At 44.4% G+C, this 144,179-nt stretch overlaps 1 protein-coding gene across 3 annotated transcripts; it reads right to left on the reverse strand.

Annotated features, from left to right (window-relative positions):
- Positions 1 to 30,381: 30,381 nt before the first annotated feature.
- Positions 30,382 to 100,827, reverse strand: CCDC85A (coiled-coil domain containing 85A). 3 transcript variants are annotated; one of them, XM_030945506.1, is made up of 5 exons: positions 100,047 to 100,827; positions 96,632 to 97,547; positions 47,304 to 47,380; positions 37,960 to 38,079; positions 30,382 to 32,373 (listed from the first exon to the last, which is right to left on the reverse strand). In XM_030945506.1, exons 1-5 carry the CDS (start codon positions 100,263 to 100,265, stop codon positions 32,284 to 32,286), a joined length of 1,422 nt encoding a protein of 473 aa, XP_030801366.1. In that variant the 5' UTR covers positions 100,266 to 100,827; the 3' UTR covers positions 30,382 to 32,283. The 3 variants fall into 3 exon arrangements, with proteins under 3 accessions (XP_030801366.1, XP_030801367.1, XP_030801368.1); XM_030945507.1 differs by lacking the exon at positions 37,960 to 38,079; XM_030945508.1 differs by lacking the exons at positions 37,960 to 38,079; positions 47,304 to 47,380.
- Between the last annotated feature and the right edge of the window lie 43,352 nt (positions 100,828 to 144,179).

The raw sequence follows: 144,179 nt of genomic DNA on the forward strand, positions 1-144,179 counted from the left end.
GGAGTAATTAGGAATAGTGAGGAATGAAGATCTTTCAACAATAGAAGGGAAAGATTTAACTGTTCAGTTGTTAACAAGGTGGTTCCCAATGGTAACAGAGTTGGATACTCTTGATACAGAACATTTCCAACATTCCTCAAAGAAAAAAAGGTTGAAATAAAAGCAGCAGAGTGCCAGAGATTTTACCTGTCAGAGCAAGAGGCATTACGAGTGTAGTGCATTCAAGAGGGAAGAGGAGCTAAAAAAACAAGCACCACTTGCCCAAGCCCACCACACTGACTGGGATACAACCAGGTACAAAATGCACCTTTTTTCCTGTTATGCAGTGCCCCAAAGCAATGACCAGTTCAGATGCTCTCCCAGACTGTGTGTGGAGGGAGTTGACTCTGCCCTCCCACAGACTAGAGAATTAACCCAAATCACCTCTAATCTTACTTTTCTACTGTATTGGTGGCATTACCTGAGCACACACATTTATTTAAATGCAAGACTCATGGTATTGGTTTGCTTTAAAATAGAAATGCTCTGTAACAAATATTAAAAAAACAACCAACTGAACTGTGAAACAAAACTGGCAGAGCTCTGGAAGGCTTGGCAGAGCCCATTTGCACTCCTCACAGCTGGAGACAGGAGTGCTGCTAACCCTGCTCCACTGGGAGCTCAGAGCAGAGCTCTGCAGAGATTTCTGAGACATCTTCTTCTCACTTGCAAAGGGAGAACGTTTCTGCTGAGAAACAGCAGAGATACAATCCAGCAGGTCAGGGAGAAGCAGCACCCCTCTGCCACTGCCCTTCACAGACACAGATCCCAGCAGACAGCTGGGTTTATTTTCAAACATCACTTCCTTGGCAAGAAATTGTGCCAGCAGATAATGACACCCAGGTACAGAGACCCCCTTGCACACACTGCCCCGTACCTGCTGATTCAACAGGGAATCTGTGTTTGATTTGATGCAGTTTTTGGTTCATTATTAAATATGAATACAAATAAATGTGCTTTATTTTCTGCTGGATAATGGCCTCTCTATAGATAATCTTCCAAGCTCAGGGTGCAGTTTAGCACAGCTGACACCTCATTAGGGAATTCCATGGCTGTCCCAGCTGATGGCTCTGGGTGTGCTGGCAGGAGCCAACCAAACCCAACCCAACCCATTCCCACCAGCATTCCTGAAAAAAGCTCATTATTCAAAATGTTATTACGGGACAACACAGAGGGGCTGTGCCAGAAGGGCAGGGGACAGGTACAGTACGGGCTGGGGGAAATCAAGGCAATTCCTGTGCTTCACAAGTCATGACAAAATTCATACTAAAATTCTCTTGCAAAAATAGGAGGGAAAAGAAAATTGCTGACAGAAGTATGAAGCCCAGGCACTGCAGATCTGAGATTTAAAAATCATTCTACTGTGTTTTTCCTTTTTGCCTCTCAAACATCATGACCTTTCTTTCCCCAAAGTATTCTCCAAGAGTTTTTGTTTCCAAAAAAAGACAAAGATATTTCCGCAGACAATTCTGTAGGAAGCTCATCACTGTCTCACCAGCAGAACTGATTGCATACATAATTAGTAATTTTTCCTTTCTTTAGTGACTGCAAACTGACTTTCTTAAAAAGCTCTTGCCCTACCCATCTCTGTCCTGCAGGAAAGGCTTTGCCAAAGCCCATCAATTGCGAGGTAAAAATCCATGAGCAATCAGGCTCCACTACTTCCAGGCTCAGGTCATTGAGCTGCCTTTGCAAAGCTGATCCCAGTGTCAGGTAAGGGGAGAAGTCCCTTTGTGTGGTGGGGTGACCCTGGTTGGAGGCCACATCCCCACAGGCTGCTCCATCACTGCCCCCAGCAGGAAGGGTAGGGAGAAAATCAGATGGGGAAAGCCTCATGGATCAAGAGAAAGGCAGTTTACAGAAGCAAAAGAAAACAAAATATTTATTCTCTTCTTTCCATCAGCAGGCAATGTCCAGCCACTTCCCAGGCTGTAGGACTTAAGGATGCATAGGGATTGCTCCAGAACACAAACAACATTATAATGAATGCCTCCCCTTCTACTCTTTCCCAGCTTCTGCTGCTGATGTCATATGGAATGGGAGATCCCTTTGGTCAGCTTGAGCTGGTTGTCCTGGCTGTGTCCCATGCTCTCTCCCACCTCCAGGCACTGCTCAGAGCACAGGGGTCTGACCAACAACTTTTAGATGCCAAGACAAAGCTCAGCACTGTAGGGAAAATTAACTCCATCTCAGGCAGACCCAAAACAGCCAGAAATTCAACAAGTTTTTAAGAGATATACATTTGGCTCAAAATTATTGTTTTCATAATGCATTTAATTTCACATATCCACGTGTGTCTAGTGCCTGCAACCTTTCACTTTGAGCAGTAAGAAAATAAAGTATAATATCCCAAGCTTTGTGAATGCACTTGAAAAAGCTGTCAAAACTCTGCTCTTAGAGAAAGGTTTATTTTCATAGTCTGTCACCATAATCAGATCAGTGTCTTCAGCTCACTGCACTGCATTTCTCCCTGACAGCAGCAGCAGTCACAACAGCAACCAGCGGGAGACATCAGAGACAGCTCTTGGAGCAGCACAGAGTCCATCCCCTGCACTGGGCTGTGCCAACTGCTCCAACTTCCAACAGACTTGCCCAGGAGCTCTGTATGGAGGACAGACAGGGCTACTGAGGCACTGACGTGAGTTTTAGAAACCTGAGCTTCATCCTGAAGTCCAAAATCCCTGGCTCTTGTGGGTTTAAACCACTGATGCCATCTTAAAGCACTTACTGGTTTGGAGACCTGTGGGAAGCCTGCACAGAGTGGTGCAATTGGCTGAATCTCCCTCAGGTGGGATGTGCCTGGTCCCTTCCCTTTGGAATCTCCTGGCTCCCAATGGCTGATAATGTGCCAGGTGCTGCCAGGCCTAAAGCACCACAATGCAAGGAAATGAGCACAGACAACGCCAACATTCTGCTCAGTGATGCCACCCATGGCACTCCAGTGAGGATTGCAGGGAAGGCAATGCCAGGGAAATGGCACTGACACCCACTCAGGCACGAGTGTGTATTGAAACAGGCCCCACAGGGGTGGCTGCAGGCACGTTTCAGTAGGGTTCTATTACCTCAGAGCTCTCAGAGAATGACAAAATCCAGACAAAGATGAAAAAAAAAATTTCTTGCTCCTTCTTACCAACCGTGAGAGCTGAAATACACAGGTATTTCAGCAAGGTCTGTCCTTATTTATCAAAGTGCAGTGGAGGAACCAGGACTATTGCTCACACTTTACCACTTCTCTTTAGCTCTCTGTAAGAGGCTTTCTACAGGAAGGAGTATCTTTTAACAAAGGCAATTCTTTGACAGAACATTGCTCTGATTTATCATTCATCCCTTCAGTGTTTACAAAACTCATGCCACCCTTCAAACAATCCTTTTGCCACCAGATCCTGAGGGTCTCAATCAATATTCCACTCAGTCCCTCACACAACTATTTTATTTAAAGTGCAAACCTCCAGAAGAGATTTTAGCTTAAAGCCAGAATGGCTTGAACTTTTCTCCAGTCTGAACCAGCTGATTTCCAGTGGCAGCTGGGGAAAGCTGAGGGTGAGATCAGCTACCCCTGCTCTGAAATGAAGCTCACAGAGGGTGTAATTCTCACTTAATCCAGCCTCCTTTTCATCACAGGTATTAAGGATTCATCTTCAAGCACTTATGCTCTTCTGTTTAATCTTCCCTTATCTCCCGAGCGGCCACCGAGCAGCCTCTTGGAATTAAGAGGGCTCAGTGCTAATAAGCTCAGGAACAGCTCTGCTTTGGAAATGCCATGGAAGATTCCTCAGCCTCTCCCCAAGCACCTCCTGGAATCGCTTCCCTTTGCAGTGCTGTATCCACAGGTCCCCTGCTCCACACCCAGCTCATCAGATGAAGGCAGACAGCAAGCAAACTTCCAGAGGCTGCAAGTCAGGGAACGCTGGTCCCACACTGGCTGCTGCCCTGGGTGGCAGCCAGGGCCCACAGAGGGTGAAGGGGCTGAGTGCTCACCCAAAAGCTGCTGCCTTCAGTGGAACAGGTATGGGAGACACTGACTGTGCTTTTCCCCTGGGGTGGCTGGGGCTTTGCTGGGCTGCAGAGTTCCTCTGCACTCACATGGGCTCAGGAGGAGATTTCCTGCACATAAATCCCAGCCAAACCAGGAAATCTCTTGTGCTGGTTTTGTGCCCCTGTTATTACAAGCTGCCTGTCTGGCAGCTTGAGCGGGAGATCCTCTCAGTATTACTAAAGCAATAAAGAGTTGGAAAGGAAAGATGAGAAAGGACAATGTGGATTTTTGCAAAGGGAGAGAGCAGGAAGGGCCTGGAGAGTGTCAGGAAAGCCACAGAGGGACATTTTGGCTATATCCTCACTGTGCAGCTCTCCCAGGTTTTACCCCGTTCCTCACACCCATCTGAACACTCTTTACTGTGGTTCTGGAAGAGTCATGTCTGAAACTCTCCTTTTGCTCAGGGAGGGAGAACTTTTTGCAAATTAACACAGCTGAGTCAGGGAGGGCCAAGGATCCTTCCCCAAGGAGCCAGCATCCATCCCTCCATCAATGTAACTGACCAAAACCAGTTGTGGATCACAAACAAGCACAGTATTTACCCAAAAAACCCCCCGACCCCAGGAAAAGTGAGGACATGTTAATTTAGGCAGGGTGTCGGTGCATCTGCACTCTCACACAGGCTGCCTTCAGCAGTTTGATCAGAGCACAACACACAAAATTGGAACAGAGCCCTACCCATAAGCAGTAAAATATATTTATTCTTGGCTCATGTTTCCACAAACCCTAGCACAAGAGTTGGGTTTCATGGTGACAGCCATTCTGCACTTACTGCAAAAGAAACACCCTAAAATAGATTTAAAACTCTCTACCTACAAATGAAAGGTGTGCCAAATGTGTGCAGAGCTGAGATTCCCAAGCCACACAGCCTTGTGCTCTTAGAACTGCTGTGTTCCCCTGGATATAAATGATAAAGACATCATATAACACGGACAGGAATGAAAAAATCCCTTCACAACACACAAAAACCCTTCTAGTGACTTAGTGGCAGGCCCAGGAGATAAGAAACAGAAGATAAGTGAAGGCAAGCACCCCAAGAGCATTTCAAATACCAGTCCCAGTCTAGAAGAAGAAAATCTATTACTCTTCTCAGGAGAAGGAATCAGGCTCTCTATTGTCTCCAAGCATGGAAAAAAGAACAATCTCTCAAGACAGGGTTTGCACTTCTTGGGAAACAGATGGGAAAGATGTTTTGTCATTTTTTTTGTTGAACTTTTTGCAGAAAAAAATCACTATTTTACCATTAAATCACATTTTTCATAGCATTTGTGCTCTGACCTGATACAGAAAAAGAATTTGTATAGAAAATGTGAGAACAGAGTTTTTCAGAAGTGATGCCACATCATTTGACTGAGTGTTACATCTCTGCAAAGACTGCAGCAATGACAAAAATGAACATGCCCAAGACTTTCTTCAGAGCCTTCCAAATGTGCTCCTACACCAATTCACACTACAAACATTCCCCGTTTAAGACCAGGTGTTTTTGTTCAGTAGAGTTGGAGGTACTTGAGAGGGCGTCTGAATCCACTGCTACCCTGAGCCACCCAGAGCAGCCTGCCAGGGAAAGGAGAGATGTACCCACCCAACTCCTGATTTCCAGACAAGAGCAATAAATAAACCCTGTGGCAGAAATCCACAGGTTAGGAGGGAGCAGCCTGTGAACACACAAAAAAAATACAGTTTAACCCAACTAAACCTCCAGAATCATGTTATACTCCATGTCAGGTTGGTTTGCTTAAGAGGCAATGGCAATAAACAGTTTTTGTACAGCTTCAGTGAGGCTTCTCAGCCAAATTTCAGGGCCTCTGAATCAAATGCCAGAGAAAGCAATGGAAAAATTCCCATTGCATTGAAAGGCCTTTAGACATGGGCCATCTACCATAATGTCTTGGCAGAGCTATTCCTATGTACACCAGTAAAAATGCTGACAATTTGGGAAACCTCCTTTTTTTTGCCTCTTAGTTACCTTAGCCCAGATACCCTCTAGAAATACCCCATTAAAATGTCTATGCATTCAATCTGAAGTATGGAAGTAACCCACTATAAATCAGCCTCATGCCCAGTTAAGGCCATATATGCAGAATCAATTTATTTAGGAACAATGTGACTGTTCAATTTTTAACCTAACATCAGATTTCCCTAGAAGATGTTGTCCTTAATGTTCACCACTAGAATGCATAAAACACATTTTTTCCCCCTTTTCCCTAAAGAGATTAAATGCATTTACTACTGGAACCTACTTCTCTACCAAACTATTACAGGAGACAGCATTTTTACTAGGCTGAATTAAAACTCGTGTTAATAAGAGAAAGTGTAGTAAACTACATATAGCTAATATTTTATTGTAAGAAAAAAATGCTGTATATTTATTATATTGGTTATATGATGTGTTCACTGTATGTTTAAAGCATTTAACATAAACCAGAATGTCTGGTTAATACATATAAATGTTAAATATCCATATAATATGGAGATGCTTAAATGTAAATTGAACATCAGTATTTCCTATAGTACACTGCTTTCCCTTGTGGCAGGTAAGAAATTACTGATTTATCACAAGTAAAAGCCCTGAGGTTGTAAAAGCTTTTTTCTGAGGTCTCTGTGGTACCACTGATGTCCCAGTGCAGCCTGGGCTGTGCTCTGCCCAAGCACTGACTTCCTTGCAGCACTTTGAGGGCAATCCAGTCAGATTTATTTGATTCCCCTGAAATGCAAGGCCATGAATGTACAGCCAAAGTACCAAAAGCACAGCAAGATGCCCCTGCTCTGACCAGGACATGCACAGAATCCCCTTCTCATCACTTCACCGCGTGTACAACAAACACAGCTGCCAAACCCTGCCTGGGCTAGGACCATCCCAGCTCTGAAACCTGCCTCTCCTGCAGAGCCCATCTGCTCTGCAGCACACCACAAACAGCCCTGGGCTACCCAGCCAAGCCCTCCCAGTGCCCATCAGCTGTGGCTTGAATTAATCCCTGGAGAAATATTGTCCCTGCCCTGAAACCCCATGGTCTGGAGTCAGGGGTGTCAGAGCAGCAGCCACTCCTGTCTGGTTTCTCTGCTCCCCCTCCTCTTCCAGGCAGAGAACCACTCACACCTATTCTTTATTTGCATGTGCCCTCCCTGTGTTCATAAGGCTCAGTCTCTACAACATCAAGGTGCAGTTTCCCCACAGTAAAGGATAAAAAGTACAAAAACTTCATTTGCAGCACAGATCTGCTTTCCTGGTCAAGCACAGCCCACAGGAGGCCTGGCCTGCTCTAGAGCCCACTCCATGCAGGAGAACATGGATTACACGACCTTTTTACCATTTTGCTGCTTTGGCCTCACTGCCCTTCAGGTTTTTAAAGCTCATTCCAACTCCTGCTCCTCACAGGGACCAGTGAAACAGGCTAAAGCAAGCACAGCCCTGTGGCTCCCTGGCTGGAGGGAATGAATACATTTCAGCTGTGTCTCACATGCTATGACAGAGGTGCATGGTCAAGAACATCTACAGTGTTTTATAGGACATAAAGGGGAAAATGGGCTGTAATAAATTGTAAAAGTTATGCCTTTTAGCATCTGGATGGCCACTTTAGAAATTTAAGACCTCACCTTTAAAAAGTGAAACAAGTGAGCTATAATTCGTTTTTATTTCACTTCCCCATCAAAGATTTTCACTCCACATACACCACCTTTTTTTTTCAAAAGCTGTCAAGAACATATGAAATTTTGCCTTGAAGAAAAACACAGTTATTTCTTTCCATCCTACAACATTATGTGTTTCAATCCAGACAGGGTTGCAGTAGCTCCATTTATGCAGATTATATTTCAGGAAAATCCATCAAAGCAGGGAATGACTGTTGTATGTGAGAAAGGCTAATGCTCCAGAAAGGATTCTGGAAGGTAAATATTACAGGAAGGACTCAGAGAGCCATCCTACACTGTAGGCTCACCTCCTGCACAAGGCTGAAGCAGCTTCAGCACTGACTTTATCTACCTCAGCCTTTCCAAAATGTGATTTCACGGTCACAGAGTGTCTCATTCAACCCATTTCTGAGCACATGGCACTTTGCTTCAGTGTTGGGGTTACTTTGCCATTTCTACCCTTACATTTTCAACTCTCCAGGCAGAGCAGCACCTGAACCATGGACACCTTGAAGAAGCAAAGTGACATCTCTCCTGGACCATCCCCAGTAGTTGCCGTTTCTTCAAAAGCCCATTTTTACTGCTGCTTGGGTGAAAGGTGTTTGTGCAAAACTCTGAAATGCCTCCATTCCTATACAGAGCTTATATACAGACTTTTACTAATCCAAAGCAAAGCCACAGCACAGGTCCTTCACCCTTCCTTTTTTTGGAGAAGAGGAAAACCTTTGCAGCTCCTTCACCCTCGATGATGCAATGAAGGCTTCCCCTGCTTCACCCAGCAGTTTATTGTGGTGCGTGTCACAGGTTCCTTCCTGTGAGCTTGCAAACTCCCACACAACACTGAGCGGGACCTATTTCTCCTGACTTTGGATTAATCCAAGGTCACACACACACCTTTATAAGGGAATTAATACTTTTTAGGATCCCAGCCCTTTGGGTCCCATTTTCCCTCGGGTAATGGAAGCTTCCCAAGAGAATGTGGGTTTAGGCAGCATTTTATGCTTCCTTTCCCAATCAATACATCATAAAACACGCTGAGGTCCCTCTCACAGCTCCAAGGAGCCTCGCGGCAGAGCTGCCGGGAGCACTTGATCTTCCTCAGTGCCTTTGCCTGCAGAGCGGCCTCCCGTGGTGCCCTCAGCTGGAGGACAAAGCTGTGTCATTGCAGAGGGCTGCAAACGAGCCGCTGATTACAGAGCACAATTAAGAGACATCGTGCCGGTCCCTGCAGGCTGGCGCATCACAACCTTCCACGCTCCAAAGGTCAGACCAAGTGAGCACAGTGGGAAGTTGGATCCCTGTCACGGGGAAGCTCATTGCAAGCAGGTTCTTGTCTTTGGGGAAAGGCACGTAGAAACATTTAGATTTAATTGCAAGTGGCAAACCAGAATGCCAACGAGATGACAGCAAGCTGGTCCTCTGCAAGCATATGAGATTCAGTCACCAGCTCGAGCCAGGGGGGAAAAAAATAAACGTTAAGAGCTTAGGAAGGTGATAAACTTCTGTCCAAGGATACAAGGATGTTCCTTAGCTGCAAGTGTGGCTTGCATATATTCATTGTCTTTGAGACACTTCTCTCAAGCAGGCTTTACACTACAAGTCTGATGTGGCTTTCACTTACACCACATTTATAGCACTTTTCTGCAATGTCTGACAACACTGGAGTTCGGAAATGCAAAGCTCCACATGAGTTTTAAGATCTCTGCAATTTAGGCATATCCTTCCATATTTTGGATTTCTATCTGAAACAGAGGCTTACAAGATTACAGCCCCCTGTGAGCAAACCCAAAGGGAATAACAGCAAACACCGTGTGAACACAGCTCTCCCTAACACCAGCCCAAGTCCTTCCCCATCCTGCTGCACATCCCTGCTCCCAGCTGTGACCACAGGGATAAAGGCAGGCTGATGCTACACACCTCATGGGCTAAGCTTTGTCTCTGTAAATAAAACCGGTGCTATTTTTTCTTTGAACAACCTTTAGCGGCTTGATCCTGCCTCTGGGAATGATCTTCCCTTTACAGAAGCACATTTGAAGGATAATTCACACAGCCCCACTAAGAGCTGAGGAAAACTCCAGAGAGAGCAGACCCAGAAGGTGAGTGCCACTCACTTTGATCTGCAAACCCTCACAATTTTGCTCCATTTTTGCAAACCTCAAAAATTCAAAGTTTCTGCAAACTTCTTATGCCAGGATGCAACCTTGCGAAATTTGTTGTATGTGGATTCTTCAAGGAATAAACTTGTAAATAAATTTCTCTTTTTCCCCCTGTGTCTTCAAGGGGTTTGATGGAGTGTCTGCTGATATTTGGGCCAACAGTTGCCAGAGGCTTACAGCTGCAGAGTAACTCCCACACCAGCCTAGAAGTGCTGGGTTTGCACAGTCTGATCAGAGAGACAGACTGACACTCTTAAAAATATTTCTGCTCAGACTTTCCCTTCTGTCTCAGAGGAATAAAATGTTTTCCAATGAGGTTGAATTTCCCCTTTTGTGGTGCCTTCACATCATTCTCTCAGGCTCCAGAGACAAAAGATTTAAAAAAAATTCTTTCATGTCTAATTTCAGTTTAACTTCTGTTATGACTCTCTGTCTCTGGCCTTGTACCAGGATTTCCTCTGCCTTCTGAAGCAAGAGTAAACTCAAGTATTAAACAAAACCTTCTATTTAAAAAGAAAACAATTGAACTTTTCATGTGTAAATCTACACATTTGTTCTAGAAATTTAAAACTGATCTATCATCTCTAACACCTCTATCAAAAAATCTGATGCTGAATAAAACTGAGGGCTTTCCCCTTTTGTTGACAATACAACAAATAAATTCAAAACAAGAGACAACTGTGCACACACAATGTGAGAGTCAGAGCAGATGAAGAGTTAATATAGAAAAGCTGATTTGCTGTTCATTTTCAGTGCCTGAGTTGTCCTCTCATGTTTCAATATGCATGTTGCACTCTGATTTCACAGAGATCACAAAGCCCTTGCAGACACTGGTCCCTGTGTCACAGGCAGGCGGGTCCTGCACAAGCAGGACCTGCTGAGACACCCCCTGCCCCCAGCACCACAGACAGAGTCACAAAGTCAGCCCTCACATCTGACAGGGAGAAGAGAGGACACAGAACAAAAAGGGAGACAATTCAGACAGAAAAGATAAGCTGAGGACACAGCACAGCCTTGATCTCTCGCTGATCTCATGCCCTCAGCATGGCTGGAAGCTCTGGTTGAAGCACAGCAGACTGACTTAGACCAGTCCCAGTTTCATTTACTTGGAAATGAAAGGCGCTGCTGGCAGAGGCTTAGCACAGCCAAGGGCTCAGGAGCAGGCTGGAGCCAGCTGAGGTGCCTCAGGTGGCAGACAAGGCCCCTTACACACACTCAGATGTGGAGGCTGAGCTCCTTCCAGCCATGCTGAGAGCTCTCCATCCTTGCCAGGAATTTGGGCACAAAAGCAGCAGATCAGGGACGGATGGATCTGCTGGAATTGCCAGTGAGATCTGCAGCCACCATGAGACACTGTGGCTGCAGTGCTGCTAAGTCTGTCAGAGGAGGTATGAAATCACACCCAGTTAGTTCATTCTGGGAGTTGCAAATATCACTGTTTCTGCAAGAATCACCACAATATAAATGTGATGCTATAAATGTTTTTTAAAATAATCTTTTATGTACCTAGGATCTGAAGTATGTAGCAAGAAGTTTAAAATGTTGCAGCAGAAGACAGGAGAAACTTGTCCTCTTTGTTCTTGCCAGAACAATGCTCCAAATTCCCCAGGAAATACATTGCCTCATAAAGCACAAACACTATTTCCAAATGAGCTTAAAACCCCACCAGACACACATGTGCTCCCAGACACAGAGCTCCAGAACACCAGGAGAAACTCCTCAGAGATTTCCAGCATAATTTTTCCTTACTGTGTTGTATGCAAAGCCCACAGGCCATTTCTGACAGCACCTGTGCAGCTGTGGAGCCCCATTCTCACACCCTCATCCACAGTGTGGCAATGCTGGCCTTAACAGGATGCTGAAAATCCAGCAGAACCCACAGGACAACAGACCAACGTGTTCTCCTCCAGGGCATAAATGTGGTGTTGTTTCATAAGTCACTTTTTTGGAGTAGGTAACAACAGTCCAGAGCCAAGGCCCCAGCACTGCACAGCCCCAGGACCAAGGGCATTTCAGGTGCTGAATATGAGGATATGGCATTTAAAAAGGAATAACTTCTGGCTGTATAATTACAAACTGCATCATTATGCATGTGCATGACCAAAGGAGGGGACAAACTGAGGTCACCCAGGAAACTTTGATGCTGGCATTTCTTCACCTCAGAGCATCTGACTTTGCAGCTTTAATAATATTCTTGTCATGAAGGGGTTTTGTTTAATTTATGTATAGATTATGGGTTGCTGTCCATTGGCAGACACCCACAGTCTTGGCTGGATGCAGTTTAAACAGCAAACCTTCCCTCTGTTGGAAACACCTGTTTCAGCCAGAAGAGCATTTCATTGCAGGTGTTACACTCTGAAACAGGAACCTGTTTTGATTCTGTGATCTGCCTAGGGATGACAGCATCATTTAATGTACCCACCAAAAGTTACTAACTTGATCATTATGGAATGGGGAACGGTGCACATGACCTTTGTTTTAAATTACCATTGCAGACTTTTAATAGGTTTCTCAAAAGTTACTGTTATTAACATGAATATTACAGGAATAAAATCAGCCCCTTCGAGTCAGTTATCACAGTGCTTAAACAAAGCTGATATCTGCTGAGGTATCAAGAACTCTGTTGTTCATAAAGGAGGACATAGATGGAGGAAAATCTCTTGCCTGGTAGAGATAATGGTAAAGGTATCACCAGCATTAATAAATTGTTTTAAATGGGGCAGAATTTTACAGCGTGTCCTGTGGTTAAACGGGCACAGCTGATATTGGCATCTGCCACGCCTGGTTGGTGGGTGCTGGATGTTGGCTGGGAGGTGCAGGGCACTGTCCTGTCCCACACACTGTGAACCTGCAGCCACCATCCCCTGAGCTCTGCACCCACCCATCAGGGTTAATGTCACATTTACAGCCGAGGTTAGGGAGCAGCACAAGGGAACTAATTCCTAACTCACAATGGACTGCACTTCTTTGAAGATGCCTGCTTTTAATTTTAATTTCTAAACGAGGAGTGAATAAACTGTTTGGCCATTCAGAAGGAAGGACAACAACCCAGTCACATCCCTCTCTGCTGGTTTGCTATTCATGTTTCTTTGGTGCCGCCCCTACTAGGATCAGTGCTAGTGGGTCTCACATTTGCTGTGCATATTTAATTTTTTAGTCACTGGAGGAAAAACTGCAGTAGTGGGTCTGGAAAAGGTCTGGTCTGGAAGAGCTGCAGTACACACAGCAGGGATCAGTGGTTCCCTAAGGATGTCCCCTTGCAGCACGTCCCAGTCCCTGGTCAGATGCCCAGCCCCAGGTTCCAGGCAGGTGTTTGTGCTTTGACCTTTTCTGGGAAGAAAGGGGTGAGTTTTGATGGTGTGCAGAATCTTTCTAACAGCCTCCCACTCCTCACGGTCCCAGTGAACAGTATCAGAGCCCTGAGTGCCCTCTGAGGGGCCACTCTCCTCTTTACTCCATTTAATGAGCTAAATGCCACCTCGTGAGCTACAGTACCTTTTACAGAAATCAATGTAGAACTAGGTTACTAAGCATGTGAAATTGGCTACAAATAGCACGGGCATTTTTCCAGGGAAGAGTCACATATTTTTCTATCATCCCATAGTTTTCAGCTATTATTGTCATTTCTTAAGTATAATTATATATAGTTGGTGCTAAACTGAGTTTACAGCCTGTTGTAATTCCATGCTCCCATCTATTTTTCTGCCCCAGCAAGCCTAACTGCCAAAACCAGGAAAAATCCACCCAATTTACAAAGAGAAAATCATTTAACCTGATTCTACCTAAACAGCAACTTAAATACCATAAATTTTAGTACTGGGCATTGCAAAGGGCACTTGGATATATACCATGCTGCCTCCACTGATTCAGGATATGCAATAACCATGCAATACAAGTCACTAAAGGCTCCAAAAGCTACTGGAAATGGAGCATGTCTGGACCTGTGGAGCACCATGCCAATACTGTGTTATCCAGCTTTTTACCTGGCAGCTGGCCAAACCCAATAAAACTAATTACCATGAGATGGTTTTTTACAAATGGAAAGCCTGCAGTTAGAGACAATCCAAGAGCTGAGCTCTGTGCAACAGGCAAACACCACTGCCAGTTGTTTTTTTCTTGTGGAGAAAGGGGCAATTTGCTCCTGCTCACTCCAACAGAGAAAGTCACAGCTCAGTTCTCTGGATCTGCTGCTCCTGGGAGACAGCAGCAGAGAGGACCTGACTATCACTGCTATGATAAAGATCATTCCCTTGGTGCACTGAAACACTTGCAGATCCCCTTTCATTCTATGCATTTTTTTTTGCTTTTTGCAGATTTTTTTTTTTTTCACACATCCTTCAATCTGCCACTGCCACAAGGTTTCATCCAGTCAGGTCCAACATGCAGACACAATTTCCTGTTACAGAGAATCCCACAGACTCCTTCAACCCATCACCAATGTAGGAGTTTCTAAAAATCCTCTACTCCCTGCCAGAGCTTGCTTTTGGCACGTGGCAGGGCTCACAAGTGTGACCCAGAGCTCCTGACAGGGGAGCAGAGACACAAATAAAGCTGCTAAAGCACTTCTGGTGCCCCCAGCCACCACACCCAGAACTGGCTGCCACCTGTACCACGGCACATCCCAGTCTCACATCCAGGATTTTCTTGGCATCAAAAAGCACTGTTGGTATTTACCCTGTTCCTCTGAAAAATTAGTGGGAAATGAAAAACCAACAGAGCACAAGAGTCTTTGCTCAGGATGGCAAAAGCAAGAAGATTATTTGATCAGGAGAGTGAATCTGTCTCCTCCATAGCCATTGATATTTGGGATGGCACTGAGCAAACATTTTCACAGTTCCAGAAATTCTCTTTCTGGGCTGTAACCACAGCCAACACCATCACCGTTGGATACTCCCATCCCAGCTCCCAGTTCACACCTAACTCACCTTTACACTACCAGACTGTACAGACAACAGCAACGTGGCTCCCTCAACTCCACCAGGCTGCCTCATCCTGTGCCTGAATCCAGCCACGTGCTCCAGAGCCCCCTGGCTTAGGGCTGGGGCTGCCCACTGCTCCCCACACGTATCCACTGCTATGGCGTTAGGGGCAGAGCACATCATTTGCTGCTGGAAGGTTTGGTGCACTGAGTCTATCAAGTTGTTTAAATTATTTGAGAATATTTCCTGGCAGGTGCCAGCACAACACAGTTTTTCACTCCTTTTCCTTCACTGTTGCTCCCATCCTAATGGACCTTCCCGGAGCCCTCCTGGGAATCCATCAGAGACCTGTCCTCTCCTGCCAAGACTAGCCCAGGAGACAGTGGCTGGTATAAGGCAAGAGGCATCACACCAAGAAAGTGGCTCATTAATGACAATGTTTAGCACAAAACAGACACCAAAGATCCCTCTTGAAAGAGGAGATCTGTATCTGACAATGTCTATCTGACTGCAGGGAGAGTGAAAAATAGCATGGTATAAGGAAGGACACACAGCCAGGCTCCCAGGGACACTTCCCAAGCAGGAATCTTTCCCTGGGAGTGTACAAAAGCCATTCTGCTGCCCCATTTACCATGCTCTGTACAGGTCACAAGCAGGCAGCTCAGGATGTTCAGGTACAATGGAACACCACTGTCAACCCCCAGCCTCCAAAGCAAGGCAGGCACCACACTGCCAGGGACACCTTCAGAGCAGGGGACTCAGAGCAGGCTCTGTCCCTTCTGTAAAGTTCCAAGGGCATTCCCTTCCTCCCAAAGAAGGTTCCCCGAGCAGATGACTGCACCACTTTGGAGCACTTTTCCCACTGCTGCGGGCACCTCTGCAGGCTGAGCCCTTAGTTCAGAGCTGCCACCAAAGTCATACGCATTTGAAACACAGTGACTCTGCAGCCTTGGCCAAGGGTTCCAGCTGCATTCCCCAAGCGTTATGCTCGCTGTGCTGAAAGGCACCTGCAAAGCAGCTCTTTCTTTGGTATTTACTTTGTAAAATTAAAGTACAGGGAGGGGAAAAAAATAGAAATCAGTATCTTTCTGCTACCCCTTAGTTTGCATAAGCAGTCAATGGTAAATGTCAAATGGCAGCAGTGCATTAGAAAAGGATCACACTGAAAAATTCTGTCTTCAAGGCCAGATCCCAAACCCCTCAGCAACCCCAAAACTGCTCCAATTTCACACACAACATCCTACATTAGGAGCATGTACACTAATGCCTAATTTAGCCATCACAACTCCAGGAGTGTGGGAGTCAGGGGGACTCCAACAGCACAGATGCAGAGGGCTCTCTCTATGCTGAATTTTAGGAAGTGCTCCCCTGCTTCAGACAGCTCTGCCCAGGTTCAAAGGAGGGAACATGGAATATTGTGAGATCCGAGCTCATTAGAGGAGCAGGTGGGGATGTCTGCAGCTGAATAAGCAGGTTGCTTTGGGAATAACTTGAAACAGATGTCCTGTCTTAGTGCTCCCTGAACATTTGCTGCAAATAAATTGCAAGTTCAGGGTTTAAGGCTGAGTCTGTAATTTATCTCTTTAGCAACTCCTCTTCTGTTTTCTTCTGCCTGTTTTCCTTCAGAGCAGAAAATCTCTTCGGTAATAAGATGACTTCAGAAGCTAGAGAGCAAAATCTGCTTTTTGATTGAGCAAGGGAAATGAAGGACTCCCTGCTGGATGAGTTTACTGATATTTCAGGTACAGAACACTGGGAGATGCTCTGCACATGGCCCAGGACAGACACACATTCAAACAACATCAAAGCTCACTGAAGAAAACCATCAACTATGGTTTATTAAGGGAATTTCCCTTCAAGATATTTTCCCAAAACATTCATTGTTCAGGCTGGAGAGGAAGTTGAGGTTTTACATATGCTAAGTTTAGCCTGCAAACTGTTATTTCAGCACAGCAACACATTTACTCATATCAAATGTCTGCAAGAGATGAGGGACCCTGGTTCTGACCCCATACCCAAGTCCTGGGAAATACTCACTCTGGACTAGAATCATATTTGCCAAGAGATTACTTAAAGTGGAAGTTAGGGAGGCTTGATTCCCCTCCATTCAGGAACATTTTGTTTTGAAACACCGAAGCACACAGCGTTTCACCCACAGGCAGTGTTCTGGGAGGCTGTTTGGAGACACCACAGCCTCTGCCAGAAAGCAGCTACTGATCATCACAAAGCCCCTTTCACTTCCCATCTAGAAGGTGCCATTGAGACCCATTCAGGTTTGGCAGCCAGCCCCATCGGGCAAGGCCCAGAACGTATTTTAAAAACGTTGCACAGATAATGAACAAGGGACTAAAACAGGCAACAGCTTCTAACTCTTACTAGCACAGAAAATGGGACTTACAAGTCTATTGCCCTAATCCACAGTGGTGTGTCTCTTCTGTCTGTGCTGCTGGGATAACCTTCCCTGTGTGCAATTCTTTAAGTAATGTGTCTAACCCAAAACTGTGCAAAAGAAACTTCCAAAAATCTGCAGAGAGTATTAGCTCAAGTCTCGAGACAAAGAGGCAATAATTCACCCACTCCATCAGCACTACCAGAAGCTAATGTAAAATAAATTCCATGGGAGTTTCCAAAAATGTCAGATGACAATAACACCTTAGTGAGGCAGAGCATATTTTATGCATCCTGTTCATTAGCTGAAAAGCCTGTCTGCATGACTGTTTTGTTCTGATTTGAATTAATCACACTGTATATTAAGAAGAGACCCGCTGAGCTCTTTAATGCATAAAGTATTAAAAAGATGTTATTAAAAAAGTTATTTTGGAAAATTGCAATTACACCTCTATGTGTACACTTGCATTTATTGCTTCTCTTCCTGTCAGCCTGCATCAAACAGGAGACACGAGTGTTTCCACAGCCAGAGGTTTGGAGCCATGCTAGGGATGTTTCCAGGGAAGTAACAGTATTACAGTATTGTCCTGGTGAAAGGCTACACATCTTCCAACATGTAAGTTGGAATGATAGAGTACCTCAACTTTGATCTACACCCCAGTTCCAAACTCAGGAACCCAGAAAATCCAGGCTCAGCCTGGTCCATTAAGTAGTGCCAACAACCTCCAACTGATACTGCACACAGAGGAGCTTCCACGCACAGCATCTCAGTTAGTCTGGAGCTTTAAATATTTTAAAAAGCTCTTTCCAAGGCAACAAATCCATCAGCCTACCAATGTACACCCCCTTATGTGAATTAACTGTCTTACCTAAAAGGAACTTAAACTTTTTGCTTTGGCCTTTACAGGCAGACAATTTTTCTAGCTTGAGATTCTCTTCCAACTGATACAATAAATGCAGCCACTGCCAGTTTATCTCCATTTACTCTGGGATCAGGCAGCCCTTCTCCCTTCCTGATGTTCACCCCTAAACTATCTATAGACAACAGCCTGAAACATCCAGCCAGCCCTTAAAGTGATACTTGGGCACTGATTTTTGTGTACAGGACAAGCATAATTTCTGCATATAGGGCTATCACCCTGCTACCATGATTAAAAGCAGGAGAATAGCAAAGTTTGAATTCCAGAGCCCTAAAAAAAATCTCATGAAATTTGTGAATCACAACAGCAAACAGGTCTCACTCAGACCCCCATGGACAGCGTTGGTAAAGGCTGACACAAGGGCAGCAGCTCCAAGTGTTAAATGGATAAAGTGGCATCCCCAGCAGAATTTTTCTTCATTCATTAGCAACACATTTTTAGTCACCACGTAACCCTGCCCACCCCTCCCCACAGGGATATGGGTATCAAGTCGTTCGTCAGCAGAATATTGTCACATTTTACAATATCACCCTTAAGTACACGAGCTCTCAACAGGACAGTGCTGGAGGTTATTGATTCTGAACCACTGACACAGCAGGCAGCATCCCCTCAGCAGGAGAGATGCCCAAGGTCAAACGCCTTCTTAAAATACACATTTGGCTACAGGAGTTTCATTAAGTCCAATAAACCATCAGGTATTGACTGGTGGCACTATTTATAAATAATCAGCCTGTGCAGTGCTGACCCTTTTTTATTTAATGAAATTTGCTTCCTCTTGTCAGTGTCAGGTACTTTGAGTCGGCAAAACGCTGTGACCTCTCCTACGCTAAAAATGAAACTGTGTGTGAAGACTGTCATAAAAGCCCTACTCCAGCTCCCGGAAATAGCACATATCTATTTAGGCAATATAAACAAGATGTCAAGTCTTTAGGAGCGTGAGCTGCTGAAGCAAGCACCAAACCCTCCCTAGACACTTGCACACCACAGACAGGGAGCCAGGGAGCTCTTTCATTCAGCTTCATTAAATAAATAATATATTAGGCACAAGGAAAATTTGTGTTATTGCAGCAGTGACAACAACTCATTCTGAATTAAGATATCCAGGAATTAAAGTGCTCACTCTTTGTGCATTTCCTAAAGGGAAAGAATTTCCTAAAGGCATGATTTCTTGCAGAGAAGCTGTGATGTCCCACAGCACTGTGGGCCCAACCAGGTCAGGGCAGGGCCTCAGCAAAGCCTCCCTTCTCACAGATCCAGGGCAGGCACAACATCCTGCTCTGCTCAAGCCCCACACTCCCTTAGTTCAGCATTGCTTCCTCCTCCTTAGCCCAGAACGGGCAGGCGCTTTATCCACAAACCTCATTTTGAGTTAATTGTCCTTTATTTCCCAATGGAATTTCCTTACTCCTATTCTTTTTATCACAGTGGGAGAAGTAGGGATCCCTTTTCCTCTTTCTGAGGTAGTTTGGTCACCTGACCTTTAAATTTTCAGGTAGGAGTGGGGAATCACACCAAAAAAATCCAGGAAACATTAGCTCATCCCTTCAGGCCATTCTATATTTAGCAGTTCCCCGGTGTGCTGCCATGTTTCTAATTGCTGTAGTCAGAAAATATGCAGGAGAGGGAGCTGCTGTTTTACAGAGGAACAGCCCTTCCTACCCAGGTGTGCAGTGTGGGATGGCAGCCGACCCAGAGCAGGAGCCGCCAGGATCAAACACAGCACCCAGACTGTTCTCTCCCTAAGGCCCAGCCTTGCTGTTCTCGCCCTGGAAGCTGCCTGGGTTTGTTTCCATGCACACCCCTCATTCTCACAGCAAGGGTGCACTCCTGGTGTGTGGGTGTACCCACATTTATAGTCACTACATGGCGTGGGGACGTTCTGATTTGCAAGTGAGCAGCGTTCAGTGACACCACACTGTAATGAATACGAGGCATGGAGAGATAAGGAGTTATTACAAGGCAGGATTAAAACCCTTCAGTTGATCTGTATTGATTTTCTTTTTGCCTTACTGCCTGCCTGATCATACATCTTCCCATTCCCATCCCGCTGCCGGGCAGGAGGGGGCACGGCTCAGCCGAGCCTGCAGAGTCTGGCACAAATCCATGGAGCAGAGGAAAAGCCAGCGGCGTCCTTGAGTGGTTACAAATTACAGACTTCTCACCAGGGGACCGGGCTGGAGCCAGGATCCAGCTCTCAGCGTGCCAAAGCCGAGCACAGCTAAATTACACTCTCAGCTGCTGTGCCAAGCAGCCGCTGTGGCAGACACAGCCCCGTGCCCGGGGCCACCGTGCACATCCACCCACAGTGCCCCAGGCACGGAGGGGCCAAACTGCTCCCTGGCTGTCACATGTGGCCCAGGTTTAGCCCTGCCGAGTGGAACAACCAAAATCCCCTTGGGGAAAGGCAGACAGGAGTTGCACAGCGGGAGTGCTGAGGGAGAGCTCCCACACCTGCACACTGAGCAGCCACAGATGCTGCAGTGCTGCCTTTGCTGCTGCTCCAGCACACAGCTCCCTTCCCTTCCAGCCCAGATTGACCCAGGAGCAAGTGCTATGTGACCAAACAGCTCCCATCCCTCCCTGCTGACCGGGAAGCAGCACATTACTGGAAAGCAGGAATTATTTTCAACCTTGTTAGCATTTGCCAAGTGTCATTTCAACCCTAACATTATAGGTGTTTAATAGGGCCATACTGAAACTCTTTGAACCTTGCAATCAATACAGCTGAGCTGCTGCACAAAATTTACAATTGATCTGTGTTTCACTTCATTAAATGTTAGTTTTACAAGCTTTGAAGAGAGGCCTGCTTAAAATTGTTTAACATCCTGCGGCTGCACCATCAGCTCTAAATGGCCACGCAGCACTGACTGAAGGCTAACCCCACTAGTCAATGGTTCCTTGCCCTACAACAGCATCAAACTCACTTTTAAAAACCTGTAACATGTTCAGCAACATTCCTTTGAGCTCAAAGCACACTAACACAAACCACTTAGAGAAAGAGAGAGCACAGACAATAAAACTGAAACCCTGGGCCCACCTTCTCAAAACACCCATCTCAGATGTGGCTGAGCTGCCCACCCTACAGGCCTCAAGGAGGGACTCTTGAAAACTCTTCAAATTTTAAGTTTTTAAATATACCAGCTCCCCTGGAGCAAGCAGGCACATGTTGTTAGTCACTTGGAGACCACACAATCCTCAGGTGGACTAAGCCATACAGATTTGCAGCAACAATAATGTGCACACCCAGTAAATTAATCATCAAATCTGCTTTCTGGCTTCTCTTCCTTGATCCACTGAGTTAAGAGTGAAACACAAAACCTTGATTCCTGCTACACCAGGATGGCTGAGAGGATGTATCAAGGCCCTTACTCCACAGGCAACGCTCTGCATAGGATAAATTATGAGGTCTGATAGCAAATCATCACTCTGCTACCACTACTAACACACAGTGTTACTTATCTTCTAGACAAGTGTAATATTTTAGTGCAAATGGGTTTATGTACTAGTATTTCCTCATTTCTATGGCCTTGCCTCACCAGCCTCTATATTTTCACTTCCACAGCCAACAGTTAGTAATGGAGAAAAATACTGTACATTCATTACAGATGAAAACAAAAAAAAATTCCACATCCATTATTTCTTTATGCTGTGGCTAAAGGTTACACTTTCTTCTTCATTCCTGTCTCCTACAATTTATTAAGCCCTTTGCCAGGGTAATTCTTGGAGTAGGTAAAAATCTATTTACACAAACAAGTGATATATTGTACAAACCACCAGCTAAGCATCAGCATTCTTGAAAATTAAAACACATATATATATACACACACATACCTGTAGCTGAGGAACTTTGTCACCTACCATGTGCAGACAGGCTGGGGCCTCCTTGCTTCTCCTGCCATCCAGAGCTGCTGCTGGAAACGCTGCTCGGCTCCTTTGGAAGTGGCTACTCACGGTTGTGCCGAGGGCTGCTGTGACAGTCCTGCCCCACTCAGAGGGAGCTCAGAGAATCAGGCCACATTTACAGCCCAAAAATGGAGCTCCCCCATTCACCAGGCAAGCAATTGGACATGGCAAAACACAGAAAACGTTTTTGTATTGGTACTCCACATGACAGACCAAAATCTCCCAGATGTGTCACCGTCATATTTTCTGAAAAATCCCTTCGCCAGGATTTCTTCTCCTGGGAAGCTGAGAAGCCTCAGAGAAAAAGGAAAACAACAATTATATTATTTGTTTCTCCTGTGTTTTGCTGCTTTGGAATGTGGTTTGGACATTGTTTACCAACTGGTCATTGTTTGATTGGTTTCATGTGAATTGTTTTGGCTTAATGACCAAACATGGTCCAGCTGTGTTGGGCTCTAGGGAGACTCCAGATTTTTTCATTATTATCTTTTAGCCTTCTCCAAGTATCCTTTCTCTATTCTTTAATATAATATAATATCATAAAATAATAAATTAGCCTTCTAAGAACATGGAGTCAGATTCATCTTTCCTCCCAACAATGGGGGACCCCGAAAATACCACACAGATGCCACTGCTGAGGTGTTACACTTCACCAATTACTCATTCCCCTGCCAACAAATGGGAAACCTCTTGTTTGCCAGGAACTCCATGGCCAGGAGAGAGACACAAATACAAAGTGATCCAAACCACCCCTGCAACACATCCCAGGGAGGTTCACAGCACCCACTACAGCAAAGGAATTCAGAGAATTCTCCTTTGTGCATCATTTCTCTCCCTCATCCACGTCTTTGCTTTGGGTCATGCTGACAGCAGAGGCTGGGAGGTGGAATGCTGGACTTGAAGCTAAAGCATAACAAAATGCAATGTTTATTGTCACTGTCTGCAGGAGAAAAGCTGTTTCTCTGACATTCCTACACAAAACAAACACATCCCTACAGGATAAAAGGAGTGGGGAGCTGCTCCAGCCACAGTCCAGCATGACTTCACAAGGCCCAGCAGCCTCTGCCAGCTTGCCTGGCACAGCCGCAAAACCAACTCCAGACCCAAGGCAGGAAAGCAGAAGAACTGAAATCAGCTCTCAGCTGCAAAGTTTTATTCCTCTTTGAGCATTGACAAAACCCAGATGGTCTTTTCTCTGAGTGAAGACCATTTTGCACCTGGAAAACTCCAGTTGGGAAGAGAAAGCAGAAGGCAAAGGGGAGAAATCTGCTCGTGCGAGCACTTTGCTTTGCAAACAGAGCTGTACCCCTCTAATCAGCAGCAAATGTTCCTGTGCACAGCAGGAACATGTGCAAAGCAAACCTGTCTCTCACAGAGATGAAGGCATTTCTTCGCATCAATAAATATTTCACACTGATGTAAACAAAAAACCCAAACAGACACCTGTTGGAAGGTTTAAAGTTGAGGGAAAATGTGTGAACAAAAATGGTGTTAATGAGGCTGTTTGGGATCCACCTTTCTTTTCTGAAATCATTTGAAGGATCGAAGGGCTGAAGTCAGCAGCAGATTGGAGGGACCTTCCCTCAGGAGCAGAGTTCAAACAGGAGGATTTTTCTGAGCAGTGCTCCCCAGCAAAGGCCACCAAGCATTCCCAGATACCTTCCAGTAGTACCACAGCAAATAACACCACATAAACACTAAGCTAAAACCAAATAAAATAAGCCTGCTTTTCAGGCCCAGGCTCCACACACCCAGAGTAAACCTCATACAGAGTTACCCCTCTCTACCAACTTGCAAGGTGAAATTGATTTTTAATCCTCTTTAATCACTACCTGTGACAATTCCCATGTAATTTACCCACTCCTCAGGAAATCACAACAGACACACCAAAACAAGAATAGAAATTGCATCGTTTTGAGGTAATTTTCCAGTCATTTATACCCATGAAATCCCAGTTAACAGGACTGCCAGTGTAAAGCAGCAATAGAAACATGAAGGGATTTGGGCCTTTTTTGTAAGGTGAATATCTGGTAAACCAGCATTAATTTGCTGGTGGGTTGGAATATTGCAAGGATCACTCAAGCAACTGAAAACAGAAAAAAAAAAAACGGGTTTGTGTGCACTTATAGTTCAGCACTGCAGTCATTTTTGCTGCCCTTTGGACATCTTTATGTATCTGAAAAGAATGAAAACTCACAGGACACATGTGAGCAGAGAGTAACTTTGGTTACACAGCTCTCTTCTAATATTATCCCTTAATTGATATAATTTCAGCTCCTCTTGTTCAGGCCACTGGAATTCTGAGGCTAGTAATATGCAAAATAGGAGCTAAAAATGTGGTTAATAGGCAGTTTAGCCCAAAATCTTTTTGGGAGCATATTTAATTACTCCTAGGGAAGAACAAGAAAAAAGCCTGCCTAATATTTCCTCCCCAACCAAATGAATAGCATGGGGTAATTAGACTAAACATCTTTCCCTCTTGCAATCACTCTGATTTATGGACTGTTTACATATTTTGTATGATGACAGAAAACTAAAATGCAGCAAATATGACTTAGAACCCATTTTTTATAACATGCATTCAAAAAGTTTTCCTTAGTCTGTGACATCAACAGCTCCTGAGTTACCCACAAGCACAAATGGAAGCACAATTTACTTATGTAGATTCCATCCAGCCCAAGAAAAGTTCTCTCCCTCTACAACACAAAAGACTGAAAATTTCCAAATTCCACCTTTTTTTTCTTTTTCCCATCCAGACTCTCCCAGATCAGTATTTTCTGTATTTATAGCAAGTACCTGTGCTGGAGGTGAAGGCCCGGTCCTGTGAGGGGAGAATGGAGTCATGAAGGAAGATGGCGGAGACAGGGCTGTGAGGGGAGAGAGGGGAGTTATGAGGGGAGAATGGGGCCAGGAGGGAAAAATTGAGCTGTGAGGAGAGAGAGAGGAGCTAGGAGGGGAGAATGGTCCTGTGAGGGAAGGTGTGAGGGGAGAATGGGGCTGTGAGGGGAGTTGTGAGGGGACAATGGGATTCATGAGGGGAGATGGGGCTGTGAGGGAAAAGAGATATGGGGTGCGATTGTGAGGGAGAATGGAGGGGAGTTGTGAGGGGAGAATGGGGTTCATGAGGGGAGAGAGAGGGGAGTTGTGAGGGGAGAGAGAGGGGAATTATGGGGAAAATGAGGCCGTTGAGGGAAGAATGGGGCCGTGAGGGGAGAGAGAGGAGAGTTGTGAGGGAAGACTGCCGAATATGGGGCTGTAAAGGGAATTGTGAGGGAAGATGGTGCTGTGAGGGGGGAGAGAGGAGAGCCGTGGGGTTAGATGGGAGCTGTGAGGGGAGATGAGGCTCTGAAGGGGCTCTGAGGGGCTGTGTGAGGGAGGTGCTGCTCCTGCGGGTTCCCGCTATCCCAGCTGCATCATGTCAAAAAGCCCACTGCAATCACCAGCTCCGGGGAGCTGAGGGGACAGAAACACCCCAACAACCCCTGCCCTGATCCCAGCAAGTGAATCCTGGGACACGACAAGACCAAGCCCTCGGTATTTTCCTCAACCAGGCAAGCACATTTCCAACTGAGACCTCAGCACCAATTAAATAATCAAGATCCAAGATAAAACCTTATCAGAGCCAGTCTGGGCACTGATCACTGGCTGCCTCTTTTCTCCATTGTTCCTTTTTCCTGCTAAGGTAGGGGTATTAGCAGGGGAAAAGTGAAGCTGGCTGTCACATGGAACTATCCTCTAAGAAAAGAGAGGGCAGCTTCAGAAGAGCTGAGGGAAGCAGCTGGGAAAGCTTCAAGTTGTCTATTTTTCATTTGTTTGCCTTTTTTTTAAAACCAACTGCTCATTTTTACACCTGAAAATGCCTCCAAAGTGCCTTTAGAGCAGCACATTCATTGCTCTCTGCTGGCACATACCTGCCTTCCCATCCAGCTCAGTTTTCCATCAGCACTCACAGAAACATTTTCCTGGACACAGTAAAGTTATTTACTTAATATAAGCACATATGGATTATGGATGCTCCGTATGGATATTCCTGCACTTTCCATTCTGTCAGGGTACCAACACTTCTTCCCTCCCCCTTTGGCTTTGGTTGTCCATGGGTACAAATGCAGATGAGCTGCTCCAAGACAACCCACATGTGCTGGAATGGCACAGGAGGAAACTGAAACCTCCAGTTCATGTTTAGCAGAATAAAGTGAGAGTACCCGAGCAATACATCCAACCCCCAAAATACTCAGTGCAAAACTCTGAAGTCTCTAGTGAGAAGCCAAAGAGATGCTGCAAAATGGCCACAACAGGCTTAAAAATAAAAAACAAAAGGAAGTGTGAAAATCATGCCAGAAAGGAAAAAAAAAAAAACCAAACAAAAAACAGTTTCGACACCAGAACATACAAGAATGCTTGTAAGGAAGGCTTTAAATTGAGTTTCATAATTTGTTGTGATTGAAGAAAAGACCTTATTCATGACATCACTCATTTTGCACCTAATTTTACGCACATGTTGGGGCTCCAGCCTGAAGCAATGGGTTAATTCTCCAATTATTTCACAGGATTAGAACTACTTTTTTTTTTTCCCCAGGAAATGTAGTGTGATTGTGAAGCCCATCAAGACATGCTATTTCATAATTAATTCTAAATAAAAAGTGAATTCTCTCCTTTGTCTAAATAGTTTGCTTTGGCTCAGCTAGGAGCAGCAATTAGCAGGACAGCCTCCCTGAACACATTTGATCTGCTACAGGGTTTCCTGCTGTGGATCAGAGGAACAAACCTGATTTCACACAATCCATGGGGTTTATGTTGGCTGGATGTGCTGTAATTAAAATGATCTTTTTTTCCCCAAGGGCTTTGTTTATCTGCTTGTGCTTTCTCACAGAGAGGCATTCACGTAGCTAATTTAGCACTTCTGTTGATTTACACTTCTGCTCTTTACCAGCTCCCTTTGTAGCATTCACTGTTTGTAGTTTGGTACACAAAATGGGACCTGTTGTCACTGGTGTTATAAGTCTGTTTTATTAGCAGGAGTAGAGGAACAGTTCCCATGGAAACATGCCCATCTTTCATGGTGTGCTTTTCCTGGGATTCTCAAGGTTGGGTAGGGTGGGCTCTGGGCCTTCCTAAATGGGAGCATGCAGCAGTCTGTGAAGACTTCCCCTTCAGCAGGGGGAGGAAAAACCTGCATTTTTAGATTGTGTATTTCCTCTCTTATGAAGCCTAATGCCTGTGAAAACAGAGCAGCTCCACAGCCCCACACCACTGATTGATGTTCAGGCCGATCCCACCGCTCTGACAACAAACCGGATCCTATTTGGAAAGGCCACGTCCAAAGCCAAGAGAACATTTTCCTTTCACTCTGACCTTTACACTTAAGCTGTGAGTGAAGCTGTGGTTGAACAGGGCTCAGCACACTGGCCTGAGCCAGGATGGGCCTCCCTGTGTCACACCAGGCACTTCCCAAGGTCCTTGGAAAAAAACCCCAAACACATCATCAAACCCCTCCTGCTAAACAGTGGAGGTGTTCAGCCCTGGGAACACCACTGCTCACAGGCAAACCCGAGCCCCTGGCATTTACCAAGAGTGATAAGAAAATGAAATCACCTGTGAAAGGATTAAACCACCTTCTCTCTCCCTCAGTATTTGCCACACACAGGTGAGCTCATTGCAAATCCATTGTCCCACCTAAACACAGCACGAGATTCACCTGCAGCGCCTGGATCCTGGCAGGGCAGGTCCCCATCTCCCTTCCCTTTGTACTCTTGCTTTCCAGAGGCTGGCAATGGGATCCCAGTGTTATTTTTTCCTTTATTTTTTTATCTGCAGCCTCACAAATATTTTTTTAAATCTGCTTCAACCTATACACAGTAGTGGGGGGCAAAAAAATCCAAAGAAAGTTCAAACTTCAGGGCCACAGCCAGTGCTTTGAAGAGATCATTACAAGTTCTTATTCAAGAGGAGAGTAATTAGCACATTCTAACAAACACATTAAATAATTCAGTATTATTATTTTGGCAGGTCTTTGTGAACCAGGTGTTTAGGAAGCAGTTTCAGACAGGATGCAGTCTAGGGGGTCCTTCCCCACAAGCCAGTAGCATGAGGAGAGCCACTGATGTCTGGACTAGGCTGGAGCTCCCCAGAGCCTGACTCCAGCAAAGCCCTCAAATCAGTACCACAGGACTCTGTGGTTTTACTTATTTCCATCATCCCCATCAATATTTCTCAATTTTAGAATTACTCACACAGAACTGTCTGAGCTTCCACAGTTAAGGAAGATGCAAGTAAGGTTTCTGTCTCTAGTCTATGTTATCTTAAGCTTTTAAAACACAGTCATATTTTTGTTTATGCAGGAGTATTCAAAAGTTCATTTTCCTTCACACTACCATCTCTGTGTTGCTTGACTCCTACCAATCCCACATGGTCTTGCTAAGCCTTCCCCTCCTCCGACCTTCCACACACTGAAAATCTCAACCATACCATGCTATTACTAGGATTTAAAAAAAAACCCAACCAAACAGGAGGAGTCTGGAGCCACCAAACAGGAGGGAAGGAACTTTTTCTTTAAGAAAAGAGTGAGTCCAAGCAAGATGATTTGCTCATTCCTCCTTCGGCAGTTCCCCTTCCCCCTCGCTCCCAGTATTGCACACATCAGACCCGAGTTGCAGCTCTGGCAAACACCACCTCCCAATCCTCTCCTGCACGTGCTAGAAAGTCTCATAACCACAAATCAGCCCAGCAAATCCCTGCTTGCTGCTTGATTAATTAATGCAGAGCCTCTATTTACTCCTTCCAGGCAGAGCTGCTTGCTATCAAGTCAGCTGTTCTTACCTTGGAGACCTTGGATGACCAGAGCTGCAGTTTGGTGCTGGTTTGGGGACATTCATGGCTGCTTCACCTGAGCCTGGAAAACACAAGTGTGGAGACAGACAGAGATTTTGGCATTCCATACCCAGCAGCTGCATTTGCTGGCCCATTCTGCTCAAAATAAAAGACAGTCTCATCAAGACTTTTTTTCCACCTAAAAGTGGGGCGAAGAAAAAAAAATGGCTGAGCCATTTTCTTCTGTATCAAAGCGGTGAGATCAGTACAAAGAATTCACACCACCCTGGGACTTACTTCAAAAACATTTTTGGAATTAAACAAACCAGAACCCTGGCATGGATGGTATTTGTTGGGAAGGCAACACAGAGAGCCTGGGGGGCATTTGGTGTTTGAGAGGTTTGGGTAGCACAAAGGAGCACTGGGCCAGGCACTGTCCCCAGGCCACAGAGGCTGTTTGGGCTGGCTCTGCTCAAAACATTTACAAAGGGCACTCTGGCTTCATGCCACGTTCATAAACATGTCCATCAACTGCAGCCTTTGGGGAACAGGCTCTACTGAAACCAGTCACCTGCTGAAAACAAAGTGCCATTCTTTACCTTCTAACCCTTCAGCAAAGCAGCTTTCCTGCAGTACAGAAGGTAAAATCCACTCCATACATCCACTACACAAGTGCTATTTAAAATTCAATTGCACAATGAATTTATAGTTCATTCAGGCTCAGCGCAGATCCTGGGAAAGGCTCCATAACAACATCTTCAACCAAAGCAGAATTTTGCTAGAACAGCCACACAAAGAGTCCACGAGGCTTGGCACAGATGCATTTCACTGAAAGGGGCTTAACCACAGGGGCAGGGCGCAAGAGAGAGGAGCTGAAGGTCCCCAAGAGCTACAGCAATTTTTATTCATTAGCACAGAGGCATTTCAGCAGGCTACAGACTCTCCCAAGAGCACTGACCCCCCTCTCCACACACTGCCCACTTTCTCCTCTTAGGAAGGTGCATTTTAAGGAATTCCCATAGGATTTGTTAGCTCAGAGATATTGATTGTACTAAGTATCTCCTTTCTCCAGAAAATTTAGCGAAAGTTCTCTGCTCTGCACTAAGAGCCAGCCCTTTCCCATGGCCCACACAAGCCCATCCTGTGACAGGGATGTGGTGACACACGAGGCCACCAACACACTACAGGACACTGCCGACCCCACCAGCACCCCTTACCTGAACAAGAAGACTCCAGGAGCTCCAGATTCTCCTGTCTGCACTCCAAAACTGCTCTGTGAGGAGGGCAGGAAGAAAGAAGCAGCCCAACTGTCCTGGGGCTGCAAACACAGCACAGCTGAGGACTGAACAAGTTGCACCTGGTCACAAGCCCCCTGCACAATTACCCACAGCTGTTCCTTGTTTAGCAGAAACCAGAGAAGCAACTTCACATTGCTGGGACTTTTTTAAAGACACCTAGCAAAAAAATGAAGAAAAATGCACAGTGTGCTGCTAATTTCTTAACCAAGCAAGAATCATTTTCAATGGCTCCTGCCTGTAAGCCCAAGCAGCTCAGAGCTTCAGTCAGTAAAGGAGAGAAAACAAAGGTGGGATTCTATAATTTATTACCATTGCTAAGATGAACACAATACTTGATACCCCATCGTATGCAGAACTGTAAAAAAATAGTTTTAATACAGTATCAAAATTTACACAAGTGTAGTGTCAAAAGACCAGTGTCCCTCGCTTGGCCCCTGCACACCCAGAGTGCAGGCACAAGTACAGGTGATACAGCTGTTCATACATACAGAGATAGGAATACAACAATTGAAATTGAACTCTGCAAACAATATAGGGGAGAAAACAACCTGGGAAGAGAACAGATCGCTGGCTGGGCTGGGGTTATATCAGAAACCACGCAGGAGGAAAATGGTTCAAAACAGAAGGCTGGATTCTGCACTTCCAACTCAAGGAGAAGCAGTGAAAGGGAGTTTTCCCACGAAAGCAATGCTGGATCAGAGGCCTTACATTGAATGGTACCAAGTGAAAATAACAACAGAAACCAACAGAATTACTGCTGCAAATGAACACACTTTTTCTGAAGACAGATAGCAGATTTACATCATACTCCTATATAACAAAAGATTGTACAGCAACAGAGCTACATTTCACTGCAAATAGCCCACGGATACAGTCCAAGCTCAGAAAAACAGAGGTTCTGACTTTGGCTCAAATCTCAGTAACCAAGAACAAACCAGAAACCCAGGAATTGTTGCATTCCTATTTTTTTTTAATTAATTTTTATTAGTCTTTTTGATACTCAGCTATGGTAAAAAGTTAAGCAACAGCATTCAGTCACAAGCCTGTTGCACATTCATACATGAAACTATCATTGCTTTAAGATATACACAAAATATCTATCGTTGTAATTCAGTACACACAACTAGGATCATACACGGAGATAAAAATAAACTAAGCACATCTAGGGCGCCGTCTGGTCAAATCTCAGGCAATCTGAACAAGAGCTTTCTGCCTCATAATAATGAAAGGCATGCTCTGAGGATAATAAAACCTTTTTCTTTGAAAGAACGCTACAGTGGCAAGAAAAGCTTTTTTTCATAATGCAGTGCAATCTTTTAGATCCTTGTAGGCTCTAGTTAAACAAACCAGCATGTCTCTAAATTAAACAGTAGAAATTAGCATCCTGACAATTGGAATATAATTTCCAAAATAAATTCTAATGGAAATCCTGACTTGAGACCTGTAATAATGATGCCTAAGTATTCTGTTCATTAAAGGGCCATTCATTAAACACCTTACACCTCTTCAGAAGATGTGCATTAAAGTGAATCGAAAAGAAAGCTATCTTGACTTTCATTTAGAAAGAAATTGTGGATCACTACAAGTACTGTAGTTATGCTACACTACCGGCTGGTTAGGACTTTATGGTCTTTTAGCACCTCCAAAGGCAGGTATTCTACCAAAGCAAAAAAATCACCTGGAAATTGCCTAAGCACCATTAACGGATCCTTTACAGACTGAAGTGTGAGTTACTAAGAAGCGACTTCCTCAAACCTGCGGAGACCAAAGGCACAGTTTATCAGTGTCTCTCCAGTCTGCTGAAAAACCTCTCTTAAATCCAGTGGAAAACTCGTTCAGACCTATCAGAGATTCACTGTAACTAACCAAAATAAAACTTATTTCGCGTAACGCCTGCAGAATCCCAAATATCTTTTGGTTAGGATGGCAATACCTCAGCGCTTCTAAGGGTGGAGTGTTGCAGTGAGGGCGCAGAGCTTCGTTAGCTGGGCTATTGGAACAGCAGGATTGGGGGACACTGCCACACAGCTCCCTGGCAGGCCCCTGTGCAGAATGCCCCCCCTTCCCAGCAGTCTCTTGCAGTGCAGACCCCCGTGGTCAGCTGGGGATTGCGGCGGACACAGGCGGTGCTTCCCCTCTCCTGGGCGGTTCAGGCCGTGCTCTTCAGAGAGAGGATGTGCTCAGGGCCTCTTACATGGGTCCTTTGTACTGATTTCCTGACAAGTGCTGTCTAATTCCAGGGCACGACCCTGCAGCATCTCCAAGTTTCCTCCACACAACCTAGAGGGAGGGATGGAAAGAGAACTCATTATTCCCACTGAAGGAGCACTGCTGTTCCTATGGACATGCATCTGGAATGCCACAGCTCGGCACACACACCATGCAGCACAGCTGGGACACAGGGCAGGGACACACAACAGGAGCAGAGACTGTCTCTCAAGGGACACAACATTGCTTCTGAACACAGAAAGCACATGCTGCCAGCTAAAAATGACTAAAAACAGGGACACGTGAACTGGCACGTGCATCACTGGGATACTTTACGCTCCACACACAAGACTGAGGGTGTTTGCAGACCTCAACAGAAACTCTGTCCAACTATTTTCCCAACCACATCTCTTGCTTGTGATTCAGAAGCACAAAGATCCATCCAGAGGTGTCTAAACGTCTCCAGTTTAAAAACCACAGAGCAGTTCTCTCTTTCCAAGGGTTTACTTGTTCTCTTAAAATCAGGCAAGGCATTACAAGTGTTTACTCCACTAGCTCTTCCTTGAGGTCAGAGGAATTGTTCCTGCACTCACTGTGCTACACTTTGCTTAACACCCATGTTACAGTGCTGCAATTAAAAAGGCAGAGAAGTGACACCCCCCAACGCTCAGGGAAGTATTTTATAATGATTTATAGAAAGGTTGATGGGATAGGAGCACAAGAACAGTAGCTTGTGTCATGTCCCCAGGCCTCTCAGGGACCAATAGAGACAAGAATGGTGATTCCTATCAATGATATCACAATTTCAGATTTTTTTTTGTAACTGCTATTAAATCACCCACTAATCTCCAGGACAACAGCAATAAGACTGTCAAGAAAGGTAAAAGCTGTTTTCCATTGTCATAATTCATTATTTGTATTTTACCAGTGCCTAAAGTCCAGCAGTGAACAGACTCTGCATTAGCTGGCACTGAATAAAAACAAAGGAGCTGGATCCTGGGAAGGTGACATCCTGAAAAGGTAGTTCCTGTAGCTGATGAGCAAAGGCAGAACAAACCCAAGGTCCTACTGTGATTCTGTGCAAGAGATGGGAAAATAACCCAGTTTCTCTGAGCCTTTGCTGCAGAAAACCTGAGTGTAAGCAGGAAAACCAGAAATATTTCAGACTGGAAGCAAAATGGCTACAGTGCTAAAGCACAGGGCTAAGAAAAGTCAAGTCTTTAAAGGGAACTGTCTTTAATTCCAATGGGTGGGCATGACCCAAACCCTGCAAATTTGCCATATGACAAAATCTTGCAGCCAGAAATCCCAAGTCACCATCATAAAAAACGTGTGTGCTTTAGGCACACTTGCTGTGCAGTGAAACACTGCAGTGGTGAGAGCATGAAAAATGGGGGTTCAGTGACACCTCCCAAACTGGGTGTCTGTGGCACAGCCAGGCTGGATCTGACCATTCTTTCCAACCTCTGGTTCCTGATTTTCCTAACTTAATACCAGCAAAGAGGAAGATCTCCTGGACAGCTTTTGTGAGAAGGCACATTGCAGCTATCCACAACTTTCAACAATTTTTCTTCTCAATAAACATTAAGACAATATTTACCATGCAGCTCATGCTGACACAGTAATAACCCAGTGGGTGATTCCTCCCAAAGTCCTTTGTCCCAACTGAATGAGTGACCCCTGATTGCTAGGAAGGGACAAACCCATACAAGAGAGCCCATGTGCCAAGCACAAGTTGGGGTCAAAATGTCACTCAAAATAATTCCAAATTTCAGCAGAAACCTCAGCTAAAGGACAGCTGTGAGGTTCATGATGCAGCCATGGAAATTCCTTTTCTGCTTCCTTCCAACACAGCAGTGCCAGGATGCAGGAATGTCCCTGGAAGCCAGGCATGAACCTGCACCCAACTGCAGGGGGAGCCATTACATGTGCAGCAGCATTCCAGCCCTGTGGGACCCCACGAGCAGCAGGAAATACCCCTGGAATTCTCAGCTCCCTGAGCCCTCCTGCCCAGCTACACCCCTAACCCCAACTGGTGTATCCCACCTTCCCTTGGCCTCCCTTCCCAAGTGAATTACAAACTAAACTTCCCAGTAAGCTGAGAAAAATCAGGAATAACACCCCTCCAGACATTCCTGTGCTTTGGAATTACCCCCATGCTCTCTAATACCCCATGAACTACCTCCAAACCTGCTGCCCCATGTGGCTGCATTCTCAAAAGGCACTACCAGCTTATAAATGCAAAGCAAAACCATTCCCAAAAACATCATTGATGAGGAGGCCCCAATTCCATTTGCACACCCTGAGGAGAGAATTCCCACCTCTGTTATCTTAATAAAATAGCAGCACTATCACAAACCACCACAAAATTCCTACAGCATGAATTACACATCCATATTTGCATTTTGCAATATTTTGGTACCAGATTGCATTTTGGTACCAGTCAACACCACACATCAAAATTCTGGAGCTCAAAGTGAAACTTGTCATCATTCCACTGTTTTCACAGGCAAAAGGATGCCATGGCAAATGTTTCCTGTGAAACACCCACAGTGCATCAGGCTGCAGCTAAACACTGAGTTACAGCCTGGCAGCAACTGCAAGGAGAATGCAAAAGAAAAGAAACATTATAATTAGTTCATCACAAATCCCCTGTGCTTTTAATATGGACTGGGTGGGTGGAAGAGAAGACAAAACCAGAAAGGAAATAACCAACTATTTAAAAAGTATAATAATATATCAATAGTCAAATCAGGCACAGATTATCAGAGTCAGAGGAAAAGGGAGCATTTCAATGCCAGCAGCAGAGCTTTGAATGGCTGGGGAACAAAGGGACAAGGTGGGATACAAGTATATATTTGAGATTTACACAAAGAAAGTGATAATGTCAAATTGAGCATTTTGGAAGTGGCATTACTTACATCACAAGAATTTTTATGGATTGCTATTAAATATGTATAACTTAGAAACAATTTAGCCATAAATTGTGAAGGAATATCACAGGCAGAAAAATACAAAAGGACCATTGTTCAGGTGGGGAAACTGAGGCTGTCAGGCTTCATCACACTTGCCAAGTTTTATTCTTATGAAGGATAAATTCAGGTCAGCTGAGTCATACACTACTTTATCCCAGATATATTATGCACATAGATTTTTCTGATCAATACTAACCCACATGTTAACACTACAGTGTTCCTAATGAAACAGCAATTGCATTACAGAAACAGTAATTGACTTAATTTCCATATAAAATCTTCAAGGGCGTACTGTCAGCATTTAAACAAAGATTACTCTGCATCTTCAGGTGTTTCCAGGCTCAATATGGAATGTAAAATTAAACACCTTAAACTTACCCTGCACATTTTCCCAGCTGTCTCAGTGCAAAGCAAATCTGTGTGGAGCACCACAGGCAGTTTGGTCAGATACAAGTGGCCCAGGCATGGGGACACAAACGTGGCAACTTCTTCTTCCAGCAGCTCATGGAAGAGCCTTGGCCAACCAGCTGCATGCCAAAGCTCTGCTCCTGTTCCCCACTTCCTCCACCAGAAGGAGAGTCCAGGCAATTTTTAAAATATTTTTTTATTTTTTTTCAAAGCCAGGAAGACAACAGCAGTATTTTAACAACTCCCTCCTCTGTTTTCTAATGGAAATATCCTTTTAAAACACACTCCTGCTCTTTAGGTTTCTTGCTGTGCACAAGTGGATTACTCTAAGAATGAGGTTTTATAACACAGACTATTTCTTTGTTGCAGGGATTCCAAGTTGCCAAATTAGTACTGAAAATCAGGCTCTTGGTGCTGGCTTGTTCTTCCTCCTGCACCTGATCCTGCAGAGTGTGCATTCTCCAGAAAGGAGGGACCAAACCCCGGTGTGCCCCCTGGGAAACAGCAGGGTCTGCTCCCTGACTGGGGATGGGGAAGTCGGGCAGTCTGTGAGCTGACAGCTCACTCTCCATTTGGACACAACACTTCATTTATATCAATTGCTGCACTACCTCCTAGTGAACTCCCAGCTCAGCTTTCACATCATATTGAACTAAACTCTGTGTATTTCTTATCAATCCGTTTCAGCAAGCAAAGCATCAGCTGTTGTTCCAATATTTCACTTACACAGACCAGCTGCTATTACAGGTTGTCAAAAGCACCTTGTTAAATGCTCTCTTCAGGGAAGAGCCTTTGCCAAGGGGGGTTTTAAGAGAACTACAAAAGGCTTTTTTCCATAATGACACATGATCTCTCAACAAAATTACCCAGCGTAGCTTTATTTTCTCGGCAGCAGCAGGTGAAATACATGGAAGATGCAGAGAGGACCTGGAGCACTCTGAACCAGGCACTCCTTGGAGCTGGGAATGTTTCACAAGAGTGAGAACGGTGCCCTCTTGGGGCACTCCCCGCTGCCTCTCCCCTCGGGATGCCAGCAAAACAGGCGAGGTGGCTGCAGGGGAGCGCTGCAGTGCCCGGGGGCTGTGGTACAGGAAGGGATCTACCCAGGACTGTGGTACAGGAAGGGATCTACCCAGGATTGTGGTACAGGAAGGGATCTACCAGGGCTGTGGTACAGGAAGGGATCTGATTGCTGTCATCTGTGCTCGGTTCACTTGCATAAACCCATTTCCTCAGGCTCCACCGAGGTGAAGCCAATGTCACCGGCCTGAGGGGCACAATCACCCTGTGCACGAACTCGGATGTCCAAGTAAGTCAACAGCTCTGCTGAGCTCAAAACCAGAGCAAATGTGTGCAGAAGTCCCTCCTAGAAGGAGGACAAACCTCCCCATCCACGTATGTCCCTGCAACACCTGTATAGGTGGGGAATAACACCCAATGAACCTAAATTAGGTTAGAAATGAGTGAAGCACAGGAGAGAAGAGAAGGCCCAAAGCCCCAAACAACCACGACTGAGCCAGCACTGGGAGAGAGGAATACACAGTCCTCACTCTGCTCAGCTCTCCCTCAGTTTTATTCCCTTACAGAGGAACACAGACACCACTGGTGCCTGTGCTGCAGTGGGACAGTGAACTCAGTCACTTCTTGTCTCAGGTCACCCCATAAACCTTGGACATCTTTAACACTTTCTAAGTTTCATTAATTGCAACAGTTTTAGTGCTGACAGAAGGGAGAACTTGAAACTTTACCCCTCTGGGTATTTGTGTCAACTGCTGTGTATCAATGCCACACAGGCCTTTGCAATGCAGCCCTGACTTCAGGGTAAAACACATCTGTTCCCAAGGGAGTTTCAGCACTGACCTTGGGATTGTGGTCTTTGCTATTTGTAACACAAATATACTGTGTGCCTTGGCTTTATCTCTGCATTAAAGTCTTTCTCTCTGTACAGGTTACAGGAATCCCTCGTATTCCACTGGAGCACAAACATGAAACAATGAAAGACTTCCTTATTCAGCAAAACACCACTTCCAGCCTCAAAGAAAAACTACAAATGTAACATGGAGAGCAGCTACAGCTGGAACCAACACGGCTGAGAGGGCTGGACCCTGCCCAGGAAACACACAGTCCACAGATGCAATGAGTGACAAACAAAAACAACCCCACTGATGACAGCAACATCCCGGTGGTGCCCACGGGGATGTTGTCAGGACAATACACACGTGTTGAGGGACAGACAGGACGTTTTGCATGGACTGTACCAGAGGAGCAGCGTTACCTTCAGAGCATTTACCACTGAGTCAGACTGCTGAGAGGCTGAGCCATGTCCAGTGACGTTGGCTGGCTCGTTTGCAGAGCAGTGACTCCCCTCCGCCCCTCCTGGCATCCTAAGGGCATCCTTCGCAAGAAATTAAACACTCTTTAATACACAAAAGGCTTGGTCACTGATTAAAACAGATGTCAGTCATTTATTGCTCTTTTGCAAAAGGCTGAGAAGTGCTGAAGGTGTGTGTTACTCTAAAGCCCCCCTCTTTCTGTGCCACAGTAACCAAGGGCTGTTGAGGCAGTGTGGGTGGCACTGCTTGGCACTCTGCGGCCCTCAAGGGCATCTCCCTGGAAAATCAGGACATAGTAACAAAATTTCTTATGTGTGTACATCACCTCACAGAAGTGCTACAAAGTTTAGAGAGATAATTTCAACCTCAGTGTAAGGTTTTTAGAAGGTCTAATTTTATCTCCATAATTCTGGAGGTTGTTCCTTCGACAGAACTCATATTTTGGAACGTTGCTGCGAGGTTTGCAACACGAGCTGACCAGGGAAGGAGTCAGGAGCTCCAGACTGCCAGCTCCCTCCTTCCCTGCCTCCAGCTCCTCCAGGATGTCAACTTGTCCCCAGCAGCGACAACCTCGGAGGCTTTGTCCTCCCAGTGGACACCTGGAAGGGCCCTTCAGGACACTGCTAAAAAAATGCAAGCTACCTAAACTCTTCCAGCCCAGTCAGCTCCAACTTTGCAGGATGTAAAGCATCTCCTGGAGTGAGGTAACCTGAGCAAGCAGGCAGCTCTGGAGGAGTGCTAAAAATACCCCTGCAGCATCCGTGGGCAGCGGTGGGAGCGCTGCAGCCGCAGGGCCCGCCCCAGCCCCGCGCCCGAGCTGCTCCCAGCCCGCCCTGCCCTTCCCTCTCATCCCTCACACACAACTTTGGGCAAAAAAAAAAAAAAAAAATTGAGAACTACAAAGAAGCAAAACGGTTCAGAGCGGGGGATGGAAATTTCCTCCCTTAAAGAGTACCAAACACCATAGGAAACATTAAGAAATAATGTAGCAGTAATTCCTGCTGGAATGTGTGGGAAATGCGTTTCTGAAGGAAAAATAATGACAGTGGAAAGAGCCTCTGCTGAGGATCGGTGCCCCCAGTGCAGTCATTTGCCCTGCTGAGCAAGCACACAGCACAGGGCAGAGCTTTGGGGGGTCTCTAATCTAAACAATAGGAAAAGATGAAGGTGGGTGTGGGAGAGAAAGGGCACAGAGCAAAGACACGAGGTTGAATTTCACAGATCCAGCCTGCCCGAAAATTCATTGGAAAGTAACCCAGTGCAAAGCAAGTTCCTGTGCTCTTGGGATATGCTAAGGTCACTGTAAGCCATAGTGCAGGCTCAGAGCAGTGCCAAGGGGCAGAGAGAACCCTCCCAGCCACCCAACACATCAACTCCATCCCCACAGTCATCTGGACTGGACCTCACATCTTTTTTTAAAAACCCTAAAAAAATTAAATATCTTTAAAAACCACCAAACCCCAGAATGCTGCATATGCTAAAGCCATAGAAAAGGTACATTAAGCCTGAATCTGAAACCTCATTTCCTAGACAAACCTGTCCTCCTGCCAAGCACAGGATCCATGTAACCCAATAGAGTGGGCACTAATGGATCTGCTAACCAGGCTGACAGCAGCAGCATCCTGCAACCCTCCCCAGCAGGGACAGCAGCAGTTTGCTGTGAGGCATGGAGAGGTTTTAGGACTTACTTTGCTTTGGGAAGGATTTATAGATCTGTTAGTGACTGGCCAGACTTAATGCTGTACTTTGAGAAAGGAAATGAAAGTTGAAGGAAAAGGGGTAATAAAGCAGATTGGGTTAGGATAAATTCAGTCTGTCAGCTTTGGAGCTTTTACCAGTAAAAGGATTCTGTTTCTTTACTAACTCCAAAGGCAGCAAAGATTTTAGTCAGTTTTGAATGAAAATAGAAATATTGCCATTAAAATGCAGAGAAAATGAGTACAGACTACACATGTAAAGCCTCCTGAACACAATAAAACCCAAAGCTCCTGCAAGTGGTGCTGCTCTCAGAGTTCAAGCCTTCCTCCAGGCAGTTGTGTTCCACAGCCTCTTCCCTGCCATATGTAGCACATTTTTGTCTCCTTTCATGAGAAAGAGAAATTTGTGAACACAACGCTTCAAGCAGCCTGCACATGTTGGTAGGAGACTGAAAATTAGTATTTCCCCCGTGGACATCCTTCTCCTTCCTCCCTCTGTCCTTGATAAGAGACATAAGTTTTCTTTAGAAAGTGAGGCAGATTTTGCAGCCCTGAAGGCCTTTCCCCAGCTCAGGGATTTCTCATGGCAGGTGAGGCCACTCCACTGAGGCAGCAAAGCTTCTGCCTCCCTTGAGGAAGTTTTTTCCAGGGGTGATGGGGATGCCCAGCCTGAGCATGGCCCCTGTGAGCTGGAGCACTCCAGCTCTGCTGTCAGGAGTTCCTGAGGCAGGGAAGCAAAGCAGGAGGAAAAGGCACTTAGGGGACAAGGACCTGAGGTCTGCAGAGCCTCTGGCACAGCTGCTGCCTCCCAGGAGGAGCAGGGATCCACTAAAACCTGCCCTTGGTGTCCTTGCACTGAGCCCCTGTCACTGCCCAGCCCTGGGTACAACTGGATCCTGAGCAGGATCTCAAGGATGGGAAGAGAAATCTGCTCCCTTCCTCTCCCTCCTCCTCCTCCTCCTCCCTAGCTGCACTCAGCACCTGCACTGAGCCACTGGAAGCATAATCCCTGTGACAGATCTTTCCATTTCTTATCCACTAACAAACTGTGAAAGTGGATCCAAATCAGACAGGAGGGATGGAGTCACAGCTCTGTAGTGCTGAAAGCTCTATAAACACAAAAATCTGGAGTAATTGTGAACAAACAGCGCTGCACAACATCAGCACCTGAGAAATAATTGATTTTTTTGCTCATGCCACACAACCAGCCTTCCCTACAGGTCCTGGCCAGCCCTTGTGCCTCTCCTGAGCCTACAGGGATCTGTGTGCAGGTCATCCCACTGCAGAGAGCAGGTAAAACCCACACCACATCCTGTGTATGGCTTCCCACAAGGATCAGGATCCCTGAATGCACAGATCCATTTGCTGTTAAAAGTAAATCTACAAAATATCTAATGCCAAAACGTGACTCTAGTGAATAGAAAGAACAGGAAATCTGACTCAGCCCTGTAATATCACCTAACAAAAAGCCCAGATGAAGGGAAATTCAGCATTTCACTCACACTGACTGCAAAATGTTACTACTCAGGCCATTTTCCCACAAACCCTGCACTGTACCCTGGTCAGGGTCAGAATAAAGACCCCTGTGTAAAACAGGGGATTTTGTGATGGAGAGAATTAATCATGAGCTTTTCTACTTAAGTCAGTAGAAAGCTTCATTTTTTCAATCTGCATTGTTGAGAAGGACAGTCATGAATGAAAGCCACTGTAGTGCCCAGCCCAGTGTCCAGCTCAGTCCATGTGCCAGCCCCTCCAGAGGTGCCTGGCACGCAGGGAGAGGCAGGAAGGGAAAAGGAGTCCATGGCTGCCCCAAGGACACTCACAGCCACCTCATCACAGCTTCCAAGAGAGCAGGAGCTTCCTGCCTGCTGGGCACTGCTCTGTGCACTCACCATCCAAGCCCTACCTCATTGTGCAGCAGCCTCTTATCCCAGAGGCAAGTGCTTTACTGGGAACAGATCCTTCCTGCTGGGTAGCTGCCACACCAGTTCAATCACTACCTGATTTCCAAAGCTTTTTTCCCTGATTTCTCCAGCCCTCAATTTCCCTGTACAGCTCAAAGCAAACACAGACTGTGTTTGTCAGCTTGTTTCAAAGAGGCAGGAGAAAGGAAAACCAGAAAGCAATAACTGCAGAGTGTTGTTCTGCTGGATTAATAACACACTAAAGAAAAGAGTGACCTTTTTTTGGGGAACATTCCTGTCAATTAAAATACATAATCTTCAAATGCTGCACTTTTTCACCTGTCCTCAAAGACCTCAGCAGGAACCTGCTGCCAAAATCCACACACTCTCACAGTGGCTTGGAGGCACACTCAGATCTTTGAGTGGCCAAAACCATTGCTGGCTTCACTCCCTCAGAAACAGCCATTTCCAGCAGGCCCTTCAGAAACCTCCTTTGATAAAGAACAGGCAAGAGAAAAACCTCCATGGGCTGTGGCAGTTCCAAACCTTGGAGGCCACACATGTAAAATCTAGAAGATTCTGTAGAGTCTACTAAAAAATCCTGAGGACAAAGTAATTCCAGACTTTCAGAGTTATAACTGGAAAAAAGCACTGTCTGTCCTCTGACAGCTGCACACCAAGTTTTTCTTGAATTTGTGTCTTGGTAGCTTGAAGCTCACGAGATCTTGTCTTCCAGCCCTCCCCTGTCAAGCACAATGGACCCTGAGATAAAGGCTCTGCCCAGAACCTCAGCACTGGGAACTGGAGCCCTTTATGAATGGCCTGTTCATTTACACTGGGGATGGGGGCACATGAAGGAACTGGGTGGGTGGGTGCTCTTGATTCACTTTCTTTCAGCAAATATTTGATGACATGATTAGGGAACATCAGTTTGTTCAATGGCTTTTAATTACATTTTGGTTGAAGGATTCCCTATTCTGCATGCTAAGGAATGCAGGAGACAAACACTATGGGACTGTGAGTGATTTTAGGAAAAAACCATTAACCAAACAATTCCCATCTTCTAATTAGATTCGTAATTACAAAATATCATGAAAAGGGAAAATAAAAACCACAGACCTCAGCGAAAGGTTTTGGAAAGATTTGGAAATGGGTTGAAGTAAAATGTGATAATCTAATGGAAGGGGGAAGAAAGAAGGAAATGGAAATGTTAGAAGAGGTTAAAAATAAACTAATGAGGGCCTAAGAGTCATGCCTGCCATTTCCCAGTTTAACAGACCAGGACTGGAATGGACTAACAAGGATGCAAACCCCCCAAAAAGGGTCTGAAGCAACAGTGCAAGTGAGAGAAATACAGCAAAAAGAGATGGAAAAGCACCAGAAGCCTTGGAAAGGCAAGAATGAGGAAACAGAGGCAGCAGAGCCCAGGTGAGAGGGAGCAGAAGGGCTCCAGTTCAGCCCAGCACCAGCAGTGGCTCCTGCTCCTGTGCTGTGGCAGCCAGGAGCTCACTCCCTGCAGCCCAGCTCCAGCCCCACTGGCATTTTGCAGCACCCTGGCAATGCTTTCCCTCCCCTTCACTGAAAGGGAAAGCTGAATTACAAGGACAAAGAGCTGGAAGGGGAAAAGTCTCCTCCTCCTCCTCCCATGAAACAAATAAGAAGTGAAGCAATTTAAATTGGGTGACTTGCCAAGTTTGTCTATTGCAAATGCATTCACTGTCACTGTATGACAGATGTCCACATTGCCAGAGCATTTCAGCTGAGCTGATCAGCCCTGAAATACCATCCCTACAAAAACTCAGGGATATCTTCAGCTAATTGACGTGTGGATGCCAGATCCTGCTCTGGCTTCCCCCAGCACAAGGCACAGGGAGCAGTCATGCACCACAGCAAGCCTGGGAGGACACTCCTCTTTCCAGGCCTCTGAAGTCACTCCCTGACATAGCAGGGCTGTCAAAGCCCAGGGAGCTTCAGCTGGGATCCAAATCCAATCTTTGATCCCTTCATGTTTTATTAATTATCTCTGAGCATCTTCATTGCAGCAGCATAGGTGTTATGTCCTGGTGTGACAAGGTTTGAGTGGTAGGGGAAGATTTAGGGTTTTAGTAATGGGGAGGCTTTAGGGATGACTTCCCAGTTCCCAGCCCTGCAGCTCGGTGCACATTAGATCCATATTTAAGGAGGAAAAAATGCCCTGTCCACCCTGCACTGCTGATGGGGAGGAGATAGAGAAAATCAGGAGTAAAGTTCAGCCAGGGCAGAAGGGAGGGGTGAGGGGAAGGTGTTTTAATATTTAGTTTCTATTCCTCATTATCCTGCTCTGATTAGAGTGGTAATGATTAAACTCTCCAGGCCAAGTCTGTTCTGCCCATGACAGTAACAGGGCAGTGACCTGTCCCTGTCCTTATCTCAACCCATGAGCCTCCTGCTGTGTTTTCTCCCCCTGGCCAGCTGAGGAAGGGAGCGATGGAGCAGCTTTGGTGGGCACCTGGCCTGCAGCCAGGGTCAGCACACTGTAGGTGGTTAGAGCACTGCTGATGCTGCATTTTCCCTTTTCCACAGCAGCTGCACAGTCTGATCCCAGCGGTGCTGAAGTTCCAGGTGTGCTTTGAGTCAGCAGAAGGCACTGCCAGAGCCCATGTGCTGCTCCTGCCTCAGCCCCACGGGGAACTGCTCTGGCCTGAACTCCATCCAGCAAACCAAAAACGTTCCTGCCCAAGGCCTGCAGCCCCCAGGCCCTGCTGGTACACAGCCTTGCCCACAGCAGTGTTTGAGGAGCACCAGTGCAAGCTGCTCACCCCTCAGCACAGTCTGGCATTCCCAGCAGAAGAGCCAGCTGTGTGCCATAAATCTTGGGAAGGATCTGCTTTCTTGCTCAAAAGTCCTGTTTGTGGCCAGAAACTGAAAGGGTCTGGATCATATCTTGTTATTGGAGAGAAGGAAAACAGAACAACGACAGCAAAAGAACAGCTCTCACCAAACCTGCAACCTACAACTCTTTGTAACTCTGAAACCTCCTCCTATGCTCTGAGCCACCTTCTCAACAACTGTGCAGCACAGCAAGAGACATTAACAGGCTTAAGTGAATATTCCCATTTTTATACCTTTTCTATTACCTGACCTAACTAAAATGTTGACTCAGTGGTGGTACTGCAATTCCCCTGACAAAGCAGCCCTTTGGTACAGCACAGTGAGCTGAAACTCAGGTTCCATTTGAACAGTGGTGGCAGCACTTAAAACCATTTGCTTTGGAAATGCCCTTGACACTAAATATTAATAAAACCTTTACATTGGAGGTCTGTGGGGTTTTGAAAAGAAAACTAATACATATGGAGGGAGACAAGCAAAGCAAAAGAAATTGGAAAAGAACCACATCTAAGTGACAGAGGAACAGAATGATTTGTCTGGAGAGGTGTCGACAAACGTGTCAGTGCATTTCTGTGAGTGGCACATAAGCAGAAAAGGGGGAGAAGAAAGGATATTGAAAGCAGAGAGGAAAAAGAAGAAAAGTGTGGCAGGAGGAGAGAATAAAGCCTGAGACAAGGCCAGGGCTCTTCAGCAGAGACAGCAGAGGTGTCACACTCACGGCTGTGAGTTCTCACCTCTCTCCTAAGTGCAATCCTGCAATTCCCAAACCTTCCCAGTGCTCCAGCACCCCATCAGAGAGGAACTATCCAAAAAGCAAAAGTCATCTCTCATGGAAGCAGTCCTGAAGTTTTAAGGCAGGACACTGTAGCTGTGCCAAAAACCTTCATCGGTTGTGGAGCTTGTTCTAGATTTTCAGTTTATTTGTCAAAAGCATTTGGCTTGGCTTCATGCCCAACAAACTCCCATTCCTCCCATTAAATGGGATCAAACCAGTGCCAGGAGTTTATGCATTTCCATCCTGCATCCTTGTCTTTGTGACAGGGCCTGATCACACTGAGGTGAGCACGTTCTGGGTGGGACCCACAGGAATAACAAACCCCAAAACAAACTCAGGCAGAGGCAACACCGAGGTGATGAGAGCAAAGTTAGAATCAGCTCGGTGTCCACACTTCCTTCCTCTCCCCAAAGCCATGACTTCAACCAGGAGGAAGAGTAAAATATGCCAGGAAATGTGAACTCTTGCCACTCATTAAGTCTTAGAATGAAGTACTCAGAGATATGAGGAGATTATTCAGAACTCTACCACAGACCCTTGTGCCAACAAAACCACACATGAGACAAACTGACCCGGCTATTTGAAAACAAAAAGTAGTTTCCAGGCTTGCTTGCCTCACTCTTCCCTTTTAAACCCTACCCTCAGCATATTTCGTTTCAATGGTTTTTGCAACAGCCTCAGGCTTAGGTGCCAGGCTGTTTTTACAGGGACTTTTCTCTGGTTTGGCACTCCAGCCAAGGTATTTTCACTGAACCCAATGCACACAGGGTGGGTGTTCCAGGCTTCGGTCAGATTTGGGAATGATTTTTGTGGGTTCAGCCTCAGCACCTCAGACCCAGACAAATCAAACATTAAACACAACAGACACTTTTAAAGATTTGGCCCATGAAGAATGTTCTGCACAATTTATCTCCCAGTGTTGTTCCAGACCCAAGACAAACCACACAGTATTTTTGGGTGGGTTTGTTAACATTTGCCCTGAAAACCATTCTTGAAAAGAAAATAATATTCATTTTCACTGAGGATCAACCTTTGTCTTTCCTACTGAAAACTGTTTACACGTTAATGAGCAGGTATTTCTTGCTGTCCTTTCTTTTCCAGATCCAAAAATTAGGGTAGAGAGAAGCAAAGTGCCCAAGGTCACCAAGCAAAGAGCTGTAGAGGCCCTTCCAACAGTCACATGAAAGGTGAGGGGAAAAGCCACCACACTTTACCTAAAATCTGCTTTAGGAAAAGGGCAATAAATCTGAGCCAGTGGATTTTACTTCTTACTGCATCACTGTTACCTTGGATTTTACAGTCAGACAATGGCACTAAGTTCAACAAAATGCACTTTTCTTCGTCAGACCAAAGACCAGTGTTCAATTTAAACAAAATCCAACTTCTTTTCTTTTCCAGTGGGCAACTTCATTTGACAACCTGATGGATTTTTCTAAGGATTATTTAATGAAATAGAATAGAAATACATTCTAGTAAGTATGTGCATATATGAATATTACAAGTGTCTTTGATTCATTTGTACCAGACTTTCAAATTTTTCATTCTTAGAAACATGTTAGGAAAACCTTTAAGATCATATTTGCTTCTTTATTCAATTGCATTTCAGCCTTGCATTAATGTAGCTAATATAGTCCTTCAAGTATTAAAAATAATATAACCCAATTATCACTTATAATGTTTGTACTTTTAGAGCAAAATATTTTGGTTAACTATGAAAAGTAGTTGATATTTTAACAAGAACCCCTTGGAATAAAACCAGAATGCAAAGGGTCAGTTCACTGTGATTCCCAACCCATTAATTGATTAATTAATTAATTAGAAGCAGCAGTTTCCAGGAAATTTTTCTTAACAAAGTATCAAAGCCTGCAAAGGAAAAATAATTAATGAAAGCATTGTCAGAGCCTTAAATGAACCCCCTAGTGGAACACAGCAGGATGAGCAAACAGATGTGAGAGCCTCTGGGTGTGTGAGTGTGGAAAGGCAGGAAGGACAGGGCTGCTGGTCCCTCTGCAGCCCGGCACTCCCGCGGGGCTGGCACCCACCTGGGGCAGCATCCGATTTTCCTCCTCCAGCTGTCTTACTCTGGCCTCCAGCTGCCTAACATAGGACAAGGTTGATTCTAAAAAATCAAACAGAAAAAAACTCGTATTATCCACAGAGATCTGCTCGTGTTCACCAGTGCCAGAGCCTGCGCCACACTCTCACTTGTACTCACAGCAGACTGCCTCTCTCAAATATCCATGGAACATCCCACTCTGCTCCTCCCAGGGCAGAGCAAACACCACTGACCCTGGAACTGATCAATTCCTTGCTGCTTGTGATTCTGCACCTTACGGTGGTCTTTTCTCAGACCCAAGGTGTAGCTGCATTTTTCTTCACAGAGAAAAGCAAGGCACAACTTCCCAAGGCTATTTCTAGGATTCACATTCTCTGAACCTCAGGGAAAGAAAAAACAATTTATCTCAGTTGCTGCTCCCCTTGTTGTTCACAAGTGGAATGCATTGTGCAGGATTGTTTACCTGAAGGGAATTGGTAACTGGATTCTGGTGTGAGTGTTTTGATTCATTGACAAAATGAATCCATGTGTGTGGTGGGACTGTTGGCTGACAGCCACAAGATTCTGGGCAGTTGAGTTGAGTTGAGTGCTTGGCAGATTCAGTGTAATATGGTTTAATATAATATAGAATAATAGAGTAATTAATCTGCCTTCTGATAAGATGTAGTCCTTGTCATTTTCTTGCCTTTGTTGGGGTCACCCTGCTTTTACTCTACCAAGGAATCTCACAGAAAGACAACACTTGCTTGAGTTTTCCAACCCATCCCCACCTGGAAACGCTCCACATGGACAATGCACCATCCCACACAGACAATGCACTATCCCACATGGACAATGCACCATCCCACATGGACAATGCACCATCCATGACATGGACTCACAATGGACAATGCACCCCACATGGACAATGCACCGCCCCCATATAATGACATGGACAATGCACTATCCCACATGGACAATGCACCATCCCACATGGATAATGCACCGTCCCACATGGATAATGCACTGTCCCACATGGACAATGCACTATCCCACATGGATAATGCACTATCCCACATGGAATAATGCACTAACCCACATGGATAATGCACCGTCCCACATGGATAATGCACCATCCCACATGGAACAATGCACTAACCCACATGGATAATGCACTGTCCCACATGGACAATGCACCGTCCCACATGAGACAATGCACCGTCCCACATGGAATAATGCACTAACCCACGTGGATAATGCACCGTCCCACATGGATAATGCACCATCCCACATGGATAATGCACTATCCCACTGGCTCAGCACTGCAGAGCCCAGGGAGAGCAGAGGGTGCTGTGCAGGCAGAGGGGTCAGAGGCACCCCTCACACCCTCCCGGGGCTCTGGGGCACACACAGCCTCCCCAGCAGCACAGCAGCTCCTGGGCTCCACCAGGCTGTGCTGCCACAGCTGGGGCTGGGCTGGAAGCAGCTGTGTGTCCCCAGGACCTGGGAGGTCCCCAGCTGGTTGACAGCAGGACCAGCCAGGGCACAGAGCAGCTCCTGGCGTGTCCTCCTCTGCCCCAGGGACACACTCCCACTGCCCTGCTCTGCCCTCAGGACTGCACAGAGAGCAAACCCTGCTTGCTCTGCTCACCAGGCACTCACTGACCTCCACAAGGGCAACCTTTGGGGCCTTGTGAAGAACATGAGGCACTCCCAGTCTGCTCCCAAGAGCCTGACATAAGAAGAGGAGATCCCTGATCCGGCACTAAAAGCACCCATGAGCTTTGCCATCAGACATTTCTCGGGTCACTTACAAGTGCTGCTCTCAAAGTCCTGGATCTAAGAGAGAGACATGTCTAGGAATGCAGCACTCAAGTGTAAGAAAAAAGGTGCAGAAAAACTGCTGTGACTCCTGCACCTCTTTGTATGTAGGTGGAATTCTGCAGGTACTCATTCCTGACTCAGTGAGCCACTCAACTCCCTATGAGATGTCAATTCCCATCACACATTTGTACTCACATTGCCATGTAATTAGCAAAATTGATGATTGATGGTATGGAATCCATGGGTATCAGGGCGCTGCTGATGGCTGATACAGCCCTTCAAAGCTGCATTGACAGCACAGCTGTTCACTGGTTTAAATTGACAGATGAATTTGGGCATGAATTGCCTCTGATAGCTCAACACTGCTGCAGCCTGCCCGTAAAATAAGGGAAATAAGGTGTCACTTACTGCTCTTACAAGACTGCAATAGGCTAAAATATGCATGGGAATTTACACAACATGAAGACAACAAAGAGTAATTTGTCAAAGATGATTAATGCCCAGCCAGGCACTGGATTAAAAATAGCCTTGTGCAATAAAAGAGGAAGAGGTAATCTGAGGTTCTGCAGGCTCTGCTGCCTGAGGATTTTCATAGTTAGTGATGGGTGCATCTCTGGAGAGCTGCTGAGCCCGGCTCAGATGAGCACTTAGGAGATGAACAGCTCATTCAATTAACTGCCAACGACAGGGACCCTCCCACCAAATCAGCTCCTTCCCAGCACAGGCACTCCTGGGAAGGGCTGCAGGAGCTCCCTCACATCATATTAGCACAGGCAACAGCCCCCAGCACATCCCAACCCTCCCCTCTGCTGTTTTCCATGTGAGATGGCTCCTGAGCACTCATTATGTCAGAGGGCTGGACCAGGAGCTCCCTCTGGCACTGGCCAGCCCTAAATTCCTTGGTTACAGGTTCACTGCTGCGTCAGTGTGGGTTTGGACTTCATGCTCCAGTCCAGCTTCCCACCAGTTCCCTCCCCTCTGGATTCTCTTCAGCTCCAGGCTGACACAGACACATTTTATGAAAAATTCTTTCCTTAGGATTTTTTCTCCTGAGAAGCTGAGAGGCCTCAGGAACAAAATGTAAGCAATGGTTATCTGCTGCTGTGGAATGCAACAGGTGCATCTGTGATTGGTCTCATGTGGTTGTTTCTAATTAATGGCCAATCACAGTCCAGCTGGCTCGGACTCTGTCCGAGACACAAGCCTTTGTTGTCATTCCTTCTTTTTCTATTCTTAGCTAGCCTTCTGATGAAATCCTTTCTTCTATTATTTTAGTATAGTTTTAATATAATATATATCATAAAATAATAAATCAAGCCTTCTGAAACATGGAGTCAGATCCTCATATCTTCCCTCATCCCAAGACCCCTGTGAACACCACCACACCAGGCCTTCTGGGATTTCCTGGCTGAGCATTCCTTATCTCCTCAGATAACACACACCTCTTGGCAATATCTGCCTCTTATTAGTTTTATTCCTTCACTTGTCTGTTGGGAGTCCAGAGCACAGATCCCTGCTGCTTCAAATCACACAACTCTGCCTCAGTTCTCAACTTCCCAATGCCAGCTGAGGATGTGGTCTGGAATCTCTGTGCCTCTTAACCCTCCTAAAGTGTGAAACAGTTACTTAAATCTCTCTTGTAATCTGATTAAAAGGGAAAATTAGGTCATCTACCAAAAGCTTGAGCAAGCAAATCCTAATGTATGTGAGTCTTCTTGACACACAGACTAGACACATATATATTTCAGGATCTGTTAATATATTTATGCTGGGATTTTATCAGCTTAGAGGAAAAATGAGCAGAAAAGTCAGTCAAGGACACAGCAGACAGAGAAATTGAAAACACAGTGAAAGTGAAACACAGTCACCAAACTTTAAAACTTTAAAAAAAAAAGACCCAACCAAACAAAAGTTGCACCAAAAGTGTTTATGAGAAGACCTGTATGGTCCATCTTTTCTGCTCTGGAGCATCCTGTGCAAACAGGTCAGTCAGTCACTGGCTCATGTCATTACTGCCAGATTCAACCCCTGTGGGCCCCTTGTTTACAAGATTTCCACTCCTTCCCATCTCCCTTTGTGAGGCATTGCTAAGGATGTCACAATTTGGAAAAATTCCCATTCTCAGGAATAGGTTACCACTAAATGAGCTTCCCTCCTTGAGCTTCCTGTGCTCTTAACACCACTGAGAACATGATCAAGGTGGTTCTTCATTCCAGGGCTGAAATAAAACTATTTTCTGAACTATTAGAGACACAGAAATATCTTGCTGTTAGGGAAATTCAGTGACAATTCACCCTCTCTCCACATCTGTCACTCTAACATGTTGTAAGAGAACATCAATATTTACGTAGCTGATCTCTTTTTCTTTTGACATCCACACTCTTGAAGCAAGGAGATATTTTGGGGTTATGTCAAACTTTATCAGACACTTCCATTGCTGCCAAAGGCATATTTGTGCATTGGATTTATCCATTTTTATATGACTGTGCCTGGTCTCAGTCTAGCAAGGAATTCATAATATTTTTTAAGCCAGATTATCCTCTGCTGTTTTAGAATGGGGGAGGATGTCATGTTAAATTCTGATATTTTCCTTTTTCTTTCTGGGTTTGTTTTGGTTGTTTTGTTTTTTTTTGGTTTTTTTGGAGGCTTACAACTCACAGGCAGCTGTGGGACTGCACTGGAGAACATTTTAAAGTCTGAGATCCTCTACACAATTATTAAATTCCTGGAAAAGGGATGAGAACCCCAAAAAAGGCAAAAACCCAGAGGTTCAACCAACTTTTCTGCTTGTTCATAGGAGCTGGAGTAACAAGCTCAGTATGGCAGGTGGAAGGGATTTTAACCAAGAGAGGAATAATTGAGGGAAAGACAGAAAGGGAGACCCAAGAGCTGGACAGGAGGCTGCTCTGAGACAGTCCAAACATCCTCATGGCCAAAAAAAGGAAAAACACAATTTGGTGATAATGCAAAATTCACCTGGGTTCTGTTACCAGCAGCTCTTCCTGCTCTGGTACTCATGTTTCTAAAGGAGGTCTCCAGAATCCCTGGGAGCCACATCCCAAAGCACATTTTTAAACATTCAGGGTATAAATGAGGGAAACTGCCAACAATTCACCTGGGCAAAGGATTCAGCATGTTGGGTGTAGGAATACTTGGATGTGTGGCAACAAGGGTTTGGCTGAGGTACATCCAACTTCAACAAACTGCATTTGTTACGCTGCTCTTCCAGAACCACAGAATTAACTAGGTTGGAAAATACCTTTGAGACTCCTGCAGTGTGCTGGCAGGAATTTAATAATTGCACATCAAATCAGATTTTGGTCATTCTAATCCACACCCAGCACACTGCAGTGACAATTAAATAATCTTTCCATAAATGGGAAATAAAAACCAAGGTTGTGCAAGGGGTGCTCTAAACCCTCCTGTAACTGCCTGGTAGCTCCACACATTTAGGAAAGGGTTTCTCTGCTAACTGGGAGCAGATTCAATGACATGCAAACCATCTCCCTGTCCTAGAATTCCTAGTCATCTGATTTAATTGCCTCAATATTAACATTCATGACTGAGACAAGCTATCACTGCAATCCATCCCCTTTCAGCTACCTTGCTTGGATATAAAAAAATAAAATGGCACTGCTGGATTTACACTCAGCAATTCACACCCCTTGCACTCAGTGCTGGCAGTGTCCACCTCCCCAGGGCAGGATCAGAAGACCTCCCAAGGTCATTTTTAGCCCTGTCTCCTGTGATTTTCTATTAGGGTTGCACATCTTACATAACATCCCTGACTGAGGAAGTGCTGGAGAACTCCTTGTGCAGCCCAATTCCCCCACAGTGCTGCCACGCTGGGATTAGTGCTACCATGTAGAAAGAAAGACAGACATCTGCCCAAGGCAGGATTTTATTAAGCTCAACAGAATGCTTAGGAGCTATTTATGACAAAGGCACATATTCTCAGGAAGTTTTGGGACAGTGAGCACCATGGCACTAAGACAGGGTTTGCATTTCTCAGTCTTGCTGTTGTCTGGAATTCTCCAGCCCCAAGCTCAGATTCCTCCTGATTATGGATCCAGCAATTCTTGACTTCTCCCAGTAATTAAAAATATCATTAACTAAGCTGAGCTAGTTCACCAAGTGTGTCAAAACTGCATCCTAGCAAAGGGAAAAGCTGGCACATGCTGGTTAAAATATCCAGGGTGCAGTGGCAGCCCTGCCACTTCTCAGGCATTGTGTGCCATGTTTCCCCTTCTCAGCACACATTACACACAGGCAGGTGCTAATTACCTTATCTCTGCAATCTGAGAATTTTATTCAGATTTCACACAAAAAATAGTGTGTTTTCTCAGGTGCAGCAGCTTTTAATCACAGATTAACTATTTATTAGAAGAAAGCATACTCTCCTTATTTAAGGCAGCCCTTGCCATGCCTTTACCAATTCAGTGATGGAGTCTGACTCAGATTCCAAAGTGGTTACATTTGCCTGGATTTAGGTGCCACTGTGGATCAGGCAGTTCAGTGAGCAGGTCTGGGCTGACTGTGCACACACACCCCCCTGGTGAAGCTTTCCCAAGGCTTTCCTTCTTCCCCAGATCACCAAGGAATGCCCCAGGTCACCCAAATGCTGCCTGTGACACAACTTACCAGAAATGTAATGTTGGCTTCCACTTAAGAACGTTACTGATTTAGGCTTAGGAGGTTTTGTTGCACCTTTAGCTTTAAGTGCAACAAAATTTCCAGTTGAATTCACCTGGAAAAAAAAGAAACTAAAAAAAAAGCTTTAAAAAAGGTTTAAAAACCTTGCATGGAGAATAAAGGATTCAACCACAGGAGCACCTAAAAACGACCTCAGATGTCAGCTGAGGCAACGCTCTTGCTAACAGTTGGATAACACTGTCACACTAATGGGCTGCTGAAACACTAGCCTTGCTTTGTTTGAGGTTTTTTGGTGCTAGAGGTGACAACAGCAAGGCTTTCCTTGCTGGCCTGTTTGATACTCTGTTAGCTCCCCTCCAGCCTGTGCTAAATGCATTTGGCACAGTATTGATGGAAACAGAGAAAATCAAACCCATTATGCTGTTGCTGAAGCCTTTCCCACTGGCTGTCAGCTTGTTTTGCTATTGACTGCTGTGGTTTATGATGGGTAAAATCTTTATTGGTTCCATTTACTCAGGTTTGTCCTGTGCCACCACACTCTCCTGGGCTCATCAGGAATGTCCCCAAGAGCAGGCACAGCCCCAGGCCAGGAAACACAGCAGAAGGAAAGGGGGGTGGATGTTCAGCAGGCTCCTGCATGGAACCCAATGGAAAGGTGGAAAAGGCACCAGCTGAGAACAGCTTTGCTTAGGGAAGGGAGATGAAGCACCCATTCATCTCTCCAACCCACTGCCCTCATCTCCTTCCTTCCCCAAGCCAGGCTATTCTCAGGCTTGCCTGTTCCAGCTGATTTCACACAGGAATCTCGACCTCACACCGGTGTCATTGCATCTTTTAAGTGTCCCTTGCTGAAAAGGTCCTGGGTCCCCTGCAAACCTGTGGCCACTGAGAAACCACTGTATCCACAGAGCCACATCCAGCTTTTCCCAGTTCTGCTGTGCCTCTGTAAAATGAACATTTACAGGATAAAATTAAAAAATACTATAAATGAAAATACAAAGTTTTCCAGCAACAGAAAGATTTGTGCAAAAACCAGAGGGTCAAACTGACTGAGACACCAAGTACATGCACTAAAGGTCGCTCACAATCCCCACAATTCTCCCCAGATGCTCACAGCCACTTTTCTTAGCTCATAAAATTGTGTTTCACAAGCTCCAATCATCAGATGTTGAAGAAACATAGTTTAGAAAAGATAATTTGGGTGAGAATTTTACTATTGGTACAGCAATCTCAAGTTAATAATACATTGGCTTCCACCTGGCAAACTGCAGCTTAGGCCAAAGCTGAGAACCACATCTCCAGGAATTGTGAATCAGACCAAACCTCTCAATCATTTTTATGCTCATCTAGTGCCTTGTTAGGAGGCAGTTATTCAACCTGTAAACTCCTCTTTTATGGGGAACTGTTTGTGTGACTCAATCCCAAATTCAAACAATGTCCCTGAGAGTACAGAAATAGAAGTTCTCTCATTACTGAAACCATTGAACCATTGAACATTTTGTTGCTACAACTACAAAAGAGATGCCAAAACTCACAACAAAGATCAATAGCTACATGAATACGTGGGGGAACAGCCAGCCCACAACAGTCCCTGTTCTGGGTGTATGTGGGGTAAATTTGAAGGAGAGAGAAGGGCTCCAAGAGATGTTTGGGCAGCAGGCAGTGCCAGCAAAGCAAGAGGGGCAGCAGGGCACTCTCTCAGGCTCTGTTCCCAGCTCCTTGCCTCACTTCTGATCCTGCTGATGCTTCATTCCCTGCAACAGGAGCATCCTGCATGAGCTGTGCTGTGCACACAACATCCAAAGCTCCTGTAAACACAGCAGGAAAAACTACAAAACCAGTAAACATCAAGGGAAAAAGCAGCAAGATGTGCACAATGATCCAGCTCTGTGAGGAGCAGTGGGGAGCATTCTCATGAGCAGGCAAGGGCAGGAGCTGGGGAACTGCCAGAGGAGGACAGGCCAACCTGGGCAAACTCAGTGGAGATTTAAAATTATCAGGACAAAAGGAGGGTTTGGATTAATTTCTTTACACTGAGTGATTAAGATGTAGGACAGGCTATTAAATGCTGTAAAAGATGTTACAAGATTAACTATGTCCTGGGGACTGAAACCACCCTCTTGCTTCCAGAGCCCATTAAAGAGCCATGGTACAGTAACACCTGCCTGTCCCTCCTGAGCTGGGCACATTTAAAGCAGGAAAGATGAGCATTTTGTAAAATTACTGCACCAGCAATCTCAGCACAGAACCTAATTCCAAGGAAAAATTAGCTCTATCCATTTCAGCTGGCAGCTACACAATAGCAGAGGGAAAGGCTCTTGGTGCAGTCTCCATCTCCTCTGTAAGACTCTTTTGGAATGATTGGGGAAGGGATAACAAAAAGAAAGAATCAAATGACAAAGTATTTAAAATCTATCAGTGCAAGCATGTCGCTCTCTAGGGACTCACATCTCCTGGGCTGCTCCCTGCACAGCTGGAGCATCCATGTCTCCAGAGAAAATCCCTGGGAGGGGAAGCCCCAAGAGGGACCTCAGGGGTCAGGAATCTGTGTCCAGCTCTGGCTGAAATCAGCACTCAGCTACTTCAGCACTTAGGAAAACTCTGCAGATGTCTCCTGCATGTTCCTCATAGCCCAAACATTCTGACCTTAGGGGCAGAAAGATTCCTGTGCCAGAGCAGACAGACATCACCCAATAGAGGATACTGCCCGAGTTTCAGCTCATTATTTCCCTAATTTCTGAAGATCTGCATGTCTGATCAGTATCTCTGTGCTCCTGATATGATGCTGGGATTATGGGATTATTCCAGAGAGATTCCCAGCAGCCAGGGCAGAGGGGACTCAGGTGCTGCAAACCAAACCCTGCCACATTTAGGCTTCCAAGCTCTCCCAGGGATGGGGTTTAGGCACCTTTTATATATTTCTCTATCCACATGGTGAGATTATTTCTCTCCTAAACCCACATTTTCCCCTACCTTGTTGCCTTTGCTGCCTTCCTGAGATTCCTGTGGCTGCATCCTACAATGTTGCAGCTAGGCCTGGGAACTAATCAGACTGTGCTTTATCTGGTGAAAGTGCACAGACACAAACCCACGCCACGGACTGATGCAGAACAACACTTGTGAGAGGGGAACACATGTTTTATCAGAGCTTCAGAGGAAGCCAAATGCTCCACATGAACAACTTCCTGGTTTCTCAGTGCCCTTTCAGTGTTATCTCACTGCAATCAACACACACTGCTGTTTTGCTAATATAATGCTATTTAAAACACTCATCATTTAAAAGCAATCTCAACACAGGTAATGAAGCACAGCACGTATTACTGAGAGCTGTACTAGGCACATTTACCTGCTAGAAAGCTGTTGAATTAATGATTTATAATTATTTACCCCCAGACATGGCAAATGGAGCCCCCTGCCCTCTCCTTTGCTGCTGGTTGTGAATCTGCAATGTCTTTGTGGCAAAGCCAGCTGAGCTTTCCCAAGGCAGCACATCCAACAAGCAGCTGCTCCTTCCCTGGGCTGCATCTGAGACTCCTGCAGTGATCCCCCAGATCCCAGCACAGCAGGTGTGGCAGCTCCCCCACTGAGGGGACTTCTCCCTAGTGCTGGTGAAGCTCATCTTGGGATTTACACATTGTGAGCAGCTTCCTGACTGTCACAGTCATATTTTCTGCAAAAATCCCTTTGCCAGGATTCTTCTCCTGGGAAGCTGAGAAACCTCAGAGAAAAACAATAATTATCTGATTTGTTTCTCCTGTGTTTTGCTGCTTTGGAATGTGTTTGGCCATTGTTTACCCACAGGTGATTGTTTCATTGGTTTGATGTGAATTGTTTTGACTCATTGGCCAATCAGGGTCAAGCTGTGTCAGGACTCTGGAAAGAATCACAAGATTTTCATTACTGTCTTTCTAGCCTTCTGTAAGTATCCTTTCTGTATTATTTAGTATAGTATTCTTTAATATAATATAGTATCATAAAATAATAAATTAGCCTTCTGAGAACATGAAGTCAGATTCATCATTCCTTCCTTTGTCTGGGAAGCCCACAAATACAATACCTGACCAAAGAGGTGAAGGAAGCACTTTCACTTTAACACACTTCCAAGACTCAACCATCTCTCCATGCAGTCCTAACTAAAGGACTTCAATTGCCTTCCATGGACTGGTCTGTCCAGGCCTGTGGATGTGTGTCCATCCAAATCAGCCACCCAGCACAGCCATTCCCAAATCCATGTCCCTCTCAAACACAGGAATTGATGCCACTGCTGTTGGCTGCCCCAGCACCTTCTCCTTTTATGTTCCAAGCACCATTTCATCCAACAGGGACGAAATCAGCCAAATGCAGGAAGTGCTCTAGAACCTGAACATGGCAAATCAGCAGTTGCAAGAATTCCTCAAGTTTCTAAATCATCTGCATCCATTTTCAGGATGTGTTCATCCATTGCAGTGCTGTGTTCAGCAGGAGGGCCTGCAGACAAAGCTGGGATGACTCAGGGAGCGCAGCCCAACTTGAGAGCTCTCCCAGCTGCTTATCTTCACCATCAGAACAAAACAAACATTTTAAACAAGGTCTCCTCTGTTTATTTCCTGGTTATTCACTAATGGGAAAGCAATTTACGCATTTCCTCTCCCCAAACATACAAAGAATTGAGCAGGGCTGTTGGTTCCAAAGGCTGCTGGAAGTGGTTGTGTCCTTCTGGCTGGGGTTTACACGGAGCAGCCCGTGACCAATCCATGCCCTGGCTCAGGGAGCTCCTCAGGGCCCTTTCCTGCCCCTCCTGGGCCACTCAACACACACTGAAAGATGAGTCAGACTCAAAAATCAAGTGCATGTGTCTATGTGGACCTGTGCATGTGAGGGGAGGGTTTTCCTATGAACTACCTGCCCTGAAATTACCAGGATTTCTCTCTGGCCACTCTGAAATCTGCTTTTATAGGGTTACAAGGAGGAAGAATTTGTCCCATCAGCAGGAAAAAAGCAGCAAGAGACAGGTGAGCATTTCCCAAGCAGGTGGTACTGGCTCATTTATCACCTCTCATTATTGCTACTAATTAAACTAAAATACAGTAATGTTGTGAAATAGAATAAATTCTAAAAAAAAAATTTTAAAACCCTGACATTTTTCTCTACCAGCAGCTGCAAAGTAGCACTAAAAATCTCCTGAGATTTTTTAGAATGAAGACAAAAAGAATTATTCCCAGGGTTCTGGGCACAAAATAGAGATGTGACTGTAACTACAAACTGCAGGAAAACTCCAAGTAAAACAGTTGGGGGGGGGAAAGGGGATTCCAAATCCTATTATATGACATATGTATGACCACAGCAAGTCATGTTAGAGGCACAGGCAAAGCAGCCTTCCTACTGCTTTATTGCAGAGGGATCAGCTCAGATACTGCAGTGCTGTGGGCAAGGGAGGTAAAATCAGTGTATAAATGAGCTGTCAGGGCAGCTGCTGGAACAAAATGCAGACAGCATCCCAAAATTTCTGGAGAAAATTGAGACATATAGACAGCCTTGGAGGTTTAAGGCTAGAAAAATGCTATTAAAACAAAGCAGTCTGGCTTCCTGCCCTGTGGAGACAAAGGAATTTTGATAATAATTCCAGGAATGCCTGGTTTCCTTTTCACTGCTGGAAGTGGATATGGTTGAAAGAAATCTGTGGGCTTTTTCCTGTAAAGAAAATCTTGGCAGAAACAATTGGACCAAAATTAAATTTATGAATGAGGTTTTTCTGTGTGACTTAGCACATGAACATAAGATCTGTAGCAATAAATTACTGCAGGAGGATTATATATTTCCTGGGGTTTGTGAGCCTGACAACCAGTTCCAATCCATGTGCACTATTTTTGTCATTCCTTAAAACAACCCTGCTTTCATGTTCACCTGTGGAAGCCTGTATCAATTACCTGCAGGAGAAAACCTGCATCAGTTCCCCTCTGGCACTGCTTTTACAGCATGCTGAGCACAAGAAGCAAACCCATCCACCCCAGCTGAAAACCACAGAACATCCCCCAGTGTTTCCTGCATCCACCTGCTCTACAAGGGTATGGAGTTGCCTTTGTGGCACCAAGATTTGGCACATTCCAGCTGTTAACATCCCAAAATCTTACACAAATATGACCCCCAGCATCCCCCTGGTATTTCCTGGAAGGCAACAAGCAATCCTGGCCTCACTAAGGGTACAGAGATCTGCCCTCAGCTTCAAAGCCCACAGAAACTTCCAGTCCTAAGGAAGACTGACAGAAAAACAGAGCACAGGGCTGGAGACCAAAAGGAATCTCCTTTCCTCCCATTCTTCCCAGAGCAGCAATTACAACACACTGACCCCAGGAAGAGCTGGCACACACAACAAATGCCTGCCTGGAAAGGTGCCAGCAGCTCAGGGAAATTGCAAGCTCACTTTCCCCATAGAATAAACACATTTCAAGGAGGTTCCTTGAAAAACAAGGAACCTTTCCTCTGGCAGAGCAGCCACTGAGAGCTCCACACTTCCCTACCCAGCCTGCTCTTTCCAAGGGAAAGGGAACTTTCTGGCACGGCTGGAATAACTCTTTTTGGGCACTCAGCTTCCAGTTCTGGTGGGAACTGAACACTCCCAGCAGTGGCAAGTCCCACCATTCCTCATCAGCCTAACTGTGACCAAAGCACCTGGGCAGCAAGTGGAGTGAGAAGTAATGGGAACTGCTCCATTTGCTTTGTTTGTAGAGCTTTGGGTCGGTTTGGGGTTTGGTTTGGTTGTACCTTTTTTTGTCAGAAGGCAAAAAAGGCATTGAACACATCTCTAGCCCATATCCCAGGAAGCTGTAGTGAGTTTTCCCACCTCAGTCTCCTCCTGCTCCCACACCTGCTTGTTCAAAGATGATATTCCCAGGTTTCATTCTCACTTTTTGGTGAGGGAATGCTGGCAGAGGCAGCTGACACAGCTGGCTGAGTTTTGCTGAGAGGATTTGTTCCATGCTGACCTGGGCCTGGCTCCACAGTCAGCACCCAGGGACAAATTTACACTGGGCAGGAGAGCAAGAAAAGTGCTCCCACTGCAGAACACATGAGGTGACAAAAGGGGGTTGTTAGAAGGCCACAGGCTTTTCCTGGTTTTAGTCAAGTCCTTCCTTTAGTCAGTGGTCCAAGGATGCTCTGAAGGGTTATACTCACACTCCCAGGAACTCTGACTCCAAGGGATGCTTCCCATCATCAGAGAAAGAGGAAAAGCAACAACAGGATCAAACCAGGCTCACTCTGCTGTATATACACCTCTTTGGTGAAGTCCCTAAGTAAAAGGACTGAGAGCTGCCTGGCCAACATTTTAATGAGACATCATTTCCACCTAAACATCAGGAGCTTTATTTAAAAGCCATCAAGCCTTGGGTCAAATTCCAGATTTGCCTGCTGATTACTGTCCTTACTGAGGACATTTTATGTTTTGACAAAAATCCTTCTCCTTGAGTTAAGCATGAACACACAAGTTACTGCTCTGTCTTAGAATATGAGATTAAAGGGTCAGATCTCTAAAGGACTGGAACTTCTGTAAGAGAAAGATTGAGGGAGAGACTCACACCTGGATTTGAAGCTTTTGGAAGGGAGAGACAGGGTGGCAGAGTCAAAGAAAGGAAACATGACCTCAGTTCAAACTAACAAGTGAGACAAATCTCTCCTGGTGGAAGCCAGAGGAATGCAGACCTGTTTGGGAAAGTAAAATCAGAGGAATTGAGTAACTATCAGCAATCTTATTTCCAGAAAAGAACCTTATCTTTACTGCCTCATTTTTAACATAAACACAATGTTTCTTATGTGGCAGTAAAGAATTCCCTGTAAAGAATTTGTGGTTTTTTCTTGCCATCCATTACATCCAAAGTGTACAATCCCTTGAGCATCAAGCATTTACCACTGGACACAGTAAATGTTGGCAGTGGCCAATTTTGTCTCAGTGTAATTGTTCACTGTGTCATGACAATTCCTACCCTGGTCTTCTTCTTGCTAAAGGCCAAAGAACATCCACTGCTGGGGCCACCAAACCAGCTTCTTTCACAGAGCCACAGAACAGTCTGAGTTGGAGCAACAGATCACATTTCAGAACCACAAAATAAATACATAAAAATAAGTTGAAAATGGTTTTTGTCAAAAGCTCTTTCCTTGCAACAACAGCTGCCTCAGTTCATAATTCCCAGGTGTTCAGACCCTCCCTGTGTCACAGGGATTTCCTAGGAACAGGACATCCCATCATAGACATGAATTACTTCAAGATCCAAATCAGTTTTCCTAGTCTTTAATCAGAGACACTTCACTCTTCAATATTTAACACACTGACCTAGGACTAATGCAGGACACTTGTGATTTGAGTATCAATTTTTAAAGTGCTTCTGAAGTCTCAAGAGGCTTTTCCCACTAAAACTCAGCCCATGCTTAACCTATTTACATAGTCTTTCATCTTCCTGCTGTAAGAACATTCAATCAAATCTGCTGAGTCAGATAAACCTCTTTGCAGGAAAAAGGATATTTGTCCTTTGGATTCAGGCTTGAAAAATATAATGGAAACCACAAGTTTTCACAAATTCTGTAGTAAGTGCTGATATTCTGGGGAAACATCTTTGTGAGTCATTATTTGCTGCTTGGGGAGCATATCTGAGGAAATTCTGCATCACAGAAAAGTTTTCCCATGCTGTAAAAAGATAATTTCCCATTCTGTACACTGCAACTTCTCAAATTAAATTCCTTTCCCTGCTGAAATACCAAATCCAACCCATCCAGCCTACAGTTCATTCAGGTACTGAGCAGATCATATGTTGAGCCAAAGTCACTTTGATCCTACAAAGAAAGTACAGTGTTGAATCAGCAGAGGCATCCCCTAGATTGAATTTGCCCCTAATCCAATCAGATCCAGCACTTACTCTGCCCTCCATGTTGAGCACCCCCTCCCAGCCTATTAAAGACAAAGGATTGTCACAGACACATTTTATGAAAAATCCTTTCCTTAGGATTTTTCCTCCTGAGAAGCTGAGAGGCCTCAGGAACAAAATGTAACCAATGGTTATCTGCTGCTGTGGAATGCAACAGGTGCAGCTGTGATTGGTCTCATGTGGTTGTTTCTAATTAATGGCCAATCACAGCCCAGCTACCTCAGACTGTCTCAGTCACAAGCCTTTGTTATCATTCCTTTTCTATTCTTAGCTGGCCTTCTGATGAAATCCTTTCTTCTATTCTTTTAGTATAGTTTTAATATAATGTATATCATAAAATAATAAATCAAGCCTTCTGAAACATGGAGTCAAGATTCTTGTCTCTTCCCATGTTGGTACTGCCTGCAAACTTCCACAATTATATAAATAATAATTTTTAAAATATATATTCTCAAAGCAAAAAATAAAATATCCTAGTTTAATAAAAAACTATTTTTAAAAAAAGTTATAATCAAACCAATCAATACTCAAATTTAAATATTAACACCTAATATAACCACTAAAAACATAAATACACCTTTAAAACACAAAATATTAAAAAGCAAAAAACTCTCTCTTAATTCCAATCCAAAAAAATGCCCACATTCACTTACGGGGCAGCTGGCACAGGTTCAGCTGCATCCCCTGCTCTCTGTGCCACTGCTGCTGTAACCTGGGGGTCACCAAGCCCCAGAGAGGCCAGGCTCCCCCTTCCAGAGTTTCCACTGAAATCCAACTGAAAATCAGCCAATTGAAGTCCCCCAAAGCAGGGACCAAAAGGAGATACAAATGTGCCTCTCCCTCGTGCCCAGGCAGCTGTAAACACTGCGAGGTTCAGAGCTGCAGCACCAGAGCAGGGCTGGGCCAGCTCTCCCAGGACAATCCCTTCCCTCTCCAGCAGCCTGCAATGGATATTATGGACTGGTGCATCTGTTCATCCTGCTGGAAGTCAGCTCCAGCTCCCACAGGACAATCCCTTCCCTCTCCAGCAGCCTGCAATGGATATTATGGACTGGTCTGTGTGTTCATCCTGCTGGAGGTCAGATCCCAGCTCACTGGGGAGTTCCCAGTTTTAACCAGGAATTGCCTCTCACCTGCTGCTCCAGACTTGGAAGACCTTAAACCCTTCTCACCCAGAGCTCAGAGTGTCCCAGAGCACAGGCAGTGAGTCACTTCCCACTGGAATTAATTCCTCCTGCTCCTGGGAGCCACAATACAAAAGTGAATCAAGTGAAAGAGAAATTAAGGATGCTGTTACTCAAAACATCCAAGTCGTATTCCCGGACTGGGAGATTATTTCACATCTGTCTTTCATTTGTTAAAGTTCCTTTGTGAAAGCAGTGCAGAAAAAACATGTTTATTTGAAATGTCACCTTTAAGGAGCCTCATACCAAATTTAAGTGCAGTTAGCTCATACCCCACTAAATTGAAAATCTGTTAAATGAAAGATGAATATGACTGAATTGCAGTTTCCATAATGCAATAGCACATAATCAAAGGTAGGACTGCTGTCCCCAGCAGAATTCTCTCTAGAAAAAAATCTGTTTCACTGCAACAGGACAGGTTAATTACTTTTTGCCCCCCAATAAAATTACTTTTATATAGTTTTTGGTTATTACATTAGAACAAATGATGCATGGACAATTTTAAACATGATTTCTCTCTCCATGAAGACAATCAATTAGCAAACTCCCAAGTCCTTCTGCAGTTTTTACTCTGGGTTTATTGAAATTCTCTTCAGATTTTCCCCCATTCTCATTACTCTTGCTGCCTGATAATTTCTGAGACTGGGAATTATTAACTAAGTAATTAAGTTCCTTACATCTTCATATCACCCATTAACACAACCTATTACCTTGAACACTTAGATGTGTGCCAACAAAAACACCTGAAAGCCCACAGACAGCAGTAAGAGTGGACATCTGCCTCCATGCCCTCAAAATTTTGCTCCTCTCTCCTTGCCAAACACATCTCTTACATTTGACATGTTTATCAGCTGGACAAATATGCACATTGTTAAACTTCACACTCAGAAGCATCACTTTGACCCTGGGGCAGATATTCACATTGTATATTTTTGCAGCTGGAGGACCCACAGAAGAGAAATATGCTTTGAAAAAGGCAGCCAGGTCAAGGCCATAGGAATGAAGATTTAACGTTAAGATTTATTTAAGCAAAATAATTTTTTTAAATAATGATATCCCCCCCCCCCCAAAAAAAAAACATTCCAATGAAGTTAGATCCTGTTGCAAAGAAAGGTGAGGGCACAAGTGTGGAAGGAGTGAAAAAGTCCATTTTCAAGGGTGCCATTTAGGGCCTTTTTCAAGGGGTTAGAATTCACACAGAACCATCTTGCATGTTCATTAATCCAGCATGGGAAGGGGCTGTCCTTGGCCATCAGGTGCCTTGTCACCTCTGTTATTTCTCTGACATGTCATTGGTACTTCTGGCATTTTGAGTGTTGCTCTGCATCCCCTTTGCAGCCAGCCAGGGACTCTCAAGGCTTATTTCTTTCCACGGGTATTTTCAGCAATTGTCCCTTACGTTTTTGCTCCTAACTGGCCTGGTTTGTTACAGGAACAAATTGTAACCCTTCCAAATGCTCCTTTCAAAATGGGAATTGCCCATATTTATTCCTGGAGTCTGTCCCATCTCCAGAGAGAAAATGTCTAATTACTCTGTTCATCTCAGAGATTATTCACTCACTCATTTAGCTCCAGGGGAAGTGAGGACTCGTGGCATTTTCTTTTAAAGGCTTCTAATTCTGATAGTGTCACCAATGTAATGAGCATTAGGATGTGAATGGCCATGACATTTATTTTCTCTAATAAACCAGCTCAAGCAAGGTCCCCATCCTAAAGAGCCACAACAGGAAGCTGCATGGATAAGTTGATTAATATACAGGGGGTGAGTGAAAATTTGGTCTTGATTTATTTACTTGAATTAGTCAATGCAAGCAGGTGTGAAGGGAAGCAATTTTCCCTAAAAATGCAGGGAAAGCTTTGTATTCTTTATTCTCTCTCTGGCTTGTGTCAGAAAATCATAAAACCTTTCCAGCTTCCCTTTTAGAAAAATGCAAAGCCAACACATAAAAGCTGCTTTATATTACAGGAGCTGTGAAGTCAGTGCCTGAAATGATGGATGCTGTGAGAATTTGGTCACAGCTGTCCCCAAGTTGGGAACAATCTGCAAAGAGCCCCCGGACCCCTGGCAAATGGGAACACAGCAAAGGCACAGCTCTTCCCAAAGGTCTGGAGCTGGCACATGCACCCTTGGAGCAGCTGGTGATGGCTCTGAAGAGGGACATACAAGTGGCCACCACAGTGGCTCTGGGTTCAAGGTTGATTTGAAACAGATTTAGACACCTTGAGCAGGATTTGGGTGGGACTCAGGGTGCCACATCCCAACTGTGCTCTTTAGATGCACTGATTTGGGCTCCCTGGGTAGAGAGAAGGCTGAGAAGGGAATTGCCCAGCACAGGAGAATGTCACAGGGCAGCTCTGCTGCAGCACAGCCACTGCTGTTCTCTATGGTTCCTCCCACTTCAGCCCAGGGAAAGCACAACAATCTGATTTTTGCTCCAATATTTATCTAGATACTGTACAAAATAGGTACAGTTACTTGCATTTTCATACAACTGCTGCATTAAAAATTGCTCCAGGCACCATTAGAGGAACCCTGGCTTGAGTCAAGAAGCACAGCCTGGCAGAAGGGACAGGAGATGTTCACAAAAGCAGAATACACAGTGACCACACCACCAGGACAACTTCCCTAGGAAGGAGCCCTCTGCACACAGCCAAACCTGGACAGCCCAGGCTTGGCTAACAGAACCCTTCCACTTCTGTCAGGATGAACCTAATGGGGTATTTGTGGTGTAAATGCTGCTTACAGCCACTGCAAATGCTGACATCCACTGTAAATGCTGACAGTCATTTGTTGGTTATTGAGTTATGGGTCTGATTTTCAAAGGCAGCCAAGTGCCAGCTTTGTTCCCATTGAAGCCATAAAGCAAAATCGCCCTTGATTTCACAAGAGTCAGATGAAGACTCAAGACTTTTCAAAGCCCTTAATTGTCTAGAGATGCAAAACCTCACTGAAACAAAATAAGCCTAGAAAAACTGAAAACACTCAAACAAATTCTTCAAGTTTACATCAAGTTAAATTTTGAAGTTTGCAGGTATTTCACAGCAAAGATGTGAAAACCAAAAGGAGCAAGAGTTAATTGAGATCCATGACTTCTCTGTTTCTTAAATCCAGATACAATGCAGAATGACTGAGTCTTGACCTTGCCCTGAAGTTTAATACACAACAGTACAATGTTTCTCAAAGAAGAAGTATCTGTCTTGTGGCAGTAGCACGTCAAATTTAAATTATATGAATATTTAAGAAGATATTAATAGGTACCTTAAATAAACAATGTGTCATGAAAATAGCACCACGTACATGTTTTAAATCCCTTAACTCAAAGGGTGGTAAAGCACTTATAGGAAGTAATTTTTACTTCTATAAAAGAGTCTAGAACAGTGGCTGAACACACATGCAGAGCTGGCATCAAAAGAGGAAAGGTTTAGCTGTGGATCATAATTCTCAGGATAAACCCAACATCTTCAATAAATCCCAGTTTGTTTCAGAAGTATTTCCCATCCCATCCCTAGTACATCATCCTCACCACCCAGAGGTTTAGGTACACCCAGGGAGACAAGCCCAAAAACCAAAAATCTCTTTAAGCACTCCCAAGAGCTGAAATCAGCAGCTGCAATTCCCATGGAACCAACAGAACTTCAGGGTCCTCAAGGCAAAGGTAACACTTAGAGATCTCTAGTAAATAATTGTTACCAAAATAACTCCTACAGAGGTATCAGGTAAATCAGGGGCTCTTAAAAAGCAGAGAAGCTTTTGCTGATTCAGATATTTTTCAGGTGTATATATATATTTGGGTGCAAATCCCATAAGGCAAATTGCAGGTAAGGGAACAGCCCAACTTGCCAGCCAGGACACCAGAGACCTCACACAGCAGCTCTCCCCTCAGAATAAATGGTTCAATGTGGAGTTAGAAACCTCCAGAAATAGAACTTTGAGATTATAGTTTTCACATTCCCTTGGCTAAGGTGTTGCTCTAAAAAGAAACTGCTGAAAAGAGAGATCTATCACTGAATTAAAAATTCAGGGCAGGGAAGTTCCATGTGGAATGTCTATGTACTTAAGAAATCCATTTATCTCATGCATTTATATTTCTCTCTGAGCTTCCTTCTCATGAAATTGTATTTAGAATTAATAGGATTTAGAATTATATTTAGAATTACACAGTCAACACTGTACAGCTGTGTCCATCTTTTTAAGATGCTTTATAAAATTCCTAAATTTCCCAAAGATTTCTCAGCAATTTGAGCTAGATATGGATTTTTTTCCCCCATTTTGCAATTCTACAGATATTTGGATTAAAAAAAAATGCTTAAACAAAATGAAGCTTAAAAAAGTACCTGCTAATGACAACCATTTGCTTAATGGCAGTTGTTCAGCCAGTGCAGCAGGAGGCTGCTTACATCTGCCAACAGAAACCATTTGTAAAAATTAGTCTTGTAAACCACCACACATAAATCCATGGAAAATCAATGCCCATGGTTTCTATTAGGAAGTAGCAATGAATTATTCCTTATCCAAGAAGGAAAATAAGCTGCTTTTTTTTTTTCTTTCTTTTCACCTGCAAAATTCTGGGGGCCAGATCCAAATCCTTTATCAGTGAACTTCTCAGTAACTCCTGTGGGCTTTGGGTGACACCATTCGCCTGTCCTTAATCTTGTCAACAAATTCCATCATATCCTTTGGAGAAAATCCTGCCATTGTTTTAAGTATGTCTAATCCATAAGGACAAAGCTTTAATGAGTTTCTAAATTTGTATCTTAAGAAGTAAAATAAAATAAAATTTAAAAAACCCCTGTGACCTAGAATCCATTCCAAAGCGCTGCTCACAGCTTAACTCCACAGTGAGGTCTCAAGATGGGATTTATCCCACATCCATGAGGAAGAGGCACAGAGCAGAAAAGTTTCCAGTGCTTCAGAGATGGTTTTCATATCCCTCACAAGACACCAAAGGGGGCATGGTCTGCATGTCCCCAGCACTGAGAAAGTGCCACTGTTGTATTTGCAGGGAAGCCCCAATGGAGGCAGGAATGATGCACCTGACTCCATGTTCTCAGAAGGCTAATTTAGTACTATAATATATTATATTAAAGAATACTGTACTATACTAAAGAATATAGAAAAGATACTGAATGCTAAAAAGATAATAATGAAACTCATGACTCCTTCCAGAGTCTCAACACAGCTTGGCCCCAATTGGCAAAAGAGTGAAAACAACTCACAGCAGAATCCAATACAATCGCACAATCACCTGTGGATAAACAATCTCCAAACACATTCCACATCAGCACAACACAGGAGAAGCAAATGAGATAAGAAATGTTTTCCTTTTCTCCGAGGCTTCTCCCTGCCTTTCAGCTTTCCAGGAGAAAAAACCTGGGTGAAGGGATTTTTTCAGAGAATGTGAATGCCACATGGCACCTCCCTCCCTGCAGCTGTGTGTGTGTGTCTGGCAGCAGGACACCATTCCTACATGAGAGACAGCAGTTTTGGTGAAAACAAGGAGTCCAATAACTGAGAGGTGGAGGAGGCCCCTGGGTGCCACCATCATATTTTCTGGAAAAATCCCTTTGCCAGGATTTCGTCTCCTGGGAAGCTGAGAAGCCTCAGAGAAAAATGAAAACAATATTATCACATTTGCTTCTCCTGTGTTTGCTGCTTTGGAATGTGGTTTGGACATTGTTTACCAACTGGTCATTGTTTGATTGGCTTCATGTGAATTGTTTTGACTTAATGACCAATCACTGTCCAGCTGGGTTGGGACTCTGGAAGCAGTCCCAGGTTTCTCATTATTATCTTAATAATAAGCCTTTTCTCTGTATCCTTTCTCTATTCTTTAGGATAGTTTAGTATAGCATTCTTTAATTTAATATAAGTACATAAAATAATTAATTAGCCATCTAAGAACATGGAGTCAGATTCACCTTCCCTCCCCACGATGGGGGACCCTGAAAATACCACACCTGGGAACAGCAAGAGATTTCTCCATTCTCACTGTCCATCCTTCAGGTGCTTTAATAAAGGGCAGGTTATTGAGCATGGCAAAATGAAAGAGATAAAATTCATAAGAACTCCTTGTGTTCCACAGAGTTTGTTTATAACAAATTTGGCAGTTTTGTAATTTAAAAGAATTGAGCAGCACTTCCCATGCAGGCTTTATCAGCCTGAGAGCAATAACATCCTTGCCTGTAACCTGGGGTCTATTACACTTCCAGCAAAATGACAGACAAAACACCAACCTTTCACCTGCTTCTAGTCAAGAATTTAAATTCCTTCAATGACCCAAATCCACACCCTGCAGGAAGCTGCAAGGCAAAATTGTTGACTTGGTCCCTTTTAATTTAATTTTTCATTTCAATCTATTCACTTAGATAAAACAAATTAAGGCTGGTAAGCAGGGAGGGGAGTGGAAGACAAGTGAGTGTAAAAATAGATGGGGTTGTACATCCTGCACCTCTTCCTTTCTGGTCCTGTCTTAGAGCCCTGGTTACTGAGAATTTCAGACTTTCTGTGCTGACAGGCACTGACCCCCAAGAAAACACTGCATTTGACCTGAGGCCATAAAGAAGACTTCCAAAATTAAATGACAGAACTAAGGTTATGAGTGTGTATTTTGAATAGAACTAAAACCTCTAAGTCTAAACAAGAAATACAGCCTCACACATTTAATCTCAACCATAACAAAAAAAGATAGGACTCCACAGTCTTGTGGCCTCTTTCCTCATGATCCTGGTGCATTTCTAGGAAGGAATGCCTTTGCTCTCATTCACAGGCACTGCTGGAGGCTCCTCCCTTGGTTCATATTTTATTTCTGCCCAACCTCTTCCCTGACTGCTCAGCCACATTCTGACACAGAGGTATGTGTACATCTTTAGAATGCAATTTGTGTGGTGTTACATCTGCACATCCAGCCCAAACAAATTTCCACTTGCAAATTCCCTTAATTATACCCATAATGAGGCAGAATGTTTAAAATCACAGCATCCTCAGGGTGAGCTCACAGGAGAGCAAGCCAAACCAGGCACACAACCTGTAGCTGCACTGCCAGTGCAGTCAGGCTCTGTCCAGAGGGATCCCCTCCAAACAAGCACAGCTCCGTGCCTGATCTATCAAAAAATTACCAACAATTGATGGGGTAGGACTTGAGAATGAAATGAAGCTTCAGTATAAAAGGGTAAGGACAGTTTTAAATGGTCCACTCAAGGGGATGTTGGAGCACACAGGAGCTGGCATGCTGAGCTGCTGCCAGAGTGCTCTGTCCCTCATGGGTTCTTAACAGCCACATTTCAGTCTCTCTGCTATTATGAATTGCTTCTAAGTATCAAATTTTATTTATATGTTAAAACAACATCTTTATTTCTTTCATTGCTTTTGAATTTCCTGCTACTGCTTTTCATAGAGCTTCTCCAGTATCTTCTAGAAGTAAAATGAAGATTCAATCTGTCTTATACAGTTACTCATTGTTTATATATTTTCACTTCCCCCTGCCTCTCCTCAGAGATTCAAGTCTTTTCAGTTATCCCTGACCAATTAATTCTTTTTTTGTCCCCAAGGAGGAGATGACCAGAGCTTCACTTATTATGAACAATGAAGCTTATACAAAACACATACATTTGTGTTTGGTTATATTTAGGTTAACTGATATCAAATTCTAGTGGAATTGAACTAATTTATGATGTTCAAGTAAGTTGATCTCAGATAGTTTGTTTTGCTGTGGGATGCATCTTGAGTAAGTTTGTTTTCCCAGGCATGACTCACTTCTAAAGCAAACACCATCCAGAGTGTGGTTTTACTCCGAGACATTTGAATCTTTTGCTAAAATAGAGACAGAAGAACAAATATTTGAGGCCTCCTCTGAGAAAAATCTCTGGTCAATCACTGTTTTACCTGGGGCTTTCTTCCTGATCTCACTCCCACCTTGGTTATGAATTCTGTGGATGCTCCCTTTGGTCACTTTTAAATGTCACTCTCTTCTCACGTCCCAAGCATTTTTAAGGCAGATTTTCTTAGCTGCTAAAAGGACATTTGAGAAGGCATAGCAGCAGTCTAACACTTTCAGCTCCAGTCCTGCACTGTGTCAATTTAATCTCATCATTTGCCTGAAAGTTCTTTCATTCTCCTTGGTTTGGAAGCCACAGACATATGGCAGCAGTTGTCTAGAGGCAAAAAGAAGTGACATGTGGCATGAGCTGTGAGCAAGCTAAGGAAAATGAACAGGCAGAATGTGAGGCTTTCACTGGAGGTAACAGAGCTAAATATAGAACTGAAGTGTCCCAAATCCAACAGCAGCACTTTCCACAGGGGTGCAGGGCTATAAATACCTGGGTTTCTGATGGCACACTCCAGGTGAGGAGCAGGATTCCTTCCCAGCTGAAATGCCAGTGCTCCCCCAGTGCAGCCCACAGGAGACAGCACTCAGCAGCAAGGGACCAGCAGCTCCCACTCCTCTGCAAGGTCAATACTTCAATACATTGGTGACAGCAAAAATCACTTTCTGGGTGAACTTGCAGGTATTTATTTCCCTGGTTGTTCTTAGACTGGTTCAGCAAGAGTCCAGGGAACAGGGCTGGGGAGCTGCTCCTGCACTTAGTGAACAGTAAAATGCACAGAGATAAAATAAGAGGAAAAGAGATTTAGTCCACATAGATATGAAGGTATTTGCTTCCTTTTCTTTAATGAAATTATCCCAAACTCAGAGTAAGCACCACCTCACAGCCAGGGTTTATACAACCCACATACCTGTAGACATATTTTCAGGAGCAAATCAAATGCAGAGCAATAGAGATGCTCTTGTGAGTCAGAGGTGTATAACCCATGTGCATCACACCCTCACCTGTTTGAAGCTGTCACAAAACTGCTCTGCTCACCCAGACCCCTACAGAGCCCAAGCTGCAGCTGAGAGACTCAAACAAAAGCAACATACCCAGCCCACCAGATGTAAAGTGATGGATATCCTGTTTTAACTGATGCCTCTTCATGAGACTTTTCCTCTACCTTCCCAGGAAATACTGAAAAATCTGTTGTCTTTTGATAAGCTTTAGTTTTAAGCTTTTAAGGAACAAAGGGGAAAATTAGTGGGGTTAATGTCTGAGCACAATAAAAATAACTGCTGCTAAAAATCCCTATAAAAGTGAAATACAGCTTATTCTGCTTGCAGCTTTACATGCAGCTTGCATTCTTCCTAGAGCTCCAGCAAAGGCCAGGAGACAGACTATTTATCAGAAAACCATCAAGCTGGAATTTCGTACCAGGCTAAGAGATCCCAGCTGAGCTGTTTACTTCTAAATAAAAGAACCCATGAAGTATGGTATGGAGCTTGAATTCCTTCACTTGGAACCCCAAAGCTGAATGGTCAGACCCAGAAAACTCCCTCCAGAGTTTAATTCATCTCATTTTTGAAGTTCTGCTGCACCTGGTAACCAGATCCACTGTGCAGAGCACAGCTTTAGCCAAATCTATATCATGAATTGCATAAAATACACTTGCTGAGCTTACCAGATAAAATGGACTATTTTATTAAGCAGTAAAGTCAGGGGATGGAAAGAAGATGGAAAAGAAAAACTTCTGCATCACTGGAGTGGCCACTATCCAAATCTTTGCAGCTTTCAGAAGAGCTGTCATTATCTGATGTCATGTATGAAATGCCTTGAAGATCTGAAAACAAAGCCAAATTCTCCATCAGTCAGAAGCCCTTTGCATTATGCCACCTTAAGTTAGTTAAGGGTTTGGCATCTCATCTGCTCCATTTTTATTCTTTTATCTGGTGGTTTGGAACACCCACACAAACCATTTCCCATCCCCTGTGGCTGCAGGGGGCTGGTTGCATGGAGTCACATTCTCAAGGTCCTTCTCTAGCAAGAGAGAAGGAAAAAGAAAGGAGAGATTTCATTTCCACAGCTCTGTGGTCAGGAGTCATTTTCTTCCCTCCTCATTACAGTGTCTTTGCATTTGTTAAAACTCTTTTGAGGAGAAAAAAGAAAGTGAAAGGAATAAGATGTATTAAGAGGCATAAACAGCTAAATAAAAATAAAAAATCTCTGTAGTCCAGCTGTTACTAAATCAGCTTAAACCAGCTCCTGCAGTCAGACCCCACTCTTACTGAGGACAGAAGTGAAGAAATGGCTGAGAAAAGAACTGGCCTCAAGAAAAGCATCATTATTATTTCCTTTCCACTTCAAAACTTTAAACAGATTCAATCTTCCTTGATTTCATCAAGATGCTGCTTAGGCAAGCCAAGGGAGCCCCAGCCTGCCCCTCCAAGGAGGCTGGGACTCCTTGATGCCTTGTGAAGGCTGGCCTAGAGCAGAGACTGGATGGAGCTACAGAATAAAGTAGAGATTTATTAGGAGGCCTCAAATAGATCCACCTTGGGCAGCACCACCCCAAATGGCCACAAAATGGACAACAGGTCATGAGGTCTCACACTTTTATAAGTTTTGGTCCATTTGCATATTGGACTTAATTGTGCAATTACAGCTTTGGGTTATGAAGTCCCATCATTCCAGTCCACTGTTGTTTGTGCTCTTGGGCCTGAGATCTGGATTGGCTGTCCTTGGTCCTCAGCTAGAGAAGGAATTGTTTTGCCTCCCTATTCTGTGGAGAGAGCTCACCATCCCCTAATATGAAGCCTAGACTTACACTCCAAAGCAGAATAGAATCTGAAGAATAGAAAAGCAAAAAGCTGAGGCATCTCCTGAGCAGAGCTCTCCTCTCCTGCTCTGACACAGAACATGCTCCCAGGGTCTGCACACTCAGCACAACCCAAAGCAGCCCTGACAGCAATTCAGGGCTCTGCTGTTCTGCCACCTCTACTTTCCCTTTGAAACAGTTGCTATTTATGTGTTCTATCAGACACAAACACCCTCAGCACATTCCAATGCTTCCTGCCTTTTCCCCCTTTTCTTGGCTCTGGTACAACACCTCCAAAACTTGACACCAAACCTGCTTATTGTTTTAGCCCCTCATGGCTTTAAGTGTAAGGAATACTGCCTAGAAGCCACGCAGTGCCCTTCTCCCCATCCTCCTGTCCTTCTGAGACTTCTCATTCCTGCTGACACTGCCCACCTGCAAAACCTCAGCTGGGGGAAGGATTTCAGTCTGCTTTCTCTAAGGAAAGGAATATTTTAAAAAAGTAAGAAAAAAAATCACACCATTAAACAAATTGCTTTCCTCATCAGTCAGGCAAACATTTGGGGGGTTTTGTTTCATTCAGATACAAGTTTCATTTCTGTTCCCTCTGAATTAACACAAACCTTCCACCACAGCAGGTACAAAGGAACTACAACTTCACACACTCAAGGAGTTGGTTCAGATTTGTTCTGGATTCCCAATATAAGACATTCATTCCTTCTCTACTATTTTTTTTGCCTTTTTTTTTCCTTTCAACCAGGAAAAGCTAAACTGAAGCATGCAGTGCAAAGTGGGCATGTAATACCAAGTGTAATATATCCCCAGGGAGGCATCAAATCCCAATTCTGCCCTGGGACATAAGGACAAAGCTTCTGCAAGTGTATCAGAGAGAGAGACAGAACTTTGTCAAGACTTAACCAAGACCACAAAGCTCCAGTCATCTGAATTTCCAGAACCAGAAGCTGGAATGATACCTGTGGCTTTAGGAAGTACAGTCCACCTCCTTTCCTTGCTTCTAAAGGCATCTACACTGGGCTATGAACCCTTCAGTATTTCTATCCCAAAAGTTTTATCCTGTTTCAAGATCATCTCTCATTCCTTGCTGACAACACGCAGCTTTTTAGGAGTTTGAATTCTATTAATTAATTATATTCCAGAAAGTAGCATTTTTGATGCATATGCTGTTCTTGGCCAAAGGCTGTTTTACCCTTTTTCCTACCTTGAGGAACCATTTTTGTTTGCTAAATATCCACTGTACCAGCACTGAAACACACAGCACCTCTCTGACATAAAAATAAACCCAGCCTGCCAAGTGTTTGATCAGCCACATCTCACATTCCTGAGCAAGAGAAGCTTGATCATCACCCATCAAGACTTTGACAGACATGGGCTCCTGTCTCAAGGATAGTAGCATGTGGTGTCTCTTCTGACAGCACCCAAAAGGGATTTTAAACTTACAATGAGATTCAGAACTACTCATTACTCATAATAATAACAATTACTCATAATAATAATAGAAAGGTTTCTTATTTCTGTTGAAAGTGAGAAGCACACCATGGAGACAGAAGAAAAACAGAAGCAGCATTTGTAAAAGAAACCAGTAAAATGTGTTTTAGCACTGCAAGCAAAGGCAAGGCTGAGAAGTGCTCAAAGTTCATGCCCTGAGCACCTGGAATAAGACAGAACACCTCGAGGAGATGTGGGAACCTCTTCCAGAGGAACAGCAAACAGGGCTCAGTTTGGGCAGGTTTGCTCTGTCCTGCCCAGGGAGGAGCACCCAGCACCAGCCCAGCCACATGAGGAGCATTTCAGAGACCTACAAAGAACCCACAGAGGTTTGGCTGCTGAGGGAGACAAATAAAAATATTTTTGACCTCAGATACATTTCTCCAATACAGAAAGATTTTTCCATAGAAGTTTGATGATTTCACATTCCAGATATCAATAATTTGAAAGCACTTTTCTATGACTACCTTGAGCATAAAGCTTAGTCCTTGAAAACAAACCCAAGTCTCCCACATCTTTCATTTTCTCACAATTTTTCCAGGGGTGAAGACTGAGTGCCAACAGCCCTTAAAGGAAATTGTCTCGTGGCCACAGTTGTTTGTCAGACAGTCTGGCCAGATTTAGGGATGAAAACCCAAACATGGATCATTCTGATGAATTCAAGGTGACAGATAACAAAACAGGGAGATGTAGAAAGGATATGATGATTGATTTTTACCCAGCAGAATATTCCCTGCATTGCTGCACTGCAGGGCTTGGTGTCTGTAACGGAGAGAGGAGTTGTGAGCAGCTCCAAGTCTGAGCAGCACAGTCACCTGATACTTATTTACTCAAAGATGGAGGCCAAAAAAACTGACTTATAGATCATAAACTTCTTTAGCACTGAAATTTCTGAAGATTTGTAGGGAAGCATAAGGGCAACAGAATTTCCAAGAGAGAAAACAGGTCAGAGAAGGGAGGTTTTTCCCCAGCACGGAATGATTCTTCTTGACATAGTCCTGCACCATGCCCACCCTCAGCAGGCATTTTTGATTATAATTAAATCTATTTTCTCTACCAAACCACCAGCAGAGTGGCAGGGACAAGGGGCCAAAGAGAAGATGGAAGGATGGTTGTGATAAAGAGAATAAATAGGTGCTGTGATGAGAGAAGAGAGCAGAAATCAGCTTCAGGACTCAGAGGAGAGGGGGATACAGGGCTGTGTTTGCTTGGAGCACAGGGCAGCACTGCACAGCAGCTCCTGACAAAAAGTGAATGATAATTCCACCACCAATGTTTGCAGAGAGCCTTGGAAAAACTTTCAAGTTCTTGGTATTTCAAAGAGCAAGTAGAAAGAATCTCAGTTTAACATTTCAACCTTTACCCTCTCAGTATTTATGACTGACTCAAAGATAATGGTTTTTCCACCACAAGCTCACCTGTGTTCTTTCCAGAGGTTAAAAATCCAGGTAATGTCCAGACTGACCCTGCTCAGCTTTCAGATGCTGAGAGGAGCCTTGCTTGCAAAAGTAGAGCTGCTTTCCTTTTAAATAAATAAAGGATTAAATGAAACACAGAGCTTTTGCTTTTGTCAGCTAAGGCACTGCTGAGCCCTTATGTCACCCCAAACCTGCACAGGAGCCCGAGCCTAAAGGAGGATTATGAAACAAACTCTCCCAAAGCAAAGTCATCAGGGCAAGGACCAAAACTGCTTAAGGACCACAAAATTCCACCTGAGTCCAACATTTAGTTGCTGTGGGGCCTGTCAGAGCACATATCCTGTGTTACCTAAATCCCTGGATTTGGGAAGCAGCAGCAGACAGAAGAGCCCTGGAGGCTGACACTGCTGAGCTGAGCTGCTCTCTGCTCCAGCAGGACTCACCAGCAGCTCAGCTTACAGACCCAACATGGGCAGAATGAGACCTCCAGGACAGACCAGAACAGAAATGTGTATTTTACAGAGCCCTGAGTGTAAGGAACCCACTGAGGGAGCAGCACAGGTTGTTTTCAAATCCCCATAGCACCAGAGGCAGAGCCAAGGCTTGCTTGATAATTCAGATAGATTTCTTTAGAAAGATAAATCAGAAGAAACCCCAAAACTCTGTGTTGTGATGTGCTTGTCACAGGGAGACAACCACAGCACATTTAATCCTTTTCCTTGCCTCTAACACACCTCTCCCCTCTCCATCTCCTGCTGGCTGGATTCTCCTCTCAGTTTTTTGAATCCTCTGTCTGAGCAGGTTTTTCTCCCCAGAAGTTAAAGGGTTAAAGCAGCTACAAGACTGGGAGCTGAAAATTCCCCTGCTGTGGGCATTTCCCAGTGCCTGGGGCTCCAAACTGAGGGCTGTCAGCTGGGATCAGCCCAGGAATGAAGGACCATGCACAGGGATCATCCACACACTGCAGCTTCACTCAGTCCCCTGGGAGCTTTACAGAGGGAAACCTGGAATTTGATAAGGAACCAAATAAAGTGAGCTATAAACATCTTCTGCAGCACAAAACTGGAGCTGCATTAGGTTTGTAAAACGTCTCAGGGGAAAAAGGGGATGTTCTAAAATGCACCACCTCAAAATCTCTCATAGTTAATTTTTGAATTTGGTTTTTTTTTCTTTTAAATTGTTTATCAATCATACAAGATTCCAAGGGATAAAAACAATGAATAATCCACTCAAAATTAATTCTGCACATTGGTTCAACAGTTTTGAAGGTAATAAATCATCAATCACCAGCACAGGACCACAACATCCATTTTGTGCACGGAGCAGCACTTGATCATGGTAAATTTAGCTGTGTCTCATTAAACTGACTGCAGTCTCTGGCCAGCCAGTAAAACCTGAATAGGTTCTCACATTATATTCCTCAGAGCTCAACATAAATCACAAAGTTTCAGCCTCATGTATCTACGTGATCTTTAGAAAATGAATTAACCATTGCCACTACTGAACAGTGTGGGGTTAGTCCAAGCAGCAAAATTTCAAGAGAATCTTTCCTCAGCCTCTATGGCTCCATAACAATCATATCAGAGATTTAAAAGCTAATTTAGTCTCCATGCAGTGAAGTAGATTTTGTTTATTTGTGGTGGTTTTTGTTCGGGTTGGGGTTTTCTGGAGTGTCAGTGAATTACTCTGTACCAAGAGGAAAGCACAGTCACAGGCATGCAAGGTGGCACATCCCATTCCTCCAGAAATCAATGGCAATATTTCTGCAAGAGGATCCAACTGTGCATGATCAATTTCTCATTCAAATTCATTTCTTCTTCCCACTAAAAATGAAATTAAAGCCAAATCTCTCTGTCCCTTCCCCCTATGGTTTACTGGCCACACTTTTTCACCCCTGTTAATGCTCTAAAAGATGTTCTACATGTGGCCAAATGTGCCAAGGTTTTTTTCCAACCCCACTTGTTTCCTTCACTGCATTCCCACTGATTTTTCATACTTGAGCTATGGTGGGAAGCAGAGACTTAAGGAAGGTGTTGACAATTAAACATGAAACATATGTTCCTGTGAAAATAAAATCAAGATAATCATTGTGTGAATGGTTCTTTGCAGCAAGATAAATGTCCCCTCTCCCTCTGACATCCCATTTTTCATCAAAATGGGGTTGGAACAGGCTGGGAACTCTGCTTTGGAGCTGCCCCTGTGATCTGCCAGCTTCCAGCACCCCAAGTGTTGAAAGGTCAGTTGTGGCTCCTGGCAATCCTAATCCTTATTCCTGCTTCAAGGACTGCACTCCTGCCAGGAGAACAGGCTCAACAATCCCAGTTCAGTATTTCCTTGATTCCACTTCAAATCTCTCTCCTGCATGTGTAAGAATAACCTTGGCTGTAAGTGTATGTGGATTTTTCTGGTTTACAACTTTAGTGGAAGGAGTGTCTGAAAAAGCACATGATGCTCTTTTCATTCAAGATATTTAAACACCAGAATACCTCATGTTAAGATACATTCAAGAAATTATTTACCCTCAAGATTCTGGGCTTACAACTGCACCATGTTTGTTCCTGTGATGCCCACAGGAGTAAATGCAACACAGCAGAACTTCATCCAAAGGTTCCACAATCCTGTGCTTCACCCTCTCCACAATTTGACCAGCACCATGTTTCCCCATCTAGTTCCAATTTCCAGTGAAATGCTTTAAGCAATTCCTTGGCTTAAGAAGGAAAAAGCTCCAAACCACACCCAAGATCACACAGTAATTGTCATTTTTAATTCTCAGTGACTAAAATCTGCATTTCCTCAAGGAGAAGAGCCCTCAGCCTACCATTATCTCTTTAGCAAACGTTGCTGGTCCTCAGCTGTCACCAGAGTGATGGCAAAAGGAAGCAGGCAAAACCCAATTCCAATCTCCAGAAATGCAATCCCAGATTGTCACACACAGTTCTTTGAAGCACCAGACAGAGCCTGGTGCCCAGCAAGGAAGGCTCCCAGACTTCCATAAAATCACTTTGTGGCTGATTTCCTGCCCTCAGGACAGTAATGGATTGGCAACACTTGTATTAATTCTATTTTCTCCCTTATTGTGGTATCTCAGAGAGATTGTGCATTTGAATATTGAGCTTATCTGTACAGCTCCAGAACAAGCTCTGTGTCACCCCCAGTGCACCTTCCTGCTACAGACTTGAAATTTCCCACCAAGAGCTTCACATCCAAGCTGGAACCCTGTCCAGGAGCATGGAGGGAATGGGGTGTGCTGGCTGTGAATGAATGCAGCCCACAGCTCTGGATTTCCCTGAAAAGCACTTATTACCTTACAGTGAAATTGGAAATACAAAAACCCTCCCTGATAAACATTTCGACTGTTCACAAACACCTTGGCAGTGGGATGGAGGGATGGAGGGATGGAGGGAAGGGATGGAGGAGGGATGGAGGGATGGAGGGATGGAGGGATGGATGTTCCCAGGCAACAGCAGGTGATCACTTTCTGTTTTCAAACCAAAAAGGCAATTTCATATTAACCTGTGCAATTAAAACCAAACCTATTTATTTTCTGAGTAACCTTCCAGAAAAGCTTTCCATCCCACAGTACACCTTTGATTCATGTTAAATTTATCAGAATTACCATTTAGACTAACTGAGAAATTAAAGGTACTTCAAGTTATAGTTAGAAATAGTCCTAAGGCTAAAACTAAGCATTAAAAATTATTCAATAAAGCTTTCAAACCTTCTACCTTTGTAAAGCTACTTAGCTAAGCTCCTTGACATTGCTGAAAACAAAATAAAAAACCCTCAAAACTCATGTTGGATCAGAAATTTGTAGTTTAACATGTTAGTTATAAGGTGCCTTCTACCTGTGGAACACAGGATTAAATTATTACTGAGCAATTCATGGCAGCCTTTGTAACTGAAGTCAATTCACTGCTTTTACCTTAATTAATCTGATCCCATAATAGGTGTACAGATGGATAGTCCTATTTGTGCAGCTGAGTGAGCATTTTCTGGTTGAATTAAAATGAGAGAAGTGGTCCCCTAAATGAGCTGCTACCCTGTATGGCCACAAACCAAATGAACCATCAGATTCTTACAGATTCACTTCACCTGGGATTTTTTTCCAAGCCCCAAAGCACCTGCAGGAACTTTTTAGTGCCATAAGCTTCAAACAGCTGCTAGGCAGGGACTAACAAGGAGGAATTCCTAGATCCCTGTCTCACTCTCAATAATAAATCACCCACTATCAAAAATAAATCAAGAAAAAGATCTAGAACTGTAGGTTTTAATCTCACAATTGACTTTTAGTTGGTTTTCCAATGTAATTGCTTTTCCACCAGCAATAATAATCAAAGGACTCATAGTAACGACTTGCACAAATCATTAAGATTCATTTAGTAAAAGTGGATAGAAAAAAAAGATTTTGCTTTCTCCTTTTTTAATAGGAAAGCTCAGATTCAGCAGCAGAGTTCAACTAACAGGGACTATTGACTGATCCAGTGGCAGCAGTCATTTGAAAAATTAAATACTCCATAATGAAAGATTTCTGCCTTCCAGCACACAGGGCAAGAATCCTGCTTCACTGAGAACTCTGGGAGAGGAGGAGAGGCCACACAAAAAGAAATTCACTTCTGTAGACTATCAGCTGCCAGGATTGCCAAACCCCATTCACAGTCATGAGGAAAGACTGGCAGGAGCTCCTCCAAGTGCTCAAACACCAAAAGCCAAGGGGAGCTCAGAGGTGCTATGGAAATAAAAACCCTGAGCAGCCCCTGGGAGCTGGTGAGGACCAGCAGCACCACGATGGTCACTGGCCATGGCTGGCACTGTGACAAATGTCCTGTGTTCCACCCGCCAGCAGAATGAGGTGGGCAGGAGACCAAACTGATCCCTGTGACTGACTGAAAAACTACAGCCATTGGCAAAACCCTTCAGTGGCTGCATTCAGCACCCACAAACCAGTGATAAATAAGTGGTCGTTACCCACAGCTTTTCCTACCATTTCAAACTTGGAAATGCTGGAGCTTTGGTTATCCTGTACCCTAATTCTGCTCTCCCACAGCTTCATTTTCAGGAAGCAGGAACACTGTTCAAAAACAGGGCAAATTCAACATAATCCAACTTTAGGTAACCGGATTATGACATTTTTCCTTGCCCAGGGTCCTTCTAACATTTTTTTCAGTCCTTGATTTTATAACCTGTGCACTCTCAGATATAACTCTGAATCTGTCTGACCTCATCCACTTTCTTCTCCTCAAAAAAACCCTCAGAAACCATTTTCTGAGCAGTTCTACTGTCTGCACTCAGCAGGGTGCGACTCCAAACCTGCAGCACCAAACACAGCCTGCTCTCACTGCAGCTCCAAAAGCCACCTCCACATGGGAGTGATGTTTCCCCAGAGATGGCAATCAGCCCTGAGCCCAGCTGCAGGAGAAGGGAGATCCTGTTCAGTCCATCCTACTCCTGCCGTTCCACTTCCAGCAATTGTGTGTTTGCTGCTCCATCTGGGATCCCTCAGGGGGAGAGAGCTCTGCCCCCCAGGCAAGACTGGGCCAGCTCCTCCTCTCCTGGAGCCTGGAGATGTTTCATCCCTGCAGCAACCTCTGAGGTGCCTGGTTTGTGAAGAGCTCCAGCCTGGGCTCAGCATGTCCAAGGCAGCAGAGAAACCTGGCACATTGCCCCTGGAGTGCATTTCCCACTGCTGTGTGAGAAGGGTTTCAGATCTGCATCATTCCTGAGATATGGATCTTTATACATTTCTAAATATGTTTGTTTAACAGGCCAATTAGCCTCTCACTAATCATCTCTCATGCTGGGTAAGAGTCTAGCAATGTAGACAAAAAATATACAGAATATTCCAGTTATTCCACTCCTCTGACTCTCCTGGCTGTGCCAGAGTCAGGAACATTTCCAGTCTCCCTTCATTGTGTATAGATGAATGTGTTGCTGATTTACATTTTTTAATGCATGCTCCTGACTCAGGCTTCCCATGGCTCAGGCAGAAGGAACAGCATGACTTGGGAAGCCAGACTGAGCACAAACAGAGATGTAACTGGCTTCCATGTGAGGATTCTGGACACTGCATTAGAGCATTCCATGTCTACTGACTGCCAAGAGCTCAGCTTAAAAATAAAATTACTGTTTTGACCCTTTCAAAATACCGGGGATGTGTTTTGATAAACTATTTTATTTACTTTATACTATTATCATTATTTCTTACTACTCTCTTTGAATTTCTAACTGCCTACTGCTCACTTCTCTTATTCAGGGTTCAGAGTTTAATTTCTTGACCCACATCCATGAAACGTTTGCAATTATAAAAACATGATAATCCCATTAAGTAGCTATAAAACCAGTTAGACACAGTAGGAATATTTTTACAGGAGAAAATTATATGGCTCTGCAGAAAATTTTACAAGGAAAGGTATTTAAACAAGCGCTACCTCAGAAGTAGCACCATATGTTCCTGTACTTCAGCATGAAAGACAAAACGCCTGCAAAATGAAAAGCAATGACTTTTTTCCAAAAGTTACTGCCACGAGATTTGAAAAATATACACTTATTTCAAGTACCAAATAATCAAGAGCAATTAAAAGACTAACAGGTTGCTAAATCATGCTCAGGACACACAACCTAGTGTTTGCTCGGGTTTGTAATTGAATTGCAATTCAGGATCAATTGCAGATGAGAACAGGAGCAGTATTAATGTCCCTTTAATCTCTGCCCAGGTCTGAAACCTTGGCCTGCACTCAGAGCACATTTTGGCTCAGAGGGGCCATTAAGGACTGGCTGCCTGCACGGCAGGAGGCTGCTGGAACTGCAGGAACTTCGTGCTCCCGAGCAGGATCGGTGCTGTGTCCTGTCAGCACATCCCCCCGGCCGGGAATGCCCGGGCTGTCACCCCGGGACGGCAAACCCCGGCTCCCCAGCACCAGGAATGCCCGGGCTGTCACCCCGGGATGGCAAACCCCGGGAATGCCCGGGCTGTCACCCCGGGATGGCAAACCCCGGCTCCCCAGCACCGAGGAGCTCCGGAGCCGGCCCCGACCCCTGAGCGAGGCCAAACCCTTCCTGAAGCGCCCGTGCTGCAGTGACCTGGCACAGGACAGTTCCAGCTTTTGGCAGGCAGCGAGAACCTTTCCCCAGAGCTCCCTTGAACGCAGCCCCGGCTCCGCAGGACTTTAGGCAAACATTTCAGCCCGCAGTGCTTGACAGAGAGCAGCAGCCACCTACCTGCCAGAGCAGAGTCTGCCGGCAGCCAGCCAGAACAGCTCCAAACCCTGAGCTCCTCCCTTCCACATCTGCCAAGGCACAGATGTTCAGCCTGAGCTTCGCCGTGGAGATTTATTTCTGCTAAGCACCACTTCCCCCTCCCTGGCACAGTCACAATATGCCACACTGTTGATGGATGCTGAGGGCCAGATGACCATCTTGCCAAAATACTGTGTTCTCTCTTGTTTTAAGCTCAAGAATGTTCATTTTCAAATTTTATTCTGATGGAAGACAAATGCTCCTCTGGATTTTAACAGTTAGCAGCCTGAAATCCACAGCAGAGAGCTGCCCATGTCTCTGGTTGGTACCAGCACCTTCATTTCCCAAATCAAGACAACTACAGCTACACAACTACTCTGTAACAGTAAAAACAGGCCATGAGGAACAGGACAGAAAACAGAGCTTCCTCCAGAAAAGCTATCACAGCCCTTCAGGTGGGGATCCATTGTAAATCACTTTGTGTGCCAGGACGCCTTTAAGCAGCCCTGTAAATGCAAAAGGTAGATTAATGGCTTCTAACAGGAATGCTGCACACACAAAAGAGAATTAAAAATAGCTTTGTTTCCCACTAGCCCAGTTCAGGAAATTCAGGAAGGAAGCATTGCCTTAAAAGTTGATTTTGAAAGGAAACACATTGAAAATGTTTGTCTCGAGCTGATTGTTCATAAAGGTGTTTTCTAGGCATGTGAGTAACTTCAGCCCCAGTTCTTACACCATGCTGAGAACAGACTAATCTAAGAATAAAGCTGTTAGAAAACTGACATGATGCAATGGCAGAATCAGTAGCAAAACCTCAGGAAACCTGCACTAATTGGTGGCTGATTAATCCTGTCTTGTCTGTTGTTTAGTTCATGGTTCTTAACACACAGGTGACGATGACAATATTTCTGTGGTTGGTAAATTGTTTCCAGAAGTATTGATGAGAGCTGCAAGCAGAACCAGGCACTACTGACAGGTGTAAGCATTTCCTCAGGGTAACAGCACACCCACAGCTCTCTATACACATCAAGGTCTTACCTCCATAAAGACATTTTTTCTGACTGGGCTGCCACCAAGGGAGCTTTCTCACACGTAAATCAATGTTCCACACATCACTGCTGTCCCAGCCCACACACAGGAACTCTACAGGGCCACAGCTCCGTGAGTTCGCCCAGCCAAGCTCTCTGGGCAGAGCTGCTTTCTCTCCTCACTCACACAACACTGCTCCCAGACCCTCTGCAGGCTCAAACTCCAGTTTACAAGTTGGAGCAAGGACAGGACTTGCCAATGGCTTGGCACAGCTAGCAAGGGAGCAAAGGAAAACAGCAACGCCCTCCTCTGCCCTGGGTACCCCAGTCCCACCTCAGGAGCCACAGACTTGCTCTGGACCTTTCAGACGCTCACAGGACTCCATGGAGCTTAGAAAGCTTCTGCAGCACGAACCAGAGCAGAAGCTTTTGGGCCTGGAAAGGACAGAAATACTGCAAAGGTCATTTCCAGAAGAGGCACAAATGTTGTTAATCTGATGACCAATGTTACAGATTTTCAGTCTTTCCCTCTGATGGTGAATTCAGCATATAACACCAAGGCTGTGGGTCCAATTTCTACAGGCCATTTACTAAAGAGTTGGACTCAATGATCTTTGTGGGTCCCTTCCAACTCAGAAGAAACTGTGAATCTGTGAAAAGAGATGTCACTGAATATATTTGCTAGCTTTCAGATCTGACATACACTTGGGTTGGGGCTTTTCAGCATTTGGCTTCGTGTTCAGAGGGAGAAGTTTTCTGCACAACACATACATAAAAACACATGTTCACAAAACCAGAGCAAAAAGGGGTGCAAGGTCTGATTACCCCCATGTCTGATGAGCTCTCCCCAAAACCCCACAACTCCTCACAGTCAGCCTCTAGCCCAGCTGATTGGTTTGCTGCAGAGCAATTCAGAGCAATTCTCCAGGCATGGAGAATAAACACAGATGGAGCTAGACATGGACAGATCCACAGGTGGCAAGCCAGCACCATGCCAAGCCAAGGTCTACAATCTCACCCACCCCTGGTTCTCCACAGATCTGAGCTGGCCAAGCCCTCAGTTAGAAGGTGAACCCTGAATTGAGATTGCTGAAGGGATGGTGCTCAGAAACAGAACTGTACCTGCAATCTGCAGGGCAAAGAGCCACTTCTGATTTACACCATTAAACAGAGAAATCTGTGTTTGCTGAAATTTATCTCTGTTTGCAACAGATGTCTCTGGGTGTGGCTGAACTGAGCCTGTGCTCTGCTGATGAGACTTGTGGAGCAGTGAAGAAACTCTCCCAAAGAACCCTTCCCACTGTGCTTGCACAGACATGATGGAACACAAATTTGGCACTTGGGCCCCATATCAGCAGTTCCATGAGCTGAGATGCAAATCAAGCAGCTGGCTCAGGTAGCAGCCAACTCTCCTGACACCTGATGAGCAAAGCCACAGACCAGAGAGCCTCAGTGTTTGGCATCAAAGTGCTCCTGCTTCCCTGGGGAACAGCACTTCCTAATAAACAAAATGCAAATACCACCTAGATTTTTCTCATTCCAGGGAGTAAAAACCTACCAGTAACTTTTATCTTTCACTACAGATTCTTGCCCAAGATTTTCCAGAGCCTCTTTGCTTCCTGTGCATCATTATGGGTTTCTGAGCAGCACCACACAAACAAATAAATCAAAATCTAACAAAAAGTACTTAAAGTGTTAAATTTGAGAACAAGCAGCACCTGACTGCATCTTTGCAGTCAAGATCATGTTTCCCCTGCAACAAGGACAAGGAATATTCAGAAATCTTTAACTGACATGCAGGATTAATATCTAACATCAACTGACTTAAAAATACATGTGCTAAGTGCAGCTCTACTGAGCACAAAGCAGACACAGCCAAGGTTTGCTACATTCCAACTATAGATCTTTTCAGTGATAAATTCAGCAGTATTTTGCTCTCAATACCAACAGAAATTGTTTCTCATTCAAACATTCTTCACCAATCCTTCAAATATCCATTTTCCAAAGTGACACTGGAATCAATTGTCAGGTTTTCTTAGTTAAGAAAAAGGAATAAAATAAAACCACTACAAAATAGGAAAGGTGGAATAGAATAAGTTGCTCAGGAAACTGACTCCAGTGCCTGAAGGACACACTTCAGGTGGAAGGTGATGAGTAAATACACTGGAATTTGCATTGCTGTAGAAAGTGGGTCATGCCAGTCCTTTTGTGCTACATCTCCTTTTGGAGTTCCCCAGCCACCTTCTCAGGATTCCATGGATACAACGGGCTGTACTTGCAATATTGCAATCAATACAAGGCATCAACACTGCTCAACTCATTCTTGACAAATCCAGCATGATGGAGTGGCTTGACAGCACAAAACTCTGGGATCTGTGCTTCCAGAACAGTCTGATCAGTCACGTCCATGCTCTTGGCCAATCCAGCAATTCAGGCTGAATAGAACATTCCAGTCCAGTCAAAAAGTGAAAAAAACCTTAGCATTTGGTTATGTTCATGGAGAAGCTAAAACACATAAAATCCCAATGTCTTCACACTGAAATTAGGATTTGTTTCAATAAAAACTCGGGATCTTTTCTCCAAAACGTGCACACGCTGTGGTTGTAAGTTGTCACAATGTCGCCCTCAGCAGCATGGGCTGGAGGACAGGCCAGGCATCGAGTTCCAACAACAGGAATGAATCAAAGAGCTCTCAGCAGCTGTACCTGGAGGAGACACATTTGCTATCTTCTGCTGCTCAGTTAACACTGAAGAGCCTTTGGTCTCAGTGGTGGGAGAGCTGCTTAGGAAAAAATCATTGCTGGAATGCTTTCTTGTTATGTTTTCTTTTTGGACTTAGTGACACTGCAAAAACCCAAAATTCAAAATTTAACTTCAGGTTACACAAATTTCTAAAATGGACCCAAACACACAAGATGAATGACAGTGACAGACAAGTGACTTCACTCAGAGCACTGCATGAGCAGGGATATTTCAGCAGCATGTTCTGTCTGGGCATCCCATTTCAGTGCAAGGAGTGAAGTGCTCAAATCCTTGGAAGGATCCGAGTCAATTTGCAGGTTCTGCCTCACAGCAGTCATGTGGTTGTGCTTGATATATTCATCTGCCTCCAGTGGAACGTTCTTTTTGTTTCTCATAATCCAACACTATTTTTAGAGGCTCATCTTAATGTTCTCAGCAACGTTTGCTGACCACAAAAGTCATCAGATGGATTTTGAACATCATTAAAGTTTGTTCATTGTAAACCAAAGACAGGCTCAGGAGCCAAGAGGGGATGTGGGTCAGGAATCAATGCTTTTCTCCAGGCTTAGCTGCACTTGGCCTAAATGGGAGCTTATCACAGAGTGATGAATCAGCCTTGCACCCTTGGTAGCAAGCACTGATATTTTCCTTTGAATCCAAGTCACAGGTACAGGCTCCACAGTTGATCAAGGCAAATTTTCACAGCTCGCAGGAGCTTAGAGAGACGCAGAGAAAGAAATCTGGTGAGTTTTGAGGTCAAACATTTGAAGGAGCTGTCTCACTACTGATCAGATTAGAGGTGTTTAATATTACAGGCATAAAGGCTCTGGAATAATTTGTGCAACCTTGAGGAAGTACCAAAATGGAGATCTTTAGGAGACATTCCATATCGTGGCTGCCACATGGCTCACTGTGCTTTTTCAGCTCTGACACATCTTTTACTCTTGGCTATTTCACTGGTCCAAATAACCACTCCATTTATTATATAGACTTTTACAAACCAGTAAAGTTCACATGAATCATGCAAATAAAAAATAAAGGGTAGAAGAAGCATGTCCTTGCTGAGCTACACAGGTCCAGAGCTGCTGCCTTCTTCACTTCCCATGAATGTTACAGAAACAATGCAAATATGCCCAAAAGTTTATAGCAGACATGAGGAGTAGCACTAAGGCTATTTGTTATTCACAGCCTTCACAGAACTGTTCATCTTTTAAGACAGCCTAGCTCAAGATAGCAGCTTTCCCATTCACAATCAATAAATTTGCACACATTTCTATGCTGCATACCAAATGCTCATGGACAGATTACAATCCTGGCCCTCCTCTGTGTGCCTTGCAGAATTAAAAACACTTAAAAAAAGAAATTTACAAGTCCACTAAATAAGCACAGAGTAATATCATTACTGCTTATTTTTCTAAAGGCAATTTTAGTTGATGCCCTTCACCCCCATGTTATAGTTGTAGAACTCCTTCCCTCTCAAACAATTATTGTACTGCTTTCTGCAATAAGCAAAATTCAAAGCTATGTTTCAGTCCTTGCTGATTCTCCTCACAGAGACCACCCTTGAACCAGTGAAGAAGGCCAGGCAGACAAGATTTACATCAAGATCATGACTTGAAGATAATTCTCCGTGCTCCCTCAGTAACTATATATCTCTGCACATGACAGTATGACCCAAGATAAGCTGTGCTTCAGTTTACTAATTAAGACATAACTTACTAGCTCAGAAGCCAATGAATTTTCATTGCCAGTCATTTTCTTATGTACACAAGGCTTTATTACAGCTCATTAAATACCCTGTAATTTGGAATGCCTTGCTGTCCCCTACTCCTGTCAACATCCCTGCACTTTGTGTGTGTGGCAGTACAAAATGTGAACCCCACACTACACTGCCTGCCATTCTCTTCCCTAACTCTTAACCCATTCAGCTCCAAGCCCTGCACAACTCTCCACTGTAAACTTCATAATAAAAATTTAAAATAAACAATAAAACCCCCATTAATAGGTGAACAGAAGAGACAGGACATTCTGACTGGCAAGAATAATATACACTACAAGGTTGAATGTATTAAATAAGCAGCTCTCACCAAAAATTACTGTAATATACTGACTGCATTGTAAGTGCCATAGTTCGGAGAATTTTACAATTTAATCACTAATATTTCTAAACCTATATTTTACTGTTCTAAACTCACAACACTAACTCCAAAAGCTGTGTGAAGAACTGACACACGAAGTCCTGAGCTCAGGTTAAGGGTACTCTATGCAAGGACTCAGACAAGGCTTTAATGTGAGGATTTGCCATTCTGGCACACAAAAAAATAGAATAACACACAAATGTGCCCACTTATTTCAGGCAGACAACACCAACAGCCATGCAAACTCCTGACAAGCTCTCTGAGGTAAAGGCAAGTGGCTCACACCTTGACCCAATCTCCATGAAAAAGAAATAATCTTTGCTGTTTCCTGTATGCACCAAAACAAACTCCCGTTAACCACTCAGAAAATACATTGTTTCTCAGCAAGGCCCAACGAAACAAAGAAAACAGAAGAAACATTAACATGCCAGCTCCATGCCAGGTGTACCAGGGGGTGGGAGCAGGGCTGGCTCGCAGAGGGGGTACATGATCACTCCCGGCGCTGGGATGGATCAGCCGCCCTTCCCTCCCGGAGCCCCGGGGCCAGGGACGTTCCAGGGGACACTCCAGACACGCGACATGGCCACACGTCCCCAGTCACGGAGGCAGAGTGGCTCCTCCCCTTCTCCCGCTCGGGAGGGACGGGCACTGCTCCCGGGGCTGCAGGGAGTCACTGCACGGGAGCAGCTCCCAAATCCCGGGCAGCACCAACTAACAGGGACCCTGCTTCCAGAGAGACCAGGCACACTGGACATGGCTCAAAGGGAATGTCTCCGTTCCATCCAAGAACGGCTGAATTAGCATTAAGTCCTCAGTGCAAAACAGAGCCTCCTGGGAAAAAGGAGAAGCCAATAAAACTTGGAAGCAGTGATTTCCCAAAAGGTGCTGGGGGGTTCTCAGTCTCCCTGCACATCCCACTGCAGGCAGCAGTGCCACCCAAGAGCAAGCCTTGCCCCCAGCACCTTGGATCAGCCTCTGAGCAGGGCAGGAAGCCGTGCTGAATATCCAAAAACCTGTGAAACCAGGCTGTAGCCATGGTATTTTCTGAAAAATCCTTTCCTTAGGATTTTTCCTCCTGAGAAGCTGAGAAGCCTCAGGAACAAAATGTAAGCAATGGTTATCTGCTGTGGAATGCAACAGGTGCATCTGTGATTGGTCTCATGTGGTTGTTTCTAATTAATGGCCAATCACAGTCCAGCTGGCTCGGACTCTCTGAGCCACAAACCTTTGTTGTCATTCCTTTTCTATTGTTAGCCGGCCTTCTGATGAAAACCTTTCTTCTATTGCTTTACTATAGTTTTAATATAATATATATCATAAAATAGTAAATCAAGCCTTCTGAAACATGGAGTCAGATCCTCATCTCTTCCCTCATGCTCAGACCCCTGTGAAAACCACCACACCAGGCCACTCTCCACAAGGAGGGGCATCACTCTGCCATTAACACAGCCAGAGTTTTGCTGGAAGGATGATCCACTGCACGCTAAAACATTCACATCAGAAGGAGTTATGGCAGGGAAGTTAAGGACATGGAATTCTAAACCTCTCCCAAAAGTCCTACAACGTGGCTTTCTAGTAGGTTCATTGTTTTGATACTACAAAACATATTTTTCAACATGATAAATCACTCCCAAAAAAAGGAGTTGGGTAATAAATGCAGCGTGTTGCAGTCACATCCATATTCACAACTCATGCCCCAGTTCTCTTACAGTGTGTAACAGCCAGAACCAATTTACAAGTCTGACATCAAACCTACAGAGCTCAATTGAAAGACTCTGATTGACAAAGCTTCAGAGCTCTACACTTCTAAATTAAATACCTGAAATAAACATGACATCACAAGGAAAAAAAATTCTACTGATTCTGGTAGCCCTTGGTTTCACTCTGAAAAGTAAGCAATGCTGCCCCAGGCTCCAGCTGTGCAGTGCTGGGTGCCACCAGGACAGGCCAAATCACACCCAGAGTGTGTGCAGTGCCATTAGTGACAGGCAGATTATTTGCATTTCAACTTGAAGAAACATGAAGTGTAAGAAAACACAAGGAAACGTGACATCATGCCACTCTTCAGCCAGCAAAGGGGAGCTGTTTGCACAGAGAGGGTATCACTTAACTCACTAACATTGTTAGGAGTTTTTTCCCCTCTGGAGTCACACTGCAGTTTCCCCTTTTTACTCAGTGCAGTGTTTTCTAATTTAATTTTCCTTCTCACAAATGCATTTATAAGAGAAAGTGTCCAAAATTTATGCTGAGTCTCTGTTTAGCCTCCAAACACCTTTGCTCAAGGAGAGGTGATGCTGCATTTGTTCTGTAAGAGCCCTCACACCTCCAGCAGTACAGGAGGTGTTAGTCAGCACTTTGACTTCTCTTCATTAATAACCTCAGCAGGAAGCAAGCAGCACACATGAAAGCCTTTGGATACCTTCCTTTCACACAAAAGTCAAAGCTCAGAGTAAAACAAAGGACTTCTTAAAATAGAAAGTTGAAAATAAATCACTTAGATTAAAAAACCAACACTCAGACTGCAAATGCTGAAAGCAGATCAATTTATAGAGGCACTTACACCCAGATATCTGTGTCAGAGCTAAACTGTCAAGTATTCTTCTAGGGTCTATTAATGCTCTCTTCTCAAAATGTTTTTACTGCTGGTATTTTTTCATCTAATTTCAGCAATCTTTCTATCCCAAATACTTCTCATTACCAGAACATTTAGGTGTGATTACTGCAAAAGATTGTTATCATGCTTTATTTGGTTAAAACCTCTAAAATTAAATACATGTGTTTTCAATTAACAGCCACCAGGCCAAATTTAGCTCTCCCATTCCATTTTCTGTCACTCCAAAGCCTAAGGACACTCATTTCAGGAAAATATGTAGGAGAACCATGAAGCAGAGGGTATTTTTAAAGCCTTATAAATCTTATAAATGAAAGCTGACATGTCATACAAGAAAAAATACCAAGATCAAACCTTTGAGCATAGAAGATGAGAAGAATTATGAAAGGAAATGTTATCACCTCATCCTTTATTCCTCCAGCTGTGCCTGTGAGCGAGAGGCTGAGGTAACTTCCCCCACAGCTTAAAACATGCATGAAGGCCAATGATTAATGCATAAACACACCCTGCAAAGCAGCTCCAGCTGCACACATCACATTTCTGATGGCATTGCAATGTCACACTGCAGCCCCACTCTGTGAGCAACCTGCAAACCCTCTGATCCACCCCACACCTCTTTACCTACAGCCCCAGCTCTGGGGAGGTCACACCCCCTGTGGAATCCACGGCTTCCCTGGGCTCACCAGCTGCTGACAGCACTGCAAATGCAGCTAAATGGGAGCAGCTAGGAACTCCCACTTCTCCAGGAACAGCCAGGCTGCTCCCAAACATGCTTCCAAATTAGGAACAGCAGTTCCAGGTAGAGAGTACAGCACTTTTGGAATGAGGTTTGACATGCAGAGGAATAACTTCTCTCAGACATGATTCAGAGCCCAGCTCAGGCCAAGGAAGATGGGACAGGCTTGTACTGACTCTGGTAAATTCTGACTACATAGTCAAAATATTTTTTTTACTCCTTTAAATATCAAAACATGTTTGTCTCTGCCATTCATCATTTAGGGCAACCAGCACTTCACTCTTGCTGCTCACATGACAGCCCACAAGAACTACAATAAGTTTAGAACTTCTGCAAACTCATGACACAGATGTGCAAACATCTGCCAGCTAGAGATACTCCAAATTTGAAAACAAACTGGATTGTACCAATGCAATATAATACTGTATGTGCTGCATGGCTCTGGGATCACAATCAAATATTGTCCTTTTGTGCTGCTCAGCAGAGTTTGGGGCCAGGTTTCCTGGCCATTTCCTAACTCCCACTGTCACAGTTTCAGCACTCCTTACAACAAGCTCAGGATTTTTATTGCCTACCCTCAGCTGGCAGGGTCAGGCACACACACAGAACATCCAAATTCACATTTACACATTATTTTCACAATTTATAATGACCAGCACTTCTACCATTTCCTTATTAACTGTTCCCCACAACTTTACAGTAGCTGACAAAATCAGAACACAAAATACCCAGAAGGATTCAGCCTTGCTGTGAAGACCAAGTATTTCCCTGAAGTTTGAAGCCTTTTCTTCACAGCAGAGCTGTCAAGAGTCTCACCAAGTTTGATCAAGGTCAGACAGATGTCAGAATTAAACCTCAAGCTTGCATCAAATTATATAAATATGAAAGAAGAGAGGTTTGACAACTTTCTGGTGAGAGAAGTTGTCAAACCAAAGAGGACTTCTCTGTAGAAGTGATTCTATAAAGCCCAGGGCAGGCAAAGCTCTGATTAAAGTCAATAAAGAGCCTCCCAGAGCACCAGCTGCCCTCTCCAGCACCTTGTGGCCCGAGTCCAATCTTTTGACAGCTGAAATATGCTGCACAATGGATGCCAGTCAACTCAGGAGTAAAGTAACAACTGCTTTCACTGCACTGTTAGGAAAATTGTTCTTAACAAGGCTACTTGGGAAAAAAAACTAAAACAAACAAAGCCTACAGTAGCAGAAAACCCATATCTTCCTTCCCCTGTGAGTTTTAAAAATAAATACTTAAAACTTTGGATCACCTTCCTACATAAACTGTGGTGGACTGATGAACATCATGGGTGCAAGAAACAAGTAAATTTTAGGAAGTCTGGTTCCACACTTCGTGCTACTTACAGAAGGTCAGTAGTAAACACAAAAATCTGAATGGAGAAAGATACAGCATTTAATGGAAGTTGTGTAAGACCACCTTGAATAACTTCTGTATTGCACATCTTCACACATTTGTCCCACACTCACCTTTTTAATCATTTCCAAGTCTTTAGAAACAGGAGTCTCTACACTTGCCATGTTGGGGCTGGTCAGCCCTGTCAAAAATACACATTTCACTGAAAGCAATGTGGATTTGCCCCTGCAGAGAGGGGCTAACTGAAGGCATTGTGCAAGCCAATCCCAACAGGTCACTGGACCAGTGTGACAAAGGTTGAGGACAGCACCCATCTCACAAGCACATCCCACGAGTGGCCACTGCCACTGATGCCAACACAGCTTCTCACAGCTGCTCATGAAATGGAAACACATGAGCTCCACCCAAGACAATTTGCCAAGGCCACATCATCTCTTCCTGTAGAGCTGGATTTCAAATCCAAGTGTAAAGGTCTGAGAAAAGGGTTTTCAACCAGGACACTAATTGCCTTCCTGAGAACATCCCAAAGCACGTGGAAGAAACAAAAGGCAGCAGGCTATAGGAATTCTGCTAAGTCTAAAAGGAGTTATTTCTACAGCAGAGTAGGATGGCTGAACTTTGTAGCTTTCAAAATAACAAGATACTTACATTGTAACTCTCCTAAGACAAATAATTTATTTCCATCAGTCAGGATACACTGCACTTAAAAACTAGGCATGTTCATTGGAAACCCTTCTAAAAGGCAGCAATAAGAACAGCAAAGAATCCCCTTCTTGATCTTCCTAAATTTTTAATTTGTTATGATTAAAAATATGCAAACTCAAGGCTTTGAAAGGAACTACCAGATTCATTTCTATTGAGCCTACTCTTCATCTGGAGTCTTTTCCAAAGTTTATGGATAAGGAAAAAAGAAGCCTTCAATCAATAAACAGGAAATTTTAAGATCTTTAAAGCTACAGACAAAGCAGATTAGGAAGGTGGAAAGAAATTGGAGACACTCACCTCCACTCTGCTGACTCAGATATAAGCAGGACAAGACACATAATGCAATTCCTCTCTTATGCAAACACAGATCTACCTAGGGACAAACAGTTTACATCTACCAACCACACAGCAGGGTCAGGGCTGACATCTTCTCCTTGATACCCCACACCAACACTCAAAATGCACTTTCCCCCTACTTCTTTAATCTGCCCCACACCTGCTGGATGGACAAATGTGTATTCCAGTGAGATCACCTGCTAAAGGAATAACAGTAACACCAGACTCATTGCCTTTCACACCAAACATCACTCCTGCTGCAGAAATAGCTGGAATAACACCAAAACAACCTTAGCAATTTTCAAAGGGAGCTTTTGCTCCAAGCATTGACCCACCATTCATTCCGTTGTACAAACTCCTGTGGTGAGGGGACAGCTCATCTGTCACTTGTCTCCTGAGGGTCCCTTCTCTGCTGCCTCCGCTGAGGTGTTTGAGGTGCTCTGGGCTCCCTCCATAGTGCTGTTTGAGATGCTCTGGGCTCGTACCCCTCACCTTGTGCAGGTGCTCTGTACTTCCACTGGGCGTGTGCTTCTGCAGGTGATCTGGGCTGCCACCACTGTGCTTTTGGTGCTCAGGGCTACCACCAGGCCTCTGCTTTTGAAAGTGTTCAGGACTACTGCTCAAAACGTGCTTTGGGATAGTTTCTGGGCTGCTGCTGCTGTGCTTTTGTGCTTCAGGTACTTTGACAATGGTTTTGTGATGCTCAGGGCTCGGCCCTTTCAGGTGGTGATCAGGACTGCCAGAACTCCTGGGCTTCTGCAGGTGCTCAGGGCTGATACTCCTGTGTTTCTGATGCTCAGGGCTCCCTTCCCCCCGAGGTTTCTGCAGGTGTTCTGGACTGGTGCTTGGGTGGTGTTTGTGATGGTCTGGGCTGTCTGTGCTGCCCGTGCTGGAGGTGCTGCTGCCATCCCCAACATCTCTGATGTAGGCGCTGGTGGCAGTCAGCTGGCACAGGCTGATCTGGCTGTCGATGGAGCTCCGGCTGCCTGCTCCTCCACTCTTCTCCTCATCCAGCAACACACACAACTCCTTCAGCTCCAGGTTCTCCTTAACCACTTCTTCCTGCCTCACTTCCAGCTCTTTCAGCTTCTGCAGGTACAAGGCCACCTCCTTGTGCATGACGCTGGCGCTGTACCTGCCCAGGCGCTGCCACTCGCGGGACACCCTCTTGCCCTTCTGCCGGTCGTCATCCAGGAAGCAGCAGAGGTCCCTCAGCTCCTGGTTATCTTCCTGCAGCTTCTGGTTGATGTCCTTTAAAAGAAAGATCATCATGGCAGAGGGGTGTCTAAAGGAATTGATGTTAAACTGTTACTGCAGACTCGTGTTTAAGCACTCCAGCGAGGCATAAATAATTCCATGTGTAGATCTGGCATGTTGGAACAGCCCCGTGCTTTGAGCAAGCAAAGCTGCTGTCCAGCAAAAACTTCCCTTAGCTTGGAGCTAATTTCTAATTTCTGATACAGCAGAAAAGTTTCAGGTGCTTAATTAATTTTCATGCTAAATATCAGAGCAATTTAGCTCCCAAATTGGGCAAAGATTGTAAGCGCTCTCATGATGATCTCGCTCCCCTGAGAAATATTCACCTGCGAGTTATTGCTAAATAAAAGTGCAAGGTACATCAGAAACTATAATCTCTCTTAAATCATTAATTATTAACATTTAGACTCCCTAAAGCATAGTCACATATAAAGATGACCATTTTAGAGATTTTTTAAACAGAGGAGTTTGCTGGATTTTCTTTCTGATTGGCATAAAAAGCCTTGTCAGTTATCGCTTAACCAGGACTGCTTCAACCACTCTGAAATGAAATAATCTGCTTAAATAGATTTTTTCACCCCTAGCAAAATGAAGTACATGATTCTATGCCCTTCCCTAAGTGAGGAACAGTCTGAAGCAAATGCTCTGAAGTAAAAATGTTCAGGGCATTACTACAGCACAATAAAAGCACTTCCAGTATTTTATCCTGCTAGCTTGGACTTGTGACCATACCTATCTTTCTCCCACCATATACATAAGGAATGGATATGTATGACATTACAACCAGAGATTAGCCAAAGTTGTTAAAAAGTCAGTCTCATGGAAACAGCATTTCAGCTTTTGTAACTCCATCAGATTTAGGTGCATGAATGCCTGTGTTTGTCTGATTTTTGCCTTTTTGTTGGAATTTTAACAATTTCAACCTATACTTGACAATGGAAAAAAATCTCAATGAGACTTTAAGGTGTCCTTAAACACCTCTGCTAGTGAAACATGTTTGAAGTGATCCCACAGTGGAATAAAAAAAGTTCTGGAAGTGCACAATTCCTCAGTGAGGAAGCAGGAGACACCCATCCAGCCGGGCATTCTTACTCATGGAGCAGTTATTTCACACAGGATAAAGGAGGGAGATTCCCAGACACCAACACAGGGCTCAAAAAACCTCCTTCTCCCAGATTCTTTCTGAAAGTTCCAGCTGAGGCATCTGAACAAAAGGAGGAAGTCAAACAAGACTTAAGGAGTTTGGAATTGAGAGAGGAATTTGTGACTCCGTCCTACCCACCTGAAGTGTGTTTGGTCAGTTATCTGGAAGCTGCAGAAATCCAGATACTTTTGCACGTAACTGGGAGAAAGATACTATTGCTGTAACTGAACTTACATTTAAAGTCTGAGCTTCAGTTTTACTCAATACCACCATGGGTGAGTCTTTTTTACCCTCAGACACCACCAAAGGGACACACATCCTTTGCAGAACACAAAAACTCGGGAGGCAGGAACTGTCTTCCCCCATGAGCTATTTATTTCATGCCATGCTATTATCAAAGACACTTTCTCAATAATTCTGTCATTTAAAGCCATTCTGCAAGTGAAGAACTCTCTTCTAATGCACTTTCCTGTAATAATTCAAAAGCCCACACTGCATCTCTGTCTCTTCTCTCCTTCCCTCCAAGCTCACCTCACTGAAGGAGTTTCCTGAAAATTCTCAAAGCAATGAGCCAGAAAATGCTCTGTAGTCCTGCCTACTCAAAGGTAACTTTCTAGGTCTATAATCCACAAGCAAGGTATTATTCTGTAAACAGTCACACTTTCCTCCCAGTCCTCAGAAGTGGGAAGGAAGCATTAGGGACTAAGCTCCTCATCCACAAGAGAGTGAAATTAAGAGTGGATAATCCACTACAGACTTGGTCTGCCTCTGACTGCAGCCTGCTCGAGCACACAACTAAGAATGGTTTGATCAGAGATGTGTTACCAGATGTCTTTTCAGACATTAGGGATTGGTTCTGACTATTCCAAACCCGAGTGCAAGGGTTTGCCATCACCTGCCACAGGCTGCACTGCATCCTGGAAACGACCGGCTCTCTCCAGCAGCCTACCAGCCTGCCTGACAGACTGAGTCTGGCTGAAAATAGTGACAGAAAACAGCGTGAGCTACAGAAACCCTTATTTCTGTGCACTTCAGGCAGGATCACTTAGCCTCACTCACAACCAAGGAACTCTAACACAAAGCAGACAAGACTTCAGCGTTTTTATCTACCCAAAAATACCATGGCAGAGCATTAACCAGCCGTGTCCCACAGCCTGCCAAATAGCTGCTCATCCCTTAGCCGGATACTTTGATTATTAAGCGGGATCAGACGCTATTCACCCCGGTCCTCATCCACTTTTCATGCGGTTCTCGGGAGCGGCTCCTCCCAGACCATCCACCTGACGAGATTGCTCCCGGCGGGAGACATCGCACAAACTTCAGGGCTCCCACCCTGCCCACCCCGCTACCTTCAAGCCGCGGATCTCGCCGAGGTGGAGCTGGAGGCGGCGGTTCACCTCGCGGATGAGGTTGCTGTGGTCCAGCATCGCGCTCATCTTCTCGGCCTCGGCGCGGCGGAGGCTGCGGATCAGCTCCTCCTTGCTCCACTTGAGCAGCTCCTCGTCCGACACCTTGGACAAGTCCTCGGCCGGGGCTGCTCCGCAACTTTCCGCCGCCACTTTGGACATGGTGGCGGCCCGGCAGCCCGGGGCACTCGCGGAGCCTCCCCGCGCTCCCGGGGCCGCCCCGCCGCCGCCGCCGGGGGAAAGGGCGAGCCCGGAGCCCGCGGGGTGCCCCCAGCTCCAGCGCTGGGCCGGGGGAACGAGGGAGACCTCTTCTGGCCCCAGGCAGCGGATCCTGGAAAAAAGGAGGAAAAGGAGGAGGAAAGGGTGTGGAGGAAGCCGGGCCACAGGCTGGGGAGCAAACTTCCCCCGTCGAGAAGGAGAAAAAAAAAATTTAGAAAAAAAGACCGAGACAAAAAGATCCCCGAGACAAGCCCGGCTCTTGCAACAGGTCAGCGCCAGCTGCGTGCGCCCGCTCCTCGCCGCAGCGCCAGGGATGCGCGGTGCTCTCACGGTACCCGCCGCCCCCGGGCTGCGGGATGCAGGGGAGGATGCGAAGTGCCGATGCCGCGCACCATGGCGGTGGGCAGAGCGGGCCGGGCGGCGGCGGCGGAGCGGGAACGAGCAGGGAGCAGCGGGAGTGAGCGGGAACGAGCGGGAGGGACGGAGCGGAGCGGGCGCTGCCGGCGCCAGTGGCGGGCGCGGGGCCGCTCGCGGCTTTTCAGCGGGGCGCGCGCCACGTGCGGGCGGGGGCGGCGCGGGCTCCGCGCGGCTCGCGGGCGCCCCCTGCCGGCCGATGCCCGCCAGCGCGGCCGGGACCATCCCGGGGCGGCCGCCGGGACGGACGGACACACCCGAGGGACGGACACACCCGAGGGACGGACACACACCTGCGGCAGCGTCCCGGCCCTCCCGGCCGGTGACCGCCGCGCGCCGGCGAATGGAGGCACAAACGCAGCCGCCGGTGCCTCCAGCAGCGCGGCTGGCGGGAGGTCACACACATTACATCACCGGCGGGCAGCGCCGCCCCGGCTCAGCGCGGCTCGCAGGCACCGACGGGCTCGCACCGAGCCTGGGGGCAGCTCATTACTCCAGCTGCGGGTCGCATGTCACCAGCTAAACCCCTCACAGGAATTAGGCTTGGGCTGCTTATACGCCTTGCCTAAGAATACTCAGCCGCAGTGTAGCAAGAGACTCACATTCCCCAATTCGCTTAGAGATACAAAGACTCTGCATAAATCTGCCTTGCAGATGATTTGAGAATGAAACTTGATCATCCATTCATGCTGCTTACAAAGAAAGATGAGACGGCAGATCTCAGAGGCAGAGGTGGATGAACTGAAACTATTAGATGAGTAATTGGTTGAATCCCTATTTTTCAATCACAAAGTTCCCCCTGAACAACCCCCAGCAGGCAGAGGAGGCTGCCTCACTTAATGGGCCCTTCCTCCCTCCCTCCAGTTCTGCAATTTTAGAATTATGTAGTATTAAAGAAGACTTCTAGTTCTTGAGGGGAAAATTGAAGTAGTTAATGCCAGCAGTGGCAGATCACAGGGTTGTAGCTTGCTCTGCACAGGCAGCTGCAGAACCTGTCCCACGCCGCTGTCCCAGCCGGCTCCCTTGGCATTTCCCTGCCCATGCCAGGGGACCAGACCAAGGATTATTTTCTGCTCTTAGTCCTGTTTAAAAGTTGCTGCTAGAATGGTTAAATCAAACACTGTCCCTTTGTTCTTACTGCTTGCTCTCCTCAAACTGCCAGCTGTACTTGACCACAACAAAAGTTCTCCTGCTCCTATCCATCGTGGACTACACTTGGACTTTTTCCCACTCATGTCCTCCATGTTTTCCCTTCCCAATTGTCATGAAGAGATGTTCTTTCAGCTGATCCATTTTCCAGCCTCCCGGGCACATGCCAGACACTCTGGTTCCATCCAGGATGGGTCCTGGCACGGGAATCCCACTTGAGCTGCCCCCAGAGGTTCAGCCTGCTGCTCAGGATCCCTGCCCCTATTCCAAGGAATACCTGTGCCACAGGAGGGGGGCTGCAGGAGGAACCCCAAAGCCCATCATTGTCAACAAGAGCTCCAACCAAGCAGAGAGCTTTGCCAGCATGAAATCCTATTTCTTGAGCAGCACCAGGTCTTGTGTGAAAATTTTATTTTTCTCTGCAAACTCTATCAGTCTCTTAAATCCTCTGATTTTTTTTCCACTGCAAAGAACAAAGCTTGAGATAAAAGCATCTGACCAGCCACAGCAAAAATATAGTAAGAGGCCATGAAAAGGAGCTGTCATCTTTTATGCCCAAATATATTTCATTTTAATGCAACTGAAAAAGAACAGCTTGGCAGCAGTAAACAAAGGCTTTTCTTCTTCTAATTCAGCAGTGGATGAGTTGAAAGGTCACATGATGTCGGATTTTTAAAAGTTCAAATTGATTTCCATCCATGAAATAAACAGTTAACTGAAAAATGTCCAAGAACTTTTTAGTCCCAAAGCTTCAGGGAAGAGTATCCACTTGCCTCAACGTTACCAGTGTTTCTCTGGAGCAGCATTTCACAGCTTTGATCACGAGGAGCCATGGAAAGCACAGATCTGAGAGGAACAGCTCCAGGGGACACCGAGTTCCCCACAAATACAAAGCACCTCCACATTTGTGTCTTCAGGAGGCACAGTGTTATTTTACAGGCACCAGTGAGATAGGGGAATTCATGGAGCATGGACACTGGAAGCAGTTCAAACTTCAAAGGTCTGGGACAAATGTAGCTCTAATAATGAAAGCCAAAGTGTATCAAGTGAAACTAATCTGGAACGTTTCTATAAGGAGAGGATCTAATTTCACATTCACTCTTGCTGGTGTAACAAGATCAAAACCAGAGTGGGAAGTGCAACATAATTACTCCCATCTCCTTTAAGTTTAAAACTTCCCTTTTAGACAGCCCACCTCACTGCCCAAATGCCAAGAACTTCCCTACTCCTGGCCTTTACCTCAGTGGTGAGGACCCCAACTGCCCCAAAACAAACACTCTGCTTTTCACATCAAAGCTGCATTTTTGCAATACTCCCCTGAATAATTCTCATTCACAGCCTGAAATGGAAAGTCTGGGCAAATGAGTTTGGAGACTGCAGCGCTGGGATTGCTGCAGCCCCTGTCCAGTGGGGATGGCAGTTCCTGTCCATCCCTCCAGTTCCTTCACACCAGGTGCCAAATGCCAGCAGCAGTGTGGATCCACAGCCAATTACATCTCCAGAGCTGACCACGCTTTGCCAGCTCAGGAACATTTTCACTGCTGTGTCCTGCTCATGCCTGGACATGCAGATACCAAGGAATTGTTGCTGGAAAATTTCTCTGGTGTATCCCCAAGGACTTGCTTTTCATTGTTGTCTGCAGACCCTCCAGTGCTTTAAATTCCTGAATGCTGGGTGGAGTCTCTAACGATTATTATAACCAATAATAATTATCTGATGATTTTAAACTCTTGGACATTTCCAATGAGGCCCTAAAGCTGTTCAATAGCTCTCTGCCAAAAATATGTCATAGCCAAGTACTTGCCTAGCAGTCATTTTACACAAAGATGGCTAAACTGTTTTTGTTCAGACCTTCCAAAAATAGTTTTGAGAGGAGTTCAGACTTGAAAAATGTCATTCCCAAATTGGAAGGAAGTGCAGAGAGCTTTAAAAATGAAAAGTTCAAGTAATTTTAGTTACAGTTGCTTCTAGATGTTGTTGCCATCAGTCATGTGTCTGTGGCTGAGCACCCACAGCATCCCATCAGCTGCTCTCCAGCACAGCCTGTCCATTCTCTGCTCCCTGGGCAGAGCTCCACACCTTCCCATCCCTAAGCAAGGAGAAAGTTCCCCTTCCTCCCCTTCCCATCCTGGCCCTACAGAGTGTCTCTCCACCATGGCCCACCCCAGCCATGCATCTCCTGCCTGCCAGTCTGGCCATTATTCCCTCATTTGTGTCACTGTCACCAGCCCTCTCTGTCCATCCCTAGGTTAAAGATCTCCCTAGCAGCTTTGCCAAAATGCCTTTGCCTCATTTGGCCAGGTAGATCCCACCTCAACACTTCCTAACAGTCCTTGACACCCAAAGAGGGTCCCATGGTCACAAAAACCAGATCCCTGCAGTCAGTGCCAGCTGTGCCAGCACTTCCTGGCCACAGAATCCATTCACTGCTCCTCCAGCTCTTTCACCATCACAGGATTCACTTCCCAGCCCTGCCTGCCACTCCTGTAGGCTCTGTAACATAAATTAGATAACGCATTTTACAGTACAATACAGCTCAACTGTTCCTAATGGAGTCTCCAGCAGTGTTCAGAGAGTTGGTGCATATGAAAGTTAATAGTCTGACACCAGGCCATCCACACAGCATTTCCTACTTCACTGCATGCCCACTGCCACTGCACAAAGGATATTATGGGTAATGTTACCTGGCTAGAGCTGGCCCCAAACAAAATCCTTCAGTACAGACACCTTTGTACTCAAAGCCTTTACAGATGGAATCCTTGTCCTTTGCTCCTGAGCTGACCCCAGGTGAAAGTAAATGGCCAACTCTGAACAAACCAAAGCAGGCAACATGCACTTTTCTCATCCCAGAAATACTTCTGAGAGAGAAAAAGGTTCATGTATTTCCAACTAGAAAGAAATCTAGAAAAAAATGTTTTCAAATTAATAGTCTGAAGAGAGGGGGGACACTCAGCTTGAATTAATCATTGAGCTTTTTAAAACTTCAGAAGTTGCAACTTAAACCCCTTTACTTAATTACTTGTAGAAAATAGATTTTATTTATTCTGTAAGAAAACTAACTACATAAAGAGTTTTTTCTTCTTGAAATTGTTGAGAAGTTTACCTCCATATTTCAAAATTCAGAAATTCTCACAAAGCAAAGTCTTCTGTGAACTTCTTCCTGCTGCCACCTACACTTCCCCTATAGTCCAGTGACCATGCAAGTGTGAGGTAAGCTGGATCAGCTTTGTGAGTCAGTGAAAGAATAATGTTAAAATAATGTTAAAATCTACCACTTATGAATAATAACTGCTTTTCTCATGGATGACTGCACTGACCTGGCTCCCAGAAGCTGTGTGGGATGCAAGGGAGGTGGAAGGAACACACAAGGCCAAGGATAGAGATGGAGCAAGTCCATCCTTGCTGACAGAAGCCTGCATTTGGAGCAGACTAAACACACCCTGACTCAGGCAGCCACCAAAGATGTCCCAGAGGAGAGGAGAATGAGAATGTCCTGCTCAAGCTTAGGCAGTGCCTGTGGCCCAGCCAGACTTGCAGCTCTCACTTGGAATCTGTAATAGAATGAAAGCTCCTGGAAGGTCTCACATAGGCACTTTGCCTTTTATTTCAGTTGCAGACTTGTGTGTGCCTCCTCCAGGACAAACTCAGGATCCCCAAGTCAGGGATTACTCACAGGAGGTGAGCAAGGAAAAAACCTTTTCCTGAGCCAGGAAAAGATACTGCCACTCAAACTGACAGGGAAATTGCTTCTGCAGGTGTTGGCCCATGCTCCTGAAGCTGCCTGTTAATCTCAGTGAGGTTCATGGAAATGAACATGCTTCAGAACTGCCCAAGGTTAAACAAGTGGGCTGATGGCTGATCCTCAGAGACAACATCAAATATGGGAACAGGCACCTTTCCAACTCAGCACAATACATCCCTGAGACAATAACTTAAAGGCATCCATAGATGTTAGAGGGAAATCATTAATTATAACATTTTTATGGCGTTGATTTTATCGTGGAGGGCTTGGCAACTTTTCTGCAGAGCTGACAGTTTGTTCTGGCTGGGATCCAACAGAGACACATAACCAGAGCATCTGTGGGGTTGTTTTAATTGTGCTCCCATTCTTCATTTGGGCAACACTGGACTTTGCTTCCTGTTCATACTTGATTAGTGAGTTAATAAGGGGCCAGATGCTTCTTTCCACTGTTGTTGATGGAAATAAAGTACATGCCCATATGGTGGGGAGTGAGACAAGGTGCATGTCCTAGAGCATCATCCTTTGCTTCCCCAGCCCTGGAAGAATGGCAAATACTGGCACAGTATCACAGTATGAGACATGGAGACCTTCTGTCCTCCTCTAAGACATCAATAGAGCTTTAAGCATTTACACCATACTTAGTAAGCACTGGAATGAGATTAAAGCTTTACTGATACTTGTTAATAAATACAAAAAGTGATTACTCACTGCATTGTTTATAAAGCTATGTGTGCTTAAGTAAAACTAATCTACAACAGGACAGAGCTCCAATGGTTTGTAACACTGTTTTTCATCTAAAATCATCTTAATTTAGCAAAAAACATTTAAATCAGTCACCCATCCACTCACTCTGGCTGACTCATGGTTACGTGATGGCCTTTTATACCCAGCTCCTTCCTTGGTAGGGCAGGATTTTGTGATTTACAACAGATCTCCCAAAATTTCAGGTTTTGCCTGCAGTATGGTGGCTCTGTTGTGAAATCATTGGTTATTTATTCACCACTTACTCTGTCACAGAGACATCAGTGGTGTGTTGCAGAAGCCAATTTCTCCCTGTCTCTTGCTGCTTCACTGACAGCTTCCACAGTGCAGCTCAGTGGGAAACAATTCCAGGGACTTCCAAATTATCCAAACTTCCCATCCTAAGGTTTTCACATCTTTACTAGCATTACCTATTTACAGAGAAGCAAAATTAGGTTCTTTTGAAGATTTCCCTGGAGTCACTTTAAATACTAGACCGGTTTAAAAACACAAACAAAACCATTCATCCAGCCAAGCCCGGGCCCTTGGGTACAAAACTGGAAACCAAGGAACACCCACAGGAGACATTTGCACATCAGTCCATATCAGTCTCCTGTCCTCACTGCAAGCCCAAGTCCATGTCAGCACTTCCCAAAGCAGTGGCCAGGCCACAGCACCTGCAGTGCAGCTCTCCACAATGTCCCTCCTTGTCTGGGCTCCAGAGCCAGGCCAGCAGCTCAGGTACAGCTCATTTAACCTGCACTGCTGCCCTGCCAGCCCTCACCCAGGCTTCATCTGAGGGGTGCACAGCTCTGCACAGCTCCTGCTGCAAGAAAGAATTCCAAGAAAAAAGGGCTTTAACTTTTAGATAGTAAAAGGCAGCAGGAGTAACACAACCTCTCCAGCAGATGTGGCTGTGATAACATTCATTTCCTTTATACCAGTCGCAGCTCTGATAATTCCCATTTCCTTATCCCCATTCTTTAAAACTGAGCTGTTTTTCCCCATCCCTTTTTAATTAGAAAACCAACAAACAAAAGGAAAAGAACAGAACAAAAACCCAACAGAATAACAACAAAACCCTCCAACGTTTGGGCTGCTATGAAGTGAAGCATTCAGAGCTTATCTAACAGAACATGGCACTTCCCATTGAGTGCATTCCCTGTGCTGCTCCTGCAGTTTAAAACCCCCTGCAATATTTCCTGGGCTTTATATCCCACATCTGAGCAAGCCCTGGGTCCCAGCTCACTGGCAGTTCCTCACAGGCTCTGCTGGAGCTGGGCAATAACAGGGGTGAAGGAGCTGGCTAAGAGCCCTGTGGGCTCATGCACAATGTCAGTGAGCACAGAGCCTGACCAGGACAGCACACACCTTTTGCCATTTTGTAATTGCTACCTACAGATTAGGTTTTTATGAGAAAAACAAGAAAAGTTGCCCAGAAAAGGAGAGTTAAGGGTATGGCAGTAAAACTATCACAATGCCTAGTAGAGTTCTAAGTTTTAGCTGGAATTAAAGCCCAGCTGGCTCTAAAGTCATTGCCTTCACATCAGCTGGAAGCTACAGGACTGTAGAAGGAAGCTGCCTGCTAACAGATAAACTGTTCACTTACTCCAGCCCTGTGCAGACACCAATGGCTGCAGAAATTAATTAATTTTCAGCTCTGACAATGGACTAAAGACTGCAGTGTATCATCCATGCTGAGCCTCACTCATTTATTTGCAGTGCAATAGCACCTGAGACCCCCAGGCGTGGAGTGGCATCTCTTGGAGCTGGGGCTGTAGAGCCCCTAAAGGAGAGGACTGTCCTCGATCTAGTCCATAAAAAGACAGCTCCCCTAGAATGTACAAGATACACCTTTAGACCTCTGGTTCCTGCAAAGGAAAGAAGCAGAATTATTTAAATCTGAGTGTCCCATTTAATATGTGGGCATTTCTCACTGCAAAGCTGCACTCACATTAAACCAAAGAAAGAACAAATCACAGCTTTATTGTCAGTTCAACAAACAGTAATCAACTGAACATTTACCATCATGTCATGCAGTGAGACTTTGAAGTTCTTCTTCTGGTTTCAGGCCACTGAGAGATGCATCTACACATCAATGTATGAGTGCCCCTCTCAGAAGGAAGGTGCACAGTAACTGCAAAGGCAGCTCATGAGGTTATTGAGTGAACAACAATCCCCACAGATCACCTTCCTCTGCAACTTTCATCTCCAGGAACACACTCTTTAATTTTTCTGCTGATTCCTCTCAGCAGGAAAAATCCATTAAATATTTAATTAGGCTGTGTTCAATATATTAGGTAAGTGAACCACTCTATCTAGTGCTAACTAAACATTAGATGCTGTATCATTACAACACCATACTGCAATGATATGCACATTATTGGAGATTTTGGTCTATTTGCTTCTGAACAGGAACAGCAAAACCAAAAGGAACTCCCAAATCAGGATTTTTATTCTAAGCATCCTCCTTTGAGCTATTATTACTTAATCAATTCCAGAGGAGGTGCATGAACTGGGCATTGGAGTGAGGGAGTTTGGGGCTTGTTTGAGTTTTTAAGGATTTTCTCTACTGAATTCATCAGTAGGGAAATCCTTGTGTATGGCTTGCACAGCCACAGGCATGACAGACCAGAGTGGACATTCTAAACTGAATGAAACAGCTAAAACAGAGAGAGGGCAACTCTCTAGCAATTCCAAGAAATAAGATTTAATCTAAGTAAAGCACAAACCATTCCTTGAGAATGGCCAGCAGAATCCTGCTGACCTCAGTCACCTCCCAGCAATTTGGGATGACACACACCACAATGTTTGGAATACACAGGGAGAAGAAAGAGAATCTCATTGCTGCACATTTTGTCCCAGCCGGGGTATGAAAAATGCCAAGGGCAAGTGGTTCTGAAAATAAACTGATAGGTTGCAGTTGAAACAATTGTTTCCAACAAGGAAATATTAGACACCAAATACCCCAGCCCCCAATCTTCAGAGGATGAGCCTTTTCTCTGTTCGTAACATTAGATAAACAATGTGCACAAAGATCTTTGCACAGCCAGCTCCTGCAGCTCCAGCACATGTGAAACCAAGGAGGATCTAACCCAGGAGAGAGATTCCCTAGGCTGACTCAGCCCGTGCTCCTCAAGGCTACAGAACAAATTGTAACTTTCTAATCTCTGTGGACAGGGACACTTGGGCTCAGTCCTGAAGCACTGGGGATATGATGCCACTATCTAAGCTCCCAGAACTGACTAACAGAAAGTTATGATTATGAAAAGAAACAAACTTCACTGATTTTAATAGGAATTCAGTGCTATTGAGGCAGAGACCAGTCAGATATTTTAGAATTTGATCCAAAACTCACTGGCTCCAAAACATGGCTCTCCATTATTTGTAAGGAGTCCTGGACTCGTAACCTGCTCAATGACTTCCTACCAGCCTTGGTCCTCATCTATTTTTAAAAGCAGAATGATATTTAGACAAAGAAAATGAGAGAAACCAAATAAGAAGAGGGAAATAGCTAACAAAAAAATAATTAGGGAAGAAAAAATCACATTGCCTGCTTTTTTCTCTTGTCGACTAAAACCTCACGCAGTTGCAGTAATCCAAGTGGTACTTCCTTATGTTGCCAAAAATGCAAAGATGTTAAAGAGAATTTTGCAAGTCAGCCATGTGTCAGAAAATCCCAGCTGATTGAACTTTGATAAATGCCTTTTAAAAAAGAGCAAATGTGTTTGAATTCTTTTTTCCACTACGATGCCTTTTTTATTTTGCTGGGAGATTTTTTAACAGTGCTTCTTATAACCATTAAAGTCAAAACATTTGGAAAAAATGCAGAACACAGAGCCCTGTTGCAACCAGACACGGGAAGATGTGCAGCTGAGAAATTACTTTTGGAAATAAAACAGGTTCTGGAACCAGACCATCTTCAACTTTACACAAACCCAGAACATCCCTGATCTATCACAGGGGTGGGGGGAAGCAGTTTGGACCAAATTGAAAGGAAAACTTCCCAGAGGTTTTTTTCCAAGAGGATCAGCTGTTGATGCTTCCCTCAAAAGCAGCTATTTATAAATAAATAAATAAACAAGGCTGAATAGAAACTGTTATTTTCCATACAACCTTCCAAAGCTCAGACAAAATGAAGGACAAAGTCAGAGAGTTTCATCATGATTACAGACACAAAAAGAAAAGAGAACAAACTACAACCAGATCCTGTTAAAGATACGATTGCTTTAAAGACAACTCCCCTTCTTCAAAGAGTGACAGAAATGTGCTGGTCCCACAGGGAAATTAAAAATCTTCTCATCTTTGTGCTATAATCTTGTTGTTTCTCCTCTTGCAGGGACATAAATCACTGCTCAGCCCTGTGACACATCCCTCTGTAGCAACATCAGCAGCAGGCTGGGCTGACCGTGTGCCAGCCTGGCCCTAAACAAGGAGCATTTTGGGGGACAGGGAAGCCAGATCAATGCTCACGTAGGACAAACCTGAGAGGATTCCTGGATCAATCTGCATAAACAAGGCAGCAGCCTGATGTGGATGGATGGGCACTGCAGCTGCTCACTTTGCCAGGATTCCGAGGACGATTCCTGGTATGAAATCATCTTCACCAAGTTTACATCTCAATAATCCACTTAAAATGTACAAGAACTAATTAAACTTAGTGGATAATGACAGTAACAATAGTCCATAGTAATTTCTAGCACTTTCTATCTTCAATGCACTTTACAGGCATTAACTAATTAATGGATAACATGAATTAAAAAATCAATGCATGAGCATAGCATATGATTAGAATTAACATTTCAATTACTCTCCTTATCTGACCACTACATTTACAAAACATTCTCACTTCTTTGCACGTGTGTGTAATAATTAGAAAGGATCCTGTACAACTTATTACAAAGCAATTTTAGAGTTTCAGAGCTGTCCTGTACACTCACTGAGAACTCACATCTGCTCTCCTATTGTCCCTGAAATTCTGCCTTTTAGCTATTTCCACAGATCCCTGTTACTGTAATCCCTTTTTCCTCAGGCTTTGCCCATGCACAGTGGGTACTGTGAAGTTCCTGCAGCTACTGGAGTGCTCACACCCAGACAGAAAAGCTGCATTTGGGAACTTCCAGGGACCAAATCCCAAATCCCATTGCTTCTTCCCATGAGGCAAGTACCCCCAGCAGATACCTGGTGAGTGCAGCCCTCACTGATGCACCACAAAAATCACCTCTAGTGCTAAAAGCAGAGCAGTGCAGAGCTCTCCATGGGCCAACTGCTCTGGATCTGCTTCACAGGACATTTCCTTTAGCCAGACCCTTCAGCAGATTAAATTAAATGCAAGTGTATCTGTGCAGGGGCCAAACGTGGAAGTCTCCCACTAGGAGGAATTGAGGCTTTCAGAAACACAAAACAAAGACACATTTTGGCAACTTGTCTTCCCCTGCTGCCAATTTAAACCTTACAGTTTACAATTACTTCCTTTCAACATCTGTTGTTTTTGTGGTAAATGAATTGACCTTTGTGAGAGGGAAAAGTTCCTTCTGGGTTTCTTTGCAGACCACTGGCCCGCAGGGATGTCAGTGTCTGGATAACTCTCAGTTGTTAGATTTTTCCAACAGTTTTTGAGGGTTTTCAGGTACTAAACCCAACCCAAAGTAACAATCCCCAAAGCCACGAGGACCCACACACATTAGCTGCCACACACAGCCTGCAATAAACAGAAACCTCCCACAGCTGACAGGGTGAATGCATTTGCCTTTTCTCCAAAACACCAATTTGCAGCATTTTCCCTGCTGGTGCCTTCCTCCCACTGCCCTTTCCATCTGCAGAGACTTGCAGTTTTTCCTCCTGCTGTTCCACGCACCTTTTTAATGAAAATTAATTCATGTTGCAGCATTTTCCCTGCTAGTTGTGTAGGCTGAGCCTGCTTTGCTCTGCTGTTCTCTGCCTTCCTTTATGGACCAGTGCAAGCTGCCCAGCCAGAGTTTCCTGCAGAAATCTCTTTTTCCCACACATCCCCATACAACTGTTGAGTGTTACATGTGGAGGCCCAAAAGCATTTCTCCAGCCTGACACCTCTTTAAAAAGTTACCTTTTTCAAATGACTTCTCTGCTCCTGTCCAACTCTTCAGTTGGCTGTAGCCTCTCTGAGCAGCTGTTCCTGTTCCAATTCCCCTTCCCTTGGTGCTGGTTACAAGTTCCCAGTCAATAGCACACCTCTCATGTTTGCCTGATTACATAAAGAAATATAGATCCAGTGCTTCCAGAGCACAGGTTGAGGTGACAAAGGGGAGCACAGCAGTGAAAGCCAACAGCAATCACTCAAACCCTGCTGAATAAAGTTCTTAGGAATAATTCAATTAGCAGCTTCCTTTTCCCATTTAAATTCATTAAATGCCCATAAACTTCTAACAGGAAAGGCCAGCACTGATTTTAATCTTGCTCATTACCTCTCCTGCTTCTGACTAATAGGGCTGCAAATATTCATTCTCGTGTTAATTATTTTTTTATAATGTTATTATTCTTTAAAATGGAGTCTTTCTTTAATTTACACAGAAGCTGGCTGGTGAGGTCTATATACTGAATTTTCCAGCTCACTGGATTTTACTTTCACCCATGAAAAAACTGTGTAACTATGAAGACAAGTTTCAATCTGATCACTCCATGAAAGAGTTCCTGGACACTGTGGATGAAAGAACTGTGCTAGTAAAGTTTTCTGAACCCTGAATGGAAATTCTCATTGGAATTCTCATGAATTCTAGGACAGTCCTAAACCCTTACTAGTAACTGTGGGGAATATTTCACAATTTTACAACAGCAATAGTGAGGCAAACAGGTTGAAACTGGAAAAAACCTCCAGTGCCTTTTTGTCACATGAGCTAGAGCTGTGAAGCTGAAACATTTGGTAGCCACAATGTAGGAATCAGATTCAAAGACAGAATTTTCCAAGCAAACAGAAGATGGAAGGGTTCCAGGTACTCTGACATGGAGCCCTCCCCAGGAATCCCCCTGAATCCATCCCTGTGTGCCACTATCACCCTGTGACCTCTGAGGAGGATAATGAGGGAAAAGCCCCCAGTTTCTACAGCACAGGAAAATGGGTTTGGAAGAACAGCAACGAGTGCCATCTTGGGAGGCTTGGGAGAGCTGGGCAGGGATATTGCTCTGAGCCTAGGAGATTATTTTAGACAAGATTCAGGCACTGGCCCAGAGCACAAGGAAATTTCCACTGCTGTTGGTACCGTACATCACTGGGATAAATAAAGGCTTTCCTAAGCTGTCCCCTCCCCATTGCCTTGCAGAAGTACTGCAGTCACAAAATCCAGCAAAAACTCGAAGACTGCAGGAAATGCAAAGTATTTCTGTTCTATAAAAATATTCTAAAGCAAAGAGGTATCATATGGAGCAATATTTCATAAGAAATTACAGCCTCATAACTCTGCTTTTTGCTTTCCCATTTAGCACTCCTACCCACCTGCTCTCCCACCCACACACCCCCAGCATTATTAATGCTTCTGAAAGGGCATAAAGTTTTCATAATAAAGAAGGTTTTTGTCCATTATCTAGAGAATAATGTGGTTCATTCAATATGCTCCCTTGGGGGAAAATAACGTTTGGGTCTGCTCTAACTAGATGCTCTTTCTTGGGACAATACAACCTGATTTTCTTTTGGATTTATAAGTTTGGTACTGAACTGTTTGGTACTCTTATAAATCCAAATCTGCCTGGAGACACTGCTTTTCACTGAGGGGGTTTCAGGTGTGCTGCTTGTTATACATCATCATACCCTACTATGCGTTGTTATGTGTAGAACAAGAAGTATCTTTGATCCTAAAAGCTGATTCTGTGGTTTTTTTATCTCATTACTGAAAATGAGATTGCTAATGCTCAGGTTTTGTACATAAAATCTACTTCAAGGATATGCTTTGTTGCCATTTATTGTTTGCTTCTGGAAAGTTCTCGATTAGCCAGAAATTTGGTGATGTCATTAAATCATACACTTGCAAAACAACCTAAATAAGCATTTGCTTGTGCTAAGGTTAAGGCCAGGCTACAAATTTGAAAGTCAGTGGTGGAGCCAGGGATTTCAGCTGACACTGCTTTAATATCTACAAGCTTAATGTTATGGTAAAAACAGCAGGAGCAGTCCAGGCAGGAATGTTTTGGCAGAAGGGAGAAGCAGCTCTCAAGGCAGCCCAGTGCCCTCTAAATGCAACCCAAAGTTTGGATGTGCCCCTGGCAGTGAGGTGACACTGGCACAGAACAGGGGAGCACTGGTGCAGGTGTCACACTGTGAAACTCCTGGTCACCTTCAGCAGCACCTAAAGCCTCCAAGCCCTCTGTTATTCCACTTCATGGTGACCTAGACTAGAAGAAGGCAGGCAGGAGTAACTACTTGTGTCAAGGCTTGTCAGAGCCCTCAGTAAGAGGGCTCGAGCAGGGAGGGGACAGTCCCCTAAATATCACTCCCCCAGCTGAAATAACCAATTGCATAGCAGCCTCATCTGTCCATGAGAAGTACTGCACGGGAAGTAGGGAAACAGCAGTGGAGTGACTTCAGTCAGCTCAGTGAACTGCATGGGTTTGTTATTTAGTGAACATCACTTGGGGATAAAACGGACAAACAAACCAACCCCTGGACCTACTCATTGAAATTTTCAAAAATAATTAATATGAGCACTAAAATTGCAGAAATTAGACATAAAGCATCAAATAAAACATAATAGTACTGAGGAGCCAAGAGCTACATTCCTCTCTGGCTTTTATATAGGTAAGTCAAATACAGCTTAAATAACCTTGCTCTGTACCTGTCTGTGAAGAAATGCTGACCCAAACTTTTCTTCCTCAGCCTTTGCCACCTATCCAGATGTGCCCACATGGGGCCAGTCACTCCATGGGGTGAGTGGGACCTGAGAGGATGGCTCAGCTCTCCAGGACCCTCTGGATGCATCCCCAGCACACAGACCCCCGGACTGAGGGCTGCCTGCTTCGGGCCTGCTGTGCCCACAGGGTACACAGGGCAGGCCCAGGCCTTTGTGTCCGTGTGCTCCCATCAGAGAGGGCTGGAAAAATGTGACTTCAGCACCACAAACCAGAGACCAAGGCTGGGAGCACTGGGAGGGCAACCCTGGGTGGGAATAACTCCTAATGGAGAACAGGGTGCCCTGAAAGAAATCCCTGCTGGCATTAACTCAGTTGGAGACAGTGAGAGATGATCGGGCATCTCCCCTGAGGGGGAATCTCCCCACAGCGCAGAGGATGTGTCCTCTGGGGCTCAGAGCTTGGCTCTCCCTTGGAAAAACTTAAAAATAAGGAGGGATAAATGTGAGTGACATGTAACATGGCATGTGGACATCGCCCACAGCTCAAAATACCTGCAGCCTGCGCGGGCGGCTCCCTCCTCAACCAAATCCCCTCAGGGCTCACCCCCGTGTCCCACACAGAGCGGCGGGAAAAGGGCGGGGAAAAGGCGGGAAGGGCCCCGCGGCCGGCAGGTGGCGCCCGCACACAGGTGCTGCCTGAGCGCGCCGGCCCCAAAGACATCGGCACCTATAAAATACACACAATTTTACACACACATAAATACGTACATCAGCACTCTTCGGCAGCCTGAGACTCCCTCCTGCTTGATCTCCACAGAAAAAAGGGACTTCACTTCAGGCTGTGCTCCTTAACCGCCTTTGGAGCAGCCCACGCCTCCGGGCCTGCGGCCTCCTCTCCCGGCACTGGCAAAGAAGCAATGGCACCACAGAAAGCGATTGCAGAGAAATTTCCTTTTGCCTCCCCAGAGAAAGGCCCACGCCTTTTGTGACTCTCACAAAGAGCCACTTCCACGGGTGATTCCCAAGAATCTCCTGCCATTTTACAGGGTTTCCCCTCACAGTTCTTGTGTATGGATATGGCACATGACATTTTGTACCGCTGGCCACTTTGAGGTTATCCACTGAAGGGATTCCTTAAAAAAAATCCAGGATTACAGTATTGTTTGATAGAGGAAGGAAGCTCAGGCCTGGCTTACAGGCAGATGTAAATCAGAGCAGAACAGGATTCCTGTCTGAGTCTGTGCTTTAGCATCATTCCCTTAGCACCACACCACGAGTCAATGGTGTCGCACTGTGTCAGACAGAAATCCCTGTGAACAGGAGCTCAGCAAGAGGAGGTGAATGGTCTCAGTGACAGTGAGCCATGGCTGAGGCAGGGAAAGGACAGAAATCCTGATCCTTGACTGCTGCTCTAACCATTGGGACTATCCCTGTGAAAATGGCCACCTGATCTTCCTGCCTCACTCTCTTCTCTTGCACACAAGTCAGGAAAGTCTGTGCAAGTCAAATCAAATCAAAATAAAAACCAAGACCTGAGCAATTTGCTTTTACTGCAGTGTAGTGCACATAAAGGTGACTGTGCAGTAACTCATGGTTACAGCTCTCAAACTGTGAGGAAATAAAACCAAGGCACATTTCCCAAAAGCACCACAGTCCATCCAGCTGCAGCCCATAAGCTTGAGAGCAGCTGATAAAATAAGCACTAAGAAAGCCAGAATTTGAGTGATGTAGCCACCTCCAAAAGCATTTTTTGTCTGGGCAATATCTTTCTTCCCCAGGGCATGGCTTTCCTCACAGAAAGGTAGGAGGAAACTATGTCCCACCTTAGAGTACTGTATTTTACTAAAACCAGTAGCTGGATTTCTATAGGATAGGACAATTCCCTCTCTTGAGTGATGCCATCTCACACTCTGCTCAATGATGTGTGCCAGAGTTTGCTGGCAAAGGGACCTGACAGGCTTGTTCCTGCCTGTGGGGCTGGATAAGTTCATTAGGCTTACAAGGGAGAACAAGCTCAAGTGAAGTACACACATCACTGTGCCCTTCCTTAATTAAAATGCATGATCACCAAACAGCTGACACCCAAAACACTGCCCACACAAAGCAGGCACACATGTCCCTCACTTAACAATGCTCTATTTTCTGTCAAAACTTCTCAGGCAAGGTATTTTGTTGGTGGGTTTGAGGTTTATTTTTTGGGAAAGGCATAAGATGCTGCACCATGTGGAACTGGGCCACATAAGTTTCTGGATGTGTTTCAGAAAGCACTTGAAATATCAAGGTTTTCAAGATAATAATTGGAAAATATGTATATCTTTTAGTGACTTGATGACATTTTTTGCAATCAAGATTTTGCAAAATACCATACAAGCACTGACCTTCTTTTCTGCTGTTTCCCATTTTGTAGCTGATGGCAACGTTCATACAAATCTAAAAGATTTACACCTCAGAAAGAAATATAAGCATCTAATTATACAGGTTTATTTGCAGAATGGGGAAAAAACACCAGTCCTGTGCTGCACATTTTAATTTTGCCAGACCTCAAGTAAGGAACATTTGCCTTGGGTGTTTCAACACTGCTCTGCCCACTAAGTGTTCCAGAATATATGATCCAGGCTTTTTCTATCAGCTAACTAATTGATTCTTAGAAAGAATCAGCTTTCCAAAGGTGAGAAAAAATTATTTATGCAATCATTTTTTCTCACAGCAAGCACAGCTTTAAAGGAAATAAAAATTTTACTTGGAATATGATAAGAAAAAAGCATTTCAGCAAGCAGGATTGAGCTGGCTCATGTCGCTTCTGAGAAGAAAAATATATGAGGTTTTTTTTAACTTTGTTCTATTACTTGTGATATAGAGGCTTTAGATTTAAGGTTATCTTTTTTATGTCCACTTTTATCACCAACCTTTCCAATGATCTTGTTCATTCTGGCTGCAGAAACTGGGGCACATAATATTATGCCATTTGCAATCCATTACAGAATGTTGTTCCAATGACTTGCCATCGAGTGCAATATAAAGCTGTTTATAAGGCAGTTACTTGAGTACAGAGTTTAACATAACTAAAAGATATTGAAAAGAAAGGCTCTCAGAGCCATCGTATTTTTATTTGCTCATAAAACTATTTTGGAACTTTAATACTCAAGCGTAAATTTAAGCCAAATTAAAGCGCTGAAATGTTTACTGAGAGTCGTATTTTAGGAACAAGTAACTTCAAAAGTATTAAGAAAACAAAAACTGGGATCTGAAGGCATTCCTCTGCACAGGACAGCAAAACTCAAACAGGATGGTTTAGCTGGAAAACAGTGAGTTCACTCAAAGTGAGAAGCAATGAATAACCCTCTTGTGAAGGTGCTTCACATGCACAAATCCCATCAAACACAAGAGGCTGAGAGACACGTCCAAGTCCCCTTTGAACATCGGGAAAAACTCTAAATCAAATCTACATTTCCTTAAAAGGAGCAGGTCTTTGGGAGGTAAAAATAGTTGAGCTTTGCTAATTTAAGTCCAGGATTTGAAAGTGTTTTGCAAACAGTCCAGGCTCAGCACTGCTCCTGGGAAGTGAAGGTGTTATTGTGTCCTTTTTACAGACACACTGCGGGAAGCAGATTTTTGCTCTCATATTTTGAAATATCAACCACGAGGTAGAAACAATTTTGAAGCACATCTGTCCTTAATGGAGTCTTAGGTCAGCTGCTGCTGCTGGAATGCTGAAGCATTAGTCTGATTCAGCACAGGAAATTCTGTGTTCCCAAAATTGAGAGGTGAAGGGCTAAAGGGGAGCAAATTTGCTCTATCACACTGTGAGTGCTATGTGGTTACTGACACCCCTGATCCAGAGGGAAAACCCTCTGGTCATGGACCCCTGTATGAGCAACCAGGAGCAGATGTGGAGGGGCCAGCACAGCACCTGATCCCAGATTATTCCAGGCAGAGGCTGCCCAGGGCCAGGAGAGCCATTGCCCTACTGGAGCAGCCCTCTGGGGCAGGATCAGAGGCTGAGCTGTCTGGAAGGGGACATTGATTTCCCCAAGGAGCTCTGTGGTGGCATTTGGCAGTTTCATTGCTTTCCACATCTTCTGCTGGTTTGCATTACTGCAAAAAGGCAGCATAAAGTGGAAAAAGCACATGTTTTCAGAGTTCTGACAGTTTATACAGTGTGCCATGCAAGACAGCTCAACTATTTTCCTTTTCAGAAAAAAAGATTCCCCTGAGCAAGCCTTAATTCCCAGTTCCAAACTGACTGGCAATTAGGAGTAGATGAGCACTCCACGCTCCATCACAATACAGTTACAACTATTTAAAACCCAATTAATTTCTTTCTAACTTTCCCATCAAGCTGTAAAGTTCCAGTTGGCAAGGATTTTTACTTTGATTTTGAATTCCTGCTTGGAAGATTAACTGAAAATGGATTTGGCTCGAACAGCTGCACCGAACATATTTTGTTTTATTTTGTTGCCATCTCAAATAACAATACTTAGCACTCTTCATCTTCAAAGCATTATACAAACATTGAGTCACATCCCCTCCCAACAATCTCGTGACATCACCTTCTGTGAATAAAATCATTCTCATTGCAAAGAGGTGGAGAAGCAGCAAGAGCTCCACAATCTGTGCAGGGTCACAGGAAAAGCCCTTGGCTGAGAGAGATGGAGGAGCCAGGGGCTCACAGGCCCCTCCTGGTCCTCACTTTATCAACCTCCACTTCTGCAGTGGTGGGGGTTGCTTTGGGGTGGAGTTTTCTTCCCTTTTTATTTTCTCAGCTCTGTTCATCCCAGGATAACAGCCATGGTAGCCAGTTGTGCACGTAGCAGCTTGCAGGGGCTGTGCCTCTACCTGCCCTGCCACCTGAGGCTGAGCATGCACAGCTGGGTCCAGGGCAGGGAGTTCCCTTTTCCCTCACTGAATAAATGGTATTTGGGGCATGCTCCTATGCAAGTGTGTCTCTGCTCTCAGGTCACTGAGGCCTGTGGATCTGGCTACATCCAGCAGGGAAGGAAGGTGATCTTTCTCTTCAGCCACACAGCAATCTCCAAAGAGTTCACTGCCTGTGGGGGAAGCCGTGCCAGGGCCAGCCCTTAATCCCTGAGTGCTGTTTACTCAAGGCTCACACGCTGCACACGTGGCCTGTGGGGCCTAAATTAGGAACCTCAGGTTGCTCTGAACTCACTGGAGAAAGGTGCCTCCTTTCAAGGGGGTAGCTCAGAGACCATCATTTAGGCTCTGCTGGTGACAGAGAGTGCCTGTGCTCCTAAATTAGACATCTAAATCAGTCGTGTGTGCAAAGCAAAGTCGTGTGAACACATCCCTATAAATACATATTCTCTGCAGGACCAGCTCCCATGAAGTGAGTGAACATCAGACATGTTGAGCACAGAGCTGTCAGGGCTTCTTTTCCTGAAGAAAACTGACAAAACCCCCCTATGCTATTTTTGGTCCTTTGCACATCTTGGTTTGTCTCCCTCCTTATTTGGCTTCTTCCTAAATATCTAAAGAGATTGGATTATTCCTTACAAAACTATTACATTACCTAGAGAGCCCCTTTCCAAAGCATTGCGAGGCACAAGCGAGGGAGCTGCTCCTCCTGAGCCATCACAGCTATGTGGTGACAAAATCTAGGTTTTGCTGAATTGATGCCTTTGTGAGGTCAAACACCCTTGTTTGTAGACTGGGAGGCACTGGGAAGAACGGGGACCAGGAGGCTGAATCATTCCCAGGCCACTGCTCCTGCACAGCAGCTTTTAACAAATTATTTCACCTTCATCTCAACAAGCACTGCAGGGTACTCCCTCTATTAAATCCTAGTGCCAGTTTTTGAGTGCAAACTGCTCACAAAATTCCAAAAGAGCTCAATTATTACTGCCTCAAGTGCAGGAAATTGCAGACAGGAAGAGGGTCCTTCAACTAAGAAAGCTGGAGCCAGTGAACCTGAGTGCAGAAGGACAAATGAAATTGTCCAGAAGCTCACTGGAGGAGAAGGCACCCTTGCCACTCTTCTCAGCATAGACAATATTTTTCTGGTATCTCAAACTAAAAGAAAACACCCACAAATAAATCCACCAGTGATATGCAGCTTTCCAAGTAGCAAGTCTGACTCCAGAGGTGAACACTGTGCCAGCACTGACCTAGCTCGTGTCTTCTGCAGCACTTTCTGGCATTTTCAGGGAGTTGTTATGGCCTTTCTATCACCGGGGTAGTAGGAGCACATAAAGACACCAAAAGCACATAAAAACACACAAGGATAGAAAGAGAATGCAGCTAAAAGAATTTCTTTCTCTCCATAACAACTCTCAATTGATGGCTTTTGTTTCATTCTGGATCTCCTTTGTTCCTTCTGAGACTATATTAGCAACTGCACACCCAGGGACTGAAATGAACCCATTGTACTCACTACGATGTATCAAGTGTGTAAAATAATCATTTCCCCCTGTTTATCATCCATCTGTACACATTCTGGTTGCAGAATGGCAAAACACTGCACAATAATCCCTGCAATGGAAGAAGCAAGAACAAAATCTCGTGCTGTTCCTCCTGGACACGCTTATGTGCAGTGAATTAAATGGCACAGAAGGATGAGTTTAAAATTGATATTTCTCATTGTGCCACAACACCACTGAAGTTTACAGGGCAACAACACTGGCAGCTGAATCAGGTTCCCACTGGGATTTGAACAAGTGACATGTAAGACCTTACATGAACCACCACAGAAGTTTCAGGCTCTGTTTCACACCAGAACATTGTTTTATACAAGCTGCACTTCACAGGAGCATCACTTTTTTCAGGTATGATCAAGTGATGAGCTGTGGAACGAAAAGGAAGAAAGGTAACCAGATACCAAAGGCCTGTATATATTTATTACTTCAAAGTGAAAACACAGTGCAGACTGGAAGGGGGAAAGGTTCAGTAAAAGCAGTGTCAGCAGAGGAATTTAAAATTGTTCAAATATTCCTTGGAAAGAATCCATGGCACTTTCATCTGGTAAGAGTGGTGCTGTGTTGGAAGTTGTGTCATCTGCAAGAGCAAGAAAATAATGACCTAGCTAACACTTGACTCTGAACCATTCTTGACTTGTCCAAGAGCAAACAAAGCAGCATGAGAAGAACAGGAGTAAAAATACACCCTGACCGGTCCAGGGTCAAGAGGAGGTTTTGTGGACTGTAACAGCACAGATCCTCTCTCCTAAGAAACAGCTGTTATTCCAAATAGCTCCTGAAAAGCACTTTAATGAAAATTGCATTGCTAAAAAAATAAACAAGGAGGCAGAATGGCTACTATAAATATAAAAATAAAGAGTAAAAATACACATGTATGTAACACACACACACAAATATACATATATATATATAGTCAGAGAATGAAATGTTCTCAGTTAAGTCTGAGACACCATACAAAGAAAATGTGATGTTCTTGCCAACTATGAAGATAAAAAGCTCAGCAATTGTGGCCATTAAAGATTTATAGGAGATTCCTGTAAAAAGCAAGAGGCAAAAACCCAGAAGTCGCCAAAACCATTTCATTAGACAGGCCAACTTAATTAATTTGTTCAATTTGCTTCTCTTCCACGCAAGGGTGTAAATGCAGGGTGGGAAGCAGGAGGCTAGAGGTGATGGGAACGAAGCTCATTAGGAAGCAATAAAGAAGGAAGAGACACCAGAAAATGAATGTTAGTTCATTGGGAGAATTTTAAAAAATGCCATTTGTCTTCATGACACAGAGGCAGAGAGCTCAGCAGGCCCGTGCATGGGGTGGGTTTGCTGGGACCTCTGGCTCCTGCTGGCCTCTGACCCCAGTGCTCAATCAAGGCAACACTGAGCTGCGCACGGGGCCACCTTGGAGTATCCAGTGAGTAGAGTCCTTAAAGATTACAAGCGAAACCCAGAGTCAAAAGAGACACCTAACAGACCTGCCACAGGATTTCAGCAGGCTGCAGATTACCAGTGCCAGTGCTGACAATTGAAAATCCAAGCTCATACACACCTTGGCCTCTGCCCAGCCTCACCTGACACGTCACAGAGCTCCTTCCTGCTCCATGCCTGTGTGACATGTGTGGATATTACTCTCTGAAGGAGAATTCCACACTTCCATGCCAGACTGGAGTTAAATGCTCCTGAACTGGGACCATTCAGCCAGGCAAAAATTTTATTTCTGCATAGAAACTCATATGCTATGAGCAGGAATTCAGGGGAAGGCCAGCTTGCCCTTAGGAAGGGGGATCCAGACATTGAGCCAGCAGTCTTCTGGAGGAATCTCCATGAGCCACATCCCATAAATAAGTCAGGCTCAATTATTTTATATCAAAACAATATCTTGGCTTTAATGAGTGCAAGTGCCAATACAGAGAGCCCCACGTTATGAATCGCTATTTTCTCCTTCCCAGCACTTTCTAATTTCCTGCTAAGGAGGCAGCGGAATGGGGTCATTAATCTGAATTAGGAATACCCTGACCTGCTCTGCACTTTATCTGCTAACATTTTCTGGCACAGCAGTATCAGATGGGATTCTGTATGTGAGACAACAGGGGGAGGTGAGAAATGTAGGTCCTGATTTTAAATAACCTCAGGAGAGGCGTATTTTTACTAGCAAACTCTTAAATGTAAAAGCAGCACAGGGTTCTCTGTCTGAAGCATCACAGGAAATGTGTTGAACAGACAATATGTTCTTTAAATGAACTAGCATGAGGACTTTTCCACTTTACCTTCAAATTAAATATTGGAATATTATTGCAAATACACCAATGAATAAGATCACAAAAAATATAAATAGAAATATAAGGTATTAAAATAGAAAAAGAGCACAATTAATAACAATGCTCATAAAATTAATGAAAACACTGCTCCATTTATAATGCAAATTCCCTCACCTGGGAGCCCAAAGGTCCTGACAAAAGACAGGTCATGCTGGGTTTGTGCTTCTCAAGCAGAATTGCACAAAGACACAAACATGATGCAGCCCAAGGGGTCTAATATCTGAAAACACCTATGCACTCAAGCTCTGCTTTCTTTTTCATTATTATTTTTATGGGACTAAAATAGAAGGTGCAAGCTGTAGTCACAGAGAGCATTCCCACTGCGTGTGGCACAGGACAGACTCGGACCAACAAAAATCCACAGCCAGGACTGAGAGCTCAGCGCTGCCCAGACCCACTGCCAGCTGTCCTACAAAGGAATGCACCTCCCTCCAAATAACTTTCCACAAGTGGATAATCCCTGCAAAGTCAGTGGGAGTTTTCCACAGGGTTTAAAGTGCTCATGGAAAGGAGAATTTCCAGCAGTTAGCTCAAGGCCCCGATGAGATCCTAAGCAAGGTCTCCTGAGTTTCCAGGGCTCCTCTAGCAGGACCGGGCCTAATTCAGAGAGCAGCTTCACAAAGGCCATGCCTGGAATGGTGAATATTCATCACCTGGGACTCAGCATCCTCAGCAGCAGCAGCAGCACAGAAAGCTTTGGCTGAAGACGTGGAAGAAACGCTGCACACACATCTAATACAGCAGAACACAGCCAATTCTCACTACAAATTACTCAGTAATTATTCTCCAGTCCCTCTATATATTTGAGAAGCCAAGAGAAAAGACAGTGGTAAAATATAACCACCCCCCAGATATTTCTTTGGTAAAATCCTAATTTTTTCCTGCCTATGGTTGTTTTACTAAGCCAAAATCCCTTCAGCATTTAGTTCTACTTAGAACTGAGTGATCTTACCTCTGGCTCCCAGGGTGGCACATCTATTATCAGGCTTGGATAACGTGATAAGCAGTTATATCTCATAGTGCAAACATTTTTCTGCTCTGTGAACCTTGGTGCTAAATGTGCACCTAGGCAGACTAGAACTTAGAGCCAAGGAAGTTTATTAAGGCAGAAGACAAAGCTTGTCAGGTGTTCACATTTCTGTGCTTGTTATTTGTTAGCCGTGCCTCGATTTTTCTCAAGAGTGAGACAATCGGCTCATTTCAGCCTCTTCTCAGCCTGCTGACATGACAGAGAAGAGGCAGAAAAGAGGCAGAAAAGAGGCAGAAAAGCGAATGCTGTGCTCCTGAAGCTGACAGGTATCAAGAAATAGAAAGTTTGAGGCTAAGATCCCTCCAATTTTTGTACAACAGATTCTTCTCCAAACGAGCAGTGCTGTGGTGTCCCGCTCCCTCGTCCTTGCACAGAACACAGCAAAGAGCATGAGATGAAATGTTTGTGCTGGAAACAAGATGAGCATTGACAGGTGAGCTGATTTCTTCCCTTATTTGATGCAAAAAGTTTTACAGGAACATCAGAGTTTTCTCTTCCATGCAAACAGATTACAAAAAATGCAACATACAGGCTACAGAATCAATTGTTTTCTACTTCTGTTAACATGTGACACTCACAAGAAACAGGTCAGAGCTGGAGAAAATTAAACTGGCTGTTATAGCTTCCTACCATTCAGAGTCCTGCTAACTTTGTCCCATCTCCCTTTCTTGTTACCAGGACACAGGAATTCCCATATACAAGATAACTCCCTGGCTTAAAAAGACATTTTGTGCTAGAAAAAAAAAAGATTACAGAGGGCAAAGGGCTAGGAGCTCCTGTCCTGATTGATTCATTTATCTTTTAAATAGACTTGCTGGTATATGAGCTAAAAAGAGCAAGGTAGCCTTTTAAAGTGTAGGTGTACCCAGAAGGAACCTCTCTGCTGTTTCTTTGGCTCTGACTTCCTTTTATTCCATAGAAAGAACTGCAAACTGTGGAGCTGATGACCTGTGGTTTGACAACTGCTTTAGCAACCACTTGCTCTACACTGGACAGGAGCTGATTCACTTTTTTTTTTTTTTTTTTTTTTTCCTATTTCAACCTTTGACTATAAAAAAATTTATTACATTTTGGCAACGAGTTAAGAGTGCAGGAACTGCTGGTCAGCAGTCCTGCTGCCTCAGCATCCTGCCCTTGGCAGCAGCTTTCAGGAAACCCATCACTTTTTCAGGCAAACTCTACCCTGTCCCCAGGCCCCCCCAGACTCTCCCTGGTGGCTGTGCCCCCATGGTTCAGCATCTCAAACAGCCCTTCCTTAACTTAATATTATTTTATTTTAAAAATTCACACTGAAGCAAAGTCAATTCCATTTCATTACAACCAAGAATATAAAATAAATGCAATGAACTCATAGCTTAGTTTTAACAGTCATTTCAAGAGTGACGTCAGGACAACTTAAAAGCAGTAAACTCTCAACTCTAGAATGAGAAACAAGAATTTGTTAACTTTGAAGTTGATTCCTTTGTTGCACACTACCAACCTTTGAGGAATGGCATTGTTTCTCAAGGAAAACCTCATGGTTTCTCACTGGCATTCCACCCCTTAGCAGTCCTACAGGTGGAATACATTAAAAGTAATTAATTCTATCCCCAAATTAATTTCTTGTCCCATTTAGTTGTGACACAGGTAAATCCTAAACTCTATTTCCAAATCCCAGTAAAGCTGAAACATTCTAACACTTTTTTTTGTCTCCTTCCACTGCCATCCAGTTTTTCCAAAGGAAACAGAGCAGCTCTTTTCATGAGCTTTTTGAGAATTTTAGAGGCTGACACTCAGCCATGCAGCAATTCCTAGAAAAATGAAAGCAGAACAACTGAACATTTGAACTCCCACAAATAACCTCCACGATGATTTTCCACATGACCCAGAAGAATTATTTTTAGAACCAGAAAAGTAGCTTTATTCTCTATTTCCATTTAGTCCCTGCAATGTTGGAAAGGACATTCAGTAAGGATGAGTATTATTATTTCTCCATGATGTGGATTCCCTTGGAAAAGCAGCAATTCCTAGAAGTACCAGCCATGATGAAGACAGGCTGTTCTAAGCACGGTGTAATTCATGGTGAGAGCTTCTCCTTGCCGAGGATTTTCAACCAAAGGAGGCAAAACAGAGAAAACCAAAGATGAGGAGTTTGTTTTGGAGGCTGGGGATCTTCCCCAGCTCCCGTTTTGCTGCAGTTTTGTGTGAGATGGGACAAGCTAATAACCTCTCTATACTTTATATTTCTAGGCTGAAATGCCTCCACTACCTTGCCATGAACTGAGGGGTTTTGGCAAAAGCTCTCAACTGCCCTTACCCACCTCAGCCCCAACAGGAAACTTCCCTCCATCCCTGATTTCTGCTTTCCACTCTCCAGGGCCTGGGGGCACTCGGTGCCATGGGGTGGTCACAAAAGAAGCTCAGTGGTACAAACCAGACCATCCCATTTCCAGTTTTGGCACCCCCATGGCTTCCCAGCCCACAGAAAGTTATTTCCACAGCATCCCAGCTCTCATTTCTCAGTTAATACATGTTGCCCAAAAGCCCAGCAAATGCAAAATGCTCGTGTCCACCTGGCAGGACCCCCCCAGGTCCTGGCTCCCACTGACCCCTCAGTGAGTGCAGTGCTGAGGGCAGGGACAGAATGTGACATTTCCCACACAAATGTACCTGTCTGATTTGCCAATCTCTCACTTCTTTCTACAGCCTGAGGGCAAGCAGCAGCCAATGCCAATTGCTGCCTAAGCAGATTTTTTCTGTATGAATTACACAGAACTTCCATTTGCATGGCACAGGAAATGAAGCCATAAATTCTATTTCCTGTAAAATCCCATTACATACATCATATTACAGACTAACACAAACTCTGATGAACTCAACCAAAATGCATCTCACCAAATGGTTGTGGAGGAGCTGAGCTGTTTGAAATCCATGAAAATTAAGGAGATGCATCAGTTGGTTAAAAAAGATTTGGGATTCAGCACAGGTAAGAACTAGGACTCGATTCATGTCTGGTTTCTTCCTTAATATTAAAAGTCCATCCAAACCTCCCATAGCATTTGTATCTCTATTTGTCAAATTAAACTGGTCTATGCAGAAGTTTTTGTGCTGTGCAATGCTGCAGATAAAAAGCCTTGGCTTAGGAAATGCTTCTCTTCAAAGCTTTCCCAATGCAGTGTCTCTCTCCTGCAACATCCAGCTGAGACATCAATGACAACATGGATACAGGTTCAGACTGAAAACTGGAGAGATTTTTAAGGTAAAAAAATATTCCATGAGAATAATCCCTTTTAAGGAACCACTGAAAAGCTGCTGTGAGAACCACACAATTTATAGTGAACCAAAAGAAGAAATTTCATTTACAGAATTTATAATTCAAGAATTTGTACAGTGATTTTTATTTTGTGGTCTCATAGAAACTCTTGAAATTTTGTATGCATCATCTGTTGGTTATTTATCAACCTGTGACACACTATGCTACTTATTTTAAGGAAGTTGTATTAATTTGCACGTTTTTGAGAGGCTATCTTGGTTTTATCCACATTTTATGCATAGGAAGAGATAAATGACAGACTGTAGGTAGGAGGTATCTGTGCCTCCCTCCCTATGTGCAGGGCACAGCCCATGCTCCAGGTGGATACAAAAATTCATTTAGTGTGGAAAGAAACCCAGGAATATTCCCAGAACAGAAAACTCAAAATTGCCTTATTGGCCCTTCTTCTTTTGCCCCTTTGTGGGAGCCCTGTTCTGGAGCAAAGGAGAGGAGTTCTCCCAGAACGTGTAAAGGTTGCTGGGCTTTATCCCTGCCCAGATAAACAAAACCCCCCAGGTTTTGTTCCTTTTTGTCCCTCAGTGAATGAAAACTCTGATGCTGCAGAGGCCAGGAGGAATTTAGGCATAATTCAAGCAATCACACCCGCATCCCCACGAGTGTGCAGGGTCAGCGTGCCAGGTTTTGTTTGCTCAGGTGGCTCCCATGGTTATCTGATTTCTCTCCCTCCGTGGGTCATGGCTGTGCTGGGAAACACGTTCCATTTCTACAAGTAGCATTTCAGCTCTGTAATTAAAATGCAGCATAATCACAAACAATTGAACAGCCATCAATGAGCACAAGGCAGAACAGCTTGTCACACACAAGCCACAGAATTAAGGCTGGAGACAATTTTCATTTGTCTCCTTATTAAGGAACATGAATGAAGCCTTATATTATTTGAGGATGCTTAGAGAATATAGGTATGAGCACTTGGTGGGTTAATCACTTCCAGACAGAAGACTATTGGTAATTTCTTTAATTACAGTACAACTAATCAAACACAGAAAACTCTAAAGAATTGGCCGGTTCCTATGGATTAGACTGCAGGGGTCCCATCTAATTTCAGCGACTTAACCCACGATTTCCAGTGATGTATTTCTACTCCAGTCCAGAACAAAAACCAAAGCTGCATAGCAGATGGTGAGGTTACCATACCAGTTTCTGTATTTTTATTTAATACAGCCACAGCTGAGGTTTGATGGGAAGAGAACATTAACAATCAAGTGAACTGATCGAATGCAGCCCTTGCTATGGAGTCAGGATAATCAGATTAAACTTGCTGCAAAAAGCTAAGTTCATAAACCATAAAAGTCACCTAATTGCAACCTTTGTTCAAAAGAGCAAATACAAGTGTATAAACTGCTGCTTTGTCTGCTTTAGTGTTTAAGACTGGAATTTCTCTTTATATTGCAACTTCATTACATTTATTTAGGGGGTTTCAATGTATTAAAGAATTTGCTGTCATCACCTTAATATTTTCCTGAATTACCTAATTTTCTATTTATTTTTAAATGCATTTTTCATATTTTTAAAAGCGTTTTATAAAATTAAGATGTTTATATTTGGCTGATTCTGACATTAAAATAGAATGAGCCCAGTGAGTCAGAAATCAGCTCTTGCTAGAGAAGACCTAAAGAATCCTAAATTTATTCACAGTGACACATGGAATAATAATTATTTTTACATGGGCTGTGATGGAGAAGGTAATAGAGTGTATTACAATGGATGAAAATAATAACCTGTCTTTAATCCAACATATGGTTTTCATGAAAGATGAACTTTAAATACAGACTAAGTAGAGGGAAAAAAAAAAAAAAAAAGGAAGGCCAGTGAGTTAACACAGGGACAGACAATTTACTACCTTAATATTAATAGAGAAGGGAAAATATCTTTCTGGCAGAGTCTATTCACACAAGAATGAGAAGATAAATTTCAGGGAAATTCCCTTCGTCAAATACAGCAGTTGGAAAGAATGTAAGCGCAATTCTTTGCTTCCCCATCATAAAACAGAAAGGGATTGCCCAAAGAGTTTGAGACACCTCTGGATTTTCACAGCTGATTTGTAGTATGCACTTCTGCATCTTGATTCTCCAGAGAACTTGGTATTCTCCTGCTAAATCTCATTTATAGTCCACCCAATTCTCACCTTGAATTTTCTAGAAGCCTTCTGACCTCAGGTGCACACAGTTAATTCTTCCTCGTAATTTATCTTATCCTTCTTTCCAGCTAATTCAATTACTGCTTGATTAGTGACACAAGACAAAGGAGAAAATAAACCTGGGCTATCATTAATGAGCAGAGCCAGGGAATTCACCTGCAGGTTTCCATGAGAGGCCTCTTCAGCAGGGCACAGTGACATGAGGAATGACCAGGGGTCCCTGTGCCACCCTCCAGAGTGGCCCTGAGGCCACAGGACAGATCATACACACTGTGGTCACTTGAGCTGGTCCTGCTCAGCACTGAGTCAGTGCTATGGGATCCAGGCTCCTTCCTCTCTGGACACTTGGGCAATTTCCCTGAATTCAGTATCCACAATAAAAGATAGCAAGAATTTTCAATTTCTTACATGGATAGGAAAATAAAACCACCAGTGCCTTGGTGAAGGGTTGGAGTGGTGTAAGTCACAGAGCTGACAGCTAACTGGGAAATTTGCTCATTTTATCCCAGAAATGCTGGTTTGGAGCTATCCAAGGAAAGATGCAGCCCTGCATCCCAATGCAAAGCCCAGAAGTACTGAATGATTTGCTGCATGTGCCTCCACCAGGAGCTTTGCTGACTACAGGAAGTTTTAATCAAGTACTCTGAGGGTTCCCCAAATGCTTGAGCAGATACTCCAGCACAGTGCTCCTCCTCCTACCTGCTCACTGGGCAGCATTTGCTCCCTGTGCTCTGCAAACACTTCCCTCTGCTCTGCCTCCAGCCAGAGAGGATATGAGAGGGAAGTGGAAGGCAAATTCTGCTGGTCCCAGAGCTCCAGAGAGTCCTCCTGCTGTAGTTTGTTAAATGACACTGTTAACAGCCCAGCTTTAACAGCCCCCCGCTCCAGAGCTGCTCTCAAGTCTGCCCAGATGGGATAATAAGAAAAAAATATTTTCCTCCTTGCCATCTCCTCCAGCTGGAAGGGGATTGCTCCTCTAGTAAATCCCACCAAGTGACAGAGCCATGCCCTGCTGCAGCACGAGGGAGGTGACACTGCACCTTGTGAGGGAAAACTGCACATGCTGGGCAAGGTTAATGGGCTGCTGTGGAGCTCTACTGAGAGAAATGGAGTTTTGCCACACCAAACAGAGGGTGTGGAGAATATTTAAAAAGGCATCATTTCCCACCATGTCAAACTGCTGCCCAAAAGCGGAGTTTTTAGCATTCATCTAAGTGGCCTTTTAACAGCATAAATAGAATATTGTTATCTCCAGAGCAATGTTCCAAAAGGTGATCTCAGATAAAGAGAAGCAAGGAAAGCTGAGGAACCTGACAAAAATAAACATTCTCTGAAGATGAAGATGTTTCTGCTAGCACAGATGGGTTACAGCAAAAACCACTTACAGCCAGAACAGAGATTCATCAAAATTATTTCGCAGGGTTTGCCACATGGTACCACAGCAGCCGCAGACGTTTCAGGGATCTAAAAAGTGTCAGCTGGTGTCATGCCCAGGCTCATATAAACACTCTGCTGGTATAAAACTCAAGAACCAGATAAATATTATCCTTTGAGGAGCCTTGGGCTCCAGAGCATGTTTCAAATGTAAAATTTTACACCCTGCCTCAGGAAACTCAAGCAGCAATTCAGGATATTCTGAGTTCTCCAGTACTACTGCAGCTCCACTATTTTATCCTCAGTGTTAACATATGCTTGGCTTGCAAACAGGGACTGCTTTAATCAAGGCTTATTTGGCTATTGTAATTTTGGAATTATGAGATCATCAAAGGACCAAGCTTAGGATAATGATAGTGAATAGAATGACTTTGGCTTAACAGGGAAGTATAAATTATGTCTAAAGAGGACACATCCACCTTGTGCCAAATGGTTAAGCAGTGCTCCCACAGATGTTTCATCCATACAAACTTCTCAAATCCCATCTTTTCATTAAAAAAATGACCATAAAAATTCAGATGCTCAGCTGAAGATGCTTCACCCAGTGCAACAGACATTTTTTCTTATTTCATTTAAGCTTTTAAAGCATGCTTTGGAGCTGTGCCCTCTTTGGTGAGCACACTGGAGCTGATCCTGTAATATTTACACAGTGAGTTTTGGATGAAACAAACCAGAGTTAAGATGTTGAGCTGTGACTGCCACATCCTTGGTGGGTGCAGGGGGGCTGGAGGCAAAACCACAACTAAACAAATTCTTTGTTTTCCCTTGATCCACAGGAAGAGGAAGCTTTTCCAGGGAGCCCACAGGCAGTGACAGACCATTCAGTGCCTGCTCACTGCTGGCCAGCACCGTGGGGCAGCCAGGGAACCACGGGATTTGGGACAGCCCTGACAACTCCCCATGACCTATCCATGCCTCCAGGATGCTGTGCATGCCCTGCAGCCCCTCTGGCACCTCCCAGAGCCAGGGCCAGGATGCTGTGCATGCCCTGCAGCCCCTCAGGCACCTCCCAGAGCCAGGGCCAGGATGCTGTGCATGCCCTGCCGCCCCTCTGCAGGGATGGCACCTCCCAGAGCCAGGAACTCAGGCAGCACAGTGAGGAAATTTGTTGAAGGTGCAGCATTTCCGAGCAAACTCACATTCATGGCTCTCCCTGGAACAAGGCTCCCAGTATAGCTGTGGTCAGAAACTGCTCCAAGGGAAGCTGTGCTTATTTATATTCTGGAGACACATTTGAGCCTTTAGTATCTTGTTTTCCATACTCACTTTAACAAAGCATGCCTTCTCCAAGGTTTGCTAATGAGCCTAGCATACTTAGGGAAAAAATGTAAAATATACAAACAAACTCACTGGGTCAGATGGGTTTTTCCAAGACCTGGCCTGAAACTCAGAGAAATAAGAAATAAATGCTATGTCCCTCCAAATATCTTACAAACTCTGATGAAGAAAAAAACCCCAACCTTGATTTTTCAGCCAAATCTCCCAGCTGCTTTTGCAATTCATAACAGGTCTGGCTGAAGAGTTGGTTCATTTTTATAAATCCAGTTCCTTTTCACAAAAAAATGTTGCTTTAATAACATCCAAATCCTGATTATTTCATGCTTAAAACCAAACTTTGTTAAAAGACAGTGCCTTTTCCTGCGCTGCACTTTCACCCAACATACTTAAAAGCACTCCTAAAATACTTTTGGAGAGAGTGTGCCCCTTCCAGAACCAATGCTGTTACTCAGGATTAGGATGGGTGAATTTGAGAAGAAAAATCATAAATCAAGATAAAAATATAGCATCTAAAATTCTGGAGATCAGTAAACCATCAAAACATGCATGGCACTAAATCTTCAAAAACCACACATGTTCAAACTACAACTAATTGGTGAACAACCAGCGCAAGTTCCAAACTGCTAGCATCACTCTGAACACCAGGAGACCCAAATGTCAGGTTTTGAAGGATATATTTCACTGGATTTCCTTTATTTCCTCAATGCTGATCAGCACTGGGCTCTCAAGGATTCTTCTCCCTTCTTGCAGGTGTAATATTTTCAAGGACTCCTTTGCTACCTCACTGCTCTGATTTCCTTAGAAACTCAGGAGTGGTGTTTCTTTTGTGTAAGAAGACATCAGAAAACATTTTTGCCATATATGCACACATTGTTCATGGAATTGTGTGCAAATACATCTGTGAGTTCTCATCTGCCTCACCTGAGCAAGCCCTCCTCCTCATGAGCTCTGTCCTGACAAATGACACAAAAACAACCCTCTAGGAACCAAATGTGTTTCTCAGAAATGCATCTGCCAGCCTTGCCACAAAGCTTTTTCCACCTCCATTACCCAAAATAGCTCTGGAGGATTTCCAAAAGGCCATCAAGACACAAAGCAACTTTCACATGTGGCTTGGAACCTCTTGTTTCTCACCTACTTCATGTCAGAGGAGGGGTCTGGGGAGGTTTGGACCAGATTAAGCCTTTGCCCCACACATGTACCAGAAATTTCTACAGAGCTGCATCCTATAATGTGCTTGGTACCAGACTTACAGGAGTGAATATTGTAATTTCTGATGTCTGATGAGCTTTTCCTGAAGAACAACACAACAGATCTTGGCCAGGGGCCAAGCACACAGGAAACACTGTTATCCCTCAAATAAATAATTCATAGAATTTTGCTTAATGAAAATTTAAGAAGCAAAAAAATCACACCAGCATTAGCAAGTTGTCCTTTGAAGAAGTTGCCTGCCAAGGTCAAAAAGCAGTCACCTGAAATGGGACCAACCAGCCAGAGATTCAGGTGGAAATTCAGCTTTCTCAGACCAGGTTCTCCAGCTGGTTTTGGTATAGAGGGAAGCATTTCTTGCTGTGCTCACTGTGCTGCTGAGCAGCCACAGCCACTTTGCTCTCCCTTGTCACAGACACGAGGCCAGCTCAGCAACCAAATCTGCACAAACTGAAGGGAAACCAAAGACAGCACAGGCTCTGCCATACAAACCTTGCAAATGCCACCCCAGGGAATGATTTGGAGCCAGTGCCACCAAGAACCCACAGGCACCCAAAGAGTGACACAGCAGCAACCTGGAGCTCAAGTGTCCTTTCCTCAAAAGTCAGTCCTGTAGGAATTCAGGGAGCAGGGCTCCAAACCCTAACTGGGATTTTGAGAATTTGAGTTTGCTGCTCCAAAAACACACAGTTTGACCAGTCTGCTGTCAGACCGATTCCTACTAAAACAAACATTTAACATGTGCAAATACTAAAAGATGAATTTCCTGTTTGAACAGTCAGCACAACAGAACATTGCCAAAGGAATCATTGCAACATCTGTCAACGTAACCAACCAACTTCCAGCCAGAAAATAGGACAACCATGATCTGTCATCAGAGACAGAACCAATGCTCCAGCACAGCCTCCCTGCACCAAATTCCAGATGGAGACAAAAGATGAGCAGGATGGGGTGCAAGGAGGAGTTCCTGTGATCTCTTACCCTTCCCTTCCTACCCAAATAAGCCAATATCCAGCTTAGGAGTGAAGCCCCTTTGGTACTTAGCAAAGGCACCCCCCTCCAGGCAGTGACAACTTGGAGACAGTTGTGTTCTCCCCAAAAATCAGTTGCTTATGCCCATGGAGCTGCTTCCCTCAGACATCTCATTAACAGAGCTACCAGCCTGGCCAAACCTCCCCAGCAGACATGTACAGGCACTGCAGTGATAGCAATGACATTATTGTTCACAAGAAATTCTGCTTTTTAATAAGTATTTCCAAGGTCTTTGCTCATTTTCTAAGCAATCACACATTCCTGGTCACTCACAGAGAATCACTGATACCAAAAAGGTTTCATTTCAGTTCTGAGGGAAAAGGTGTTGCTGCTGACAGCCCATTGCACAGGTGTGTGCTGTCCCTGCAGGTGTGTCCCTGTCCTCAGCATTTCCCTCCTGCAGGGACTCACTGAAAGCTGTTTGGATGTGCACTGGGACACTCCATCCATGAGAGATGTCACTTTATCAGCGGAAATGATGCTGATGTGGCTGTGGGGGTTTTAACCTTTTTCAGGAGCCAGAAATTCCTCTACAGCCTGAGTGCCTGAAAAGTTATTACACTTGTGTGCAGAAAAAGTAAATTTTGCTTTTAAAATTATGTAGAAAAAGCAGAGGGAGACAAATTAATGCAGTCGGATTTGCCCAGGTGGTTAAAGAATCCTCCAGTGCCAAGGAGGTGGTTTCTGGCCACAAGTGGCTGGGGAAAATTTTCTTTTGTCAACTTGCTGCCAGTGGAAAAGGAGGTAGAGACTTTTCTGAGCCACTTCTTACTATTGTGGCACATGGAACATGCCAGGGAAAAAGAAAAGAAAGAAGGAAAAAGAAAGAAAAAAGGAGTGTAGCAGAGCAGTTTCTGCTATCTCAATAGGAGATGCTACAGAAAAGCTGCAGGAGCAGGACAGCTGATTTCCCTCCCAGGGAGAAAGGAGCTGCTGCCACCAGCCAGCTCCATGCCTGGGATTTGGAAATGTGAACAGGGCCCTTAACTTCCAAAACCCTTCTTCCTGTTTCTATTTTAAACTAAAAGGAGCCTCTCAGAACTTGCAGGAGAAGGCACAGCCCTAAAGCTCTGCAGGCCAGGGGCATCTGAAGCAGGCACAGAAAATGTTGTGCTTGCCAGGCGTTGCTGCTGCTCTTTGCAACTCTGTTAACAAAATTTGTAATTTTGTTTTCAAATACAGAAAGTGGAGTGGAAGAAGGAGGACAAAAGCACAATTGGCGCAGCTCAAGTCAGACACCCAAGTCAATGTATCAAACATTTCCAGTGCAAGACTCTGTTTCCAGCTCACTTCCATCCATTGTGGATAGGAGTTCCCCTGGTTTCTTTTGGGATACCACCCCCAGACATAATCCAGCTCATTATCAAGAAGCTCTTCTCAATATCCAAGCTCAGCATTCTTTTTTCACTACTTTTATCTTACCAGCCTTGATCATGCTTTTCCCCCCATTCTAAATCACTCCTTTATCACTTGGATATATTAATGCTTTCCCTCTCACTGATAATCAATGGAGCAGTTGCATCCAGAAAAACTCAAGATGAACTCAATTAATTAATAAGAAACATTTGTAAATCACTGTCATACTCTCTAATTAGCCACTTCCCACTCCTGCACAACAGCAAACCCTGTCTTGAGAGTTTGGACTCAATTATTTGACCCAAAGTTTGGAGGATGAAGACCCAAATGCATCTTTAAACACACAGAGCAGTTTCCTGAAGTGAGGCCACGCAGTTTGAAGCAGTTAAATCCAGCTGGCTGCACGATCCATACAGCTGTGGCTTCCCTCAGCTCTTAAATAAAATATTAGGGTGTGTTTCTATTGTTTGTTGGCTGTCATCAGCCCATCCTTCAGCTGACGGGGGTTAAAGGCTATGTAGATTCCTGGGACAGCTGTTTGGTAATTGTCACAGGCAGTTCCTTGGTAACCCAGGAAAGGCAATCTCAGGAGGTGGATTCTTGGTTGCTAAGCGATAAATTCAGGTAAAATAACCTTTTCCTGGATTTTATTGCAACTACAGGCTCCAACTGTACAGTCCTGTGCTTTTTTTTTTTTTTTTTTTTCCCCTTTCTTCCCAGGGATGGGATTTAAAATTATTGCTGAATAACTTTTCTGGGATCTCATGCAGCATTCAGTACAGGTTAAATGAGGTGGCACAATATTCTACTGCTATTTAAAAGGATAAATCCACAAGGCTTCTACAGCACACTGCAGCACGTGCTGTTTATTTGCTGGGTGCAGAAGAGTGATTCACACAACAACAAGCTGAGCAAAACAGAGAAAGAGGCAGGTGCTGCTCCAAAAAGGACTTGCTGTTCCTATTTCCCTTCTTGGGGGTAGGAGTTATGTTTATTTACTTATTTTTAAGAAACTGCAACATGCAGGTTTGAGCTGAGCCAGATGCTTTTGTGCCTGAGGCTCGCTGAGCAAAGCACTGCAGCCCCCCCCTGCCCTTGGCAGCATCGTAGGGGTCAAACTCCCACATGGACACAAAGTCCTTCAGCAGTTTCCCCATGTGTGTGTCACAAGCAGGAGCTCAAACAGAATCTCAGCTCTCAGTGCTCTGTAATTTCTTCACCTATGAAACAGACACTGGCAAGACTTATTTTTCTGCATGGCAACCTTATTTATGAAAGCCTTAGAGGGTGAAATCCTCAATCTTCATTTCCAACAAAGGTATTTTTATTGGTTGCTATCTTATCATTATTGAGTAATTCTCATGTCCATTTTCAAGGAAATTACAATGAATCAACACCTGCCTCCCTCCAGAAGAGATGTGCAAACAGAATTTGGCTGAGTTGGCTGCACTAACCCCATCCTGCTGTTACAGAGCAGGACAGGGTCAGGATGAATGGATGGAGGGTTCAGCATTGGCTCCAGGCTGGGAGCCAGGTGGAGCTTCCCAAAGGATCTGTGCAGCCACCCCTGTGTGTCTCAGCCAGCAGCAACACCCACCAAGGGCAGGCACCAGCCCAGTTCCCTTTTTAGGGGCCTCTGACCAGCACAAAGAAAATTCCATCCTAATTCCTCTAACATCCCATCCTGCTCTCCCTGTGCATCTGAAGGAGGGTGTTGGTCCTTGCCCCAGGATGATGCTGTCTATGCCACTTCACTTCCCACACACACCAGAAAGACTTTGCAGAATTCTCTCATGTTCCTTCCAAGAGGAAGAAATCAAAGGTGTCTCTGTGCCCAGACTCTTGTACCCTAACCTGTGATCTGGGAACAATCAAGCTCTAAAGAGCTGCTGAGCTGACATCAGGAACATTCAGGGGGGATTTCTGCAGCCAGCTCTACAAAATTCCAGTGAGCAAGACCAATTCTGCCTCACTGACAGGAACTTCACCATGCTCAGACTCACCTTATTCCCTCGACCAGGAAGAATAGAACTCCTCAAGCCACACTAAAAACCTAAGGACATCCCAGCTGGCCAAGGAACCCTCTGTTTTACTAATAAATGATAAAGGAGTGAACTGGAACCACAGAATTGGTTTGAATGACAAACACACTGACATGTAACAAACCCTTTTGTCACAAAGATCACAGAACTGTTCCCCTTTCAATCACTACAAAAATTACTGTAGAGGAGAAAGAAGAACTGGGCTGTGCATATACAAAAACCAGGAGAAAAATTACAGTTTCCAGTGAGACAAAAGGCACATTTTTCAGAGGCTGTATTTCTGGTGAAGGAGGAAGCCCATTTGCTGATGTTTGCCCTCACACCTGGGGAAGATGGATGAGCCAAGGTTTGAGCCAAGCTTTGGCTCCAGGATGAGCCAAGGTTTGATCCTTGCAGGCCGCTCAGGGAAAGGCTGATGGAGTGCTCAAGCCCTGGTTCTCAACTGAAGGGCCAGTGCAAGTTGTGTTTTCCACTCCTTTCTGTGCCATATGGCAAGCAGAGGAGTCTGGCTGGGATTCCTTATTGATGATTTTAGCTTGATGCTCAATTTCTACAGCCCCAGGAACACAAAAGCTCTAAAGCTGCATTGTTGTTCAAGGTATTAGGTTTGCATGCAAGCAGAGAGAAAATACCACCTGCTCTAGAAGTCAGGTGAAATGACACACAGAGTCAATATTCAGTGAAAGACCGGGGTCTAACCAAGGAAGGATGGGCAGTGGCTTTCAAACACACAGAAAAGCACAGAAACAAAAGCCAGTAACTGGGAATGGCACAGGGAAGGGATGGGTCACATTTCACACTACAGATTGTAAAGGAAATGAATATTTCAATACATCTTATTTAAAGGTCTGAAAATCAGATCAGATTAAATATTGTAATATTCTATACCCATCTATAAACCACCCATCCTAACCCACTTCACTGCTTCTTCCAAACAGGGGAAAGCAGCTGCATCCAAAGAAAGAGGCACAAAAATATCTGTTTCTGTGTGATCTGAGGCTGATCCAGCACCTACAGAGTCAATGCAAACATTCCTCTTGACTCCAGTGTGGTTTGGATCAGGCTCCTCATAAGAGAGAGCCTTATACCAGGGAGTTTTCTATGGCACAAGGAGAACATCTCAGATTCTGTCTCAGAATTTTCTTTCTGTTCCTCAGAAATACTTTTTTTGAGGTGCCATCTTTTGTGAGATGTTTTCAGGCAGCTTTGAATGCTGAGCAAAATTACTTTGATACAGAAATCTCACTGATAAATGGTTATTAAATAGGTTTTGAAATGCTACAAAGACCTGTCTCAAGAATTAAGCACAATATTATCTCTGTGTTATGCAGAAAGGAAACAAATGTCCATTTTTCCACAGCATACATATCATCCTGTATACCTAGGAGTCATTTCTTCCCTTAAAATTGCATTATTTTCATTAAATTCTTTCTCTTCTTCTTTTTTTTTAATGTTTCAGGTGATAATTAAACTTTTAATAATTAAGCAATGCCTTCCTGAGAATGGCCAGGCCCTGTTTCTGTTTCCTTATTCCCTTGCTGCTTAGGCAGTATCCCTACCTAGAGCAGCAGGGATTAAACAAGCCACGACTTTTTGGGACCCAGGCAAAAAGAGAGTAGTACAGAGAAGGCAAAGATTTTTTAACTCACACAAACCTTAAAATAGCACCCTCCTTGCTTGTCATTTTTGTCCCTTGACAAGATCTCCGGTAAAAAAAAAATTTTTTTTGCATTTTCAGTCTCACAAAAACCATGGGTTCTCCAGCAACGAGGCAACGGAAAAAATCAATACTTGCCATGTACCATGTAACCAATAGAATAAGGGCAATGATTTATGTATGGATGGATGCAGACTGAATCAGCTGGGGCCTCAAACACAGGCACACAGAGAAGGAGCCAGAGAGAAAGAGAGGTGTGGGGGTGAGCTGGACTGCAGTGATTATTCCTCCACTATGGCCAGATTTTTTTTTTCTGCAGCAATAATCCCCCTCGCTGGCGCTGCAGGATGTGGAGGAAGGACTAGCAATGTGTGGAATATATGCTGGACCAGCTTTTCTCTTTTTGCCTCAGAATAATGATGCTGTGTTGAATATTGAGGTACAGTAAAAAAGGAAGAACGATACACGGGCTGCAGTCCTTCAGGCTTCCAGCTACCTCCACCCTAATAAAGAGCAGCCCACTGAGGCAACAAGAAATAGTTTAAAGAGAGTCAAATTATCAACAGGATAAAAATGTACCATCACTGCTTCATGCCAAGGAAAAGCAGGAAGGGCTCACTGAAGAGAACTACTTATACCCCAGGAGTTTCTGCTGAGAATAGAGTTTTGTAAATTGGATTACCAGGGACACAGCACCATAAGGTATTTAATGACTGTGGTAACTTTTAGGATATCTAATACTGCTGCTGCTTTAGAAACAAAAGCATCATGCTAAAGATTTACTTGTCTGTTTGTGTGATGTAGGCTAGCAATAAACACTTATCCAAACTATATTCAATGCTTTATTGCTGTACTGTTAATAAATAGCTGGTGGATGACTTTAAAGTGAGAGTAATTTGCTGCAGAAATGTCATACTATTTTATTGAAAATACCTCCTGTGTAGTTTGTGCCAAGTGTAAAATAACCCGTAAGCATTCTTGCGACTGCTCGGATCCAGGCTGCATTTACATTTTGCAGAATCAGATGTTGCTTCAGGACTTTCAATGTCTTAGTTTGCCATGAAGTAATTTGCTATAATTCATATTTCTGCCACAATTACCACTGAATCAATTCTCTTTTCTTTCTATAATATTTAGACAACATTTAGACCTTGGTATTTTCAGTCTCTCTCTTGAAAGGTAAAATATTTCAGATAATGCTATAGAACAATAGGAGGCCACCAGTTACATGCACCAGTGAGGCAATGTTAGATCAATTTAAGCTCTAAGAATTGGGGGATGTTTGAAAGCCTTGAATTTTATAGATGTCTGGGAATTTATCAGGTCAGAATAAAACAGAAATCATTTCCATTCTGCCTTCCCACACCATATTATGACAACCTGCTCGCGAGATTAATCACCAGCTCCCGAACAATTGTGTTTTATGGTGAAAATATCAATGAATATAAGGAAAAAAATTAGTTTAAGTATAAATAGATTTTTGTTTTCTAAAGAATGTGATTGCAGGTCAGCAGACTTTGCACTTGAATGATAGAAATTCAGAGTATTTTGCTTTGCTATTACCTACCTATACTGTGCTGAGCATAACAGAGCATACACCTGTATGGGCATAGCAAAAAAGCAGGAAAATAAAACCCTGAAAACAGAGTTGGTATTTGATATCCCAGTCAGCTGACTATGGCAGACAACAATAAATTTCAGAGAATGAAAGTATGAAACATGTTCTAAAGCAGAGTAAATATAAACAGCTCATTCTTAATTCAGTTAGAAAATCCTTCTGGTGGCAAACACTCAACAGCAGTAACAACTATCTGCTCTTCATCCCTCTCTTTTTATTCATCCCACAGATTAAAATCTTGATAAATTTAAACCTTTTAGAGTTATGTTAGGATACAATGGACAAAGATGCAGCCCATGAGCCAAACAAAGCACAACAGAACACTACCCACAAGAGAAGACACCTCAGCAGCAAGTTCTGCTGTAGAAATGAAACGTGCACAATTCAAGGGGAATTCCCCAACTGCCCAAAGTCCTGGAACAGAACAGGGCATGGAGAGTCTTACCTTGGAACAATAATTGTAATTCTCCTCCTGCTTTCTCTCTCTCAATAAACAGAACAGAAACTCCACAGATGATGCTGGACTTGCTTGAGTTTAGTTTAGCCGCAGCCATAAGGCCATGGACCCTTTGGAGGAGGAGAGGGAAGAAGGGAAGAGCCAGAGGAACAGGCACAGCTCCTGCACAGCACCAGGGCCAGGTGAGTCACACAAACAATGCCTTGGAGGCAGGGATGGGGGAATTTGGGTTGAAAATTAATGCCAGCATTTTCCTTTCTGCTGGCCCTGTGCTGCTTTGATAACTTAAGCACAAGGTTATGCAGTTAAAGCACCTGAGCAAAGCCTGGTTTGGGGTTTGGACAGAGCAGCAGAGTTCATTTTAAAGCAACAGCACCCAGGTCCACAATTCATAAACAAAAGGAGAGGTGCACTGCCACTCCTGCAGCCTTGCACTGCTCCCTCACCTCAGAGGTTCTCACTGGCAAAAAACTTCAGAAATTGAACCAGAGTGTTATAATTAGGAAAAGATTACAGAAATTGGTAAATCTGCAACACAGAAAATTATCCTAACGTTTCACATGTACCAACAAATGTCTGTTTCTATCCAGCACATGATGCTCTCTTTGCAAATCACCACTTGAAAATACACTGAAGTTGAAGAGAACGTGGTGAAACACACAGCTGAATTTTTAAAAGCTGACATATAAAATACTACAGGGAAAAAATCTTATTTATCATTTTTAAAGGAAAATATTTTAAACTGATGTTTAAACTGCAATTCATTTCCTTAGCATGATTTCCAGCTTTTATTAGAGAAATACACAGTTAGGCTTGCTCCCATTTACACTACTGGTGAGATTATCAGTAAAACTAAATTATTCTTGTTGATATCTTCTTAGCATTTTTAATATTTGTGCTTTGGAAACAACTAAAAAAAGGAAGTGGGTGTGTGACTTTAATAAATCTGTCGTTTTTAATTCATTTTCTATACCAGGAAATGTACGTACACAACTGTGTGTTAATTTGTTTTCAAATGAATGTGCAGAAATTTATCATTTCTCTAAAAGCAGTAGGGTAATTTTAAATTATTTAGGGACACACCTATAGAAACACATTTACAATTTTTTCTGACATAAAAGTGTAGTTTGCCTCATAAATAAGGAAATGTCACAGAATGTTGCAGATTGAAGTGCCTTATCATGCTGTAAAAACTGGGATACTGCGGAGCAGCAACATCTGGATTTTTGATGTCTTCATAATTTTTTGCCCTGGTGTGGTCAAAGGATATCAATATTTGTTGGAAATTGCTAAAGTACTTCTGCAAAGAGCAGCACTAAACTAAAGCCAGTTCCTGGGGAAATGAACAGCCCAAGATCCTGCCTAACACAAAGCAGAGGGAATTTAACAGAAATGCAATGTCTGCAAGGTGTCACATTTAATCCTCAGCAAAAGGGGGAAAAAATCAACCCAAGAGCATTGTAGGCCCTGATTTTGGAAGTGCTTGGATCACAAAAGCAGCACCCACTCTGAAAACAACCCAGTGTTCTCCAGGCATGGCCTCAGCTCTGGGAAAAAAATCTGAGGAGGAAACTGAGCCCTGATATTTGCCACACAACAAGCCCCAAATATTGGTGTATCAGTGCCCCCTGAGCATTTGGAGAGCTGGCAGTGATCATTTGCAATTACTGTAATTGCATTCATTCC

This window comes from Camarhynchus parvulus, chromosome 3, assembly GCF_901933205.1.
Source record: "Camarhynchus parvulus chromosome 3, STF_HiC, whole genome shotgun sequence".
Classification (NCBI taxonomy): Eukaryota; Metazoa; Chordata; class Aves; order Passeriformes; family Thraupidae; genus Camarhynchus; species Camarhynchus parvulus.

What these genes read in the sequence shown, in the direction of transcription:
- CCDC85A (XM_030945506.1), bottom strand. Translation starts at nt 100,265, where the DNA reads ATGTCCAAAGTGGCGGCGGAAAGTTGCGGAGCAGCCCCGGCCGAGGAC. An exon ending in TTTGTACAACGGAATGAATG is followed by an intron (nt 47,381 to 96,631) that starts GTGGGTCAATGC and finishes TTGATTTTTTAG; the next exon opens with AATCAACCTTGTCCTATGTT. An exon ending in CAGTGGTAAATGCTCTGAAG is followed by an intron (nt 32,374 to 37,959) that starts GTAACGCTGCTC and finishes CCCTCCCTCTAG; the next exon opens with GTTGTGTGGAGGAAACTTGG.